Below are 144,179 nucleotides of genomic sequence, written 5' to 3'. Positions count from 1 at the left end.
TTACAACCCAAGTAAACCTAGGGTCTTACGTGAGACACATCTATACCATTGCATGAGTGACACTCGGGGCTAACGCTTTTAGCACTGTTTTTATAGCCATGGTGGCGCTCGGTTCTAATATTAAGGATGTTAAGTCATTCAATTAAATGCTCATGCATTTTTTGCTAAAATATTATTAAATAAATACTTCCAGAAAATTACAGCAGTACAAACAGAGTAAACACTGTCACACACATGAGCATAGGAGAAAATTGGATGGACAAAATGAAGGTAATTCCATGCCAGCCCAGGGGGTGGCAGGATGCACTAAACTTTCCTCTGTTATTTCTGCAGACCAAATACAGGAAATTCTGCCTGATTCAGCCCTAACAACACCACTTCCGGTCCGGGGCCCCCAAGGATGACATCACTTCCGGTTCTGTTCTCAAGAAAATCACGTCTGGTTTCGCATTTTAATGACATTACTTCCGGTTCCCTGTCTTAAAAGACCAGTCAAAATCCATGTGCCTCACTGTAGTCTGAAACTCCAACCTATGCACATCAGTGCCAATTTTCATACCCTTTGCAGCCAGGGACAATATACGGGTAGCTGCCCCAAACCTTTTTGTGTGTGTCGAGGCTGGTTCTTTCACAACTCGATCATAGAAGATTGAGCTTTTGACTTACAGATCCACCTCTTCCCTCATTCATTGGTCAAGAGCCCTGTCTTCAAAAGCTCATACGACTGCATGACTTGATATGAGGGTTATGTGACACGAGTAATGTGTCACAAACATTTTTATACAGTATGCTGTCGTCCAGCGTTAGTCTCTGTAGACACCCATTCCTATCAGAAATTTTAGCTCTTATTAGGCAAGGTAAACGGGGAAAGATGAGGGTGAGACACAACTACTAGCCTCTCATCCTCTTCCAGTCTTAGAGTGGAGAAAGTGCCTTACAACTCTATTAAGCTATAAAAAAAATAAGACAACTGAAAGATGGCATTCATTCCAAGGACCGCATCTGTCTGAGTCAGACTGCCGGCAATGGCAGACAAACAATTAAAATGATTGTTAACGATTGGTCAATATTTAATGTTCATGTCATTTGTTTTTTGCTCTTTATCTATCAGTGCTATCACTCTTAAACAGGGATCTTGGTGGCTACACTCCAATTCCACTATGAAGTGAACACTAGGGATATTTGCATGTCATTCCCATGTCCAGAAATAACCTAACATGTTAGCATAGTGGCACCCCTGTTACAATTTACAATCCAGTACATTATGCAATGCAATCATGCAGCAGAATTAGCAAAATTGTAGAGGATGCATTACTTTTGTAGCGTAGGGTGAATCCCAGTGAATTACGCAACATGAGTTACAGTGAGATTTCTTTCAGGGGTGGTTTTGATATTATTTGCTGTGGTTCGGTGTTGGGTCACCATTGGGTTCTGTCCTATCAGAAACTTTGTTATGGGCTTTTTCCACCAAAATATGAGATTACATTTTTTTCTCTGCCATCACTACAAACTATATGAGTTATGGTTATAGGAAGGAACTGCAGGTCCACAAGGTGAATTGTTGGATTGCCAACACAGTCTTTTCAATTTAATCATGACACCAAACAAAGGAAAAATAAGAGTCCTTGCGTGAGGAACCTTTGTGGGCTGCTAAAGCCCATCAAAAGCACAATGGGAGGGAGCTCAACCCTGCAGTGTGTTCTCTTAATGAGTGATGCCTCCTTCTGGGAAGTGTGGTATATGATGCACCGGGACTGGTAGGGGTGGAGTCAATTGACCGAACTGGGCGTCTTCTCTGCACTATGGAGGGAACAAAAGAGGATAATGTTAGGGCTTGTACCACCTCTCCTCCTGAGGAGAGCCCAGAAGATGATCCACTGACATGCATGCATGACAGGGGTGACTAACATATGAAAAATATATCATTTTTCAATGGAGTATTCCTTTAATCATTGAACTGGACTAACCAAAACCACGGGTGGATCTACTATAAAACTAATTATGCTTAAGCTTCAGTGCCCCTAACGCCAGAGGGACCCCAGAGGTGACTTTATTCCACATTGCTTAACATTTTTGGGTGTCTACTGAGTGAGAAGGGGTTTTAAAAAACTAATATTTGTAATACAGTATAATTCAATACAAAATACAAAAAGTTAAAAGGATATTTGTTGTGATCTATTGTGGAACAACCCCAATGAAGAAGTGGTTAACCTCATGATCGCTGAGAAGGGTACTCATAACAATTTGAAGCTTCAGGGTCCCAAAAATGTAGGTCCACCACTGACCATAACTGCAGTAATTACTCGTAACTAGACTCGTATTTGTCGTATGTGCTTTAGTTAATATTAATACTAATGAAGACTATTTTGGCTTCAAAAACCTAATTAACAACTGAAATTCTGTGTTTGCTGATTACTTTTCAGCAATGAAGTATAATATTTTAACAGCCTGGCTAATTTCAGAACTCTTGTGACTGTGTGCTTCCATTAACACATTGCACGTTTTATCACTAAGGAAACTTTTGTGATGCTTTAAAGCGTTATGGGCTGAGCCACACAAATATGTGACCAATATAGAAGTTTTGAGACACTAACTAAATATATTTTATTTTGGTATGAACATATGGAGCTGCTATTTTCATAACTATCATTATTACAAAGATAGCCACTACATAGTCACTTCATTTGAAAATTACTCTGATTTTGATTTGCTACAATGGTAGCCTGCCATGGCTCAGGCTCAGTTTCTACTGCATACTCCATTTTTTTCCCACATCACAAATATATGCAGGTTAGATTATCTTATGACTTCATATTAGTAGCATGATAAGTATGTGACTTCTTATTACAGGATAACACTGTCTGAAACTGTGAATGGCATCTACTCCTCATGTCCTAGAGCTGCATAAGTTGGTTAGAAAATGGATGGTTGGAGGAACAACTACAGCCATGTGCATTCCATTCTGAAAATGAATGCAAAGACCTTTAAAAGGAGAACATGTGTCATTGTTACTAAGAATAATTAATCTCACTGCCATTTTCAACTCAAATATCTGATGGCACAAGTTAAAATAATTACAACTACCAGCCGAACAATCACATCATTGCATCTTCAAAGCATGCACACATTGACAAACTGTGTATTTTTATTTCAAAATTATTTTCAGTGAGGTTTAAGAGTGGCAATAAAGCAAGCATATTTGCTTTAAAAGAGCAGTGGGATTTTCCCTGTGTCAGATTTTTAAATAACAGCGTAGATTTTTGCAGTCCCATGTTGATATTCTAGCCCTGTTTGTTATGTGCAGCCCCATACTGTCCCTCTGACTCTGTGTCAAACACGGTTAAACGTCTGAATACTTTTGAATCGCCCTGCATAATTAAAACAAAAATATCCTTAAGGCTATATGGTGTTATTTTTAAAAACATGTATTTATAATTAGAGCAAATTCAAATAGCAACTGAAGACACTGCCAGAACAGTGACAGGGCCTGCAGGGAAAGTCAATCACAGTAGTAACACCATTGTGCGAAACATCAATTAACAGTTTCTAATCTATTAAGCATCAAAAAATTCCACTTTTAGTTAATAGCGAACGTTACCAAATAGAGCGATTGAAAGCAGCAACTGTTACAAGAGGGGGACGCCCTCCACTTAGAGGTGCTACACCCTCAGCAACACTAAGAGTATCATGCCTAAGAGGGAAATTAGGCTTGTCAAAGGCCACATTTAATAACTAAATTGGGTCAAGGGATGAAGCAAAATAATATCGGTGCTAAGACAAAAGAAAAATTGATAAAACAAATGGAGAAGAGACAAAAACAATAGTAGTGATCAAATTCCAAAACTAATTCCAAAAATCCCTAACTAGACATACTGATCACTATTTAAGGTTTTGATTAATAACATCTCCACAGATCAACCTCATGTGATGCCACACACCACATCCATGTGCCCTCCAATGGATGTTGTCATTTCAAACAACACAGACATGGCCATGAAGAACAACCAAAACTGGTGGATTTATGTGCAAGTTATAAAAAAACATTAAAACAAAATGACAACATAAAATATAGCAAATAAATAAAGAAATTAAGAAAAGAAGAACTTTGGAGAAAGTCTTGGAATAGTCACAAGGAGTGGAGTGAGTCACAAGGTATATCTCTGACTGTCTCAGATTATGTAAATGAAGGCTATGACATGACTTCTAGTGGGAATTAATATCAAACTTGATGACCGCAGTTGCTTATCTCATCATCTTTGATGTCTAGAAATGACAAAGAATGACAAATTAAATGACTCTATTATGACTTTGCAGCACAATTTGACATTTCCATCCTATCACAAGCTCACCCCCTTTGTCACAGCCAATAACAGAGCAGATGTGGTAAAAAAAAGGTTCCAGGTTGGGCAAGTTCAGCCGGAATCTCTTTTTTATATTAGTGTTCCATTATGCTTTGGTACGAATAACAGGAGACATCAGACAGACGAGCTTCTGCACTCTCATAGCTACATTATATGCATTGTATTTCCGAGTGAGTGCTCATTGGCTGTCAGCTCTTACATACACACAGTCCATCCCTGCAAATTATGATTTATGACTTATGATAGAGTGGCTGGACTGAGTCTCTGGGTGTCATAATTTTTTTTATGTGCAAAATAAAACTTCTCCAGTATGTTTTTCAATATACAGAATCTTCTGCTAACAAATCTTTATAGGAAACCTCTACCAAAAGTCTCCATGTATTAGTGTGTTTATTTTTAATTATACTGCAACATCATTTTCTCTTATATTGGGCACCACTGTTTTGTGGCTTAGCAAATTCATGTTATTATCACTGAGGTGCATGTTCTCGGCCGTTGCAGGCGATGATATCGTTGATGTGACAATATAAATAGCCAATGCTGATTATTTCACTGTCCAACTTGATTGTTGTTTCAAATTTTGTTTTATGATTAAAATCTTGCCTGATTTTTTGGCTGTAATTTTTGCTCGCATGACATCTTGTTTTGTTTTCTCTCACTGCCTTGTGCTCTCTACCTCAAGTCTGAACATCCTAACAGATATCAGACTACAAAACTGGTGGTCATTGGAGAGCACTGCCAACACTCCCAACTTATTAAAATTAAGCAAATGAAGCCTGCACCTGAAAATCACTGGAAACATCGAGTAATCTGAAAGGGCCTTTAGCAGCCTAAATCCAGCATAAAGTCTTGTTTCTATTGTTTGTAGCAAGCGCTTGAGTCTGATATTGTAATTCTCTTTATTTGGGCATTAGTCAGTCTTCACTGTCCAATTTGCAGCTGGTCTGAAATACAGCAGCATGTCTCCTTACTGGTATGAAGAAGACAGAACATATTTCTCCAGTTCTGGTCTCTCCTCACTGGTTGCCAGTTAAATACAGAATACAGTTTAAAGTTTTTTAACTTGTCTTTAAAGCATTAATGGCACCACATTATATTTCAGACCTCCTTCACCTCTACTCCACGTGTAGGCCTTTTAGATCATCTGATCAAAATGTTCTGTCCATCCCGCAGTCTCAGCTGAAGTTTATGGCTGCCTCTGCTCTATGGAATAGGCTGCCCCTTTACATTTGGACTTAAAACAATTTATTTACATATTAACATTTACATTTATTTGCCTAGCAGATGCTTTTACCCAAAGCAACTTATGAAAGATGTCAATATAATCGATTAACATCAGTTTGGGACAGTTTGGAAACAAGTGTTACAGGACAAGGGTAAAAAATTCATTTCAGCAAGTGAAAAGCTCAAAACAACACATAAGCAAGTTACAAGTCTGAAATTTATAAAACTTACAGCTATTACTTAGACAGAAATTCACCATACAAGAGAGTCTTCAAACACTTTTTTTAACATACTAAATGAGATAGAGTTTCCAATTGAAGTGGGTACCTCCTTCCACCAGCCAGGAATTATACATGAAAAGAGTCTGGACCGAGATTTGACTCCACACAGAAGTCCACACCTCCAGATGCTGTTCATCAGCAGATCTGAGTGGTCGATATGGAACATAGGACCTCAAAACTGTCTCCATATATATAAATGCTGACCAATTGACTACAGGAAGCAGAGAGTGATGGTGCAAGGAACTTCATCTGAAGTGGCTGATGTTAAGAGTGGTGTTCCACAGGGGTCAGTGCTAGGGCCACTGCTATTTTTAATATATAGAAATGATTTAGATAGGAATATAAGTAACATTCTGGTTAAGTTTCCAGATCATACCAAGACATGTGGATTAGCAGATAATTTGGAATCTATTATATCATTACAGAGGGACTTGGACAGCAGACAAGCTTGGGCAGATTTCTGGCAGATGAAATTTAATACCAATAAATGTAAAGTATTACACATAGAAAGTAAAAATGTTAGGTTTCAATGCATAATGGGCAGCCAGAAAATCGAGAGTACGCTTTATGAGAAGGATTTAGGAGTCATAGTGGACTCTAAGCTATCGACTTCCAGACAGTCTTCAGAAGCCATTAAGAAGGCAAATAGAATGTCAGGTTATATAGCACCTTGATGTGGGGAGTACAAGTCACGGGAGGTTCTGCTCAAGCTTTATAATTCACTAGTGAGGCCTCATCTGGAGTCCAGTGTACAGTTTGGGTCTCCAGGCTGCAAAAAGGACATAGCAGCACTAGGAAAGGTCCAGAGAAGAGTGACTAGGCTGATTCAAGGCTACAGGGGATGGATTATGAGAAAAGATAAGAGTGGCATGCTGTGTTGGGCTGAACGGCCTGTTCTCGTTTAGATTGTTCTAATGTTCTAATGTACTCTTAGGCAGGCATCAAGGATTTGAACTTAATACAAGCTGCCACAAGAAGCTAGTGTAGTGATCTGAAGAGAGCAGTAACATGTGCCCACCCTGGCAGGTTGAACACCTGATGTGCTGATGCCTTCAGAATCATCTGCAGTGGCTTGGTGACACATGTTACCAGAGAGTTGCAGTAGTCCAGATGTGACAAGACCAAAGCCTGACCCAGGAGTTGTACTTCACGCCCTGTCAGATAAGGTCTGATCTTGTGGATAATGAATACAGTGAATCTACAAGATGGAGAAATTGTAGAAACATGGTCGGTGAAGGATGCGGTCATCTATCATCACCCCAAAGTTGTGTACCGTCTTGACAGGTGCTAGTGATAATGAACCAAGCTGAACTGAGATGGGGCGCTGAACAGCCAGGATAACATGAAGGCCCATCTTTGTCAGGTTGGCTGTTGATGGTGTTCCTTCATCCAGGATGCAATGTCAATGAGACATGCAGGGACTGTATACCGTGTGGTTTGCTCTGCAGGGAAGAACAGGTATAGCAGACTATCATCAGTATAGCACTGATTTAGTTTTCATTGAACTTTTTTAGATGTTTAGTGTATCTATTAAAGTTGTTTTTATTCTGTGTTTATGTACATCACTTTGTTTCACATTTGTTGCTGTAAATAAAATATTAAATGATGTATTGATAGATTGATTGATAATATCAGTAGAACCACAACCTGTGAATTCTCACTGTGTTTTCTTCTTCATCAATCATTTTCTGCTGCTGACATTATAGAAAGCCTATGCTGAAGTATTCAAGCCCCTGGCTCACCTGTTGATGAGTATAATGTAAAACTTACTGTAGAAAAGAACAGTAACTGCCAATATCTATCATAGTGACACAGGCCCATAAATGCTCTAAGCTTTTCTAAAAAATACATTTTAACAGCTCTTTTCTCAAGATGTTAAACTGATAATTTCATTTTTCATAACAAAACAAATGCTCTGATTGGCCAAATGTAATGTTGCTTCATTAATAGCAAACTGCAAACCTTTTCAGTTTTTAAACCTTAACCTGCAAATGTATTCTAGATAAGGTGTAGGAGATAAGCTTTTATCACTCAGCTGCCTGTATCATTCTATTTATTTAACAAGCCAGATTTTCAATTACTATCCCTTTAGATAACACAAGCATGTTCTTCAGGTAACAGGGCAGTAGATGTTCCAATAATAAAAAGATAGATGTAACTTTATTATGCACATCGATGGAATCCTTTCAGTTATCATTGGAAGACAAGTACAGCTGAGCGAAATAGAGCTGCATATCTTATCAGCTTAGTAGCCAGTTTTTCCTTTTCTAAATATTTAAAAGTGCATACCTTTCTACTGTGGTCCTTCTGCAATTCTTAAATATTCTCCAGGATTCTTTTTACTTCTATTAAAACAGGTAATTTGGTGCTTAATACTGCTGAGTCGTAGATTAAAAACCTGTGTTAGATTCTGTCACCCATTGATTGTCTGGTTTAAAGGAATAAGTTTAGGTTAAATGGCAGTTCCAATGTAGATGTGTGTGTGTGTGGTGCGCATGTGTGTGTGAGTGTGTCTTCTCCAGGGTGGTCATTGATGCATGATCTGGCTCAGCATGATTGCAACAAATAAAGCAACTTCAGAAAATAGCACACATTTTATTAAAGCAAAAAGAAGAAAGATACTTGAAGAAGCTGTGTGTTGTGATCACAACAACAAGCATTAAATGACTTCTTAACTTTTGGAGTATGGATTTGTTCCACATTACAGTTAGGTGAAATTAATTTGATCAGTGATTTTCCTGCATAAAGTGGCAAGAAAAACTTTGTGAAATCTTTGAAAATAACCATATTTATGTATAAATTTGTTTATAATATGGTCTGATCTTCATCTAAGTTACAATAATGAACACACACAATCCATTTTAATTTATAACACACAAATTATTGTATTGTTCTTATACATATTGAATGCATCATTCAAATATTCACAGGTCTGGGTTGGAAAAATATATGAACCCCTAGGCTGATGACTTACAACTAAAGGTAATTGGAGTCAGGAGTTAGCAAACATTGAGTCCAACCAATGAAACAAAATTGGAGGTGTGGCTTAGTGCTGCTTTCACCTCCAAAAAAAAAAAGACTCATACATTTGGAGTTTACAATTCACAGGAAAGCAGGCCTCGCAGAAGTGGGCTCAGAAGAATGTGCAGTAAGGAAAGCATGCGCTTAGGGAATCCATTCCCGGACGAGTTTATCCATTCCCGGGAATCTCGGGCTCCCAGGGATGACAAAGTGCACGGGCATCTCACATGTGAACGGTTTTAGAACGACCGACACTTATTTTTAATAAAACTACTGCAATATGTTGACACCAATAAAAGACTAACCTTATCTACAAGCATTTCATGCTGTCATATAAGTAAGTACATGTATCTAGTTAGTTGTGGTAATAAGAGCTTAGAAAGCATATGTCCAGCGTGTAGTCATCCAGGCGAGAGCGCACCTTCGTGCAGAATATGCCAGCCACTGAGAAAGCAAGCTCTGTCTCCACTGAAGTAGGAGGCACAGTCATCAGATACTGATACACTTGTTCTAAATAACGCCCGCGCTTGCCATTGCTCTGAAACACTGCCATTTCAGCTTTTACTGATGCATCCAGTTTGTTGTCATAATTCTGTGATGGCAAGTTTCTTGGCATAGATAATGCGGATGCAACAGACTGACGCATTGCAATTTCAAGTTGCTGTTCAAAGCTGTTGTCTGACAGACGTCAATGAAGTCTGCCTCGTCCCGGCACTCGTGAGCTGCAGAGTGCAGACTCCTCCCAGTCCACTGTGCTCAGTCTTAGAGGGAGCTGGGAGACTGACTGCTGCTGGTCTGTTGTTGACTGAATTAATCGGCAACACACTACACTGTGGGCCAAAAAACCGTGCCACTTAATTATTTTCAACTATAACTCTGTTATTTCTTGATCGATTTTTACACTTTTACACGCTATATATGCAAGCTTGTCTGTTCCCAGTTTTCCGGGAATTACAGCAGTTTAATTCCTGGGAATGGATTCCCTACATGCGCTCATGTCCTAGGTCCTCCTGGCGTGGGAAGCGTTTTGAGTAGTGAGAAAAGAATTATAGAAATAAAAAGAATTATTATTATTATTTTTATTATTATTATTATTGTTATAATTATTATTACAGTCAAGAATTGTTGATCTGCATAAAGCTGGAAAGGATTACAAAGTGATGTCAAACCGTTTAGATATTCGGCAGTTCATAGTTACCCAAACTCAATATAAATGGAGATGATTAGCTATTGCTCTCCTTAAAAGTGGGGGCCAACACAACACAGAATGCTCAATAAGGTCAAAAAAGAACCCCAGAGTGACAGCTAAAGGCTTGAAGGAATCAGTGGCTAACATCTCAGATCATAGTCTACCATACAAAAAACATTGAACAGGCATGGTGTCCACAGCAGGACATCAAGGAAGAAGCCACTGCTCTCTAAAAAAACACATTGCTGCATGTCTAAAGTTTTGCTAAAGCCCACCATGACACTCCATAATGACATTGGGAAAATGTTTTGTGGACCAATGAAACTAAGGATGATTTGTTCAGAAAGAATATGCAGCAGTACATTTGGTGTAAAAAGGGCACCACATACCTACATGAAATTATTATCCCAACCATGAAGCACGGTGGAGGGAGCATCATAATTTGAGGCTGCTTTGCTGACAAGGAGCATGGGAAGTTTACCATCATCAAGGGGAAAATGAATTCCCAAGTTTATCAAGGTATCCTACAGGATAATGTCAGGATGGCTATCCACCAACTGAAGTTACAGAGGCGTGCTTGTCAGTCTGCGTCTTAAATGATATGTGTGTGTGTGTACGCAGCATGTGTGGGTGTGTGTGAACAGCAGAACAATGGTCATAGACATCAAAATAAATCTACTAAAGACAGACTTAAAAAAAATCCACCTTTTGGGATGGCCTAGTCAGAGCCCAGATCTTAATTTAATAGAGGTGTTGTGGAATGACCTCAACAGAGCCATCCACACCAGACATGCTAAGAATATGGCTGAGCTGAAGCATTTCTGTAATGAAGAATGGTCCAGAATTCCTTCTGAACATTGCCAGTCTGATCTTCATCTACCAGATGTGCTTGTGAGAGGTTACTGTTGCCAAAGGAAGTTTGACCAGTGTCATGAATGGGACTCAGAGAATCAGCTTCCGGGGTCATCAGAGGTACGTAACACCACTCCAGAACAAGAAGGAACAAGAAGGGGTACAGTCACTAAAAATATTGCCTTCTTTACTCTCCACAGGGAAGACAGCCAGTTAGGGCAAATAACCCCACCCCTTCTGTTCCACGTCCTATAAATCCTGAGCATCCCCAGAAGGAGGAGTCTCATTAGGAGTTGAGCAGACTGCAGGACAGAGCTCCTCCCTAGACAGACCCATTCCATCGAGCTACTTAGAACAAGCCAAGAAGGCTATACCCATTTTGTTTATTTTGATTTTCTTGCTTTGTTTTCATAGTAATAGGAGACATACAGTAAGCTTTAGTTTGTGCTCTCTGAGATGGCTTGAAAGAAAAAATACAATGTGTGTATCCTTGTTCTGGGCATTCATTGATTTATGGATTGACAGGTCAAGGTTGGCCTCATCCTGTTTAATCATAATGTATGTTTGATTAGTTCATCAGGATCAAAATCTTTGAGTTTTACAAATTATTTAAGGGGATATCACTGACCAAAGCTTCATGTGCAATATCCATAGTGTGAGAGTATCAGCAACTCAGAGAAAAGGGAAGTTTATTTTTCTTAAGTATAAAGTGACACAGAGGCAAATTAGTAAAGAAAAAGTCAAAGAACATGAGGATTGATTGGATTGGCTCAAGAAAGAACTTTAAATTTGATGTAGCAGGCATGATGGCATGCCGTTTAGATGTAATTTTGAAACCAACTGTAGGCCTTTATCCATTCAGCAGACTGTGTGATATCAGTTGTGTAATAACAAATATTTACCACATAGATTGTGAACATTTCTGGTTCATGGCTCTTGTTCTTGTTATTATCTAAGTAGGAACTTACCAACATGCCACTTTACTTGACCTTAGCATGAGATTATAGAGTTTCCCATCAAACGTATATTTCAGATTCAGCTTTTGGAGGCACACATAATCACATGCATTATAATACTATCTAAAACTGGAATAAAAAAAAAAATTAGCCTGTGTTCTCTAGTATTGAGAACACTAACAAGCTAGAACAATTAATTGAGTATTTCAATATGCTATTTAAAGGGTGCTCAAATTGTTTAATTTGTATCTTTTGGTGAATTCAAAATACTACTGCAAGGATTAACACTAGAACTAGGAGGTACAGCCACATTCTGTATACTGGATCTCGTTCTTATGTCTTTACACAGGCTTCCAGTTTAGTTTAGGGCAGATTTTAAAATCCTTCTTACATATGAATTAACTTCAAATTTATTATCATCTCTACTTAGTACTAATAGTGACAACAATATAATATCAACGAAAAGACATTTACACACATAACAGAATACACAGAATGCAAAATATTTGTATATATTGTCACGCATGTATGCATAGAAGACAATTTAAGGGCTCAGGTGATAATAATTCTCCACCAATCCAGGGGGTGGCACAGTGTGATAATGTTCTCGATTTTCCTCTCTCTGCAAACTGGAACATTGACAGCTTTCCTCCATCCATGGCCCTTCCAATGTCTGTCCACCTGAATCCGCCTCGTTCTGCCTGGTTGCCATATAACCAGAAGACTCACCATCTTAGGTTGTCTCAATAAAGGCTTACATCTGAGAAGACCATTTTGTGTATTTTCATGCATTTCTTTTTGAATTAATGTGTTCAGTTATACACGGTTTGCCTCAGAGTGCCCCAAAACACTGACAATCTCTGTCCATTCTTCTTACTCTATATAGTCATGCATGTATGTCTGGGGACCACCCTACAGGCTCAGAGAAGGTAAGCAATACCACCTCAGGATAAGAGGGGGTGCTGAGACTAACCACTGTTTTTCTCTCCATCACTGTACCAGGAGGACATCAGAGCATGTTGGCTAGCCCTGCCCATAACACCTAGAGAAGGCTTTACCTCTTCTTCCTGGGAATGCTATAAAAACGGGTGGTCCCAGAAAGAGGCTTTCATTTGAAACCAGGCTCCAACCATTAAACAGGGTTGCCCAGTTGGCACCCCAACTTTCTTCTGGCTTCTCTTTCTAGTTATTCAGTCATTATACTGTATACATATACTAGCTGAAATACCCAGCGTTACCCGGCAGGAAAATAAAGTGTTTTTTTTTTAATTGTTTAAAATATAATTAAAAAAACCCCACAACTTTAAAAATAAAAATAAATTAACAAACATTGAAGACTTACTAATGTGCTTGTTTTTCGGTCTTGTATGTATGTTACTATCCAGTTGACGTTCAGAACTGGTTAACTCTATTTAATTTCAAAAGCAACAGGGGTGCGGTGGTGCTCAAACATAAAGGATGCTGGCAGTCACCTCCAGTTCGCCCTCTGGTGGTCGTTCTGAGTGTCAACTGGATGATAACATGCATAGAAGACCGCAAGATCACCCCCCACCCTACCCAGAAGGGGGTGGGTTAGTGTTGATTTCACCCTACAGTATTTTTAGTCGACCAATGAGAAACAAGTGTACCAAGTTTCATGAAAATCGCTCCAGCTGAAGTGATGCTGGAACATACATACATACATACATACTTTGATCACACACTAGGAACAATTTAGTATCACCAATGCAGCTAACCTGTCTTTGGACTGTGGGAGGAAACCGTAGCACCTGGAGGAAATCCACACAGACGCGGGGAGAACATGCAAACTCCACGCAGGGAGAACCCGGGAAGCGAACCCAGGAGGTCAGAATCACTATCTGATTACATTGGTCCGCCATGTCCTCTCAGTTTCGAGAAGCTGATAATAAATATTTATTCAGCATTGCCAAATAATACAAAGACTACACAACATCTGTTTCATCCTTATTGGGGCTCGTCAATAAGGGCGAAACGCGTGTCATGTACTGTTTGTATTATTTGGCAGGTACTATATCACCTATTTATGATATGCTTCTTGAAACTGAGAGAACATGGCCTCATGTGTTACCTGGTAGATAACCAACCAAATAATCAGATTGCAATTCAGATCTATGAATATATATACAGTATATATATATATATATATATATATATATATATATATATATATATATATATATATATATATATATACACAGTATATATATATATATATATATACTGTATATATATATATATATATATATATATATTGTGGAACGTGGCCTGGACACAGACAAATGGACATTGTTTTAGCACCCACCACACGTTTATTTACAGCGATATTTACAGAAATAAGTGCACAACCCAGTGCCTCAGCACCAATCACCCCAAGGTCCAGGCCTCACAATAATGCCTTGTCCTCTCTTCAGATCCTCCCGAGATCTGTCCACTTCCACCCGACTCCAGCCTCCTTTTATAAGCACCCGGATGTGCTCCAGGTGTGCTCCGGCAATCTCCTACCAACACGCCCCAGTGTGGCGGAAATGCCGGCTGCATCCCCGGAAGCACTCCGGGTGTCCCTGCTCTTCTTCCCCCCAGCACTTCCAGGTGTGGAGGAAGTGCTGAGGTCCAGGGTCCCCAAAGCAACCAGGGTAGAACAATATTTGGCATGGGTACTTTGACTGCTTTTTCTTTAGCACCATTCTGTGTGATTTCCTCACAGGGATATGTTTCCTGAATGTAATTGGACACTGCTATGTTATGATTCTTACTTCCACTCCATGGAAGTTGCATAGTATGATGCTGTGTCTTGCATCATCATAATTCTTTAAATCCGGCTCAGAGAGACTTTTGCTATATGCAATTTAGATAACAAGCAAGCATGTGTTCTTTCTTGACTTTCTTATTTCCAGCTCTATAGTTTCTCTCTTTTACCTTGATTTCTGGTTTGTGATTAATCTGACATTTCTTTATGGTTTTGATTTGTTTCTGATTGATAAACATTTGATCTCCTGGTCCTTTTCATGTCTTTGAGCAGAATAGAGGTCCCCGTCAATCCCCAGTAAGCATACAAGTCCGTCCAGGAAGTTGCGATATTGCAATCACAACTTCTTCTTCTTCTTTCCCTGCATCCTCACCATTCCACTGACCTCCCTCTCATTCACACACATGTATTCTGTTTTGTTCCTACTGACATTCATTCCGCTCCTCTCCAGAGCATATCTCCACCTCTCCAGGGTCTCCTCAACCTGCTCCCTACTATCGCTACAGATCACAATGTCATCAGCAAACATCACAGTCCACGGGGACTCCTGTCTAATCTCATCTGTCATCCTGTCCATCACCATTGCAAATAAGAAAAGGCTCAGAGCCAATCCCTGATGTAATCCCACCTCCAGCTTGAATGCATCTGTCACTCCTACCGCAGACCTCACCACTGTCACAATTCCCTTGTACATATCCTGTACAACTCCTACATACTTCTCTGCCACTCCCGACTTCCTCATACAATACAATACAATATACAATACAATTGCAAATTCAACCAATCTCTGCAAATTTTGTGCAGTCACTGCAATTTAACCGTAGATTTGACCACTCACCTTAGCCCCCTCACCAGGTTCACTTCCTTGAAGCCAAGCCTGCAAGATGTGCTACAGGAAAAGATCACATTTGCCATCAAATGTTACTGCTAAAGTCCGTGCAGTCAATTACACAGTAAACTGTGTTGCACCATGTGCAATATTATGGTAGAACACAGACGAAAGTCATCGCTTGACAGGCACTTTTCTACTGCAAAACATGCCTGGAGAATGGCTGAAAAGCGAGGATTACAGACACGACAAGTGACCATGACAGAGACTGTTGTATCAAGTTGCAAGCGCTGACAGAAACAAGTTGAGTCAGATTAAAATGCACGTTAATGGAAATTGTTAGAGAGACATAATTAGAAAGTTACAGAGGTGTGCTTGTCAGTCTGCGTCTCAAATGATATGTGTGTGTGTGTGTGTGTGTGCGCAGCGTGTGTGGGTGTGTGTGAATGAGTATGAGAGCAATAAATATGTTTACGGATAAAAATATCAAATGAAACAATTAAACATGCTGTATGGGCTTTGTTTAATGTTTTAAAGTTGTATGTGTGTCACTGATGCAGTGATGCAGAGGAGAGAGCATACACAAATAAGCTCACACATATTTTATTAGAGAGGGTAACAGTGGAGTGGGTAACTTATTTTACCCAGTTTTAATGCATTTAATCTGTACTAAATATGTGTTTTTTTTAATTTTACTTTTGTAAATTCATTTGTTCTTACAATGTTATAGAAAAAAATCGCAATTTACACCGCAACTTTTTGAAAAAGCTGCCATAAATTCAGGCATTTTAGGCCACAACAATCATAAAAAAGCCATTGAAATCCTGGAGGGACTGGCATACTGTAGTTCCTTGTTCGTGGTCATCCTTGAGAAGATCTGTTGAAGGTTGCTGGTTCAAATCTCATTATTGCTGAAAGAGATCCAACTCCATTGGGCCCTTGATCAAGGCCCTTAACCTGAAAATGACTATGGGGAGCTGTTCAATGGCTGCCTCTGGCCTCCAAAGGTCATGTGAAAACACAACAGCCCTCTGGGAGTGTACCAAAAAATAAAGGAGAGCAAGTCTCTCACTGCAGTATAAGAAAAGCTGTCTGGGTGCATCATCAAACCAGAAAGTGTACAAGATTTTATTTTGTAATACCAGGTCAGTGGTGATCCTTCAGTTGTGGCAGGTTTGCTAACAGAGAGCCTGCTTCTCCTGCACTCCATTCAAGGGAATGTTTGGTCCACCTGAACAGATAGCACCATCAAAATAAGGGACATTCCCCACTGTGGTGATAAGCAGTAAAATGGCCCTTGGTCTGCCCCCACAGTTCAAGTTGGAAACAAAAATGGATTTTGTTTTTAACCTTGAAGCTCCACTATGCTAGTGTTTCATATGTGGCCTTCATTAAAACTGATGCGAAAGCTGGATCAGTACACTAAGTAATTGACAGGACTTCTCTTATTTGCAAGCTTTCTTAAGTTCTTGTTTCAATGAAACCAAATAAGAAATTCACATTCAAAAACTAGCGGTCAACACTAAAGGTAGGGATTTGCAAAGGAATGTGATTTCATCATAGAGTGCATTTCAAAATTATAGGTTACTGTATAGCCTTTCCTTTACCTTTTCTACTTTGGAGTTTCTCAAGCATATAATCTGATAAACAGTAATGAGTAGCATGCAATAATATTCCTTAGTTAAAATGCTTCAAGTTTTAATAAAAATAATCACAAAGAGAAATAAACCAATATAAATGAATAATTAATATCCCACTTAGCTTTCATTCCAGCTCACATAAATCATCCATACACCATAAAAGTTACATTTTTTAAATTACTGTTGGGTCTATTGACCTCTTTGCAATCTAAGGATCTTATGATCACAACAACAATAGTACATATCAAGTCCTCCCAGGTATTTACTCCTCTACAATACCATTTAAACTGCCATTCACTCTTTTTTAAACAATTTTGCTCATTTAAAAAGAAAAAAAAAAGATTACTTATTAAACCACATTACTATGCAATATGAGGTAATTCATCAGTATAATTGCATGGGGTGTATTAAATATCCTTCACATCAATCACTCTTCTTTTACCATGGAGAAACTCAAGATTGTTTTTAAAATGTAACAAAAGAAAAAGGTGAAAAACACACATTTATTTATTTTTTTTGGTACAAAATTCCTTCATTTGAAAGCAATGCTTTCTGCTAATAGTGTGAAGAGAATAAAACTTAAAATTGACTGACTCTAACTGGTGTTATTTAAAGTAATGTGTGACCATTTGATTAAAGAAGGTAAATGTGTCTTTCCATTAATTTAAAATCTGTTACTCTACATTAAACTTAAAATGCAAAACTGAAACATCAAGTAATCCTCCGGGACTCACTCTGTATACTATGGGATTGTACAAAACTGATGCTAATTCCTGTAGCATTAGGTGCAGGGCAGTAACTAACTAACCCTATGAGAGATGAAAGTTCGTAACTGTAGTGCAAAAAAATTAAAATGTAAAAGTAAAAAGCAAAATTTCCCCCTGGGGACAAATAATCTATCTATTTATCTACACCTGGGGCCTCATGTATAAATGTTGCGTACGCACAAAAATGTTATGTACGAACATTTCCACGCTCAAATCACGATGTATAAAACCTAAACTTGGCATGAAGCCACGCACATTACCACAGTAGCTCATACCCTGGCGTACACAAGTTCTCTGTTCTGTTTTCCAGACTGGTGGCACCCAACGTAAAAGCAATGCTAGTGTTCCTGTGTGGTTTCCTTTTTGTTTTTAGATCCACATCCTTGACGCGGCTTTATAAATACACTGAAATTAACCGTACATTGTTTATTAGTTTAATGTATCTGATTGTAATTAACCTGTAACAATATAATGGTGCACAGAATGGCCAAACTATTCCAAATACAATAGCTGCTTTAGCGCAGTTACTCTCACTGCACCTTCTTTTTCTTCTTTCAGCTGCTCCTGTTGCCACATCATCTTTATCCATATTACTCTCACTGCACCACTCAGAGTATTTATATCACTGTATCTGAGTGTGAATCACAGCTCTACAGCAGCTGATCGGAAAGAGAATTATCGGTATACAACATCATGCACACGCTGCCTCAGCCATGCTGTCTATTGAACTGCTCTCATCCGACAAACGCTTCAGAGCCTTTCCTCGCAGTTCAGAAACAGTTTCATCCCAAGAACTTTAAACACACTCAATCACTCCATCAAGTGCTCCTTGTAGAACTGTACAATTACCTCACTGTAAACTTGAGATACAGTTATAATATTGCACAACCTGAGCCACTTTATAAAGCACGTATTTACATATGATGACGATATCATTTTTAAGATGAAATGCAGCAAAATAAAATTTTAACTTAATTTAAATAATCTATATTGTTAATAAATAACCATGTGAGGACATGTGTCGCAGCGCTAGCAAGGAGCTAGCGCTCCATTCATGCATTGTTCCTGCCTCGCGCTGTATTCTTGCTGAGGCTGGCGTGACACTGGAACGACAGATGGATAGAATAATTTAACATGTACTACAAAGATATTATAATGTTCCTTAAAAGTTTTGAAGAATCAGCATTCTAAGCTTACAGAATGCTTAATGTCTATTACAGAGCTGATTGTGTGGAGATTGGGTATTTGGAGAAAGAAAAGGAAGGAGAGGAATTAGGGGTTAGTATGTTTGAAAGAGACAGTACTGCTGCAATAAATTATTTCATCAAAGGTAGCACACGGCGCAGCAAGCATCTTGCGTGAGGCAGGAACAATCACTGCGCCACCATGTTCCCATGTTTAATAACATGCTTTAACTCCTATCACCATGTAATGATATCAAGTATACATCTCAGTATTTTAATTATTCAGAGAGCTGTAATATCACGAATGTAATGGATTCTGTGTTCTGTCGGAGGAAGAGAAAGCCTGTTTAAGAAGCACGTATGATTCACACACACAGAGCACATAGAAGTTCAAATACAAAACAAAGCACGTGCTACTTTAGTTACGATGGGATTGAGAAACTAGTAAATTAAACGATTTTAAGATGACGATTATGATGTTCTACTTTAATGACAAAATAAACTATGTGATTAAAGTGGAAATTTAGAGATTAAAGTTGACATTTCATGCTTTTTTCCCCACTGTGTAAATATTTTTTTTTTCTCTGTGCCCTAATAAGCTTTCATATGACACTCAGACGATGGACTACGATTTGCCTTTTCACAGTTACTTTGATATCTGACCACTTTTTTTTTATTTTGGACACTTTGTGAACTTGAGCTTTCAAGTTTCTCCGACACTCTATGTCACTCGATCAACTTTGCCACTGATCAGAGCTGTAGAGTTGTTTGAAAAAGTAGCTGCGAATATGCACCTGACTTTATACTCGTAAAACAAGGGTCAAATAGTTCAAAATATTAGTTGGAGCTGCTTTGAGCATTCCATGTCAAAGTACCTAAACTAATACAGCCGTTGCAGCTTACCGTATATCAAACTGGCTCATTCGCTTTGTGATTTCGCTGTCTTCTCCGATACACCATATAAATCTGCAATCTGTCGTACTTTTAAACCGCATAACAGAAGGTGTTCTATTGACTCAGCAGGAATGTCAAAGGATGGACGTCCAGAGCAGGGAACTGTGTCACCTGAACTAGAGTGTAGTAGAGTCCGTTCCACCTGTTCGATAATTTCAAAAATAGTTTAATCTATATCAGAGTCTAAAAGGGCCGCCAACATTGTAATTTCTTCCGATAAATCTTCAATTCTCTCTCTGAAATACGTAGTATTGTAGCGACCCGTGGTTGAGTCTTAAAGTTTTCAGAGCCGAACTCTGCCGTGCACTTCTCCCAAGCTGTCGGCTAGCGGACTGCCAGCGTTATGCACGCAGCTGTACCCAGCTCTTTAAGTAGCGAGCACTCATGTCCCATACACCGCACGACTCCGAGTGTCTCGGCAATCATTGCTTAGATGAAATCTTAGTAATACACAGCTCTGTCCTGTTGTATCTCTTTATTAGAGCAGATAGTCAGAAAACAAAGCTCAATCTCATTGCATAGCCATTGCCAAGGTCATTAACGAAGCCATCTTTCTCATTGATAGTAACTATTTACAATTTAATAACCCCGGACGGCAATAACCCAAACCCACCCCACCAGTTGAACACAAACACATACAACAATTACAACAGGAACAATAATTCGATTGCCTTGCTAATTTAACACAACAGTAAACTTTACATAAATTACCAACAATGCATCATGCCGCCAGCGCTGGCTGCCGGGTCACTACACAGCCCCCCCAAGAGGGTTAGTATCCCCACAACCCTAATCTCCACAATAAAAATCCAACAAATGTCCTGGCCGACGACGGACACGCTTCGACTCTCCTGATGTTCTAGCACCCGTTGCTATGGCTCAGTTCTGAGTCTCGTCCATCTCGGCACTGAGGGTGGATGATGGAGATCTACTGTGGTTATTCTGCTGATAGTTTCGTGGAGGACCTCGGCGACGTGGGTAGCGTCTGTAGCGGTTACTGTCTGCTGCATATTTGCTTCCCTGGACTGGGGGTTGATGTTGGTTGGACGCGACTGACCCCCACTTCCTCAAGCTGGTCCCCTTCCATCCCTCATTCAACTGCTCTCGTCAGCTGGTGCAGGCGTGGCGATCGACCTGTCGCTGACCCAGCCTGTAGCACCTCCTCAGCCTGCTCAGCCTTCCGCAGTGCCTCACTCAGATCTCGGGGTGACAACAGATGGACATGCTGGCGGAGACGCTCCAGTGTAAGGCCCCACAGGAAAGCATGGAGGCTGCGCTCCTCCCTCGCTGCTGCCGGGAAAGTAGGGTAGCCTGTCCGTGCATCAACCCTGATGTCAGCTACGAATGCTCCCACGCTCTCACCTTCACGCCGGCGTCGGTTAGTCAGCTCCTCTCTTCTGTGCTCTTGGATGGCACGCTCTAATTCTTCAAGACTCTGTTCCATAACGGCGTCTTCTAAACAGCCTGGGATCCCACTTCTGACACCAATGTAGCGACCCGTGGTTGAGTCTTAAAGTTTTCAGAGCCGAACTCTGCCGTGCACTTCTCCCAAGCTGTCGGCTAGCGGACTGCCAGCGTTATGCACGCAGCTTCACCCAGCTCTTTAAGTAGCGTGGACTCGTGTCCCATACAACGCACGACTCAGAGTGTCTCGGCATAATTGCTTAAATGAAATCTTAGCAATACACAGCTCTGTCCTGTTGTATCTCTTTATTAGAGCAGATAGTCAGAAAACAAAGCTCAATCTCATTGCAAAACCATTGCCAAGGTCATTAACGAAGCCATCTTTCTCATTGATGGTAACTATTTACAATTTAATAACCCCGGACGGCAATAACCCAAACCCACCCCACCAGTTGAACACAAACACATACAACAATTACAACAGGAACAATAATTCGATTGCCTTGCAAATTTAACACAACAGTAAACTTTACATAAATTACCCACAATGCATCATGCCGCCAGCGCTGGCTGCCGGGTCACTACAATATCTTCGGCAGAATCCATTTCATTGGCAGTAGTAAGCATTTTTCTAATTAATTCTTGTGCTATCGATTCACCAATCAGTAACTAGAGGGCGCGTTAGATCCCACCCTCTCAACTTTGACGAGTGAAAGTGACAGTTTTATTTCAAATCGTATTTCATGACGGTTTGCAGGAATGTTATGGACAAAATGAAATAAAAAAATAAGCAACAAAAAACAGATTTCGTGACACATTTATTTATTTATTTATGCTCTCATTTCATGACATATTTATTCATTTAGGCTCTCATTTCATGACACATTTATTTATTTATGCTCACATTTCACAGTACTTTTATTTATTTACGCATTTATTTATTTATTTCATTTTGTCCGAAATATTCCTCCATAGTGGATATTCTCCCTAGAAGTGGGAGTCCAGCCAAGATAAGTTGAAAGGCACAGCACAGAATTCCCGATGAGGTTAAAAAGAACCCCAGGGTAACAGCTAAAGACTTGAAGGAAACATTGGAACAGGTTAACATCGCAGTTCATGAGTCTACCATACACAAAACATTGAATAGGCATGGTGTCCATGGTAGGAAAGCCACTACTCTCCAATATGAACATTGCTGAAGTTTGCCAAAGACCACTTTGACACTCTGCAACGCTTCTGAACAATATAGCCTACGATACAATTACAATGTTCACTGATATAACGTAGCTCCGAAATTAACTCAAGCCATTTTGATTCTCAGAAGTTTGTCATGCAGTGTGGCTTAAGCAAAATTTGAAACTTTTATAATGAAAATTCCCAAGTTTCATTCTTAACTCATATTGTGTGTGTTTTTAAATTGAATTATTAAAAATTCACATTGTTGCATGGAAACCCTGCCTTTACCATCTAAAGTGATCATCTTGTCTTCTCACCCAGTGTTCCAAGACTGCCCTTGTGATTGGATCTCTCAGATCACATTTAGAGGTGGTTCGAAACAGAAAGTGATCACACTTTTATTACAAGTGTAATTGCAAATACACATAAACAGAGGCAGATTTTAATTTTGCATGGGGAACAATTTTATCCAAATTCAAGGTGGAGACTGGGGATGCATTTTCCAGACTTGTGGTCCATGCCTGCTGGAATTGGCTCCAGCCCCCAGCAACCCCTCTTTTGGGGATTATGCAGGCTTAGAAAATGGTGTGTGGTGAAAATGTAATCTGGACACATTTTACCCAGATACAATCAAGACAACATATGATGATACCATGCGTAAAAGGAGCCTTGAGCTATGAAACAGACAGCAGATAGCTGAACTGTGATATAAGTGTCCTAGTGGAGAGAACCATTGCAGAAAGGTGAACCAGAGGTATTTCTGTTGGTCTTCCAGTCCTTTTCAGAAAGATTCTTTTAACCCTACGGCAGAGATCACGCACTAATATAAAGAAAACAAAGCAAGAAGTCTTCGCTAGTGCACAAACAGATAATTAACAGACGTTAATAAATACTAAACTCGATTAACCTCAGCAGGGTAACTTGCAGACAGCCTCCATGGCCCTTTAGTGAATCATGGCTAGTCATGGATAAAATGGGGTTAGTTATTATTCAGCAAAAGCGTGACTGATTGAAATTGTGAGCAGGACATTACTTAAGTGGGGGCCAGCGCAGGTTTAATTAAATTAAGGACAATTATTTAAGAAAGAAAGAAAGAAAGAATTTTGAATTTAACTTTATAAATCAATAATCGACAAATCATTTACAATATCTTAAGTAAAGAAAACAAAGAAAATCTCGACTCACAACAAACAGAAAACAAAACTGAATTCATGTGTCAAATAAGAAAAATCAACTCGTTATCTTCAGTTTTACAAATTGCCTCATGAACACACCATTTTTCTTCAAATGAATTTCCATGTGCAGTCAACCTGTAAAATTTATATTCCAAATACATCCTGGATTTTACAAGTCCATGAAATATTCATACCATGTCACGTTGTTTATTTGATTTCGCTTGCTCTTTTCTGGATTTACAAATGGCCAGCTTGGCCTGTCCAATGAAGAAATTTCCAGTCTCACATACATCTTGATTAGTCATATTTCCAGTAACACCATAAATAAAAAAACAATCATTAAAAGGCAAGTTAAGGGCACCACAGAGTTAAGAACATTTAAAAAAGGCTGAAGTATAAAACAGAAAAGAAAACAGTGAAAGACGGTCTCCACAGACTGGACATTTGTCTGTGACTGAAGGATCGAGCACTGAGACCTAGGAATTGCTGTTGGCGTGCAGCAAATGCAATTGCGAATCACCACTCCTTTTGTTCAATGGTAGTCTATATACTGTGATTTCTGCCAAGCTGGCCCCCGTGTCTTTGCCCACCCCCCAAGTCTGCTTCTCCAGGGTGTCTCTGGTGTTGTGCTCAGTGGTTCCCAATGACATACCAGCACACATGACTGTCTAATAAAGTCATTCTGTTTTGTAGATGGCAAGCATACATAACTTCAGATTGAGATCTGGGGTAGTCTGAGGCCAAGTCAACAACTTGAACTCTTTGCCATGTTCCTCAAGCCATTTCTGAACAAGTTTTGCAGTGCAGCAGGGCACATTTTTCCTTCTGAAAGAGGCCACTGCTATCAAGGAATACTGTTGTCATGAAAATGTGTACATGGTCTGCAAGAATCTATAGACAGGAGGAACACATCAAAGTAAGCATATACATGAATGCCAAGACCAAAGATTTCCCAGCAAAACATTGACCAGAACATTCCACTGCCTCCACCGACTTGCCTTCTTCCCATAGTGCACTCTGCTGCCAACAATTCACCAAGTAAATAATGTCCATGCGCCTGGTCAACCACATGATCTAAAAATAAATGTGATTCATCATACCAGGCCACATCATCCATTCTTTCATGGTCCAGTTTTGACATTGGTGGACACTCTGGTCTGCACCTGTGCAGCTGTGATACACTGTGTTGTCTGACATGGACAGCATTACATTTTTCAGCAACTTATGCAACAGTAGCTTTTCTGTGGGATCGGGCCAGATGTGCTAGCCTTCACTCCCCACACACATCAGTGAAACTTGGGCACCCATGGTCACTGGTTCACCGGTTGTCCTTCCTTGGATCACTTTTGATAGATGCTAACCATCGTATACCCAGAACACCCCACAAGACCTGATGTTTTGTAGATGCTCTGACCAAGGTGTCCAGCCATCACAATTTGGCCCTTGTCCTTTGCTTGTTCATTTTTTTCTGCTTGTAACACATCACCGTCAAGAACTGACTGTGCACTTGCTGACCAACCCTTGACAGGTACCACTGCAATGAGATAGTTAAAGTTATTTACTTCAACTGTCAGAGTTTTTAATATTGTGGCTGATCAATGTACTGTATATAGTTCAGGGTGTACAGACTGAAGAGAAAAAGAGACTGGACTGTTCCTTGTGGTGCTCCCATGTTTTTCGTATCTACATCAGAGATATAGTCCTTCAGCCTCACAAACTGCAGTCTTCTGAACATATGGTCCATTCTTCAGGACACCATGATAACCTTGATATCAGATTTGACACAATGAAAAACTTGCCATCAATGAACAAAAAAGTGGGAAGTAAATGTAAATAAAAACATAATGAAGGTGTCACACCTGTGTGTCAGAGGCTCGCTTTCCAGGCTCATCAGAGCACTTCCACCCCAGGACAAGTGGGGGTGCTGTCTTATCTCTTCTATCACCCACAGCCCCGAGAATCCACCCAATGAGGACAACTGACTCTGACCCTTCTAGTCCAACCAATATAAAACTGAGGTACTCCCAGTAGGGGTCATCTCATTCTGAAGAGAGCAGACAACAGAATGGACCTCCTACATAAACATTGACTCTCTACAGGCCCTTGAAAAACCCTCAGTCATATCTGGATATTTTGCTTTTGTTTTCTTGTAAATATTTGCTCCATTGAGCACCTGTTTATTTTTGGGACACAGCATTTATTAAAAGGGGCAAAGCATTTGGCATCCCACATTTCTTTTTTGGATGTTGTGCTCCCTCGGTCGAGAACAAACTGCTATCTTGGCTTTTTCTGGTATTGCTGGAGCTTCATCGTGGTTCTCCTTTTATTTCCTTTTTTGTTTTACCCTTCTTAATTTCATTTTAACTATTAATTGTTCTCCTTGTTGTCCTTTACGATACAAGCCTTAGGGGGCGGGCCTCCACTTAGTGCTAATTCTTCAGATGAGCGGTCAAGTATGTCAGTCACCAGAGATCTGTTGAAAGACCTCGCTCCACCTTCAGGCCCTATTCAAGGCACTCAGGTTTATGAATTCTGGTTTTGCTTCTGGTTTCCTTTTAAGGATTAGTGTTTTGGATTATGGTAATTGAGGATTTCGATTCCTTTTGTTTGGGTTCTTCTAGTAATATTAGGGGTGAGGTCTGGGTTTGCTTAAAGTCTGGCAATCTGCCAGTTAGACTCTGATTAAGATTTTTTTTCTTTGAGTTTTTCTTTTTCTTTTTTTATTGGTTGCCTATTGTTTCAAATTAGTTACCTACTTTTTGTTTATTAATATGTATTACTTGTACTCTGTATTCCTTCGGCATTGATGACTAGTGTTAATTATTTTTCTTTCCTGAGTTGGATATTATTCGTTTTGTGATTTATGTCTGTTAATAAAATAAAATAAAATAAAGAACTATTTGTATACTTGATTAGTATTGGTTCAGGTTAGGTTTGCATCCAAGGAGAAACCAGTTCCCATGGGTATATTTAGTCCTCTGGTTGTGTCCATAGGAAGCAAATCCTGGCAGTATTACTCTGCAGTGCACCATATTCTGACAATAAGTAGTCACAAGAGCAAAGAAAAAACACAGCACTGATTACACAAACAGAAGTACACCTTTGGGTAAAAATAGAAATAATTGCCATAAGCTTCTTATTACATCCATCCATCCATGTCGAAGTATTGACTGTTGGAAGTTCCATGCTCTGTGATACATCCAGTTTATATGCAGCAGGCAAAGAAGAAATTGTCAAACATGTGATCATTCCATTGCATTTGGGCCGATGACAGCTTCCCTCATGCCGGAAGGAGCTATAATGCTATAAGTGGCATACGTACTTTACCACCCTTTCATATTAATATGAGTACATTGGTTGCAGAGGAGTTTTTGGAATGAAAATTTTGATGGGACCATGCAGATAAGGAAGATGTTATCAGAAGAGGAAGAGACATTCTTATTAACTTTGTAGAGGATGTGTGTGTGTGTGTGTGTATGAGAGAAAGAGAAAGCAGGAAATAGGGAGAGACGATCAAGCATTCCAACAGCAGCATTTACTAGACTTGCTCTGCTGGTTAAGTTCATTGATTTGTGTACATGGCTGTCAGAGAGTCTTGGGAAGGAACCTGGCTTAGATCAGCTCATGGAGTTGGGGAAAGTGAGTGTGAATAGTGTGGCATCTGACCCCAGGTGAGCAGTGTGAGTGTGCAGATAGTGGATACAACAAAGAAAAGATCATTAAAACCACATAAAAGGAGCTGAAGAAGTTAGGAGAGACAGAGGTGATGTTCGAGAACACCTAAGGAAGGAGACCTTGCACATGGATAGTGAGGGAGAGACAATACGCTTGACAATTAGACTACCAGCACCAATAACAGCATCGAAATAAAAGTCAATAAGCATTTTTTTTGTCATGCAGTACACTAATATATATCTTGTGAATGGGTGAAAAAGACAGGGAAGCCAACAAAATGCTGGGGAGCCAACAAGGCAACCCCTTTAAATCATAAAAAAATAAAAGGAATAATGTCTGACATTAGCCTATCTGAAGCTAAGCTTAAATGAAGATGGACTATTTGCTGCACGACTGCACCATTGTTGAAGAACACACTGCACTGAGATTTCTGCGGGCAGAAGAAGTGAAACCTGCTGAAATTCACTGAGGAATGTTAGCTCAGTACGGAAGTTAAAACAGCAGGACTCAATAAAAAGATTATGAATTGGTAGAAGGTTTAAAAGAACAAATGTAACTGAAGATGCTCGTCCTGGTCGAATATCAGCATTGCACACACAAGCCTACATTGACATGGTGAATGCCTTCAACAGAGAAGAGTGGCAAATTACATTGTCCACTGTTGCTGTACAGTCAGATATCAGCAATGGATCTGCACATGCCATCGTGCAGGATGACTTGGGGAACCATAAAGCTTGCACAAGATGGGAACCCGAATAGCTTACTGATCTGCACAAGCCATCATCCTTTAGTGAATACAGTACAGTTATACTAAATGTGTGATGTTTAAAATATAACATCTATCTATCTATCTATCTATCTATCTATCTATCTATCTATCTATCTATCTATCTATCTATCTATCTATCTATCTATCCAGTTAAAACAGATGGCAGGCAAAATGTTTTTTAACGGATTAAATATTGCTTACATTTTCAAAATTACACGTGTTCCAAGTGCAATGTTTGGATTCATAGTTTACAAAGTACATAAATATGCATATGGAGTAATCATTGTACTCATTTATTTGAACAGCTAGTAGGTGAAATGATTGTAAATCAATGAACTGTTGCTGAAATTCTAAAGTTCTCCTGACCTGCTCAAATGCTGTTACAATTTGAAATCAATTTGTGGCCGTTGAGGGAGGGAGCTGCTGTCTCTTACTGCCTTAAGGATTGGACCATGAGATACAATACATAAAGAAGACCCTGGTACTTTTGAGGACATGCAGGTCTGGTGTCAGGCTTTCACACAAGTGCAAGTCGATATTCCAAATAAAACAGAATGTTTAGAAAGACCTGAGATTTCTTATTGGCCGAGCCAAGCATGTTATCATCCAGCTCTCTTCAAATCACAGCAGTCCTGCTCCACTCCGCTGACTATTTTTATCTCTTGTCTCCTACCCTGAACAGTATCGGCCCCCTGAGCTGAGATAAGGCAAGTGCAATTGGAGCTCTCATGGCAGGTGTGAACAATGGATCAGGCATTGCATTCCTGAGGCCCCGACCTCGTAAACACCGTATCTGCCAGAAAGCCCTTTGCCAAGTGCAAAGCTACATCTTTCACCCTTTGATAGAAGTTTACTTTGCTTGCGTAACTCCTTACCTATTTGCTGTGCGTTCATTGCCTATAAATAGTGCACCACTGTGAGGAATTCAAATCACCTTCAGCAGTTATTTGACTAGGAAGTCTAAGAATGACCACTGAGGTCATCCAGTCACTGTTCTCCAAAGGATACAAGATTATGTCTGTGGTATGAAAGATGCTGATTTTGATCATTCAGACGATTATGGGGAGTGCAAGATTAGAAAACTGGAAATTCTTAGGAAAACCCAATAATAGTTTGAAGGTTTCCATAACAAACCTGGTGCACACATTTTCCAATCCACCTAATCTAGACCAGAGTTGTGGGGTCGGGGTTGGAGTCTTCCTCAGCTAGGATAGGGTGCAAAGTAGGAACAAACCCTGGACAGGGTGCCAGTCCATTGTAGGGTCAACACACACACACATTCACCACACACTCATGCCAATATAGCATCACCAATCTACTTAAGCTGCATGTCTTTGGCCACTGGGAGGAAACCAGAACATCCAGAGGAACACGGGCTGAACATGCAAACTCCACACTGGGAGCACCTGTGACATGAACCTGGTCTCCTTATTGTGAGGCTACCACTTAATCAACAATTACTTTGTAATGGAACAAGATTCAGGACAAAAAGTCTCCATATTTTGAGGGGTCTTCCATGGGGTAAGTATGATATGTGTGGAAAGGTACTGACACTGTGATGCCGCATGACTTTATTGTCATTCATTTTGAAATCCATCCGTCCATTTTCAAAACCTGATTATCCTGAGTACTGAAGTAAGGAAGCCAAAACCTGCCCCAGCAAACATCAGATCACCAGATAGGAAAAAAACTCTGGAGATGGCTTAAGTCCATCACAGGGTGAACAAACGCCACACAAATCACAGGCAAATTTAACATCACCAGTTCACCTATCCTGTGTGTCTTTGGATTGTCAGAGGAAACGGGAGCACCCAGAAGAAACCCATATGGACATAGAGAGAACATGCAAACTCCACGCCGGAAACATCTGCAACGTGACACCCCACTCTCCTTTGTTGAGAGGTAGAAGTGCTACCACTGAGCCACCCCACCTAATGCAATTCAAGGTCCTGCATAACTGGAGTCTATGTTGGCACACTCCAAGTCGAAACCCATCCTGGTTTCCAGTGTTGGTTTCTGTCTTAGTGCCCACACTCACCCACATGTGCTATCTAAACATTGTCAAGAATTCACTTTCAATGAGAAAACAAATGAATTGTAATCCTAACTATCGCAACTGTCATAAAATACACCCACCCATTTCCCCCTCTCCTGTGGCAACACCTAAGCTTATCATAAACAGTTGATTTCCATGTTGTCCTCTTTTTATTTTCTCAATATTGGCTCTTCATAGATCTTTATTTGCAATAACAGTGCATTGTGAGCTTGTCGTTTATTAGTATCTGGAAAAAAGTTCTGTTAATCTTCTGCTTTTGATAATTCATTGATGAATACTTTTAAACATTTCTGCAGATTGTGAAGAGAGAACAAAAGAAGCAAATAAGATGACCTTTTTTACTTTGGTATGAGATAATGACTTGTTTTGTATATTTAGCTAATGCCCGCGGACGTTCTGCTAAGCTGTTTCTAAAAATGTTAGACTTCCACCTTGTGGCCATTCTTTAAATTACACTGCGCTTTTGGTAGAAGACTCGTGTTGAATTGTGGTCGCTACTGAGTCTGTTTTATTCTAAAAACGAGTAATGCTAATATATGATTTTACTAGGCATTACATGCTTATTGTTTTGTTAATTTATTTGGAATCAATAATATATTCTTCTAAATAGCCCTTATTATGTGCAGTAGATATTAAAAATAGGATAAATTATTGTGTTACTCACTTACTGTTATGTGTAAATGCAAATTTAAGAAAATAAAAGTAGAAATAGGTAAGCTTTACTAAGTATTTTAGACACATCAAAATATAATGAACAACATTCAGAGAATTAATGGTGGCTCAATAAGTAAAGATGATTCCTAATAAATCTGGAGAAGTGAGTTTAATGTCCGACCTGGTCACTGGTAGGATGGTATCTGAAATACTAGGTGGGGTATGGAATGATAAAATACACAAAATCCAACAAGTAGAAGTCTACTTAACAGCATAAGGGGTGGGCTTGGGCTTGACATGATTGGGGGTTTTTGCCAAGCTAAATGACCCCCTGGAGCCATGCCTGGTTAGACTATTGGGTGGTTGAGGGGATACCTGAGATGTACTGGCATCCCCTTCAGTGTTGCTGGAGGTAGTTTGCACATTGAACATCCCATGGCCATACAAAGGTACACACCTGCAAGCCTGAGCTGCACTGATTTCATTTAAAATTCTGTATCACCATGGACCCCGAACATGTAGGACCACAAGGGAAGAAATGCAGGTCTGCAAATATCATCAAAGCCATTGACAAGGTAGATCCAACAGAATAGGTGAATTATGTACTCAAGGACAACAGTGGAATTAAGGAGAAGTGCATTTAGGACTTAAGCCAGGAAGTACATCTTTACTAAAAGAGTTGTGGGACTCTGGAACAAACCTTAACAACCTCTAAGAAGAATCTGGATGAGATATTGGGACAACTTAGCAATTAACTAAACAAATGAGCCTGCTGGACTGAATGGTCTCCTCTCACTTGTCAAATTTATTTTGTTCTTATGTTTAGGAATTTAATAGCAGAGTCACTCATTGTGCATGCGGAGCTTGGAAATAATCCCCCCACCTGTATGGAGTATCCTTTAGGAACCTATAAACGTACAAGTAGTTTTAAATTTTAACTTTAAAAATGGGGGATACATTTTTTTTTACATATTTATTTACTTTACCGTTTTACATTAATCTAAGGTATTCTAAATAGTTAGTTACTTGTGAAACAAAGCAAATGATGGAACTTATTATTATAGAGTGCCTTTTCTATCTATCTATCTATCTATCTATCTATCTATCTATCTATCTATCTATCTATCTATCTATCTATCTATCTATCTATCTATCTATCTATCTATCTATCTATCTATCTATCTATCTATCTATTGTCATTCATACAGACACAGGGGACACCTTAAAGGCTTTGCTGAAGTAACCATTACCACCCCTGGATGGGTCGAGGTGCTAACAGTAACAACTTCTCTTTTCCACCCACAGCTCTGAGGTGCAGGCAGTAGAGGACTACTAGTGACGCAGTGATGCTCAAAATAAGTTCTGCCCTTTCTGGGTTGGGTAGCATATATTCCAACCAATGGACAGGAAAATGGCTCACTTGGACTACCGAGAACCACAGGAAACAGAGCTTCTTAAAATCTCAGTCTAAAGAAAGAGCATCAGGTGGGCAATGAAGCCTTTGTTAGAGCACCATACTGTTTTCCTTTTGTCTGCTTCTCTTTGCTTTATTAAATGGTGACCGGCTGGATGATGCCATAACATTTTTTTAGTATCTACCTAAGTCTATGCCATCACACTATCTATCTATCTATCTATCTATCTATCTATCTATCTATCTATCTATCTATCTATCTATCTATCTATCTATCTATCTATCTATCTATCTATCTATCTATCTATCTATCTATCTACCAAGGATTCTTCTTAGGACTTTTTGCTATCAAAAATCTGATATGTCAAGAAAGGAAAATCCCGGATGTGTTTTAGATGAGGCTTAATGTCTACTATAATATCACTCTCCTGTTTTAACCCAAAATTGTTTCTACTACACCTTTTAAAATGCTGGTCCTACAATGGCACTTTACTGGATTGAATAGGTTTCTCTTAGAACCATTGCTTGAAAAAGAACCATTTCATTCTGTGAAAGTTGTCTGCCCGTGAAAGTGGTCCTTTGACCTATGAAAAGGTCCCTACTATGTGGACATAACAGGAATCTATAATGTCTAGTAGACTATCAAGCAGGACACTAAACGACCAAGAAAACCTGAACTTAGCCTATTATTGTATGCAGCAAGGATCATTTTAAAATCAGGAACCTCAAGGTATTCCAGAAATCTGTTGTCATCTGTTTGTGTCTATTTATGAAACCTGTTACTGATCAAAATAAATAATGGCTTTTCCTGTAACCTTCAAATGAATGGTCTTCTTGGGAACTAAAAGTGTTTCCCTGTGGCATTGCTCTGAAAAAACAATTTGGCAACTTTATTTTTAAGAGTGTACTTGTCATTTGCAAGCTGCAGTTTTCCTTGGAATTAATAAACTGTCTATCTATCTATCTATCTATCTAATAGTGTCTGTCTATCTATCTATCTATCTATCTATCTATCTATCTATCTATCTATCTATCATATTGTGCCTTATCTATCTATCTATCTATCTATCTATCTATCTATCTATCTATCTATCTATCTATCTATCTATCTATCCTGTTAAAATAGATGGCAGACAAAATGTTTTTTAATGAATTAAACATTGCTTACATTTTCAAAATGACACATGTTCCAAGTGCAATCTTTGGATGTATAGTTTAAAAAGTAAATAAATATGCATACTAAGTAATCATTATACTTATTCATTTCATGTTTAATCAATATTGATCTTTGTGCTAGAATCTGACGCTGCTTTCTACGGGAGGTCCAGTTATGTTCAGTTTATTCGTATACAGATGACAGGCGCAGCAGGCTCTCACAAGTTCACAATAAACTAAACACCCACCAAATACATCAAATGAAAGCCTGCTTATGGTGAGTTAATTAATTGCAAATGGGAAGAATAACAAGGGAATCAGTTAAAACAAATTCAACAAGCGTAGGTGAAAGAAATATTTGAACAAAAGAAATGAATATATAACATCATTTCAAATATTGTTTACAGGATTAACAGTAAGAATCACAAGTATTGTATATTATGAAGAAACATATAGGCAAATTGAAAGATTACACCAATGAACATAATAATAATAATAAACAAGAAAAGGCATCTGTGTTTTTATAAGCATAGTGGGTACGACTTGAGTTATTTTTTCTGTGAGTTATTCACCTTATTTTTGCCTTACATGATTATCTTTGATAATTTAATTCATTTTTTTTACATTATTTTTCTTATTTTCCATTTTGTATATATTTTAGTTCATTGTGTTGATATTTTGGTTTATTCGTCAATAACTTTGTATTTGTGTCCTTACTGTCATTTGTTTTTATATATGTAATTGTCAATCTAATGCACACCTTTCCTTATTTATTATTATCTTCATTGGTGTAATCTTTCAAGCTGCATATATGTTTTTCATAATATAGTATTATTTGTGATACTTACTGTTAATCATCCATCCATCCATCCATTTTCCAACCCGCTATATCCTAACTACAAGGTCACGGGGGTCTGCTGGAGCCAATCCCAGCCAACACTGAGCGCAAGGCAGGAAACAAATCCCGGGCAGGGTGCCAGCCCACCACAGACTGTTAATCATATGAAAAAAAATTACAATTTATTTCTTATATAGCACAAAATCACACAAGGAATGTCTCATTCACAATGATATTATACTGTATACAGTATTCTCACAAGTTCACAAAAATAAAACAGCAGAAATATACAGAATTAGAGCATTTACTTGTCTGTAACAAACAAACCTCTTAACTCTAATGCAATAAAACTATCTTGGTGCTTTGTTCTAATTGCTCATTAATGTTCAGTCTGGGAAACATCAACTTATAAGAATCAAAATAAAATGTAGCAATACTTCACACATTTATCTAAAAAATGGTAGAGCCCGTTAAAAGCCTAACAGCGGGAAACAAATAATTCCAGAACACAACCTGCCATAACATTTCATGTATTTTGTCACGGAACACACTTTAAATGATTTCTAAAGGGGTTGTGAAATGAGTTATTTTCTTATGAAGTGAAATTACTGTGATTGTAAAGTACAATAAATATGCTAACACGCTCTACAAAGCAATCGGAGAGTCACTGTGAAAGGCGCTATATAATATAAAGATTAGGAGACTGATCGATCGAGAATAAACCACCTGCTCGACTTGCTCTCAAAATGTTGTGATCTAATATGAAGTGCTTTAAGATGATAAATGAAAGGCGCTATGAATGATAAAGAACTATGACCTTTTTATTTTGTTGCTGTACAATTTTTGTAACTTGCGCATTGTTTAAGCATTTAAAGAAAAGCAAAACAATACTGATATGGCGATGCGGTCTTCGTTTATTTTAATTTTCCTAATTGCAATGTCATGAGTATTTATTTATTGAATATTATTTTACTTCATTTTGTTTTCCTTTTACTATGCCCTTAGCAGACCTGTCAGGTAAGGTAGTCCAGTAAGTAAATGTACTTATTAGGCAAAGATTTGTTGTTGCCCACAAATACCGATCTGATTACAGATTTAAAGGGACGGGTGAAAATACAGTTGACTGTTTCTGAAAGGAACGCAGCCGTTTGCTGATTAAATAAGGAGTACAAGAACATTAACAGCTGGGAGCAGCGTCATTGCATCCCTAAAGTGGGCTCAGAAGTGTAAACAGTGGGTCTGTTTCCTTGTTTTTTGTTTAAAAAAAAAAACAGCTAAAGGCTTTAGAAGCCCTTTGTTCGGGGGCCAGGCACGGGGGACTGTGTGCAGCGGACATTTCTGGCCGTTATTGTGTCACTGGCAGCGCCAATACCTCCAGAATGGCGCTTCCAGGTTGAAAAGAACTTTTCCCGGTGCGAAATACCCGCCAGTCCCCGGCACAACGCTGCGGTCACCTCGGTAACGGCGACCTACCAATGCAAACAGGCCGCAGGGATTATATCTCCATGACAACCAGGCCAGCCGGGGTCGTAACCCGCCCTCACCTGAGACGGTTTGAGAGGGGAGATGGAATTCTGCGGAGTTAAAGCCCCACTAGTGATAGGCGGAAGCTGAGATCAGCCGCTGCTGACGCTGAGAAGTTCAAGAGTGCCAAGGTGAACTAAAAAGACAAATACATGCAAACGAAAACGACAATAAGCACTTCTATTAATCATCTAAGTTAGTGTTTCAGTGTTTCTACCATCCAGCTATAAACGCCAGAGAGGAACCAGTACGGTAACACAGATACACAATCAAAAATGGTTTTGACTACTTTATTTGATTCCATTATATTTTTAATTGCTGAATTCAGAGATGAAAATCATTTTTCTTAATCGCGTAATTTTTTTCACAAAGCACATTTGTTGTTAATTATTCTTTTTTTTTGTTTTATCGGTATAATTAATTAAATATTAATATTTTATTGATTATCTATCTATCTATCTATCTATCTATCTATCTATCTATCTATCTATTATATTGTGCATTTCTATCTACAGTATCTATATATCTATGCCAGTATAAGTTATTTGGTGAAATAATATTAATTTGAACCCAGGATTTATGTGGATGTGGTTGTGCCTGGGGTTTGGGGCTCTGTTACACCCCCTACAGGCCACAACAGTAACAGACAGATTTATGACTTCTGGAAATTGAGTCAATTATATAAAATCTATGTATAGTTACAACCCACGAACAGGGGCAAATATATTTTGATATTAATAGAGTTCATTTCTTCATAGATAATCGTATCACTATTTTACATGTCCACAGTTAGTGGTATGGCATTTTCTAGACCTCAGCAAAGGTTTACTTTTGTTTCAATGCTGCACCAGAAGAACACTGTAAACGGCACTATGTAGCGCCTGACTCGACACAGATTGGACACGGGAGGCACGTGTAAAATACAAGGCTTTTTATTCTTCTTCAGCTGGAGGGCACGTCTTCCCAGTACTCCCCCCAGCCACAACACAGTCCGAAATACCAGTAAAGCACAAACACAAACTCTCTTCTCTGGCACCACCACTCCTCCCTCGCAACCTTGTCTTCCTCCACCCGCCTCTGGCCGATGAGTGGTGGTCACTGGCTCCTTTTATAGGTCACCTGGAAGTGCTCCAGGTGTTTGATCACCAAGATCCGGTGGCACTTCCAGGTGTGATGAAGCTGCTGCCCACACGGGCTCAGGAGTCCCAAACACAGCACCCCCTGGCGGTACCTGTGGGACCCAACAGGGCTGCCCCCAACTCCAATTCCCAGGGAGCCCTGTGGGAAACTGAGGCACTTAACCAGGCCAGGGGGGCGGCCATCTAGCATCCAGGGGGAGGTATTGAACTGTCCAGGGCTGCTCCCCCTGAATACAGTGTGCAGGGGCGTCCCGACTGGGCATGGACGCCAGGTGCCTGTCACAACACGTGTTTTCATCCTTCCATGAACAATATATTTTAATTCTGACAAGTATTCCTTATCTTTAAATGGTTATTGGCACATCATTAGTTCAATAAAAATAAATAATGCACGTCAGTGTCATTTTCACCTATAGAGATTACTAACACACTGAATCGTCAATACAATTGACTCCTTTACATTTTTCCTGGTGAAGATCACAGCAAAAAAAACATACTGAACTAGGCTGATCTACTGTATCTTTTGCAGCTTTCTCCAGACCTTCCAAGGGAATGCATAGAATTTCCCAGGCCATCTGGGAATTATAATTGCTTGGGTGTGTCCTTTATCTGCACCTTGGCCTTCTCCGAATGGGCTGTACCTTCCACACCACCTGTGGATGACACCCAGGGCGTACTGTAACTATCAAACTCACCTCAATGGACTCATTTTGATTTGGAGGAGCAACTGTTCTAATCAGGTCCTCCTGTAATTCAGAACAGGTAATCCACCTGAAGCTAAGCTTGTCTGAGCCTGGCCAGTGCATGGATGGGAAACCATCTACAGAAAACTAATTGTACTGTTGGAAGAGGTGAAGTGGGGCACTAAGGGCTCATTTATACTTCACACTCAGAACGCGTACGCGCACGCATCATGGCTGCCACGCGTTCATTTGATCTGTCCTCTGAGCAGGTCCTCAGAAATTTACGCGACGTGTGCGCGAGTTGCAGTACCAGCAAAAAGTCGGGGGGCGCAGTGTGCTAAAAGTTGGAATGTGACGTCAGATCTCTGTTTTCTATCTACATGTGACAGAAAGCCACTTTGCGGGTCCTACAAGATCGATGTGCGCACTTCGATGTTTGATGAATGGTTCGATGTGGTGAAGCAAAATGGAGACATACAGATGTATTCGTGGTGGTTTTATATTCAAGCGTCGCATGTTCCCGATTGTAATGACAGGATACATTTTAAAAGACTCACATACTGTCTTCTGTGTCATCTTTTTTTCTAGGGCTTCCTCCGGTCCTGACAGCAGCGGATCGCCAGCAATAGATCGCCACACTGAACACATTAAATGTATGATATTCCAACTCTCTGCACATTTAGAATCCTTAGATTTATACTTGATATCACTTTCATGATGAAATGCATTAAAGTACTGTATGTATGTTACATTTTACAAATAAATCTGTAATTTCATTTAAATAATGAATACTGTCAATAATTATACACATGGGGGTGACACAGTGGTGGATCATTAGCGCTGCTGTCTTGCAGGGAGCCACGTCCCTGGTATTCCCTGCCAGGAGTTTACATGTTTTCCTGCTGGGTTTCCTAAGTGTGCTCCGGTTTCCTTCCAAAGATATGAAGATTTGGTTACACTAAAATGACGCTAGTGTATGAGTGCTTGTATTCACCTTGTGATGAGCTGATGCCTCATCCAGGGATTGTTTCTGCCTCGTGCCCAATGCTAGCTGAAATGGACAAATCCCTGGACTGATGGATTTAATCATTAAACACCCTTTTCAGAGATATTGCGGTAAGATGTCATTGGAATTTAATGGGTGTTTCAGGCAATTCACAACACAGCAAAGTCGAACCTGTTCTCACTGTGATGATACCTCGCACTGCCACCTGGTGGATTCCTCCAGATTTACGCAAAGTACACAAAAACATAAACAGTACAACGCTTGCGTAGCAGGAGCATCGACTGCAGCATGCGTCGCGTCACGTCGCGTGGAGTATAACCCCGGCCTTACTCTGTTGTCTATATATTGTCTTAATGCCCAAGTGCAGAGACAGAAAAAAAAACTGTGCTGTAAAAATTAGTGTCAGATAAGATGTAAAACTGAGGTCCTGACTCTCTGTGATTATTAAAGGTCCCTGGGCATCTTTTGAAAAAAGTAGGGTGTATCCTGATGTCCTGGCAAAATTACCTATCATGGTGGTGAGTGTATTGACACACAAATGGCTGCCTTTTCACAATTCAGGAGGATGCTAGACATTGATGGAGCTTGAAATGGATCCCCACTATCTACATAAAGCACTTTGTGTAAATTAGAAATGGCCAATATAAATGTAATGTATTATTATTATTATTATTATTAGTAGTAGTAGTAGTAGTAGTAGTAGTAGTAGTAGTAGTAGTAGTATTAAACCCTGCATGGGTGATCCACTAGTACCTGTTCATACTTGCTCACTCACAGTGCAACCACCACATAGCTCCATGTTCATGGACTGTCAGGTAAGTAGCTGGTGGTTTTTGTGCCACCATAATGCTTTAAACTAATCAAAAATACCACATTTTATGTTCATATCTTTGTTTCTTTAAATCAGTGAATAGTGAACAATTTTGGTTGGTTATAACAAATATGTTTGGCTCTATGATATCACCGTAAGTGTAAAGTTTTTAGCTATCCATCAGTTTTTGGACTTGGTTATTAAAGTTATGTTTGCAGGGACCAGAAGCTGTCTTAGCAGCAATAGGCAGATAATGGGAACCAATCCTCGATGGAGTTCAAGGCCCTTTCAGGGCACACATCCATTCATGCCATTATGATCCTGACTGAACCCTAATTTCTGAACTTGCTTTATCTACAGAGAAGCTGGAGCCTATCTCATCAAGCATAAGGTGCAAGGCAGGAACAATCCCTCGACAGGGCACCAGTCAGGGTGAACACATTCACTGCTAGGGTCACCTAACCACCTAACCTAAAAGTCTTTGGACACTGGGATGAAAGTGGAGCACCAGAAGATGGGTAGGACATGAAAACACCCCACAGGGTAGAGCCCGGACATGAACACACCCACACTAGGGCCAATCATCAAACAACCTAACCTGTATGTCTTTGGACTGTAGGAGAAAACTGGAGGAAACCCCTGTGGACACGGGGAGAACATGAAATTCCATGCATAGAGGAGCTGGGACCTGAACACCAGCCTCTTTGTTACAAGTCAGCAATGTTACCACTGCGCCACCATGCCACCCACATTCTGTATTATTAAAATTATAATTAAATATGCATGAATTGTATTAAATAGCTCACATGTCATTTTTAAAAATCATGTTGAAAATCTAATTAGCTTTACTTGCAAAGACGTAAAGGAATAACCAATATTTTCCTAAAAAAAAAAAAAGTCACAATAAATATACCACCATATTATTTGGTACACCTTATTTTTTTGACACCAAGGGGTGGTGGTGTCTGCTTCTACGAATTGAATTGAGTTTTTTCGTTTTTGCTCAGCATCTGCTACTTTCCCGTTGAAAACACCTGGCACACCACCGATGGATGGGACTAGTAAGTGCGGAGCAGCATAGAACTGTGGAACATATGGTCGTGGCAGGTGGCGAAAATGCAGCGGCTCTAATTTCCATATCACCGACAACACGAGTCCGCGATGCACGCTAGAAGAACACCGGGAAAGGCCGCACGGATGAATTTCCTAATTGTGGCCGGTTCGTTTGTCGCTTTAACCCGTGTGAGGCATTATTACGCTGCATTGTGCTCCCCGAGCAGCACCGTTCTGGATAAGGAAGTCAAAAACGAAAAAATGAACGGGTGCATGTGCGAGCGAGTCGTGCTCCTCACACGTAAGACGTTAGTGTGTCGTCATCAATGCGTCCGATCAGCCAATCAATCTTTCAGTGTAGCTCCTTTATTAATGAAGTTGACAAAACTTTATGAAAAGCAACAACCGATCTGTATCTGATGAACTAAATAAGATATTAGATTACGTTTTAGTAAAAACGTTAACGATTTCTATATTCAGCAAAACAAAGTTAATTTTAATTTAGCATGGTCTCTATCTTGATCACCACCATTTCGAAAAAAGTAACCCTTATTTCATTATTTTAATTATAGTATCTCTGTTGATCTTACGGGTTTAGGTTCCAGTCAAGATACGGACTATATGTGGCGCATGCGCGTTTTCCCCGTGAGACGATATGGTTTTTTTCTGTTTCCTAAATATCTGGGCCCTTTGCTAGCTTTAAGTTACTCCAGAGTGGGCTTTGAACTGGATATACACAGACACACACAGTGAAGTCCCCTGGGGTTGTGGGTGCAAATTCTTGACACTGTGTTGGTCAGTCATCTTGGATAAAGGCGTCAGGCAAATAATAAATAATAACAATCTGTGATTGTATTCTGTTGTTTTCTGTGCATAAAATCAAAATGAAATATCGGGAAAAGATAACACCCATTGTCAAAATACCCAGTCGGGTGTTGATGACAGATTCTTAAAAATGTGATAGGGGAATCAGTTTGGGTTCCCAAAAGACCTATCCAAGTGAAGGTTCTGGCATGAACCCTTCTTTTTAAGATGTGTAACAGGCTTCATACAATAAATTACCACAAGATGGTAACACATTTTTGAAATGCCAATGGGTCACAGCACATACATGTACGCTGTAGTGCAGGGAGAAACGGTAATGATTAAATGCAATGAAAAGCTTGTTTTCGTGAGGAAGGGGCCCACGAGGACTGCTTCTGTATAGGGTCCAGAGTTCTGTGTTACATCCCTGACACATGGGCCATCATTTTAAAAGGTCTCTTGCTGCATAAAACAGCACAGACTAAATCCAGATTTTCTTAATCTGTTAGTATCCTGACAGGTAGCCTATCATTCATTAACATTTTCAGTTTAGGATGTTTTTCCAAACACATAGAACTAGCTTCATATGCCAACAATTCTTCCCAGAATGAAATGGTTCTTTGTCAAGTTATGGCTTTATGGAGAACCATACAACTCAGTAAAGAACCATAAAGTGCCAACAGATAATTATTATTTTTAAAAGTGTTATAGAGCAACCCAATCCTACCTAGCAGTATTTTTAACTACTGCGCCACCTTGACTTGCGCTAAACTAAAACCTGCAGTAAATGACAGGCTTGGCTTATAGTTTCTCCCCCGCTTCGTAAACCGCCACATCGATTTTGCTGATGACTTTCCCCCGCCAGTCTAATGTTGAATTTGGCGGGTCTTCATTCCCAGAGATTAAAACCCCAGCCGAGGTGTTGTGTGTGCATATGTCTCCAGAGAGACTGGGAGCTTCTCGCCTTAGGGGATCTTTGAGTCGCGGAGCTTAGGAGAGGGAATCCCTCACTCTGACGTAACATTTTGTTGACGGCTGCTCTAGCAAATCAAATCAAAGTGTGGGTGATTCCCGCTGCGCAGGCCGCCGGTGCCGTCTATTTAAAGGTAACTTAACAACCGCACAACAGAGCAGGAAGGGAAGTGAAAGATAACAGTAGGGTTCAAAAATCATAGAGTCATGGTGCTTAAACACGGAAAACAGTAGAGCGGAGCAGCCTTGACACATGTAAATATTCGGTTGTAGATAATACTGACAGGTAAATCTGTTAATAATGGAATGGAAACTGGAGCGGTATTCTCGTTACAGAATTAAATCTGAAGAAGCAATGCTGTGGGTAAGTCCTGTGTGAAAGTCGTGTTGCTAACATTTTTATTGAGCTTTTTAACTTAATCTGATGCGATACTGTGCGTAATCTCCGAATGCTGCTACATTAGTTAAGAGTTGAATATTTAATCACCGTGAAGGAGTTCCATTCTATAGGCGTTTGACAATACTTCTCTTCCAGGGAAATATTATGAAAATACTCTCAGACGATTTCATGCGGAACAGAAAACATCACCAACACAAGACAGGCAAGGTAAGAGCAGTCCGATGACTGGGGCTGGACTGACAGTTTGGTTTAATTGGTTTAATTAACGCGCTTTGCATGTTAATAAATCCTTTATTCCTGGAATTTATCACACGATTTGTAAGACTATTTAGCACTCTGTTCTGCAAGCACTCTAATAGTACCACTCTGGTATCTTTATTTTTAAGTGTCTATCTATCTATCTATCTATCTATCTATCTATCTATCTATCTATCTATCTATCTATCTATCTATCTAATAAATGGTGCATTTACTATCTATCTATCTATCTATCTATCTATCTATCACATAATGCCTTCCATATCTATCTATCTATCTATCTATCTATCTATCTATCTATCTATCTATCTATCTATCTATCTATCTATCTAGGAAGCAAACGTTTATTTCATGGAACAGTCCTTTTTATTTCTCCCTGCTTTATTTATCAATCCAAGGTTAATCAATATGTAAGTCCAAGCACTTCATTTTACAGAACATGTGCACACATTCTCCTCCAAACTGTTCTGTGGTAATCTCAGCTAAAATTATCCACTGACTTGTGTGCCGTTTAGAACCATTGACCATGACGTCATCCTTTCCTCAAAGGACACCGCATGATGTTAAGAGTATTTTAGAGCCCAGTAAGGATCCATCCATCCATCCATCAGTTTTCCTAGCCTTTATACCCAGAGCAGGGTGGTGGGGCAGCAGTCCTTGTGTGCAGGGCAGGAGCAACAAATGGACAGGGCACCAATCGATCCCAGGATGAACACACACACAACACACACACGCGCCAAATTAACATTTAAGCAATCCTGGAATTCACGCAACACACAGATACAATATTCACTCATTCTGCGGCCTTTGCAACTGTATTTTACACTGTTTGTGATGTATTTCGTTCAGCTAGATAAATAATTTATTAAATACAGAAGTTTATTTTATTTAACGGAAAACACAAATCATCTTATTATAGTTGTCAACTGAACCTCATGGAAACACCTTATGTTCTCAGTATATGACGATATATAAATAAGTATTTCTTCATATAGGTACTGTATATGCGTATGGATATGTATGTAGACATTCTTATACTGTAATAATAATTCTTTGCATAGCACTTTTCTTACTACTCAAAGCGCTCAGCAATTGCAGGTTAAGGGTCTTGCTCAAGGGCCCAACAGAGCAGAGGCTCTTTTGGCATTTATGAGAGATGACCTTCCGATTGCCAGTGCAGACCCGTAGCCTCAGAGCCACCAATCCGCCTACATATACTGTACAGTAAAAGTGCATATGCACTAAAATTTGATATATATTCACGTACAATTAATTAACGTATAATATTTTAATGGGTTTTGAGCACGAAGAAATGTTTGAATGAAAAGCGTGCATTAAAAGACTCCGAAAACTCAAGCATGCGCAGCTCTATTAACCATACGCTTGATTCTGCACAGCGCTTTCTACAGAAGTCCAAATGCTCATTAAATGTTCAAAACCAAGTGCCTGTTGTTTTACTGTCCTGTACACCGACCGCTAACTGGTGAGTTGCACGGCATCCTACGCCATGGCTCCTCATCCTAACGATTGGCAGTGCAATCCGATAAGCCAAAGTCAAAGGTGACACATTAGTGTAAAAAAAAAGATCACCAGATATACGTCATTTTTGTCATAATGTCTAGTGGCATCATTCATGACATTTTATCGAGCCAAACACCGACCATTATAACGAAAGGAGTGTTGTTTAAAGAAACGACGTGCTTTTTACACCAGTTGGCATCCTTTAATAAATAAATAACAAAAAAAAAAAGACATTCTCGAATTTGCGAGCGTTTTATGTGCTTTGTCTTCGATAAGATGTCACAATGTAGTTTATGAGCAGCTTTACAAACAGAATCAGAATTAACTTTATTGGTCAGGACACTAATGTGTATACTATAGTTATTTGTCTTGGTAGAATTGATTGTGATCCAAGGACAACAAAAAATAAATAAATAAATAAATAAATAAATAAATATATATATATATATATATATATATATATATATACTCATTTAAGGGAAACAAAAATATAAAGAGATAGAAAAAAAACGATAAAACATGAAAAAAGAGCTGGTTGGAAAATCGTGTCTGCTTGTGTCGGGCTGGCAGTGTACCGTTAGCTGGCTGCTTAACGTCCAGAGCAGCCGCTACTACTTTGCCACCTGCTGCAAGACAAGTACCTGAATCATCCTAAATGAGACTTGCAGAGAAGAAAGGAGAGGAGCCGCCGCCGATTCCAGGTCGGATTACGCTGAATCGCATGTGCTGTGTGGCGAGATGGCAGTGTGACGTTAGCTGGTGTCACTGCATCACAGCAGCTGACGTTTCTGTTGCTCTTTTGCTGCCCAGATCATACCAACCTGGAAATTGTGAGTCAAGATCATCAGCAAGAAAAAAAAAAGTGGGATTGTTTCGGGATGACTGGGAGGCAGTGTAAAGTTAGCTGGTTTATGCACAGCCGCCAGCTTACTTTTCTACTGCCCTCCGGTTGTTCTCGTACAGAACATCGAGTGCAGGGAAATGCCACTTCGGCAAATGTTCAGGGGGTACTTGGATCACTAAGAGCTCTTTTATTGGAATTTATTTGCACTGCCGCTCTGCGTGTCAGCTACAACACTGCTGTTTAGTTTGTTAAGATCAAACTCCGCAGACACGTGCACTAAATTCCTAATAAATGTAGCTTAACACGTGTGGGCTGATAAGGCAGTGCACTGTTAGCTGGCTGTCTGCTTACACCAGCAGCTACTTGCACTTCCACATCAGTACACGCCCTGCGGCAGGGACATGTGGCCACTCAGTCATTTTGCTTTTGTACTGTAGTTCCAGATGTATGGTAAAGGGCTCTTTGATTGAGGAATCTGAAGATGGGGCAGGCATAGGGGGGTTAGGGGACCCTGGGCTTGAACCCTCACAGCAGTTCCGAGGAATCCATGGAAAATCCAGTATGTAATCCCAAAGTTTACAAGTCACACTACACAAGAAGAGGAATAAGTAAATGTAGGGCCATCACAGAACAGCATCTGAGATTGGCAGTGATATATAGAGACAGAGATATACAGAGTATAACAATGCCATAGCTTAGAATTATTGATAACCACCAGAGCACAGAATGGCATGTCAACAAACAGTGGATTCAGACAGTTTACAGATCCCTTCACCTTCTGCACAATTTATTGTGTTATAAATTTAATTTTAAATAGGTAAATTAGACATTTTGCACATCACCACAGGTGTCAAACTCCAGGCCTGGAGGGCCGCAGTGGGTGCAGGTTTTCTTTCTAACCCTTTTCCTAATCAGTGTCCAGTTTTCACTGCAAATTAAATTCTTTTCCCTCTATTTTAATAGCCCTGTTTTTAAGGATTAAGTCTTAAGTATTAAATGACAGCCAAACAGAAATGAGACATGAAAAGAGCCAACAGATGACCAGCTAAATTGAGGCTTCAAACTCCAAACTGGTTCCTTAATGAGAAGCTGATTCTTGCTGTTAATTAAACCCATTATTCAATTCTATGGCTTGTTGCTGCTCTCTTTTTGCCACAGCAGACATTTCCAAAACTGTTGCTGTTCTGTTTTTTTCTAAGAACTCCTAAAATGTTTTGGTAACCTGAGGGATCAACCTTACTGAGACCTTCATCTTTATTTTCAGATTTTGTTTGATGGGTACAGGTGAGCTGGTCATGTCCTGCTTGTTTTATGTCTCATTACTGTCCGGCTACTATTTTAGGAAAAAACAACTAAGGGGCCTGAGTCAAGCTAATTAAAGCTAAGGCTAAAGAAGTTAATTAACATCAAAAATGGGTCACTAATTAAGAAGATGGTTGGAATGAAAAGCTGCAGCCACTGCGGCCCTCCAGGACTGGAGTTCGACACCCTTATCTACACCTAATAACCCCTTAATGTCAAAATGAAAATGTGTTTTCAGTAAGGTTTGCAAATGTATTAAAAATCAAAAACTGAAATCTCTCATTCAAGTAAGCATTCAGACCCTTAATTCACTACTTTGCAGTACTTTGGTAGCAATTACTGCTTCGGCTCTTCTTGAGTTAAGTTTCTACTAGCTTTGTACTCCTGGATGTGGACAGTTTCCCTGATTCTTCCTAGAAGATCCTCTCAAGCTTCAGTAGTCTGGAAGGGAGAAATGTGTACACTGGCATCTTCAGGTCTCTCCACAGATGTTTTTTTTGAGTTTTAAGTCTGGGCTTTGACTGAGCCACTTAACAAAAAAAAATAAAAAGGCATTTATTTATGTTGCACACAAAGGATGTAGCTCAAAGTGCTTTATAAGATGTCAAATAAACAGTTACAAGGAAAGAAAAGGAAAATTAAAATTAGATAAGAATAGTAATGAATAAGTAGTACGCAAAAATAAATAATGCACAATTACATAACATAGATATTGTGACAACTAGGGGGTGCCACTGAGCCCCAAACCACAGATACAGAAATATCCAATACAACTCCAGGTTCAAATAAAGAATTTGAATTTGCTGAAGTGCCTTCCACATACAATTAACAGCAAAGTAAACCATTCACAATGCCTCCTTCCTCTTCTAAAAAAAAACGTTGCCTACTTCCTCCTGAGTCTGACTCAATTAAAGTGAAGCACTGGGCTTTCTTTAAAACCAGACCTGGGAACTGCTTCCAGTCTCCTGCTCAGGTTGTCCGGAGCATTTCTGGTTGTGCAGAACCCTCTGGTGGTCCTCAAAAACCCTGACAGGGCTACGTTTCCAGACTCCAACTCCCATGCCAACCTGTGTGTGCCATAAACTGGCCCAATCTTGAGGAACACTGCTACCTGTCATGTGGAGGAATGAAGTGTTTTCGGTGAGCCCATTCACCTGCGCCTTCCACTATGGGCTCTTCGCCAGGCACGAATCCTTCCTTTATCCCAGCCAGAATGCCAGTCCTTCCTCTCTGGCACCTACAATATATCTCTGTGTTATATTAAAAAAATCTTGGGATGAGACAAGACTTTTTCAGAGAGGTAATGATAGGGAGGCACGGTGGCGCAGTTTTAACGCTGCTGCCTCACAGTAAGAAGGCCCAGGTTCACTTCCCGGGTCCTCCTTGCGTGGGTTTCCTCCCACAGTCCAAAGACATGCAGGTTAGGTGCACTGGCGATCCTAAATTGTCCCTAGTGTGTGCTTGGTTTGTAGGTGTGTGTGTGTTGTTTCCTGCCTTTCACCCTGTGTTGGCTGGGATTGGCTCCAGCAGACCCCCATGACACTGTGTTAGGATATAGCAGGCTGGAGAATGACTGACTGACTAATTTCATGACCCACGAGACGAGACTTTGTGCCAAGAGATGAACTGAAAACCTAGCAGGTCAAATCAGGGGCGGAAATAAAAGACAAACAGTAGAAGAAGGAAAGACAAAGAGTAGAAGACAGAGAAAGAGGTTCAAAAACGTTTGCGAGATACACATGCAGAGCAGGTTAGCGATTATGAAAGTACTAAAATTCGAAAGTCTCAAAAAACTGATAGTAAAGATCACATTAGCGCTAACAAAGGGAAATTATTACTTGGTGAAATAATGGAGCAGTGAAAAGAGATTGAATATATGGACTTGGGTGATATAACAGAGCTACTACAAGTTTAATTTCAAAGAAACCAGAATTCAGTGAGGTTTATATTTATGATCATGGAGAAGCGATGCAACATAGAATCGAAAGAGTTAAACGATCAGACGTATTAGAAATTCTACAGCCAATAATGGATACAAATCCATATGTCCAAAAGTATCGCACTTTACACAAAATTTATCTGATAAACACGGACAAAGAAGTGTTCTTGGATTTATATATGAATCCGAAAGATCATGCTCGCACATATAATAAACCAACATATGGCAAATTGTCAGCGATAATAGTTTCGAAAGACGGAGATATCAAAGACAGAGTTGATATTTCGTGTTTATCCAAAAGCACAGCACGATTCGTTGCAAGTGGGAGATCTGGGAAATGACTAGTGAGTGGTGCCCGCACCGGGGTTGGCGAGCGAAGCAAGCAGGGGGCAGAACCCCCTAGTAATGAAGATAAGTACAGGCCTTAAATATAGAATTGGTCCTTTAAGTCTGTAAATGTGAGTCTGATGATAAGGTCAGGTGGCCAGGGTGAGCAGAGAAAATAAAATAAACTCCATTTAAGCTGAATAAAAAAAACAAGCCAAACAAGCATGCAACCTCTATTGGGCATTTATCCTACCATAAATGTTCTGAAGTCATTCTTTATTGTCTTTTTTTAAGGCTTCATCTTAGAGGATTTAGCAGAGTGGGTCTCATGGAAGGTGGGCGTATCTGCTTTCATTCAGCCATTCAAACATCACAGGCAGCTGCACAGGACTTTGATCAGGTGGTGGTGGCGCGTAACACCACCACCACCACCGAAAAACCAGAAAAGAAATCAGCGAAAAGTAAAGATTAATAAATACTGCAGATTCCTTGAACTTTATAAGTATATGCATATCTAGTTTATTAGGAGTAGAACTAACATGCATCTACAAAAAAAAAGTTTCTTTTAACATGATCCATTTAAGGACACATCCCAAATGTACTTAAGTGTTGTCTTGACTGCATCCTTTGAGTCTTTATCATGCTAAAAGGTGAACTGTCATCCCAGACTCAGGTCATATACACTCTAGAGCAGGTTTTCTTCAAGGATTGCTCTGGTCATCCTTTTTTCAGTTCTAACCAGCCTCCTTGTTCTCCATAGCAGGGTGTTGCCACCACCATGTTTTGGAGTTCAGCACAAAGAGTTTGATTTTTGCCTCATCACACCAGAAAATCTTTCAGAGTACTTAAAAAGCAATCTGTTAAACTAAACCACTGGACCATAAACACCTGATTGATGTAGTGTTGCTGATATTGTTGTCATTATGACAGGTTCTCCCATCTCAGCTGATGACACCTGAAGCTCTGTGCTTCTGGGAACACTCAAATCTTTAGAAATGGGTTTATCCCTTGTCCTCCATTTCTCTCTCACCATAGTTTTATCACTGAGGTCTACATTTGTGGCTAAATGTAGAGAATGACACAAGTATTGGTTTTCACAAAGTTTGCTGCTTCTGTGTTTTTAGATCTTTTTATGAAATGCTTGTCATTATACTTCAGTATATCATAGAAACATCTGACAAAAAGATCTAAAAACACAGAAGCAGCAAACTTTGTGAAAACCAATACTTGTGTCATTCTCAAAACCTTTGGCCACGATGGTACAGGGAGTTCTTTGGACTTCATGATTTGGTTTTTGTGCTGTATGCAGTGTGAATTGTGGGATCTCATATCCACAGCTGTGTGCCTTTCAAAGTGATGTCCAACTCGGTTTGCCACAGATGGACTCCAATCAAGTTTTTGGCACAAGTCAAGGAGAATTAAAGCACACAGGATGCACCCGACCACAATTTGGAGTGCCATAGTAAAGGGTCAGAAGACTTATAGAAATGAGAGATTTCAGCTTTTGATTTATAAAAATAAATTTGCCTACTTTTCTGAAAACATATTTTCAGTTTGTCATTTTTAGGAATTGAATGCAGACTGATGGGCAGAAATGACAAATGTGTCCATTTAAAATTAAATCTCAGCACAACAAAGGGGTCTTCTTCTTCTTGTACTCTCAAATTGTCACATGAGGCATCCAAATGAAAAATGCTGTACATTGTGGGTCCTCCAAGCTGCCATGGAGCCTCTGGTGTCTCCAGATCTGGAGTCTCATGGCCTCGCTGAATACACCTTATGGACAACTCAGTTACTGTACAATGACTGCATTTCTTCATGCCAGATGACTTTTCTAGATCAGAACTGACTTGTCCATAACAACATTTTGTTCAGGTATGTAAAGAAGTAGAGAACCTATCCATCTGTGCCTCAAGAAACAATTTTATTTGCTGAAAGGACCTACTATGGGCTGAATTGTTTTTCAGTTGTAACCTACTGTCCATACGCTCATATCAAATAAAGGTTTTATTGGCCAGTACATTTCAACTTCAGGATTTTGAATTATTATATATGATAAGTGCAAAATAGTCAATAGCTTGTTTTACCTTACATTAGATTCCATGTGTGTCCTGTAATTTGGTTTCAGTGAGTGATGTTAGATAAGTTGCTGTACACGTCTGTTGGGCTCAGTCACAATTACATCTAGCGTACTATCACTTATGCACAGATTAAAATTCTGTAGAAGATCATGTTTCTCATACATCTGTCTTGTGTTCAGGAAATCAGTGAACGACATCTTTCACAATCCCAAGCATTCTTGTCACACCAGACACATTGAAACATGGCATCGCAGTTTACCGTTTATGCAAAATCATTACCGTCATATGCTTTGCTGTCAGTAGAACTAAACCCTGTAATGCTGTCATTGGCCATTTCTGAGGAACTGTCACTATTATAAAATGAAAAATCTCTTTCTACTTTACACACTTTACACTCTGACAGCACGTGTACCACTGTAGCAGCAGCAGCCACCTTGCATCACTAGCTGGAGTTCACAGGAGATGCATGAGCTCAGGGATGACAGTGTGTGTGTGTGACAAGCAGTTCAACTCAATTGAATTTATTTTTGTAGAGCGCTTTATAATGAGTGCAGGTGCAGAGGATAGTGAAAAACTTCTCAGGTTAAACTAATTACATAATGAGTACATCCAGCAGCCATACCACATGCACTTCAGAGCAGGTCATCCACCTGAAGCTAAGCATATTCAGGCCCAGCCAGTACCGTATTTTGCGCACTATAAGGCGCACTTAAAAGCCTTTAATTTTCTCAAAAATCCACGGTGCGCCTTATGTGTGCACTGAGTTCCAAAATCTGTAAAAATGTTGTTGTGCATTTTAGTAAGCGCTCCGCTTGATTGACTGTCGGACCATTTCCTGCCAACATAGGGACGTAGTAATATGTACACTACGTATGCTGGCAGCGATAAACCAATTGCAGAACATTACATAAAGCCACGTACAGACGTACGCTTACCTCCGCCACGCCTACGGCAGGTAGGTATATTGTACTACTGGTGTGCTGCGGGCTAAGGACCCTGAAAATGGCATCAGAGAAGAGACATGCTTACGATGCACAATTCAAACTACAGGCTATCAGTTACGCGGTTGTAAATGGGAATAGAGCAGCAGCGAGAGAATTCAAAATCAGTGAATCTATGGTTTGGAAGTGGAGGAAGCAGGAGAATGAATTGCGCCAAGTTAAAAAGACAAAACAGAGTTTCCGCTGGAACAAGGCGAGGTGGCCAGAGTTGGAAGAACAACTTGAACAATGGATTCTTGAACAAAGAGCAGCCAGGAGAAGCGTCTCTACAGTCACCATTCGACTGAAGGCAATAACGATAGCACAAGACATGAAGCTCGAACACTTTCAAGGAGGTCCATCTTGGTGCTTTCGTTTTATGAAAAGGCGCCATCTCGCCATCTGCGCACGAACTACCGTGGCGCAGCAACTGCCAGCGGATTACAAAGAAAAGGTGACCATCTTCCGCACCTACTGCAGCAACAAGATTACCGACAAAAAAATCCAACCCAACCACACCACCAACATGGACGAGGTCCCTCTCACTTTTGACATCCCCGTGAACCATACTGTGGAGAAAAAGGGGACCAGCATGATTTCCATACGCACCACGGGGCATGAGAAGTCGGCTTTCACTGTTGTTCTTGGTTGCCACGGTAATGGACAGAAACTACCACCTATGGTCATTTTTAAGAGGAAGACGCTGCCAAAAGAAACATTTCCAGCCGGAGTCATCATTAAGGCCAATCCAAAGGGCTGGATGGACGAGGAGAAAATGAGAGAGTGGCTGAGAGAGGTGTATGTGAAGAGACCGGGCGGGTTTTTCCATGCATCACCATCTTTGTTGATCTGCAACTCCATGCGTGCCCATATCACCGCTACTGTGAAAAAACAAGTGAAGCAAATGAATACGGAGCTTGCCATCATTCCGGGAGGATTAACAAAAGAACTCCATCTGCTGGACATCAGTGTAAACAGGGCATTCAAAGTGAAGTTGCGACCGTCATGGGAGTGATGGATGAGAGACGGCGAACACACCTTTACTAAGACTGGGAGGCAGCGACGGGTGAGTTACGCCACCATATGTGAATGGATTGTGGATGCCTGGGCTATGGTGTCTGCTTCGACTGTTGTCCGAGCTTACGTGAAAGCTGGAATCATTGCTGAACAGCCACCTGGCAACGAGACTGACTGCAACAATGACGAGAGGGAACCCGGCATGTTTGATGGCGAACTTGCCCATCTGTTAAATACAGATACAGAAGGTGAGGACTTCGATGGATTTGTGACAACAGACTGATCAAAAAACAATGTGAGTGTATTTTTAAATACGTAGTAGAATAAGGGTTAACTAAACTTATTGTTTTGCTTCTGTTACCTTGTTTTTGCATGCGCCGAATAATACGATGCGCCTTATGTAAGGCTTAAGTACAGAAATAAGCCCCGCAATTGAGAGTGCGCCTTTCAATCCAGTGCGCCTTATGGTGTGCAAAATATGGTACATGGATGGGAGACCAACCAGGAAAAAGCTTGGGATGCTGCTGGAAGATATATTGGTGAAGCTAGCAAGGGGGGCTTACCCTGTGGTCTGAATGTGCGTCTCAATGCCCCAGTGCAGTGACGGGGACAATGTGCTGTAAAAATGGTGCTGTCTTTTGGATGAGACATAAAATCAAGGTCCTGACTCTCTGTGGTCATAAAAGATCCCTGGGCATCCTTCATAAAGCATAGGGTGTATCCTGATGTCCATGCTAAATTTCCCACATCAGCCTAGTCATTCTGGTCCACTAATAATCTCCTGTCTCTAATTGGCTATCTCTCTCACCCTCTCATTATTTAATAGCTCATGTGTGGTGGATGTACTGGCATAAAAATGGCTTCCGTCACATTATCCAGGTGGGTACTACACATTAGTGGTGGTTAAAGTGGCTCCCCACACACTATGGAAAGTGTTTTGAGTAGTCAGAAAAGTGCTATATAAATGTAAAGAATTATTATAATTATTATTATTAAGACACCAAGTAGTTTGAAAGTTATTAACATAGATGGAATCAGCAAATTTACCCATTAATGACATTGTTGAACTGACATTGGAGGAGAGGAAAACTGAAACTCCCTGGAGAAAATAAACTTCTGGAGGGTCCACCATCAGATAATAACAGAGAAAGTGAAAAGAGAAAGTCACACACAGTTAAGAGTCCTGAAGTCCACATCCAACTAGCCATCCACCTCTTGGACATTCTACTGTAGAGTCAACGATCTAGCGACAGAATTTTTCCATCCATTGATATTTAGGCTCCCAGTATCCTGGGTGTCTTTCCAGGGCAGGACCACGGCTTGTAATTAATTTAACCTGAGAAGTTTTTCACTATCCTCTGCGCCTGCACTCATTATAAAGCGCTATACTAAAATAATTTCCCCTTGGGATTAATAAAGTATCTATCTATCTATCTATCTATCTATCTATCTATCTATCTATCTATCTATCTATCTATCTGTCTGTCTGTCTGTCTGTCTGTCTGTCTGTCTGTCTATCAGCTTGGAAGTAAAGCAATGACACCAAATGTAACAGCAGAATAAGGAGAAGAGAAACTGGATAGGGGAGCATGGGCAGAATTTGACATGTAGGTTTGGTTGGCAGAAGAACCAACAGAATGAAAAAAAAAATAATTGGACTTTTTCCAAGTCTCAACAGTACTGCTGTTTACATGACAATCCATGTCAAATATGGGAAATTGGTTGTAATATAAATTTACAATAAGAAGTAAGGCTCACTTACATTAACACATAAAAAAGTCTGACATAATGAAAAGTACTCAAATAGATTAATAAAGTATACCAAAAAGTTTAAACAAAATACCATTAGTGACATTTAAATGACAGAAAATGTTGCTTTTTACGTTTGCATATTTTAATTGTCACAAAATAAGCACATCTGTCTGCCCAGTGCCATTTACCTTTTCACGGTGCTCATCACAGTAAATCCCATTCATTAGATATGACAGTATGCCAACTTTGTCTGTTTTGTTGACCAGGATACCTGCTTTGGGTCCGGCATAACTCAAATGAAATCTGCCTGTCGTTAAAACTGTGAAAATTTGGGTGACCCAATGGAATTTAACCCTGTATAGTGACACTTAAAACATCATAGTGCCATTCATTAGATATGGAAGTGAGACAAATCTCTCTGACTATATGACCCATGTAACAGCATTGGATGGAACAAAACACGACTATTATTTATTAAAGCCATGCTGAATAAGTTAACTGGTGTGCATAGGCTATGTGAATATGTATCAGGCTGGAAACGAATAAGAAGCAGCAAATGAATAACTAACTTCAGCCTTTGTGCATCTCCCTTATGCATATTCATTGAATATAAATATTTTTACATTAACTGTAAACTTTAAAAAAGTAAAAAAAAAACTTTATTTCAGACTTACTTTAGTAACATACTGTAGTTCTTTCATTTATGGGGCAGGCCTCCCGGCCAACCTTTAAACTCCACCCATGCAGAGGGGGTTTAGTAACAGCTAATAAATATTGTAATGCTTATATTTTTATGCAAAAGACTAATAAACAGAGATGCAACATGCACAGAAGATCAGCAGCTCTAATCATGGTGTGCTAGAGTAAAGTTGGGAGTCTTCAGCCAGGATTTAAAATTCTGAGACTGAAGGGGCACCTCTTATAGCAGCAGGCAGGTCATTCCACAAGTTCGGGGCCCTAAAAGTTTGATGCCTGACTGTTATTTTATTAATTCTTGGAATCTTAAGAAGGATGGCATCTTGAGATCTTAGTGTGTGCTCAGGTTTGTAAGTACTGATATGTTCAAACAATTAAGCAAGTTCAGGGCTCTTTAAGGCTTTATATGTTAGATGGAGGATTTTCAGCATAATTACAATCCAGACTTCAGAAAAGAAGTTATGTGGTTATATTTTGTAGTTCTTGTAATGATTCTTGCAGTAATATTTTGATTTAACTGAAACACCTGTGAAAAACACCTTACAGTAGTCCGTTGTGCTGGAAAAAAGTCTGAATTAGCATAAGCTATCATAATTCGGGGTGTTCATAAGAAATGCAATGATTTACTTCATGAGGTAGAAGTACATAATAAACAAGAATAGTAGCATCATATATTTGAAATATTAAAATGTGTGCTTCAGTTCAAATGTCAGTCAGTCAGTCATTTTTCAACCCGCTATATCCTAACACAGGATCACGGGAGTCTGCTGGAGCCAATCCCAGCCAGCACAGGGCGCAAGGGAGGAACAAATCCCAGGCAGGGTGCCAACCCACCACAGGGCACACACACACATACCAAGCACACACTAGGGACAATTTAGGATCGCCAATGCACCTAATCAGCATGTATTTGGACTGTGGGAGGAAACCGGAGCACCCGGAGGAAACCCACACAGACATGGGGAGAACATGCAAGCTTCATGTGAACCTAGGTCTCCTAACTGCGAGGCAGCAGCGATACCACTGTGCCGCCATGCCGCCCAATTCAAATGTTTAAAGTCTAAATGTTCTCCTATTTTAATGGGTTTTTTTTACATTTTTTTATAGAGGGCTAGATCTTTAATAAAGAATCAAAGATGACATCATATTTGTAATCATCCATCCATCCATTATCCAACCCACTATATCCTAACTACAGGGTCACGGGGGTCTGCTGGAGCCAATCCCAGCCAACACAGGGTGCAAGGCAGGAAACAAACCTGGGGCAGGGTGCCAGCCCACCGCAAGGCATGCACACACACACACACTAGGGACAATTTAGAATCGCCAATGCACCTAACCTGCATATATTTGGACTGTTGGAGGAAATCCACACCAACACGGAGAGAACATGCAAACTACACACAGAGAGGACCTAGGAAGTGAACCTGGGTCTCCTAACTGCGAGGCAGCAGCGCTACCCACTGCGCCACCGTGCCACCCCATGATTGACATTTCCCATTTTTAATCTTCTGGAAAGGACTCTTAGAGGACTATGACTACTGGTAAACAGTCATTTTTTAAAAATAGTATCATATTTGTGATTATCAACCTCAAAATAGTATAAAATGACACGCCACACACCTATATTACCAATCCACATTTTTTCATAGTTTTGTGACAAGGAATAACTTTGACCCATTGTATTCTTTTATAGGGTGAAACACTGTATTAGGCTGATGTGGCATGCACAACTTCAAGTCCTTATGATCATTTTTGTTGAAAACACCTATTGATTTACACTTTATCATAAGGTTGTTATTTCCTGAATATAACCTGGCCTGAAAATTGCCCAAAATTTGAGTTTTTTGGGTCTAGAGGATACCTCAAAAAGCTTGATGTCTTGCATAACTAGTCACCAAGACCACATTGTATGTGGGGGTTTCCTTGTACTGGTAAATCGAGGCAGAATAAAAACAAATGATTAAAAAAAGGCATTTCAAAAAGTGTTCATAAGTAATTCTAATGAAAAGAAAAAAATGAATTGCCGTGATACTGAAGTCCCAAAAGCACAGGCACCAAAAACAATTCCAAGGTTCCTCAATAGACGGGGAAAATACCCCGACTTGAAACAAAAAGGGCTGAGACAAATCTTGATAAAAAATAAAAGGTTTATTGTGTAAGCCCCAAAGCTCTGAAGAGCACAAGGAGCTGCCTAAAGAGGCAAGGCAGGCACAACAAACAAAGTCCCAAAACAGAATCTAAAAATTGTGGTCAAAAAAAAAAAACAGAGCAGAGGTTGAAAATAACAATACTGTAAATACAGCCCTAATACGAAAACCAAAGACGTGGTCAAAAATCAGAGGACAGGGTTGAAAAGCCAATAAATCAAAAGGTATAGTAACAAAAGAAATACTCAACTTCAATGAACCACAAGGAATCATGGGGAGGTGCTCCCTCAAATAGGATGGAGGGCCGTTCCTAGTGGTGATGGGCAGGTGGCCCGTCCCTTGTCGGATCACCCACAAAGCACAAGGGACAAGGACAAATGAACACAAAGAAAAACATCCATAATAAACAAAATAACCTTAATACAGATAAATTGCATAAAATCACACAGAACAAACAGGAAACACAACTTTGAACACCAACCAAGGGGAATATGCTGGCTGAACGGTGACATGCATGAATTCATTTTTCAGTGTCCTTCATGTTTACCAGTGAACACGTTATCTCAGGAATAATGGAAAGGGGGATAAAAAGGTCTTGAACGGCTGGTTTGCAAGCAGTAATATTTCTTTAACAAAGAAGAAATATTTTGATTATTTCGAGGCTCCTGTAGCCTGTGGGGCTAATTTACAAGAACCTCTGGTGTGGCTATGGTGGGTTCAACACATAATGATACAAGAAGTTGTTGATGATAGAAGTTCTTACATCAAGGCACCCCGATGGTGGTTGGGATACAACATAAAAGAACCTTGGGTTCTTTGGTCAGTGACTTAGAGTTTGGAGGCTGCTGGTGACAAGAGCTCAGCTATTCAGAGAGAGAAGGAGAGTCAAAGCAGCGGAAGGTGAGCAGGAGAAATATGTGACATGGCAGTCAGAGGTTACTGCTGTTTAGATAGCACCCGGGGAGTTGGGGGTTTCAGAAGTGTTAATTATTTTCTGTTCCCCTATATTACCTAATTAGATTTTGTTATCATAGCCTATTTTTTTGTTTTAATCATTTTTGAACCCCTGCTTTGGAATTAGGGGTTATGGCGTCAGCTCACGAAAGCTCCCACAGGTGACACATAGCAATCACAATAAGCAATAGTTATAAATGATGATGAATATCCAACCATTCAAGCTTTCAAATATTTAAAGATCAGATATTAATATATAACATGCATGAGAGAGAACAAGTAAGTAACAATCAGGCAATACAAGTAACTGAGTGCCAGAAATGCCACAAGCTGTAAATCAAAAGTACAAACTGACAAGACAGTATGGCAGCTCTATATGATGGGTGAAACGGGCAAGTGTCAGTTCTCATACAGCTGAGCAAAACTGAGGAAAGCTGGTAGAAAGAGACCAGTGCCCACTGACCCAAAGCTGTCATGGCTGACGACGGTGACCCCCAAACAGGTGATCGCCATTAAACTGTTTCTAAAACCAATTGGCTGCACAAGGGATGATTTAGGTGTGTTATATTAAGAGGGTGAATACTTTTGTGCGATCAATCATTTTGTGTTTTATATTCATAATTCATTTATACCACTTTGCAGAAATATGCTTTCACTTTCACATTAAAGAGCAAAAACAAAAACAAATTAAATTCCCTGTGATTCAATGTCGTGTGAATAATAAAAATGTGAAAACTTCCTTTGAGGGTGATTCTTCTTCTAAGCACAATCGCCATTTCCAAAAACTAACTAAAACTGAAAAAGGTATTGGAAATTCTCTTCATGGCATTTTGACCTGCATTTTCAATTAACAGCAGATTTATAAGAATCACAATGACAAAATAATAAAAATGTGTAAATGCTACATTTTCACAAAACATATGTGATGGTACAATTAAACCTTAACAGCTTTTGACTGCTAGCCAAATCAATTTACAACTGCTAGAAACCGAAAAATCAGGCTGCAGTTTAACAATGCAAATGTTTTGGGGACAAAACAGTAATTGTCATCCACCCGTCTTCTACGCCAATTTTCTTCTTTTTTGGTCAGGTTTGAAGGAAGCCAGGGTGGCCAAGTTGATTAGCTGGAATCATCTTCTGATAAAAAGGCACCCAATTTAGAGTCTCCATTCAAACTACTGCCATATGAACTTTAAGTTGAAGACCACCTGAGCATAAGGGTTATGTGGTGGCAACCTGCCCACTTCTTCACAGTAATACCATGTCATACCATTTTCTAAGCCTGCTACATCCTGAGCTGGGTTTTGGGGTCTGGAGCTTTTCTCAGCATGCACAGGTTGCAAGGGTGGGTGGGTACCTGTCCATCACAGGGTGAACACTCCTACTCACATACACACACACACACACACTAGAACTAATTTAGCATCACCAATCCACCTAACCTGCATGTCTTTGGTCTTTGGGAGGAAACCCACATAGACATGGGGAGAACATGCAAACTCCTCACAGGGAGGACTCTGGACATGAACCTCACTGAGAGGCAGCAGTGCTACCATTGCTCCAGCGTGCTGCCCTTCATAGTAATATGTTAAACTTAAAAAAACAAGTAAGGAAGGATCAATCTGATGCCAAATGCTTTACCGAAATAGTAATTTTGCACTTTCAGACTGGACAAACAATGGCTGTCACACACAGAGCCTATGAAAGGCTACAAATCTTTCAAAATATGTTTAGACCCTTCTGGTGCCAAACATGCAGTGGTTATGAAAAAAGTCAGTTTTGAACCAATGCCTAAAGCAGAGCTTCTTTAAAGTTCATCTCTCTTTTTTAAAATGATCTCTCTCACCACAGCAGCAACATCTTTTTTGATATTTTCAAAGGGCTCATCTGGTCGCCAGAATTTTATCACTTGACCTTGCGGATTTATGAGGTATTTCCAGAAGTTCCATTTCGGTAATTGTTTAGTAGAATCTGGTTTGAGAAAGGAAGAATTAATAAATATTGATCACAGTAACAACTCAGTTTTGTTGTTGATAATCATTATTAATACATCAATTGGATCTCATTTCTATTATCACCTCAGTGATGCCACCATGGAAGAGGCATTAACACTACAGTTTAAATTGTTTTTTTTTTCAATACAACATTTACCATATATATATATATATATATATATATATATATATATATATATATATATATATATATATATATATATATATATATATATATATATATATATATATATATATGAAGAGTTAAAAAGAGCTATACATTACCTGAATTTGTGAAGGTCATATCAAAGGACTGGTCATTAAAAATTCAGTAAACAACACATTACTACAAATCGGTCAAATCTATGTTGTTTGCTGGCATACAAACGTCCTATACTGATTGGTTCATTTTTGCAACCATTCCAGAAGGCTCTTACAGTAGAACTTTACTCCAGCTGTATTCAAATAACTGGAATTCATGCTGTATGACTTCTGCAAATTAGCACCTCCAAGTCAAGTTCCAGTTTTCGGGTAAGCTGTGGAGTACACAAAACCGTCAACTCTGACTCCACAATTTATCGTACCATGCCTCCAACTCCGACCCATCAGTTTGTAACTAGTCTCATATATGTAGTACTAGCTATCCCTTGCAGCTCTGCCCACGTAGCATTGAAACAGGACAATCTTTACAAATCGCTAAAAAAAAAAAATAATGCATTTGTATTGAGAAGAATTAATATTGATAGCTTTTGTACCCGAGGACCTCTTGATATCCAATATTTTTGGTCTGCTATCAGGGGCGAGAATGTAGGTATGATCTCTTCGCCAAAAATTTGGCAAGGTATCTCTGGCCAAGTGAAAGGTAGGTACACTCCACATTATGTAATCATGTTCAGCTCTGATAGGAGAGCATCCCCTGCATGGGGAGAAGAGCATGTGACCGTGATATCTCTGCCAATGAGCAGGTACCCTCTAAAATAGATGTACCTGTAGCTGCGATCACTCTTTCAAAAACATCAAACGTTACTCTTTAACAATCTTTAGATGATAATGCCTGCTGAACAAACAGGTATTGCTAGCTAAGTGAAGCTCCAACATGTGGCGAGAAGATGGCCCCACCCAGCTCCCTACTCCTGAGGTCCCGCCTCCCCCTTCCCTCAAATAAATTGGTGCCTCAAGTGAACTATAATACCAGAATGTTCAAGCAAATTATAGAAAAAAAACCCAGATCTAAATCCGTTAAGTAGTTCTCTCGTGAAAAGCAGACAGATTAACAGACAGACGTTGGATTTTATATATAACAAGTTGTACCCTGTGGCTCCGCCCGCATAGTAGTGAAACAGAACAGTGAGGAGGGCCCTGCCTGGCTCCCTACTCCTGACGTCACGCTTCACCCTCCACTTGGCCCGCTGTCTCTGCCTCGGATTAGCAGGAATATATGCTCCTTCAAGCAAACTATGATTCTAAGCATGATGAGAGAAGTCGCAAAATCAACCGGAATGTTCAAGCAAATTATAGAAAAAACACGATCTAAATCTGTTAAGTGGTTCTCTTGTTTACTATCTAAATGGAGGTAAGGCAAGCCCCATGGCTGACGCGTGAGTGAGAAGGTGACGCCCCCACACCGCCCTTGGCCCACTGCATGTCTCTCGGATTTGCGCAAATAAATACGTACTGCAAGTGAACTATGATACTTAGCGCAATGAGAGAAGTTGCAAAATCGACTGGAATGTTCAAGCAAATTATGGAAAAAAACCTGATCTAAATCCGTTAAGTAGTTCTCTTGTGAAAAGCGGACAGACATACAGACAGACGTTGGATTTTATATATGTAGAATGTTGATTGAAAGTACGTAACATACTGTACAAGACGCAAGACAACATAATCCAGCAGGCTACTCTTTAACACCTTAACCTGTTAAAATATAGAGAGATGCTGTTGTGGGTTTTAATACATTATATTATTCTATATTTTTATCAAAAGGCTAAAAGAAAAAAATCATTTAATCAAATTGGTATATGTGAAAATTTACATTTTAACACATTAAATTACAATTTATATTTAGTCAGAGGCGGTACATTTTTTTCGACTCCGACTCTAGTAACCCAATCGACTGTGACTCCAGAGCCATGATCTCAGAGCTGTTGAAATGTTGTAACATGATTTGAATCTTCGGCATATCTGTAAATACCAGAAAACAGTTCCATGAAGAAGAATGGACCAGGAAATCTACTAAATGCTGCACAGGTCTGATCAGACAAGACGAATTTCATTGAGGTTACCATATTTTTGCTTTAGCAGGTTCTATCAGTTACTTAATCTAAAATTCTTTCAGAAAGTATTCAGACCTTTCTATTTTTTTTTTACATTTTTTTATGTTGCAGCCTTGTCCTAAAATCATTTAAATTAATTTTATTCATTCAAATCTATTGGGCCATTAAGCAAGGCCCTTAATAACTTGAAAATTGCTCCAACGGCGCTGTGCAATGGCTGACCCAGCACTCTGACCTTCAAAGGTCTTGCAAAAATATAATTTTCCCCACAGTATATCAAATCAAATCAAATTAATTTCATTCATTCATTGTCAGCAGACATACCACCTGTGCTTCAGAACAGGTAATCCACCTGAAGCTACAGTAAGTATATTTTGGCCCAGCCAGTACCTTGGTGGGTGACCACCTAGGAAAAGTGGGGCTGCTATTGGAAGAGGTGTTGGCGAGGCCAGCAGGAGATGCTTAACCTGTAGTCTGAATTTGGTTCCCAGTGCCAAAGTGAAGTGATGGTGACACTGTGCTGAAAAAAAAACCAAGATGTAAAACAAACATCCTGACTCACTGTGGTTATTAAAGATATCTGGGCACCTTTCAAAAATGAGTAGGGTTTACCCTGATGGCCAGGCTAAATTGCCCATCATGGCCTCCAGTCTGGTCCTGTAATCATTACTGTCTCTTACTGGCTAGCTCTCTTAAAACTTCACCACTTAATACTTACTGTGTGGTGAGCATACTGGCACAATAATGGCTGCCATTGCATCATCCAGGTGGGTTCTACGCAATGGTGCAGGTTGAAAGCAGGTTCCACATTGTCAATGTAAAATGCTTTGAGTAGCAAGAAAAGAGCTATATACTGTAAATGTAACTAATTATTATTATTTTTCCCTTCATCAAATAGCAGTACCCCCTTATGACAACATGAAAACAAAATTAATTTCAAATAAAATACAGACATATCACTCTGATAAAAATATTCAGGCAGATTTGCTATGACACTGTGACAGTAGATGGCTCTATACCAGCACTTGACCCTGACACTGACAAACGCAGGCGGCACACTTTCAAAAGCACACCCGATTTTATTTTCATCTCCCTTGTGGCTAAAGAACTCTTTCTTTCCCAAGGCCATTAGACTGCTAAATAACTGAATGGAGTTTATAACCGTGATTCACCTCATTCTATCGACCTCACACAACTGTATTTGACTTGTCCATCACACACCTACCTGCACATTACACTTTATACTTTAATTCTGTTTTCATACTTTACTTATTATCTGTCTGCTACTTATTATTTATGCTTATCTTTATACGTTGGGTTTGTCATTTGGTGTGAACACTAAAGAAAGAATTACATTGTACAGGGAAACGTGTTTCCTTACTGTGCACATGACAATAAACTTTGAACTTGAAATGTCTTCCCCGTCTCCCACAAGCACAATCACAACCCAATCCTTTACTTTTCTTTTCACCAAGCTTTGTCTCCATCCTCCTCACTCTGGCTCTCTGAGTAATGGCTGCTGACTCCTTTTATAAGGCACCCGGACGTGCTCCAGGTGCTCATTGACCTAATTCTGGCAGTACTTGTGGGTCTGGTTGAGGATCTGCTCTCCAAGGCTCAGCAGCAACTGTAGCAACCCCTGGCAGCACCCCCAGATCCCAACAGGGCTGTATGCAACTCCTGCGGGAGTCCAATGCACCAATGCAACCCAGGGGGCCTGCCATCTAGTGTACCAGGGGAGGTACTGTCCTGGCCAGGCTTGCTTCCCCGGTCCTCCCAGACAAGAGGTGTCCTCCATGACAACACTTAAAATCAGCATCTAATGCGTCCTGTTCTATTAATCATCACTGAAATGTTTCTACACCTCATTTGGAGTCTGTCTGTGGTTAATTCGATTAATTGATCCTGACTAGGAAAAGGCACACACCTGCCTACTGAAGATCCCACCGCTGACAATGTGCATCAGAGCAAAAGCCATGAGGTCCAAGGATTTGCCTGCTGAGCTTAGAGACAGAATTATGTCGAGGCACAGATCTGAAGAAGGCTACAAAAAATTTCTACAGCATTGAAGCTTTCGGACAGCACAGTGGCCTCCATAATTCTTAAATGGAATATGTGTGGAACAACCATGACCCTTCCTACACTCTTAAACATAAAGTGGTTCTTCAGAGTGATGCCATTGGGTCATTTTTCATTCCAAACAGATCCATCCACGTGAAGGTTCCAGAGAGAACCTTCATTTATTTAGATCTGTAACAGGCTCTATATAATGAGTTACCATGACTAGATGGTAACAAATTTGCAAAATGCCAATGGCACATAACTTTACACACTGCGTATGTATGTAACACAGGCTACGTCCAGGTTTTCTTGATCTGTTAGTGTTCTGCTAAGTAGCCTACATTAAATAGGTGGCTGTACATTTTATATTTCAGGATTCCTTTACATATTAGGAAGTTTTTCAAAGCACAAAAAAACCAACATCATATGCAAGGAGCTCTTCCCAGAATTAAATGGTGCTTTGTCAAGCAGTAATTCTATGAGGAACCCAGTAAAGAATCATAAAGTGCCATTAAAGAACCAGCATTTTTAAGAGTGTGGAACTGGCTATCTGGTCAAATTGAGCATTAGGAGGAGAAGGGATTTGGTTAGAGTAGTGACCAAGAACGAGGTGGCATCTCTGACTGAGCCCCACAGAACCTATATGGAGATGGGAGAAACTTCCAGAAGCTCCACCACTTTCATTTTTGTCATTCTGAAGTATTGCATGTTATTTGATGAGAGAAAAAAAAGTGAATTTAAACAATTTTAGCATAAGGTTGCAAAATACCAAAATGAGAAAAAAGTGAAGGAGACTGAATACTTTCTGAAAGGCACTGTAAATAACAGCAAGACTAGCTGCTGTTTTGAACAAGAATGATCTAGTGTTGTTTGCCAGAATAATTTTCATTTAACCATCCATCCATTTTCTGAACTGGCTTTATTTCTTACATAATTAAATAAGAACCAACTCTAGACTAGATGTGGCTTCATTGCAGCTATCACACTCACTTATTCAAGAAATACCAGGCTACAATATTTAAATATGCATTCCTATATTATAGAAGTTCTCAAGATTAGTCAATTGACCATAACTGATCTCATTGTTTAATTAGCTGGTCTCTCCTTTTTTTCGTATTAGCACAATTTTATAAGAGATGCATAAATAATTGTGTTTTTTCCATAGCTTTAAACCTTTAACTCTCTCTTTCAACGTTTTCCTATTAATTCAGTTGTTTTTTATTAGCTCTTGTTACCTGTATCGTATCTCAATGATGATAATTAGTGACAAGATTTGTAGACATGAATGGTGAAAGGCTGCAGGTGCTGGAGTGTCACATCCACTAGAATTAAACATTAAATTATTATTTCAGTATTAGACATATATAAACGAAAGACCTGTATGTGTGTATGGAGCAGTCCCCTCTGCTCACACTTAACCGCAGCCACTAGAGGGCGCAGGCATGCACTTTTACATTTTCTTGGCGCATGCATGCACCTCACTTCTCACTACGTAAGTCCTGTGTACTGCAAACGCTACCTCACAACAACAGCGTTCTGCTAATGACACAACGTCGAAACAAAGCAAATACCACAGCTCACCAATGTGCAAGTGAAACATCTCAGCTTCAAATTTTCACTAAAATATTGTCTATCTGGAGGTATTTTCTAGACATAAAGATTAACAGGACTCATACGCCCGGGATACTGCTAAGATATGGTATCACCAGTGTCTTCTTACGAAAGCCAGTGGGGCAGCAAGCGCAGGTGGGTACACACCCTCTTCACTTGGTAAATCTTAAGAGTTAGCTGACGCTTCTCCAAGCTCACCAATACAGTAAAACTGCTGGGGTGTCTTTGGGTTGTTTTTTTGCCCCAAAGACCACAAGCAGCTATAGTTATGCTATATTTGAATAATAATAATAAAAATAATAATGTTTTCTAATATCTGCATTTACTCCAGAACATTGAAACTGGGAAATAAAGGATCTGAGCTACTGGTAAACCCTGGTAACTGAAACAGTGGGGCACTGGGGCTAAGCACTGTGCCATCTTGCTCCTCTTATCTAGTTATGTCTCCATCGCTACACTTCTGTATGGGTAATAATTGTAAAAGATGGTGTAATACCTGTGATGAATTTAAAGGCTGGGCTGGCTTCTGTCCCCATGATCTTAATCTTGCTGAAAATGGGAAACGTCACACCGTAGTTGGCCTTAGCGAATGTTTCAATATCCCGATCCGATCCCGGTTCGGTGTCTCCAAACTGGCCGCAGGGGAATGCCAGGACGGTGAAGAGCGAGGGCCCCAGCGATCTGTACAGCTCCTGTAGTCCTTTGTAGTTGCGCTCGGTGTGCTCGCAGTGACTCGCCACGTTTACAATCAGAGACGCCTGCAATGGAGAGAAAAAGCGGAGGGAGAGATTAGAAACAACGTCCAGGACTGGACATCCCGCCGCGCTTTCACATATACGCCGGTATATCGAAGTGCGGGGCTGAAATCAGTTTAGGGAGGTGGATTAGAAATCACGCGGCAAGGGTTCAACAACAGGGCGGATGTGGAGGTGCATCGGGATAACACAGCTGCTTTTAACAGTTATGGCACTCCAGCGGCACACGTGTAAACCAGAACTCGAGTGGAGACAAATAACGGACATGAGATCGAGAACAGAAATTTCAAATGACAGTCAAGTAAATGTTGGCGCGGACAAACGTATATGAGTACGACTGGAATACTCACAGCTGGTTTGTTCTCACCCAGCCCATTGAATAGCACACGTTTTGCTTTTTTTCTTTATTTCTAACAAAGACATTCTCCTTTACGTTGCGAACGGATTGTGTTAACTACGATATCTAAACATGCAATGTTGTGGAGCGTACGGACTCGAGTGACTTACTTTGCCCCTGTACTTCTCCAGAGATACACTTCTGCCTCGTAGATCTTTCACCTCATACGAATAAAAGTCTTTAGGCTTCCTCGCCCTCGTTAGTTGGTTCTGTAGCAGGAAGAGTCCGGCCGTGCAGATGGTCATAGTGAGCAGCACGGCGAACATGCGGGCCTTCGGGACCGAGGGCTTCAGCGGGATCGGCGGTGTCAGCGGCTCCATCTTTGCGATTTTAAAAAGAATTTGGGGAAGAACTTATGGAGGTGGGCCGTAATGAACGGTGTAATACGAAACCAGGGAACGCTTCAAAAGGGGCGGACAACACAGCGCTTCATAAGCAGCGATCGAGAGGGGGGCTGCATTCATCAGTAAGATCTGTGACAGACTGAAACGTTCATCTTCAGCTTCCCTAATCATATAATAACTTCATAATAACTAATCATATAATAACTAAATCAACTGAAACAAAGGGTCTCGGGGGCCGGAGGCTTCGATTGTAGTACTGATCGCAGGGAAGGAAACCAGGCGTGGATAAAGCGTCGGTCCGTCGTAGGGGTCAACATTAACGTCTGAATATAGTTTAGAAAATGAAGACTCCATGGCAAATCTGCATTATGGTGCACCCCTTCAGTCATGCGGGGACTGTGAATATGCAACAATTAATAGTGGAGTTTTTTAAATAAGGGGTTCTCAAACTTTTTCAGAGCAGGGATATCTTAGAAGAAGGGCGGGGGATAACAGACTCCCACTATAGGGGAACACCAAATCAGTCATTTAATATCAAAAAATGCCTAGTACTTTTGAAAGTAAAACATTTTTCAGATTGTTTAGATTTAGAACTGCACTACACCACATTTTTGCATACACATTCAATGCATATCTAATTTAATCATAATATACTCCAGGACATCAGTGGAAATTAAGGGGAAGTGCATTTAAGACTGAAAGCCAGGAAGATGTTTGTGCAAAAAGTTGTGGGACTCTGGAACAAAATACCAAGACAGGGAATTGAAGCAGAAAACTTGACAACCTTTAAGAAGAATCTGGATGAGATATTGTTACAGCTTAGCTATTAGCTAGACGAACAAGCTTGATGGGCTGAATTGTCTCCATAGGATGGGTATGCCTGTCTCTGACTGCATAGTTTCTCAATTCTGGGAGTGATGGATGATAGGCAGACTCTGAGATCAACCTCCACATGCAAACATGCCCTGTATTTGTCTTGATAGCAGTCATTGTTGAGAATCACGATTCACGAAGCCAAATTGTATATAACTACCTGCCCCCTGCAGCTCCACCTGTGTAGTAGTGAAACATGGCAAACTTTAAAAATCAAACAAACAGGTATCGCTAGCTAAATGGAGACAAGGTACGCTCCAAAACATGGTGAGAGGTAGATTGATTTGAACGGAGGCTGGTACGTGAGCGAGGAGGGCTCCGCTCGGCTCCCCACTCCTGACGTCACGCTTCCCCCTCCCTTCGGCCTGCAGTCTCTGTCTTGGACTAACAAAAATAAATTGCTCCTGTAAGTGGACTATGATATTTAGCGCGATGAAAAAAGTCGCAAAATCAACCGGAATAGTCAAGCAAATTCTAGAAAAAAAAAACGATCTAAATCTGTTCAGTAGTTCTCTTGTAAAAAGTGGACAGACATACAGACATTGGGTTAGTTTTATATATATATATATATATATATATATATATATATATATATATATATATATAGTCTGAATATTTTCCTTTTTTTAGATGAAGCTGGCTTACTTTCACTCGACGAAGTAGACGCTTAACCAAGAATCTATCTGTTGCTTGAACAGTTTTTTCCAAAGACAGAGACAGATAACCTTGTGAGGTGAGGAGAGTGCAGCACCAGATTAAAACGTTGAAATGAAAACAACAGATACAGTGTACAAATTTGACAATTTTCTGGGTATTATGTAGGGCGAGTGAATTCAAGTACTAGTATTTGTATAGTGCTATGGCAGTGTTATACGCTATATTTAGTGTTAGTGACTATTAAAACTCTTCAGTAACTCACTGCATGTTTGCTGTTACAGCATACACTGAATCCAAATCTGCGATACAAAGAAGATTTTGCATTGGGTTTATCGCGCCAACAGCGAGGAAGAATTCCTTCTTGTCACACTATTTTAAAGGGGTTTTTGATAAATCTCCATCTACTGGTAGTGTGTTTGTTAGACCATTGAGTACTGCTAACATTAATTTTATTTTAATTTTTTTCATTTTTTTTTTCATTTTTATTACTGTTTAATTTAATATTGTTTCTTTGTATCAGTATCCTGCTGCTGGATTATGTGAATTTCCCCTTGGGATTAATAAAGTATCTATCTATCTATCTATCTATCTATCTATCTATCTATCTATCTATCTATCTATCTATCTATCTATCTATCTATCTATCTACTGTAACAATACCAGAAAATATGAAAAGGCTGAGACAAGTAGTAAACATTTAACATGGTGTCAGTCAGGAGAGTTAAACACTATGCGACTCTTCAATTCCTCCCGGGGGAGTAAATGCTAACATTACTCAGTTATTGTCCGCTTTTTTTATTTTAATTTTTTTCATTTTTTCATTTTTATTACTATTTAATTTAATGTTGTTTCTTTGTATCAGTATACTGCTGCTGGATTATGTGATTTTCCCCTTGGGATTGATAAAGTATCTATCTATCTATCTATCTATCTATCTATCTATCTATCTATCTATCTATCTATCTATCTATCTATCTATCTATCTATCTATCTATCTATCTATCTATCTATCTAAACTATTCAAACTAGAATGTTCACCCTAATTTCCAGCAAGATTTATCCCATCACCCGTATAAAATACAAATATTGGATACATTTTCAGAAGTAATTTAGCCCTTATTTTTTTACTTGGTTAATTAAATTGTTAAATGGAAACGGAGTTGTGTTAAACCATTTCCAAATTCAATTAGAATAAGGATTTCTTGTAGTTCGGTATTTTTCAATTTGAACATATTTATTCACAAACATGGTATATTGGCATTTCCAATGCACAATTGTGTTCTAAAGTTAAGTGTTTTTTTTTTATAAATTAAAAAAAATATCTTGCCCTCACTGGTGCTTTATAATGGAGGCTAATGGGGCATGGGGTGCTACCAGAAAATAAAAACTTAAAAACTTACCGAATACATCCAATACGGTTGTCAAGTATTGATCCGTGTCTTGCGATTACCGACACATTGTAAAATGGTCTACGCATGTCACTTTTGAACAAAAAAACACCACTATTGTGAGATTGAGCCATTTTAAAAGAAGATTCGCTGTATGCACCATCTCAGGCTTGTCATCTTCTGCGATAACCTTTCACATCTTCAGGGAATGATTTCCTCTTGAAAGATGAAATCACAGTAAACATTTCATGCCATGTCATAGGCTTTGTTTTGATTTACTTCCATATTTAAGTGAGAACTCACAGAAGCAAATAGAAAACATATTCTTACCGCAAGAAAAATAGTACCAAGAGTATGTGATAAAAAGTTTATTTGCAGATCCCTTTTGTTGTCACAAATACGTGCCAAAAAACCTTGGAAGGCTTGTTTTCTTATTTCAAACCATTTTTCACTTCATCGGTCGGGATTTAGGCAGAAATTACTTGTTTGCAGTGATTGCCTGTAAAGAGTGGGCAACAAAATATTTGGTTAAGGGTCCCATCATTTTTCTTCATGCCATTTACATTAGTGTTATTATTTAAAATATTCTCTTGAATCAAAACTCTAAAGCAAAGTCAGATTTTTGTTGAATACAGAACACACAATGGTGGGTGACAATTACTTTTGTTAGTTTTAAGTTATTTTAGAGACCATTGTGGTTTCTTCTTTTTTCACAGAGGAGTACCAATAAATTTGTCCATGTAAAGAATCCTGGGTGGTAATGCCTTTTTCACATGCAATGACGAAATGTTACTGACATGTTGATTCACACAGGACTAGTTTAACCTGAGATTATTTTTTACAGAAGGTAAACGGCTATGGACTCTTTACTGAGACATGAACACTCAGTCCGTAAATAGCTACTGAAATGAGTGTCACTGTACCACACCTCCTGGTTTAAAGTTAACCCCTTCTGTGCCCACCCTCAATAGAATCTTCCCCAGAATTCCCCAGAGTGAGCTTGTTTTTGATGTCATCTGGGCAACAGGGTCAAAATGGTCCTCTGCAGTTCCTGGGTATCCGAGGTTTGGTGGATTGCTATAAGACTGCAATTGAATGAAATCGTTTATTTTGTTGACTTTCTGGCTAACAAATTGTTTGCCCTTGTTTTTTGACCCCCATCTTATGGTCATTTTTTCATTTTTTTCTATTACTAATTCTTGTCAGTATACTAGGTGAATAGGATGGATGAGCTTTTTGGGATGAACATCCTGTTCTCATCGCAATTATTTTAATGTTCTAATTAGGTTCTCCATATGACTCTCTGTAGTGTTTATTTTATTTAAAGCATACTTGCAAAATTAAAATTATATTTTTGAGCCCCTTAGAATTATTCCTGGTGTGGAGAGAGACCTTTCTAAATTAAATCTTAGTGATGATGGCATTATAAACTTTTGATATTACGATTCTAAAAGACAATACCTGACATGCAGAGTGATTTTCCAATTATACAATTACAATAGCTCCTAATTATGTAGTGTGGTCTTCTTGTATTTGTGCCCCTATAAACTATGTAAACTTGGACATGCATTTCTGTTCAGTTGTGAAGATTTATCATATCTACAAGATCTTCATCCATCTCCTTCTTACAGATCTCTGACAGAGGAAAGGTATCCTACACCAGATTTAAAAGCCGAATAGTGAGAAGACTGAGATCTCAGCTCCCTGTTGCTAGTAGCCCCTTGGTCACAGGATGGCAGCGGTCACTAAGCACCGAGTTTGATAACGTCTGTCAGAAACTTGCTTTGGATCAGTCATCAACTTCTGAAAACACTTCTGACTCCGAACAGACAATTGAGCCACTGGAGACAACCTTAACGCCTGAAGGTGAGGAGAGTTTTTTTTGCCGCAGTAAGCCATGTAAAGCCTGTTGCTAAGATTAAGATTTTTAAAAAATGAAACAAATTGAGACCACTAAAAGTAAATACTTCAAATTAATGCAAAAAAGATGACAAGATGGTGTTGATGTACTTTTTTCATCAGGGCCACCATAGAAGGGAGTCCACATTATTTATTATACAGTGTACCCCAGGGTTTCTCAAACATGTCGCTGTATAAATAAAATGTATTATTATTTTTATTATTATTAATAATAATCATAATAATAATTGCCCTGTGGTGGGCTGGTGCCCTGCCCAGTGTTTGTTTCCTGCCTTACGCCCTGTATTGGCTGGGATTGGCTCCAGCAGACCCCTGTGACCCTGTAGTTGGAATATAGCGGGTTGGATAATGGATGGATGGATGGATTTGCATTGTTAGATGAATAGTTAGGTAATACAGTAGTTAGTGTTGCTGTCTTACTGAGCCAGTGTGCCAGGTTTGAATGCCGGATGTAAGTTGCACAGTTTATGAACTGGTGTCCTGACTGGGATGGAAAGTGAGATCTTGCCCAGCTGGGAGGCCGTAACAGGAGGACAATGTGTGAAGAGACACATCCCAACCGGGATGATTATTGATTCTTTTCCCAGTCAGGATAAAAGAATAATGAATCAACTGGGGGATTTTGAACACTTCAGTGTGTGAGGGTGCAGTGTTCCTCTGCTTTGGCCCCAGCCAGGGACGTGTAGTTTCAAAGAGTAGCCATGTCAGGGCCCTTGGGTGCCACCAGGGTGCACTGTTGGGAAAACACCTCCCTGATTTGGGAGGATTCCATATGGCCAAGAAGTGCTTTTGTTATGCAAGGCCGTGGCTCCAGAAACACTCCTAGGTCTTTCATAAAAGGAAGCAGTCTCACACTAGCAGTTGAGTCAGAGTCAGGAGTTAGAGGGCAAAACTGAATTGGAGGAACGGAAGGACATATTGGGGATTGGAGATTGTGGTGTGGACTGGAAAATGCATTGTGAATAAAAAACATTTATTTGCACCTGGGACTGTCTTGGTGGGGCTGTGTCTGGAATTTGGGGCTTGGTGGCAAAGGGAGGTCACACAGATTATATTGTTGTTGGTGAAAATTTTACTTGTTCTTCGAGTAGCTGCATGGATTTTTCTCTGTTCAGTTCAGTTTTCACCACACATCTCAAAGACATGCAGATTGTACTAAATGGCAAGGAAAAAATCAGACTGAAGAACCAGGAGAGTAGATGTGGTCAGAAAAGTAAAGCCAGGGTTTAAAACTGGGAAAGTTTTTCTGGGAGTCAAGAAAATGATCTTCAAAGCCACTACCATTACACCAAAAATTGCAGAAAATCAAAAAGAAAGTTGCACATTATTGCTAAATAATAATACAATTTACAGATGAGTCGGAACCATGTGAGGTGACCTTTATATACAGTTGAGCAGATTAAGTCATCATTGCACAGTCCCAGTGCATCATGGGATGCTTTACTATTGTAACATGAGATGTGAAACTCTCAACACTGCAACGCCTATAAACAAAACAAAAATGAAAAAATAATCAACTTTTAAATAAACTCTTCAAGCATAAAAGTAACATCATGAATGGAATTGCTGTATTAGAAAAGATGTGTGTAATAGATTTTTTGGGATCAAAGGAAAACCCCAGGAAAACTTAAATAAAAACATCAACCATAACACAAATGATCTTAACTGGCAATTCTAAATTTTCTTCATGGCTCAGACTTGTGTGACTTATAAAATATTAACGTTTTCTCTTATATTTTTCATTTTCCCCAATCCTTTCCAATTATTTTCTTCATATTTTGGTGTATTCATTGTTTCTATCCAATCCAGTGTTCCCAGTCCTGTTGTTACTTGACAGGGCGAGGGGCCACTGCCTGAATTTGCCATCTTGTGAGCTGCAGTCACTTGAGAGGACTATTAAAGACTGCGGTTTCTGTGTTAACAGATGCCTACTGTAAATAATTTTTGTTTCTGAAAAGGCAATTTTTTCATTTTTTCAAATAATATAGTATTTTTTGGTTTAGGTTTGTGCTTGTTACTATGTGTGAGGTTTGTTTGTATATAATCTGTGAAGGCACCTATTTCAATGGCTGTGTGTTTGTATGCCCCTTAATGGACCATTTCTGTAAAAATGTGGCACACTTATCCATCAAGGAAAATTTGTCAAGACAGTTCAGGTTTTTTTGAGATATCTGAAACAGATTGTGCTGTATGAAGTTCTGAAATTTTAAAATCTCTCTTTGAAAAGCATTGGTGAATTTGTGAAATGTTTGAAATGGAGAAGCATTTTCTGCAACTTCATCTACAAATTAGTTTACTGTTTCAATCTTACCTTGAGAGTAGTTACTTCAGCTTGTATGTTTTGTATATTTTCCCTTTTTGCTCATTAGACAGCCACTTGGATCCTCAGTACTAGTTAATCAAAAGTCTGGGGGAGGCACGCATTCAAGAAGTTGGTACAGAAAAAAACACACACAAAAAAAGTCAACTATCTGGGAAGGAATGGAAGAGGAAAGAAATTCTGTAAATGCTGTTCAATAAGCCTCCACTGAACTAACATTATTTACATTACAATATAAAGTTCCTCATGGCTGCATTATCTTCTCATTATTATTGTAAAGAATGGATGTTATGAACCTGCAGGTTAAAGGTGTTGGAACTAATTAATCACACTTGAAGGTGCAGCTCCCATAAGTAATATAAAGAAAACATGAGGTTAGAAAGAGAACTGCAGTTTAAGTATGGGCAGGAGATCAGACCTGTATATATAACAAGGACCACTTAAATTTCTAAGCAGCCCAGGGGGCTGAATGGTGCAAATAGCAAAGACAGAGTAGAACATTAGAACATCAGAACAATCTAGATGAGTAGGCCCCCTGCTGGAGCAGTTTGCTCAGGACAAGTGGGGCCAAGCTACCTATGGACAGGAGCAGAAGTCTAACTGAGTGCTCCAGGAATTGCTTGTTTGTAGTGTGTAGCGGCACGTAGTGCCACGCAGCAATTACGATGATTTGTTTATTTTTTCGGTGGAGACCCAGGAATGCTCCCAGCCTTAGCCCGACTCGCACCACTCAAACACAGAGACACGGAAACAAGAGGGCGTAACCAATAATCAAACTGAATATATTAAATAAAAATAGAGGGTACAATCCCTCTCCTGCAACCAATCGATGATCCCCAAATTAACTTAATACAGCAACAGCAACAAGCATGAGAAACACTTAAAAATAAACAATAATGGTAAAGTCCATAACACAATCCAAAGGCAGCGGCAGCATATGATATGGAATGAAGAAGAAAAATGATGATCCAGTGAATAGCCTGCTGTAAGTAATGTACGAACAGTTCTACCAGTATTCCTAATTTGGCGAGGAGTGGTGAGATTTAGGAGCGCTCCCTCAGACGAAGCATGATGATCGATCCAACTCACTACTTACACGACAGGCAGGCACAAGACTGTCCATACATCCATACAAGTGTGATGATCCAGGATAAAGACAATAATCCACAGGTGATGGTATTGCTCGCAAGACAGACGAGTGAACTCACACACAAACAACAAGACTCCTTACTGTCTAGCCAACTTCCGTTTTCAAAGCTCCCGCTGGCCAAACTTGTCCCCAGCAGTCCCTGCGCTCTCTTCAGACGTCCAAATAGGGCCACAGTGGGGTCTGACAGCAGTTGAGTTTCTTAAGTCATGCAGCTTTGCTACAAGTGATTGCCTCTAAAGGTTGGGCAACAACATATTAGGTTATGGGTCCCATCATTTTTGTCAATGCCATGCCAAAACTCTAAAGCAAAGTCTGATTTTTGTTACATATATTGTAGAATAAACAATGGTGATTGCCAATAACTTGTGGCAGTTTCAAGCTATTTCAGAGCCAATTGTGGGTTCTTCTGTTTTTGTGGAGGAGTACCAACACATTTGTCCATGTTTATTATGTGTGAGTTGAAACTGTGGTGGAGTGGCACCTCATCCAAGGCTTTTTCTTGCCTTGTGCCAGGTGTTGCATGAATAAACTCTGATACCCTGGAACTCTAAATTGAATTAAATGGATTTTATCCATCCATTATCCAACCCGTTATATCCTAACTACAGGGTCACGGGGGTCTGCTGGAGCCAATCCCAGCCAACACAGGGCACAAGGCAGGAACAAATCCTGGGCAGGGCACCAGCCCACTGCTGGGCACACACACAAACTAGGGACAATTAAGGATCGCCAATGCGCCTAACCTGCATGGCTTTGTCCGGAGCACCCGGAGGAAACCCACACCGGGAGAACATGCAAACTCCACGCAGGGAGGACCTGGGAAACGAACCCAGGTCTCCTTACTGCGAGGCAGCAGCGCTACCACTGCGCCACTGTGCCACCCCTAAATGGATTTTATAGTATTATTTATTATTATTTAATGTAGTCACCCCCAAAAATGCTATAATGAGCATTTACATTATTTAGAATAAGTGATCATTATATTAAGGATGAACTAAACCTTTGTCTTCTCCAGCTTCTCTCTCACAACCTAAGGTGTGCATGTTAGGTTAATTAGCAACTCCCAATTTGTTCCATTTAAGCAAATGTGTCCTGTCTTTAACTGGCTAGGTCCTATCTTGCCCCTGATGCCTCCATGATAGGTTCCACCCTCTTCCCCAGTAGTGGGGTCTATAAACAGTATTAACCTGATTCAATAGCAGTCTGCCTAGATTTAATCTTTAATCTTTTACTCCATGTTTGTTCTAGCATTCAGTGTTATTTAACATTTTGTATTTAGTGTCTCCTGTGAAACTTAAGGAAGAAAACAATCAAGAAGCAGAGGCATTGCTGCATTCACCACAAAAGCTGCCCTCATCAAGTACCGTCGCAGAAATGGACAAGAAGGAGGTAGAGCATCTTTTTTCTGTAGTAGGTAACATATTCTGTAAAGACACCCTTACATTATCCTAACCTTTAATGCCTAAAAGTCCATGAGGAACAGAGCTCATTTCTCCCCAAATGTGTGAAGGCAGCATTCAGTGTAAGATGGGATGCCAGCTCTTTGCAAGTGACACTCATCCAGTCACATGCACTCAATGACAACACTAGGCCAATTTAGTATGGCTAATTAAAATATATATTAATAAAAAAAATACCATGCCTCTGGACCTTTGGAAGTAACCAGAGCCACTGGATAAAATCAACATGAGCTTTCCACACAGTTGGTGACGATCTTGAAACTAAAACGGGGTGCAGCTTCTATGAGGTGACATCATGTCCATCTCCATTCATCCATATAATGAGAAACCAATTTCCTGATGGCCTGAACTTTACAGTGAAGACTGAAGACAAAGAATTTGTTGATGAAGGTAATGCTGGAGGTTATGATTAGAGCAACAAACTTGATTTCACTTTTCCAATGTACTTTGCACTGATTGGCAATGGAGGAGAAAGCCTCATGTGTGAAAGGCTTATGTACTGTGAGGGTTGAACTGGAATCCCAGTTGGGATGGACCCTGCTTCCTTGTTTGGCCAGGAGACCTCTATAATGGAAGGTCAGCGAGGGAGCTGTGATATTCTCTTTCCATGCCAGGTTGTGGAAAAGGAAGGATGCTGCAGCAGGAATTACACTGGAGCTGGCATCCCAGCAGTCCCAGAGGGACACCCTGGTTGGGCCTGAGTCACTGCCTGCTATGAGTAGAGAATCCCCCTATACACTCAGGTACAGCATCCTATTGAACAAGCCCCAGGTTGGATACCTGCAGGGCAGCATGGGAATTGTGGTCTCATGCAGTTGCCCTGTCGGGTTTTGTAGGGGTCGCCAAGGGGGAGCGGTTGGATATTGACTTTAGAAGGACCAGTGTGGTCCATCCGAGCTCATAAGTGCTTCCCAGAAGCGATTGATTAAGCACCAGTGATACTCCCAGGTTGGGTGTTAAAAGACTTGGCCCAGAGAGTCGGTGTGGGGAGAGGAGTTGGACAACACTTGCCAGGGTTGAGTGGAGGAGAAAAGAAAAGAAAAAGGTTGGATTGGATTGAATTGTGTACTACTGAGGGGCAGATGTCATCAGAGGTACTGTTTGAAAAATAGTCTTTGATTGAACCTGGGACTGTCCTTCTGTAGTTGTGTCTGGGGTTTGAGACTCAGTGGTGCCCCCAACTGGCCACAGCTCAAAGGTTTTTAATGAACAATTGAACATATAAAATTATTACATTCACCTTTTCTTCTATGTTTATCACAATATCCACCCTTTGGAGACATTTTAACATTAACGTGGTACATTGAAGCGCTTTATGGATGAGAAAGATCTTACTGATATATTGTTATTAGGATTTGCATCTAGTGGGCTATTCTGTGTGTCTCTGAGTAAATTTCTAACTAAGTTATAAGTGGCTGCAGTGTTTTCATTTTCAAATAAATTTTAATATTCATCTGGAGAAAAAAGAAGAAGAATTAGGTATTGGACAACAATATTTATAAAACATGAACTCTAACAATGACCCTTATAAATCTTTGTAATAAATCTTTCTGATTTATTCAGAGCAGAAGGTGATGGCCTCTAAATTGGATAATCAGGTACATAAAATAGATAAAGAATTAGATAAATAAAAAAATGTGGAGATGGGACGCTTGACCGAGACTTCGAGGATTGTATCGGTTCAACGAAGCGCACTCCTTGGATGCAGTGTAGTGACGTTTTACAACCACGTGACTGATGACGTTTGACGCTTCAAACATCATTGAAGCCCTGGCCATAGACATATATAGATAGACGTTGCATTCATTGTGTTGCCCAGTCGACACGATACATCAGCACGTCCGCCCTATTGCGAGTGGCAAAAGTGCCGTTTAAACTTATACAGGTAGACGTGGAAATCGGGTTTTCTGATGAAAAAATAATAACATTTAAAACAGTATTGTTTACATACAACAGATTTTGGTGAATTGTTTAAATGCAATTATTTATATCCATTTATACACTAATAATGACAATTATTAAATAATAATAATAATGATAATAATAATAATAATATATTAAATATTAAATAATTCCTCTCACATAAGTAACATTTCTTGGACTGCCTTCTTCCATCTCTGAAACATTTCTAGCCGTCCTGTTCTTACGCAGCACAGTACTCAAGTATTGGTTAATGCCCGAGTCACCTCACGTATAGATTACTGTAATGCTATTCTATCTGGCATCCCACAAAAACGTATCCATCGCTTACAACTTCTTCAAAATTCTGCTGCCAGGATAATAACCTGCTGTTCTAAATCCACTAAACATATTACACTGATTCTCTCTCAACTTCACTGGCTCCCTATTAACTACTGAATACAATACTAAATACCACTCTGAACATTTAAAGCTCTCCACAACCTCACTGATCTCCTCCAGACTGACACTCAGATTCTCATCTGCAGCTGTACTTTCTGCACCACACATCAAACTCTGTGCTATGGGAGCTCGAGCGTCTCTCATAGTGCTCCTCAACTCGGGAATTCTCTTCTCTCATATTCGTCCGCTCGATTCAATAGCACATTTTAAAACTACCCTCAAAACTTATCTTTTCAAACTGGCATACCAATTGCGAATTTTGCTCCATTACTGCCAGTTATCTTTATTTGTTTGCTAATTATTTCTTTGTGATTTATCATTCTTTTGTTTTAATTTTACTAATGTTGTTTAATTTTTTTGTAAGGTGACATTGAGTGCTAAGAAAGGTGCCTATTAAATAAAATGTATTATTATTATTATTATTAATTATTGAGACACAAACTTGACCAATGTCTGAAAGTCAAAATAGTAAGACTGCAACTGGCAGTCTGGTCTTTCTTTTAACAGTGAAATGATAAACTCAATGACAAAAATAAACAATTTTAATGTATACATCCATCCATCCATTATCCAACCTGCAATACCCTAACTACAGGGTCATGGGGGTCTGCTGAAGCCAATCCCAACCAACACAGAGTGCAAGGCAGGAAACAAACCCTGGGCAGGGTGCCAGCCCACCACAGTATTGTATACAGATTGGCTTAATAATTTCTGAAAACATTTCACTCATTCCTCTCTCAATCTCTCACACACACGCACACACACACAGTGTGGCTACTTAAATATATACAGGATAGGATGTAAAATCCTTGAAACAGAACTGTCTTACGTAGCTTTTTCCATATGTTGCCACTCTGAAATTTGAAAGTATTCAGTCTGGCAATATGCAGCCTTAGTTTGTGGAAGACAGACACAACTAAAGACATGAGCATAAAATGATGGTTGCCAATTTCAAACTGTGTTTTCTCGATGTGCTCCTTGAGTAAAAACACATAATCTGAACCAATCTCAGCCCGAACAAACTGATCGATCAAAGATGACACTGACAGCTTGCCCTCATGTCGACAAGATAACACACTCAGCTACTTTGACCACCTTGACTGTACCCTCAGAAGGAATCATCAGACCTCCTTTGTTTTTTAATGTGAGCAAGTGGTAGCTTTGATCATATGATACCGGAATAGCATGTTACCAAACTAGCATGGCACACAACACAGGACAGCTTTCTCAAAATCTGCCTCCCACTGCTTCCTGAGGTGGATTTCTTTGAGAAACCTTCAAAGTTTGGGAAATGTTAAAAGCTAACAACAATCTACATAGTTAGTGACTGAATACGTTTAGCCAAAACGTTGTTTGGAGGCTCACTTGAGCACATAAATGCATAGCTTTGCTATCTTAGCCTGGCGTAGCTAAAGTTAAGATAATAAAATGGGATTTTCTAATGGCCAAATATAACCAAAACAATTGTTCAACCTGTGAAAGACGCTATATAAGCGGCCGACCCGGCACAGACTGACGCAGAGGCATGCCCAAAATAAACAGAGGCTTTTATTTTTCTTCACCCGTGGGCACACATCCTTCCCGTGACCCACAGGCAATACACAGTCCCAAACAGCAATCACAACACAAAACACTCTCTTTCTTCTATTCCACCACTCCTCCTCAAGCTTAGTCCTCCTCCTCCCAACCCTGGCTCTCTGAGTGGTGGTGGCTGGCCCTTTTTATAACCCACCCGGAAGTGTTGCAGGTGCTTGACCACCTGGTCCCAATTGCACCTCCAGGTGGGGCTGAAGATTTGTCCAGCCAGGCTGCCGAGTCCATGCAGCTCCCCCTAGCGGCCATCCAAGCCCCCAACCAGGCTGTGGAGGACTCCATCTCCCGTGGAGCCCTGCGGGTGGTTGAGGAATCACCGTCAGCCAGGGAGGATGCCACCAAGCATCCCGGGGAAGGTATAGGACTGCCCATTGTGGCTCCCCCAGAACATAAGCAGCAGGGGCATCCCTGCCGGGCATGGGACCTGGCTGTCCTTCACAAACCTTACCTATGAAATGTAATCCCCCAGGATCTGGTTTGGAGAGTACAGCAGTTTGTACAATCCCAAGCAGCACATGCGTGAGGCATCTTTATCCATTACTTCACTCCACAGCAGTGCCACTCGCAATATGGCGGCGTTGACGTACGATGCTGCTGGTCATGCAGCATCTAGTAATTCTATGTCTATGGCCCTGGCAGCGCTCTGAGTGCTTCAAAGATTTGTGCAGACCCATGTGGTACGAAATGGGCTGAGAAACTGCAGCTCATATCTTATAAACAGAAGGTATTGAATTAAATTAGGAGCACAGAAGTGTGGAACCTGTTACTTAACAATGAAGTAAATGCCATGCTATACTATTGTTCTGTATATAAATTTATAACGTGTCTTTAATCATCTAGCCCAGTGGTTCTTAGCCTCGGTCCTAAGTGCCCCCTGTGGCTGCAGGTTTTTGTTCCAATCAACTTTTGTTTTTTATTTGAATTGTGTTTTGGAGTCAGTGTAAAAATTACAAAACTAAGTTTGGTAAATGTTTTACTAAAATGTACTAAGCAATATGGCAAAAGTATTTTTTACTTTTTAACTATATTTTCATCCTGATTTTCACTGTTCTTTTCCAGGTTTTCTGGTTATTTCATCCATTATTTACTAATTAGTGTGTCCGACACTAAAGTAATTGCAGCCTTTCATCATTCAGCATTGTTTTCCCAGGTGTCTGCTATGCTTCTTTTTAATTGTCATTATTAGGATTCAACTTCTTCTACTTTCTGCTCCTGTTAGGGCGAAAGAAGCAAACTACACAGAAAATGATCAAAATAATAGAAAAAAAAATGAGTTAAGCATTTCAAACTACAGTATAACTATTTCTAACTGCGGCACAGTGGCGCAGTGGTAGTGCTGCTGGCTTGCAGTTAGGAGACCTGGGTCCTCCTTGTGTGGAGTTTGCATGCTCTGCGTGGGGCTCCTCCGGTTTCCTCCCAAAGACATGCAGGTTAGGTGGATTGGCAATTGTAAATTGTGCTTGGTGTGTGTGTGTCCTGTGGTGGGTTGGCGCCCTTCCTGGGATTGGCTCCAGCAGACCCCTGTGTCTGGATTCAACGGGTTGGAAAATGGATGAATGGAAATGCTTCTAAATATTTTATACATGTAAAATGATACTATTGTGCTGTTCTGAATGTAGAATAAGGGAAGAGAAAAAAGACCAAAAAATTAAATGAGATCTGTTATTGTGAATCTGGTTGGAAAAAAGCTTGCAGTCACAGAGGGTCCCCAGGACTGAATTTGAGAACCCCTGCTAGCTTACTGCAGGCACATTCTCTAATCTTTCTAATGTCTGCCCAGGTCCATAGGCACATTCCCTAAATCCTGATATGATTTTCTTTGCCCCTTAGGGCAATTACTCCCCAAGTACTAATGGAAAAATATTAATCTTCCATATTGTCTCGCAGCAAAAACCGCGCTGACGTGATAAAGGGGTCGCTTAATTATGAATCAATGGTGGACCATAATGAATGGCAGCGTCTCGCCGGGTCTGATTTTTGTAACTGCGCTGCCGAGTTACATGAACCTGGGCAAGAGTAGTCAGCAGTTTTATGTGACATACCATCAAAGCAATGAACAGTTTAGTGCCATCTGCAGGGGATCCGATGAAAACGACAAGCTTGCCAACGTCTCAAAAGAATTCTTTCTTAAGTTTAGTGAGGTACCTAAAAGAGTCAGTGAAGAAGGAGAAGCCATTGCCGCGTTTCAAGTACAATGTACATAATGCCAGCAAATTACATATTTATGACTAATGATAACATAATTGCCATAAGATCAAAATGAACGCATGTTTTGGCTCACCTGTCCGATAGTAACTATATGCGATCAACAAGAGCGATGAATTCATGGGCTATATCGGGCTCATGGCTGCTGTGATTATTTTTTAATCAAACAGATGTATTTTCGAAGCTTCGAATCTTTTTCCTGCATATTCAGAAGAGATGTTTTAAAAGCTTAACGGGGCTTTGTGTGCCAATCACTATAAAAATCTATACAGTACACACTCCCTTGCATTTTAACAAACAGCCACTAGGGGGCGCCAACGCATCATACAGAAAAAAAAGGCCAGTATTGGAGAAAAAAATAGAAACTTGCTTCTTATTATGGTTCCTAAATGAGATACTGGAGGGTTGAGGTGGCTGTAGATTATCATGCCAGTCACTTATTTCATTACTAATCAGATACTGCGACTAATGGCACACACTTCCTTTACCTTCATTTTAAATAACTCCCATTTTACAGTTCAGAACGTTTGTTTCTGTTTTGGAGGAAATTAAGTGAAGGTGTGAGAAAAATCAGTCTGTAGTCTTCAAAGTATTTTAAGGGTACTCTCAGAAAATAGAAAATGAACAAGTTTGTAAATAACTGGTGTGAAAAAAATAAGAACAGAAAACAAGCCATAAAATTAAGTAATGTATCTCATTAAATGTAGGAATTAGATTGTAATTGACAGGAGTGAAAATTGTGCCCCTCCTGAGGCTGAGTCTCAGAGCCCTGAGTTAGCTGGTCATTTTGTATCTGACTATTTTTTGGTTGTAGGTAAAAAAAATAAATAAATAAACAATTGAAGATTCTGAATATTCAAAGCACAAATGAAGACACGTGTCTATTTCATTAGAAGCAGTAACTGGCTCCTAATTAAGAAACTGGCTTGGACAAAAACCACCAGCCATTGCTGTGTTCCATGTTCTGAGTTTGGAACCCCAGGTTTATAGAGTTTATATTGTCATTATTGTCACATGCACAGAGAAAAGAGACATTTTTACTTACTTGTGCTAATCAAGATGCAACACACATTGCTGCTCTCCATGACTAGTGAGTTGAACCGTCTTACCTCAGAACATCTGTCATCCTTACACAATAAATCACAGAGCCTACAGTGTTTGTCATAAATGCATACCTCATAAATTACAGGCAAATTATGAAGAGGAGGAGCAGGAACAGGGCTGTTCATTTTAATAACAAAAGTAACAAAACAGCACAACATCCATCCATCCATTATCCAACCCACTATATCCTAACTACAGGGTCACGGAGGTCTGCTGAAGCCAATCCCAGCCAACACAGGGTGCAAGGCAGGAAACAAACCCCGGGCAGGGCGCCAGCCCACCGCAGACAGATAGCACAGCACAACATAATATTCTTTACTCACACAGTCAATTCAGCATTATGGGGAAAGAGCTCATGTGGGCAATATGGGGTACAAGTCAAGAACCAACTGCGGATGAGTTGCCAGTCCTTTTCAAGGTCCACTCTTGGACATACCCACAACCCACATTCTAACTGGGACAATTTAGAGTCACCAAATAATTTTACCTGCACCTCTTTGTGTAGGGAAGGAGGAAGACCAGAATACACAGGTAGAACATGCAGACATGCAGGATTCAAATTCAATGCCCAGATTTTGTCTGTGTAGAGCAGGAGTGTCCAACTCTGGTCCTGGTGGGCCACAGTGACTGTAGGTTTACATTCTAACCATCTTCTTAATTAGTGAGCCGTGTTTGCTTCTGATTAACTTCTTTTGCCTTTAGTTTTAATTGATGTGACTCAGACCCCTTAGTTGCTTCTTATTCCTTAATGAGCAGCCGGACAATAATGAGACACAAAACGAGCCACCACATCACCAGCTAACATGAAAATAAAGAAAGGTGAAGGTCTTGGTCATGTTGGTCTACTCAGGTCACCAAAACATTTTGACGGTGGCCTCAAAAAAAAACAGAAAATCAACAGTTTGCTGTGGCAGAATGAGAGCAGCAACAAGTACATGATATTCAACAACAGCTTTAATTAACAGCAAGAATCAGCTTCTCATTTAGAAACTGATTGGAGTGAAATTGGCTGGTGTTTGACGTTCCAATTTAGCTGGTCATCTATTGGCTCGTTTCACATTTCATTTCTATTTGGCTGCCATTTAATGAAGAAACATATAAATTCAGAGGACTGAATCCTTAAAATAAAAGGCTTATTAAAATGAAGGGAAAAAGAGTCAATTAGCAATGAAAACTGATCACTGATTAGGAAAAGGATTAAAATAAAAACCTGCAGCCACTGTGACCCTCCAGGACCGGAGTTGGACGCCCCTGGTGTAGAGTATCTCTCTGTGGCTGAAAGAGTATTTTTTTTTTCTGGGGACTCCAGCCTTTCTCCTACATTCCTATTATGTTAGGTTGATTAGCAAATTTCAAATTGGTCCCAGTATGAGTGTGAGTTTGGGTCTGTGTTTGAGTGGGACCCATGATGGAATGGTAGGATTTTATTAAGTAGGCCGTCTATTCCTTTATGTAAGAGTATTACCGGGTCGGTAAGCATATGTGTATGTCCAACAACCGACGTCGACCCAACTATTAAGGTGAATTAGGCATTCACCTAGGGAGCAGATCATTACTGGGTGGGGAGGACCCAGCCGCACGGTTGGCCTAGGGCACAAAATAACGTAGCACTGGCACTGCCGGTACCTAATTAACAATCAGATACTACATGCACCGTTCAGACACAACATTAAAACCACTGACAGAGGAAGTAATTCACATTAATAATCTTATTACAATGGTACCTGTGAAATGGTGGGATATATTAGGCAAGAAGTGAACAGTCAGTTCTTGAAGGTGATGTGTTGGAAGCAGGAAACATGGGCAAGCATAAGGATCTGAGTGACTTTGACAAGGGCCACATTGTGATGGTCAGAGAATCTCCAAAATGGCAGGACTTTTGGGGTGTTCCTGGTATGCAGTGGTCAATAGCTGCCAAAAGTGGTCCAAGGAAGGACAACTGGTGAACCAGTGGCAGGATCATGGGGGAACGAGGTTCATTTACATGCGTAGGGAGCAAAGGTTAGCCTGTCTGCCAGTGGTGTAGCTAGAGTTCATGCTGCTTAGGGCGGTGCTTCAATTTGCCACCCTCCAACATATCTGAATATGTTAACCTATTTAAATAGAAAATTAAATTAAATATATAGAGACACAGCAATAATTTTTCACATATAATTATTTATAAGCATCAACTAGACAAGAATATAGCATTGACGCACTGATAAGCTGTGTTCTGATTATTAGTTTAATAAAATTATGCTGCGAAAACCAGAACCAGTGTAGTGTACAAGTGATAGGTGGGGATGTTTTCTGCGCAGAGCAAGAAGTCATTCAGATTGATAACAAAATGAAATTTAAATTGTAAATTAGTTGTTTATCTTTCTAGAAATTATTGTCAGTGTAACGTTTATGTTTATTTTTGTTATTGCCTCATAAATTTCAGCTGCTGTGTCTGATGCCGTCACAGAAGGACAGTCTGAAAATTATATTTGAAGCATTTGTAGATAATAAGAGAATTTTACTTTTTTCATTCATGAGTGATATTTTTCCGAACCCTGCTGCTTACATACGAATTGTACTGCCACCCCCAAAAATGTGCTTCCCAGGGCAGACCGCCCCCCTTCGCGTGCCCCTGGCTACACCACTGTTGTCTGCTCTGATCCCACAAAAGAGCTACTGTGGTACACATTACATAAAAAATTAACACTGGCCATGAGAGAAAAGGGTTCAGAACATACAATGCATTCCAGCTTGCTGTGTATGGGACTGCGTAGCCGCGAACTGGTCAGAGTGCCCGTGCTGACCCCTGTCTTTCACTGAAACTGCATACAGTGGGGACATGAGTGTCAGAGCTGGACCATGAAACAATGGGAGAAGGTGGCCAGGTCTGATCAATTATGTTCTCTTATAGACTATGTGATGGAGGGGTGCGTATGCGTCATTCACCTGGGAAAGAGATGGCAGCAGGATACACAATGGCAGGGCTCTTCAACTGACGGCCCATAAAAAAATGGACTGGTCTGTTAAAATGCATTTATCACCACAGAAAACTTGTTTCTGGGCACCAATGTACTGACTTGAAATTCCTCAAAGAGAAAATGGCTTGTTCTCTGTGAAATGAATGAACAGACACAGAAAGAGGTTTGGGAGCAGCTATTCTTGAATCAGGCTGCCAAAATGAAAGATTGGTTCCAGATGACATGTCTCAACAGACCTCCGCCCAACAACAGAGTGACAACAATTAGGCAAACCTGGCAGTCTTAAAGCCAGGTAGGGGAAGTGATGTCATCAGGCTCGGAACCAGAAGTGATATTAATGGAACCGGAAGTGTTGTCCTCGAGTCCAGGCAAAATTTCCCATGGTTGGTCTCCCGAAGAAAAAGAGGAATGATTAGTGCACTCTGCTGCCCCCTTGTCTGGCAGGGAATTATCCCTTTGTGAGTCCTTCAGCCTCCTCCCATGCGCATGTGTCTGACACCTCTTTGCTCCTTCCCCTTGCTGTCGCATCACCTTTAGAGGCCCTTGTTCTAAGGGAAGAAAGCAAGCCAGTATGATTCTCTGGGATGTTCTGCTGGGAATCCTTGAGTCTTGGCATTAATGTGGATGTTATTTTGACACATACCACCTACCTAAAGATAGTTGCAAACTGCGTTCATCACTTCATGGCGATTCTTTTCCCTGATGGCAGTGGCCTTCTTCAGCAGGATAATGCACCCTGCCCCAATGCAAAAATTGTTCAGGAAGGGTTTGAGGAACGTGACAAAGAGTTCAAGATGTAGACTTGACTTGACTTCCAAATTCTCCAGATCTCAATTCAGTTGGGCATCTGTGGGATGTGCTGGAAAAGCAAGACTAATCTATGGAGGACCCACCTCACAAATTAGAGGATTAAAAGGAATTGCTGGTAACATCTTGGTGCCAGATACCACAGGACATCTTCAGAGATATTGTGGAGTCCATGTGTCGACAGGTCAGAGCTGTTTCCGTGGGACAAGGGGGAGCTACACAGTATTAGGCAAGTCGTGTTAATGTTGTGGATGATTAGGTGTATGTTCTACGTATTAGTTTGATACTGCTTGGTGTGCATTATTCACACTGCATCTTGCACCGTACCTCAACATATGTATTCATGTAGAGCAAACTCTTTACTGTACAAGAAAATGCATTATAGACGCACAGGCACTGAAATGAACATCAGTGCGGAAAAATTAATTTGCATTAAATCAACTTGGCACGTCTCACAAGAGTCAGTCAGTAATCAATGGTAATCACACCACAACAGTAAATGACACTTCCACTACTTATCAGTATAAAGTCAACATATCTTTGTGAATGATTACAATTATATTTCATTTCCTACTTTAATGAATTTAATGTGACACATGCAGTATGGTGCATTCAGTTGATGCCTTGTACACCAGTCATTTGTCATTTTCACACTTACATTTACTGTACTTAGGTGGTAGTATACTGTATGGCATGGTTAGTTTTGTTGGTGGTTTTGCATAAAAAAATGACACAGTTTTCATTCATTAAGACACAGCTGCAAGGGAATTTAGCAGAAAGTGAGATTAAGTTTTTGCTCAGAACGCAGTTTATCAGGAAGTTGATGGTTAATCCTGAAACTAAAAGGTATCAGGGATTTAAATAAATGTTACGCCAATGCCTTCAAAATAGGAGGCCTGTAAAGGAGCACTCAATGGGCGGTCCACATCACCCTTCCCTGACACCACTGCAATATGTGACTCTAGAATCAGCATGCATTATTCCTACGATGGCCCTGACTAGTCTTACTTTATGCTACAGCAGTTATGATACGCTGATTGATGGCTGTTTGTAAGCCATGTATAAGTGGGCCCTACAATAGACTGCTGCTCTGTCCAGGGTTGGATGGACTCAGTAACCCATAATGTCAAAGTGAGAACATGTTATGACAAAGGCAAATTTATTAGAAATCAAAAACTGAAACCTCTCATTTATGTACAGTAGGTACTCTAACCATTTGTTGGGGTGTTCCAAATGGAGGGCACGTGTGCCTCATGTGCTTTTATCCTCCTTGAGATGTTTCCAGAACTTGATTGGAGTCCACCAGTGGCAAATTGAATAGACTGGACATCTTTTAGAAAAACACATACCTGTGTACAGAAGGTTGCACAATTCACACTGCATGTCAGGATAAAAAACAAATCATGAAATCCAAAAGAATTCCCTGTAGACCGCCATGATCAAACTGTGGAGAGGCATAGATCATGGCAAGGGCATAAAACAATTTCTAACGCTTTGAGTGTTTCCAGGACCATGGTGCCCTCGATAAATGTGAAATTAAAGAAGTCTGGAAGAAACAGGAATGAGTTTGAGGGATGTATGTGAATGCCTTGAAATGGACTGACATCCCATCCAGTGTTGGTTTTCTGCCTTGCACCTGATGCAGCTGGGATAAGTTCTGACACCTGGCCATCCTGTATAGCGAAAAAACTTGCTCCAAAAATATACAGAGGGCTCTTGACTAGCCTTCACATTATTATGTGAACCAGCTCACCACTGTCTTAACGCATGGGCACGCTGGGCAGTTGCCCGGGTGCCCCACGAGCATAAGAGGCCCCATGCTAATCTATGAATGTTATGACTTGCTGAGTGGTTGTGTAGGTAGGGTCTCCAGTGCACTGCTTTGCCCAGGGGTCTGTAATGTTGTTAAGACGGCCCTGAATAGGCTCTCTAATTCCACTTAACTTTAAGTTAGTTGTACAAAATTTTAAAAAGAAAAACTACCATGCAATAGATTTGCATTTGGAGAATTTGGCCACACGATGGCTCTCTATACAAGGCTATCTTTATAAAGGAGTTGTGTGTTTCCTATGTGGTGGCTCAAGCACATACTTGCAGCTCATTGTCAAATCATGCTGTTTAAAAAAATGTAGTTGCTCGGACGCTTTATGACAGAAATGAGTGATTAGGAAATGACCCTTATAAAGCAATGCTGCTTGTTTTCTGCCTTCTTCTGTGCAAAGTGTGTAAATAAGCCAATATGCTGATGGATTATCAGTAATGTACCACTTCACTGGGTCAAGTAGGAAGTGTGGTGAAGTAGCTGAAGAATTGGGCTTTAAACCATTAGGTGGCTGCTGCATGACCCTGCATGAGTCACTTGACCTGATGTACTTCAACCAAAAAACTAAAAAGCATACACATAGATGCATTCCCTCCCCGGTTAAGATAATACAGGGTCAAAGGGGGTAGGGCACACATACATGGGACACTCTGTGGTTTTCAGTTAACCTAACCTGTGTTTTCTTTGGGAATGTGTGAGTAAAACTGGAGTATCCAAAGGAAAAGTTCATGTAGACAACACTCCACAAAGATAGAATACGAGTACAGTATATAAAAATTAACGCCAGGACATTGGAACTCTGAGGTCATAGTGCTAACCTCTGCACCACCATATATGTAAACAGTTATATGTACTGTATATGGATAAAGTGCTTTGGGATGGTGTTCACTATAGAAAGGTGCTTAAGACTTGAAGCTTATTTGTTCATTAGAAATAATATATGATATTTGAGCAAGTTAACTTAAACAACTTGTACATAAATTGGAAGCTTATTGTCAGCTCCACTTACAGTGCCTTCTGAGAGTATTCAGATCCCTTCACTTTTTCACATTATCTCATGTTGCAACTTTATACTAAAATCATTTTAAATTTGTTTCTTCTCTCAAACAACACTCAATACAACAGAATGAAAGAATGAAAACAGGAGTTTAGAAATGTTTAGAAATTTATTAAAAATAAAAAACTGAAATATCACATTGACACAGGGGCATCCCATTCTATTTATCACTGTTGAGATGTTTCTACACCTTGTTTGGAGTCGAGCTGTGGTCAATTCAAATGATTGGACATGATTGGGAAAGGTGCATACCTGTCTATAGAAGGTCCCACAGTTGACAATGTGTATCAGAGCAAAGACCAAGCCATGAAGTTGAAGGAATTGTCAGCAGAGCTTGGAGACAGGATTGTGTCAAGGAGCTGATCTGGGGAAGGCTGCAAAACAATCTGCAGCACTGAAGTACCCAAGAGCACAGTGGCCTTCATAATTCTTAAATGGAAGAAGTCTGAAACAATCATACTTCTTCCTGGGGCTGGCTCCCCAGCCAAACTGAGTAATCAAGGGCGTAGGGCCATTATCTTCTGTTTCTTTTTCCGGTGTCCTTTTGGTGGTGGCTTGTGCCACCACCATCTACTCAAAGCACCGTGATGTTCCAACATTGATGGATTAAAAGCCAGAAGTCTGCATGACCACCAACATCAAGAGCGTCCGTGAGAACCCTAAATACAAAGAGGACTATTGCATTTATGTTAGGTAGACTGCCCAGAGGGGACTGGGTGGTCTCATGGCCTGGAACCCCTGCAGATTTTATTTTTTTCTCCAGCCGTCTGGAGTTTTTTTTTTTTTCTGTCCTCCCTGGCCATCGGACCTTACTCTTTTTCTATGTTAACTTGTGTTGTCTTATTTTAATTTCTTTTTTTGTCTTTTAATTTTCTTCATTATGTAAAGCACTTTGAGCTACTTTTTTATGAAAATGTGCTATATAAATAAATGTTGTTGTTGTTGTTGTTTTTGGTAAGAGAGGTAACCTTAAACTTGATCGTTACTCTGGCTGAGCAGGCAGAGAAATTGTGTGGAGATGGGTGGAATTTCCTGAAGGACAAACCATCACTATGACACTCCAGTGAGAAAAACACTTCTCTAGTCTGATGAAACCAATACTAAACTGTTTTGCCTCAGTTCTAAGAGTCATGTGTGGCGGAAACCATCCACTGCTCATCACCGGTACAATACCATTCTGACGGTGGTGGCAGCACCATGTTGTGAGGTTTTTCCAATGGCAGGATGGGGAAAGTAGTCATTGTTGAGGGTGACCAAACTACAGAGATATTCTTAAGGAAAACCTGCTCCAGAGCACTCTGGACCTCATAGTGGGCTAAAGGTTCACTTTCCAACAGGACTATGACCCCAAGTAGAAAGCAAAGCGTGGTTTAAGGAACACTCTGTGAATGTCCATGAATGGCCCAGCCAGAGCATGAACTTAATCAAACAATTCTGGAGAGACCTGAAAATAGCTGTCCATTGACTGATGGAGCTTGAGAGGATCTGCAGAGAAGAAAGGTAGAAAATGTATTAATTCAGGTGCGCATAACTTTTCATGTCAAGCCTAGAAGATTCCAGGCATCCAATGGGGCTTAAATAAAGTAAGAAGTGAAAGGTCTGAATGCTCAGTTTTCTACTTTTAATAAATTTGAAAAAAATTCTAAAATCCTGTATTCACGTTGCCATTTTGTGGTATCGAGTGTCATTTTTAATGAGGGAAAATTATATTTAAATGATTTATGTACAAGGCTGGAACATAGCAAAATGTGTAAAAAGTGAAGGGGTTCTAATACTTTCTGAAGGCACTGTACATTTACTATTCCTTGCTTCGTATGGCACGCTAAGCCATTGTCTGTGAGGAGTGTGCGCATTCTCATGGTGTCTGCATGGGGTTTCGCACACTCCCAAAGATAAGTGTGTTAGTTTCATTGGTGATTCCACATTTTACCTGTGTGTGTGTGTATGTGAGACTGGTGGAATGTATGAGAGTTGGTACCACAGCGGAGTGGCGTTCCCACCTTGCTCTTGATGCTGCCAGGATAATCCTTAACACCCTGTGGCCCTGAAGTGCATTCATTGGATTGATCTTAGAATGTCATATTTGTTTGCCTCACACAATCTGCTCTCAGAAGATTTTTCTCCCCAGTGTCATTGACTCTTTTATAAAACAGTCTTACAGACAGCAAAGAATAAGGAATGCAGAGACTTGCTTAATTAGAACAGGACAAATGTTTAGGCAATGTGTATGTCAATTGTTTTAAGTAGATATCAAAGTTTCATTTATTTATGTATTTTTTAATTATGTAAATGCAGTGATGGGCTGGTGCCCTGTCCAGGGTTTGTTTCTGCCTAGCGCCCCATGCTAGTCAGGATACCCTCCTGCACACTTTGTGACCCTGATTTGGATTAAGCAGGTTAGAAAATGACACAACATAATTATGTAAATGTTCTGTGTTTAATGTAAATTTACTGTGTCCATGTGTTCTGTGTTCCTTTTTGTATAGACATGACTAAATAAAAAACTTAAATGTCTTAGTTATAAAAGTCAATAAAAAATACATTAGGCATATTGGCCCGTATGTGAAAAGTCCACACATAAAGTCTTTTCAACAGTATTTCCTGTTGTAGCAAAAGTGCAGAGTGCCTATGGCTCTTTTAGGTAGCTTGCTATCCTTAGAACCACTTGCTCTTTCAATACAAGTTAGAATTCCACAAATGACTTTGGCAGGCTTGCCATTTTTTTTTGACGTTGGATAGATGGAATGCCAGCTCATAATATTGGTTGGTGGCTCATCCCCCAATGTGTTGATGCCATATACAGTACTTCTAAAAATATCCACACTCATGGAAGGTTTTAAATGTTATTGCCATACAACTTTGGATCACAGAAGATTAAATTTGACATTTTCAACACACATTTTAATGTCAAAGTGAAAACAGATCTCTGTAAAGTTGTCTAGATTAATTACAAACATAAAGCCTTAAATAGATGTTCACCCCCTTTAATATGACACACCTAAACCATCACTGGTGCAGCCAACTGGTTTTAGAAGACACAGAATTAGTTCAATGGAGGCAGCTTGTCTTGGGTTTTAATTGATTGTGGTATAAATGCACCTTATCTGGAAGATCCAACTTCTGGTGAGCCAGTACTGTAGCCTAACCTACACAGTGAAGGTGTAAGAGCACTGCAAGCAACTCTATAAAAATGTGATTGAATAGCATAAGACCAGAGAACATTTCCAAGTCACTGAATATGGAATGTGGAGTATGGCACATCTGTAAATCTGACAAGAGGAGGCCATCCACAAAAACTGATAGAGAAGGAGAAGGAGAAGATCAGTGAGACCTCAGAGAACTCTGAAGGAGTTGCAGACTGCAGTGTCTGAGATTGCAGAGATAATACAGACAGGAACTGTTGCCTGAGTGCTTCATTAGCTTAGAGCTTTATGGTAGAGTGGTGAGAAGAAAGCCACTGTTAGAAAAGTGAGTATGACATCCCAGCTAGAGTTTGCTGCAAAGCATCTGGGTGTCAGCTGGAAGAATGTTGTATGGCCTGATGAGACAACAATTTAGGTTTTTGGTCATCAGACTAAATGCCATGTTTGAATACTGCACATCAGAGTGGGCGACATAGGTGGCTGCCTAAGGTGATGTCACCTGAGGGGTGCCATTTATGAAAGTTATGGAGTGTGTGCTCTGGACAACAAGGGAAACAATCCCTACAGGCTGTCAGAGTTTAATAATACCAACTACATGCTATGAACCATGAAGGGAGACATCCGTCATCCCCACCTAGGGCTCCAAATGGGCTTTGACTGCCACTTCTGTACATTATCAAAACCACACCATTACACATTGTGATGGCAGGATCATGGGGATGGCCTTCTGCAGCAGGCCTTGGAAGTCTTATGAATGTAAAGGGTAAAATAAATGCAGCAAAATACAAGGAAATCCTGGAGGAATACCTGAAGCAGTGTGCAAGAAACTTGTTATCCCACATAACTTTCTCCATTTTCCTATCTTGGAACTGTTTTATGTTTTTGTGATCTTGTAAATTACCTGCTCTTTTGCCTGCTTTTTATTTTCTTACTTTTATTATTATTTTTTACTGTGTACAGTGTCCTTGAGTGTTTTGAAAGGCGCTTTCAAATAAAATGTATTATTATTATTATTATTATTACCTTGGGAGAAGGTTTGATTTCCAGAAAAACAATGAGCCCAAGCAGAAAGTCAAAGCTACCCAGGAATGGCTTCAAAACAGCAATGTTAATGTTCAGGAGTATCCAGGTCACAGTCCAGATCTCAATCCAATTGAGAGTCTGTGGCTGGACTTGTCAAAAGCTGTTCTCTTTCAATCCTCATGCAATCTGAAAGAGCTTGAGCAGTTTTGAAAAGAATAAATTGGGAAACACTGCAGTATCCACATGTTCAAAACCGATACAGAAAGACACCTGAGCACATAGACTCAAGGCTGGCATGGCTGCCACAGGCATGTCAAATAAATATTAACTTGTGGGAGAGGAATACTTATGTGATCAACAATTTTGTATCTGTAATTAATTTAGATCACTTTTCAAAGCTCTGTTTTAACTTTTTCCATTTGATCTGTGTCAAAAGAGCCAAATTTATTCCACTGTGATTCAATAGATAGATAGATAGATAGATAGATAGATAGATACTTTATTAATCCCAAGGGGAAATTCACATACTCCAGCAGCAGCATACTGATAAAGAACAATATTAAATTAAAGAGTGATAACAATGTAGGTATAACAGACAAATAATAATTTTGTATAATATTAACGTTAACCCCCTCGAGTGGAACTGAAGAGACGCATAGTGTGGGGGAGGAACGATCTCCTAAGTCTGTCAGTGGAGCAGGATGGTGATAGCAGTCTGTTGCTGAAGCTACTCCTCTGTGTGGAGATGATCCTGTTCAGTGGATGCAGTGGATTCTTCATGATTGACAGGAGTCTACTCAGCGCCCGTCGCTCTACCACAGATGTCAAACTGACCAGCTCCGTGACTACAATAGAGCTTGCCTTCCTCACCAGTTTGTCCAGGCGTGAGGCATCCCTCTTCTGCAGCATCTTATTGCAGATGTTGAAGGACGCCAGCCTTCTAAGGAAGTATAGTCAGTTTCTTACACAGAGCATCAGTATTGGCAGTCCAGTCCAATTTATCATCCAGCTGCACTCCCAGGTATTTATAGGTCAGTACCCTCTGCACACAGTCACCACTGATGAACACGGGGTCCATGAAGGGCCTGGACCTCCTAAAATCCACCACCAGCTCCTTGGTTTTGCTGATGTTCAGTTGTAGGTGGTTTGAATCACACCACTCCTGATGCAGCCCACGATAGCAGTGTCGTCTGCAAACGTTTGCACATGGCAGGACTCCGAGTTGTATTGGAAGTCCGATGCACAGTATATAGGCTGAACAGGACTGGAGAAAGTACAGTCCCCTGCGGCGCTCCTGTGTTGCTCACCACAATTTCAGACCTGCAGTTCCCGAGATGCACATACTGAGGTCTGTCTTTAAGATAGTCCACGATCCATGCCACCAGGTGTGAATGTATAATCTGTAAAAATAACATTTAAAAACTTCCAAGGGGGTGAAAAACCTTTACAGAAACTGTAAAAGAGGTGATTTGATAAAAAATTAAGTCATATTTTTCTTTCTTTTTTTTTAGGACAGCTCACCCAAAGCAAACTTTGCAAGAAAAGAAGACAACATAATATATATCGAAACTGAGAGGAACTCGCCCTACCTGTGTATAGGTAATGCATCATGACAGTGGCATATATCAGTAAATGGCTAGGGCTTTAATTCTCAGATTTAACAGTTTATCACAAACTCATAAAGGGGATTCCCAAATTAGACTAATTTAAACTGGTGCAAGTTTATGCTTTGGACTAAGCAACTAATAAGAGGACAGTTTTGACAAAAGCAGGCCATTCAGTCCGACAGTATAGTCATGCCAAGATGAGAAGTTACCTGATTACTTGTTTTCATTTAAATAATCGACAAAGCGGACATGACCTACTACTTCATAACCGTTACAAGCAGCAGCTCTGACAGGTTTGGAGAAATTGGTGTATTTTTTGTTTCAATTAAGTAGCTTAGTAGGTGAAAAAGGTGACCACCATTAAGAAGAAAGAAACCAGCAATGGTTTCTTCTTAGGGCTGCTTCTGCTTGCTTTGAAAAATGTTTATCTCCGTGCTACCAACTGTGGTTTATAAGTTTTGTATCACTCTGCAAATTCATGAGAGTGATAAGCATCAATAGATTGCTTAAATATTTTTTTTCAGTTTACCATGTTAAAAAGGGTGTTTAAAGTAAATTCCCATCTTTTTCATGTCCATCATTAACTGTGTCTTCTTCAGAGGTGAAGAGAAGGCACTTGAGAGAATAAAATATAATAGGCAGGTATTGCAGTTAAAGCGTTTCCCCGATGGTGATCCAGCTCGTAAGGACATTGTTGGGGACCCGAGTGGCTGAACCCAGCTAAGGGTCGCCCACGTAACACCTGGCTGCGGCAGATAGAGGGTCATTTCCGGAGGGTGGGATTGGACCGCGTGTCTGCCTGGGGGGTTGCCAACCGGGATCCCAAGTTATTTCGTCGTGTAGTGGGTGCGGCAACACACTGTACCAGAGTATATGCTCTCCAACTTCACTTGACTTGCAGTTAAGTCTTGTAAACACCAACAAGGTAGCAACTGTATTTTCAATTACTATAATTATTCCGTTGTCTGAGATGGGAGCTACCATTGTGAAAACTCAAAATTATTAAAGCACTCACATTGATTTATTTTCCCAGTCTAGTGAGAAGTCAAGTAAAATGACACCTGTTATTGGCTAACTAAAAAGATTATAATATGCAAGCTTTTGAGGCAACTCGGGCCCCTTCTTCAGACAAGATGTAAAGAAATGGTGTTGTTAAAAGCACCACAGAGACAAGATCATAGTTGTCTGGTGTGTCAGTGACCAAAATGGTAGTTGATAATGTGGCCAGGTATAGAATAATAGTAGAGAACTCCAAGATGTCCTCATCCCTGCTACATTTTGGGTACTGACTTTGCATATGTATTGGTTCTTGATCATTAAAATTAAATAAGAAGTGTAAAGACGCCAATTGTTTTCTCAGGATAGTCCAGTGATCTTTATAGCAGCACATAATTCTAGAAGAATGTATGTTTAGAATGACCCACAAAGGTGAGACTCAATGTCTAACCCTGGCTATAATATGTAACAGCATTTTATTTAGCAGAAAGAAGAATCTGAAGTTGAAAAGGAAGTATGACAGGTAACTTTGCGCAGTTTAAATGATAAGAGAACCGAGCAACATAATATTTATATAGCGCTTTTCTAAAGCACTTTACTTAGATAGTGGGGTACCACTTCAGCCTCCACCATGTGCAGCATTCACCATGCAGCCATTCTTGTGCCGGTATACTCCCCACATATTAGCTAATTGGTGGTGAAGGGATGAGAGAGATAGTTATCCAATGAGAGACAGAGGATGATAAGGGGCCACAATAATCAGGCCATGGTGGGGAATTTAGTCAGGACATTGGGAAACACCCTACTCTTTTTCAAAAGATGCCTAAGGATCTTTTATGACCACAGAGTGTCAGGAACTTGGTTTTATGTCCATCCAAGGGATGGCACCAATTTTAAAGCACAGTGTCCATGTCACTGCATAGGGGCTTTGGGATCTAACCAGAGAACACAAGGTAAGCATGCCCTGATGGCCTCATTAAACACCTTTTCCAGCATGGGTTGTCTTTTCCTAGATGGTCTCCTATCCAAGTATTGGCTTGGCCCAGACATGCTTAGCTTCCGGCTCCCCATCTTTATGAAAAGCATTTTGAATGTCTTGAAAAGCACTATATAAAAGCAATGCCTTTTTAAAGACTAGTTTTGTTGGTCGATCACTATGAGTACACACTATTCACTTTTTACACACTTTGTCATGCTGCAGCCTTTTGCTTAAATAATTTAAATGAATTTTTTCTGCACATCGAGCAACACCCAGCACCCCAAAGTGATAAAGAAAAAAACGGGATTTTAAAAATTGTTGCAAATTGTTTGATCAGGTACAAGTCCGAGTACAAAAAAATGTACAGAGTCGACCCTAAGCCACTCCAATGCTGTCTTTGCTTTGTGATTAGGGTCATTGTCCTGTTGGAAGGTGAATGTTTGGCCCAATCTGAAGTCCAGAGAGCTCTGGAGCAGTTCTTCGTTAAAGATATCTCTGTACTTTGCTTCATTCACTTTTCCCTCAACCCAGTCTATTCTCCTGGTTCTGAAACCACACACTGCATGATGCTGCCAAGACAATTATTCACCATTGGAAGTGTATTGTGCAGGGGATAAGCAGTGCCCGGTTTCCTCCAAATTTGACGCATAGTATGGAGGCCAGATAATTTAATCTTTGTTTCACCAGACCACAGAATTTTATTTCTCATGGTCCATTAGCCCTTTAGGTGCCCCTTTGCAAACTTCAGGCAAGCTTTCATGTGTCATCTGGTCACTCTGCCATAAAGCCCAAATGAGTGCAGTGCTGAAGTGATGGTTGTCCTTCTGCAAGTTTCTCCCATCTTGACACAGATTCTCCAGAGTTCACTATCAGGTTCATGGTAATCTCTCACATCATTGTCATTCTCCCCCAGATTGTTCAGTTTAGCTGGGCAGTCAGTCCTACGAAGAGTCGTAGTTTTTCCAAATTTATTCCATTTAAAGGATTATGGAGGGCACTGTGCTCTTGTAAACTTTCAATGTTGCAGAAGTTTTTTGTAGCCTTCCCCAGAACATTGTGTTGTGACAAACTCCTGTCTCTAAGCTCTACAGGCCTTTCCTTCGAACTCATGGCTTGGTTTGTGTTCTAATAAACGTTGTCACCTGTGGGACCTTCTGTAAACGGGTGTGTTCTTTTCCTGATCCGTCCAATCAAATCGAATTGAGCACAAGTGGACTCCAAACAAGATGTCAAAATCATCTCAATGATGATTAATGGACTGGAATGCACCTGAGCTAAATTTCAGGAGTCATAGCAGATGATTTGAATACTTGGTGTCAGTGGGATGTTTGCGTTTTTTAGTTTTAACACATTTGCAAAAATTCCTAAAATCATTTTTGCTTTTTCATTCTGAGATAGCGAGTGCTGTTTGATGAGGGAAAAAATAATTGCAACGCTTCTGGTGCAAAGCTGCAAAATAAAGTTTTGTAAAAAAAAATCTTTTTGAAGGCACCGCAAGCTCCCAAAATTAGAATATTAGAACAATCTAGACGAGAACAGGCCATTCAGCCCAACAAAGCTCACCAGTCTTATCCACTTAATTCTTATAAAAAAACATCGTCTAGTTCTGAAAGTCCCTAAAGTCTTACTGTCTACCACGCTATTTGGTAGCTTATTACAATTGTCTGTGGTTTTCACAGACTAAAAACTCCCTAATGTTTGTGTGAAATTTACCCTTAACAAGTTTCTTGATGAACTCATTTTAAAATAACAGCCTCGATCCACTGGAGTAATTCACTTTATAATTTTAAACACTTCAGTCATGTCTCCTCTTAACCTTCTTTTGCTTAAACTGTATAGGCTCAGCTCTTTTAATCTTTCTTCATAATTCATCCCCTGTAGCCCTGGAATCAGCCTAGTCGCTCTTCTCTAGCACTGCTCTGTCCTTTTTGTAGCCTGCAGACCAAAACTGCACCCAGTACTCCAGATTAGGTCTCACCAGTGCATTATAAAGGTTGAGCATAACCTCCTTGGACTTGTACTCCACAGATCGTGCTATATAACCTAACATTCTGTTAGCCTTCTTAATGGCTTCTGAACACTGTTGAGAAGTCGATAGCTTAGAGTCCACTATGACTCCTAAATCCTTCTCATAAGGTGTTCTCTCGATTTTCAAACCTCCCATTGTGTATTCAAACCTAACATGTTTACTTCCTATGTGTAATACTTTACATTTACTGATATTAAATTCCATCTTCCACAAATCTGCCCAAGCCTGTCTGATGTCCAAGTCCCTCTGTAATGATGTAACGGATTTCAGATTATCTGCTAATCCACCTATCTTGGTATCATTTGCATATATCATCAGCTTGTTACTTATATTCCTATCCAAATCATTTACAAACATTAAAAACAGTAGCGGCCCTAGCATTGACCCCTGTGGAACACCACTCTTAACATCGGCCAATTCTGATAAAGTTCCATGAACCATCACCCTAAAATGAAGTTACTTTAGTATGTTGCATTGACCAGATTGAAATATCCACTTTTCTGATGATTTGTAAGCATTTGTAAGGTTTTGTTACATACAAGTATGTGATTAATAGATACATAATAGGCAGTTGTTTATCTGAAATGTTACCAGTTTTTTTTATGCCTGGGATGTGTAAAAAAACAGAATACCGTGGAGGAAATCAATGCAGATATGGGAAGTACTTACCTAATGGACTGAAGCATATACTTTGAGAAGACATGTTATTGGAACCAATGGAAAATCTGACAGCTGGATTAAGAAATGTCATTAAGAGCCCCACAGAGATTAGGTGACTGATTTATAAAAGGAGAAGAGAAATTTCACACTTTTTTTCTCTCTTTGACATTTAGCTCCACAGAGTCCGCATGAACTGCCTCTAATTAAATGTGCTGCTATCAACTCCAGGGTGCGTCCTCCAGAACTTGTCATGAAACTGAATATTACAGGACTAAAGGACGACTATTGTAAGTATCATGTTCAGTTGTGAATTATATGAACTGCCTAATATTAATAACTAATTTCCTGTGCCTAAAACACAGCTTCCTGGTATACCATTAGAAGTGTAGCTCAGCCATCACCGGGTTCCATAAGGGTGTGTAATAGAAGTCAGAGTATAATTAACTTGTGTGAGGAATTTAGCACGCTAAATGTTCTCATCCAACCTCTCTGGATGGATCAAAGTTAATGTGAGAATAGCATTTAGCACCAAATGCACTGTTTCTGATCTTTACTTCTTGTAAGACGTCACTTTCTTGTAAGGAATTTGCTTCCATATTTGCATATAAATACAAGGCTGTGACAATTTAAATCTCGGAATGGTCATGTAGTGCCACGTGTATGGATAAAAATCATGTGTTTTGTTTGATCACAAGCCCATTAAAAACTCATTAAACAGAGACAAACAGTCAACCAAGAATGCAATTTAAAAACGCTAAATAGGTTTGAGAATTTTGCTCGAAGGATAAGACCTGAAATGATGCCTGACAAATGGATCATTCATCATGAAAATACCCCAGGCCATGATGTGCTGAGTGTTCATTAACTTCCTGGCTAAGAAGTTTTGAGTAAGTTAGAAAAGCACTGTGTACATGGAATTAGTTTTTATTGCTATAAGAAATCAATTATCAAATAGGATCATCCATCCTATTCACCTGACTTAGGCACTTGTGATTTCTGCATTTCCCAAAAATAAAACCAGCCAGGAAAGGACTGTGATTTGCAGACATGTCTGGCATCCTGCGTAACATGACAAAGGAACTCAAGAGTACTCCAGGTACAGAGTTCCAGGTATCTTTCCAGCAATAGGAATGTCATCTAGCTAAATACATAGCTGTGGAAGGAGATTACTTCAGTGGTGATAGTAGGCGCTACTGGATAGATAATAGGCACTTTTTCTACAGGTTAATTCCGGGAATTAAATTGTCACAGCTTGTAATTACTGTAAAAAAATGTCAATGAATAAATAATGCACACAGATTAATGGATAATGTGCAAGGTGGGAGACACCCCTGAGCTGTACCCAAAATGTGCATTACATCATAAAGACGAATATATACAAAACATAAAGTATTTAACTCAAAATAAATGCAAGGGATAGGATACAGGGAAAGCATGGCAGAAACACAAAACAAAAATAAAACAATCCTGATGTTTTTCAGGTCTTTCCTAAAGGCGTTTCCTTTGTTCATGTAGTCGAACATCTTGTTTACTTTCCAACAAAGTAGTATTGTTTAAGCACTCCTTTATCTTCCTTTGCTTTGTTTCCTTCATCTCTGGGAACTCTCTCCCTGATTCCAGTTGAATCTTTGTCATCCTGACCTTTCAGCTTCAGGTTCACTGGCGGTTCAAGCAGGACGAGATTTTAAGTGCCATCTGAGGCTGTAGAGGCCCTGTAGAACTCTGTCTCCCTCTAGGGGCCCTAACTGTTACTACAGCCCTCAGTCTTGGCTCAGGCACAAGGGTATGAAACAGGAGGCCAAGCATAATTTAATGAGGCTCCTTACTGCCAATTAACAGCTTAGAGATGTCAGCATAATTATAAGTCATCTCCAAAAGACATTCTGTCAGTTCTATTCCACCACTTCTGGTGTACTTCTTATAAATAATTGATTGGTTCACCGACAAAAGCGCGATAGACATATGAGCCCCGACAAAAGCGCGACGGACAAATGAGCGCCGACAAACCAACTAACTGGTTTTCGACAAATGCGCGCCGACAAAATCGCCACGACAAAATCGCGAGAGAGGCCAAGAGAGTGGGACACGTATGTGCGCATTATGTACACATTATGTGCTAGGTTATAACTGTTATAACTGCTGATGGCATGCCGCGAACAAATAACTCAGTCGAGGGTTGGCATAACGCGTCGTATACAAAGCGGAATTACCAGCAGTCAGGCAGCCAGCAAGTCTAAATATGCTCAACTATCAAGACGTCTTGCTGCAATTCTTCCTACATATGCAGGGCGTGATCTTAAGGACTACCTGAGTGCCGTGCTAATGGCATGCCGTGTCTCATAATATTGACTTCTAAAATAAACATTATTATATATGATTTAAACTAGTAATTCATATTAAATGAAACGTTCGCGATTTTGTCGGCGTGATTTTGACACCGCGTTTTAATCAGCGCTATTTTGTCGGCGCGCAAATGTCGGGTCACAAATTGATCTGCTATTAACTAAAGGTAGTCTTTCTGTTATAACATCCTTCCAGTTATGGCCTTGATAGGTTCTGGCTTTTTTCTATACAACTCCTTGTTGCCTGACCTGACACTTCTTGGCACCATCTATTGGCTGAACATGTTTAATCTTATTTATATGGCCAAGCAGACTTTTCAAGAATCATTAGGAACAAGGTAGAAATCAGCCCTGAATTTGATGAAGGTTCATCACATGCATCATTCTGTCATGATTTGCCTGCTACAGTAAGGACAAGCTCCCTAAGGCCAATAACACCCACATGATGAGAATCCCAAGGAGGCAATCCTCACCTAAAGGCAATAACAGATATGAAATGAACAGCATAGTGAATAATTAAATTGAGCAGAGATAAGAAATGAACAACACAAAGAAAGATATACTGTAATTGTAGGTATACACCGATCAGCCACAACATTAAGCGCACCTGCCTAGCATTGTGTAGTACCCTCTCATGCCACTAAAACACCTCTGACCCTTTGAGGCATGGACTCCACAAGACCTCTGAAGGTGTCCTGTGGTGTCTGGTACCAAGAGTTTAGCAGCAGATCCTGTAAGTCCTGTAAGTTGCAAGGTGTGGTTTTCATGATTCAAACTTGTTTTTCTAGCACTGCCCACAGATGCTCAGTCAGACTGAGATGTGGGGACTTTCAAGGTCAAATCAACAAAGAGAGGCTGTGGCTACAATTGTTCCTAGAAAAAAAAAAACTTCTACTGGAGATTTTTAAGGGAGAGAGAGAAACAAGAGAGATCCAGAATATGATAAATGGGATAAGATAAAGGGATATCAGTAACCAAATCAAAAAGACAGAGAATTAGAGATAAAAGATAATTAGAATTGGTATTTTTAATTCATTTTTCTTTCCTGGGGAGTTCTGGGATTTTTTGATGGTTATTCTGAGGTTTGTGTTGTTAAGGAATGTGATACAAATATTCCTGACAAATTGAACGTCTTATTACTATTGTTGGTGGCAGGCTTGACACTCCAGCCACCGTAAAAAAACTTCACACTTGTCAATGTTGAAACTTTTACCACTGTGACCACAGGCACACCATATTTCCACTTGTATGTAGGAAAAGCTGTACGGCCAACTGACACAAAAGTGTGAATGCATATGAATGTACCCTCACAGTTTTAAATATCAGATGATTAACAACGGTATCCAATGCATGATGTATTTAATTATAGTTGGCTGTAGTCTGTGTGAATTTTGTATGTTTGCTCTGTAACCCCATGGCTATTATTGTACTCTTTAAATTTCCTTAAATATACAGTAGGAAGGTATGTTGGTTCAATCGATGCCTTTGTGTAGTATGAGCATATAGTGTGATGTTGATGAGATAGTGCCTGATGTTTCTCTGGATGCTGCTAACTGTGCTGCTCTGCCTTGCTTAAGCTCTGAAAAATCAAAGAGGATGAATGTATGAAGAATACAAATGATGATGTGTCACTTTTACCATAAATGTTGCACTGCAGTTTTCCCATAAATGACTGCCAGTACTGTTAAAATGACCTGTGGTAATAAAACTTACCTGACCAAAAAGGTAGACAGCTTAACATGTGACCCAATGGAGCTCTTTCAAAACACTTGGTACCAACTTTAAAATGCACCCTCATCATTGGTTCCTTGCATAAAAAGACAACAGCTTTTTAAACAGTTTTGCAAAAGTGTGGTTTTGCTGTAGCATATTTGCTGATAAGCACAAACCCTAAGCATAAAATGAGATATTCAGCCTTCCTCTGATTTGCAACATTAAACCATAAGTAAAGTTTCTCAAGGAAACCCAATAAAAATAGTAATGCCACAGTTGCAGCATTGGAGATGATAAAGATACACTGTGGTCATGTTATCATGGGCCAAAAAATTAGCATGATCAACATTCTCAGAATTAAATTACTCCACAGCAGCTTCATCGAATGCTTCATGTTCGCACTCCATTTCTGTTTTCTCATCTCAATGTGCAGGCATGTCTTGGTGCTTTAAAGTCACCTTCATGAAGGAGTCTCCTCTTGCAATTTATTGCATCTTGCCATTTTCACAAAAATCAATATACAGCAGTATTCCAATAACCAGAAAAAGAAATCCAGGCGGTTCTGTCCTGACGGTCTATCAGGCACCGTAAAGATGGAGCTGAGCAGAGGAAAAGTAAATAGTCAAACAAGTTAATAGAAGAATTGAAGAGTCCTTTACTGATGGATCTAAGTCTGAATCTACATACAGTATTTATGAATGGTATTATGCACCATGCATCTTAGCAGTTGTTGACCCCACTCTGTGACTTTACGTGGTCTTCCGCTTCGTGGCTGACTTGCTTTTGTTCCTAAATGCTTCCACATTCCAATAATACCACTTACAGTTGACCATGGAATATCCAGCAGGGATGAAATTTCACAAACCGTCTTATTGCAAAGGTGACATCCTAACACAGGACCACGCTTGAAGTCACTGAGCTCTTCAGAATGACCTATTTTGTTTCACCAATGTTTGTAAATGAAGACTGCATGGCCAGGTGCTTTATTTTATACACCTGTGGTAATGGGGCAGATTAAAACACCTGAATTCAATAATTAAGAGGTGGGTCCCAATACTTTTGTCAATACAATACAATATTTACAATACAATTTATTTATATAGCACATTTTCATACAAATGCTATAGCTCAAAGTGCTTTACAGGGTAATTAACAGAGACTATAAGTAAGGTCCGATGGGCTGAGAGGACAGAAAAAGTTAAAAAAACAAAAAATAAATAAAATCTGCAGGGGTTCCGAGGCCACGAGACCACCCAGCCCCCTCTAGGCATTCTACCTAACATAAATGGCCTCTATCAGTCCTCATGGTTATCAGGATTCACATGGAAGAACTTGATGATGATGGTCATGTGGACTTCTGGCCTTCAATCCATCAATGTACGGACATCACGGTGCTTTGATCAGGCGGTGGTGACGCAGATCGCCACCACAGAAAAACGGAAAAAGAACAGCAGAGAAAATAGGGGTTAGTATGGATTTTGGAGCCACCATGAATGATTATGATAATTACGTTCATATGCAGAATAGCTGGATTAAACTAAAATGAAGCTATGAGAAAGCCATGTTAAAGTAATGTGTTTTTAGCAGTTTTTAAAAGTGCTCCACAGTAGTAGCCCGGTGAATTCCTATTGGCAAGCTATTCCAGATTTTAGGTGCATAACAGCAGAAGGCCGCCTCACCACTTCTTTTAAGTTTAGCTCTTAGAATTATAAGCTGACACTCATTTGAAGATCTAAGGTTATAATTTGGAGTGTAAGGTGAAAGACATTCTGAAATATAAGAAGGAGCGAGATTATTTATGGCTTTGTAAACCATAAGCAGTATTTTAAAGTCAATTTTGAATGACACAGGCAACCAGTGTAGTGACGTCAAAACTGGAGAGATGTGCTCGAAATTTCTTTTCCTATTTAAGATTCTAGCAGCTTCATTCTGTACTCGTAATCGATTGATGACTTTTTTGGGTAGTCCTGAGAGGAGTGCGTTAAAGTAATCTAGCTGACTGAAAACAAAAGCATGAACTAATTTCTCAGCATATGAGGTCTAACTTTTGCTATTTTTCTTAAGTGAAAGAATGCTGTCCTAGTAATCTGATTAATATGTGATTTAAAATTCAGGTCAGAGTCAATAATTACCCCTAAATTCTTTACCTCTGTCTTGACTTTTAATTCTAATGGATCAAGTTTATTTCTAATACCCTCATTATATCCATTTTTGCCAATCACTAAAATTTCTGTTTTCCCCTTATTTACTTTGAGAAAATTACTACTCATCCATTCAGAAACACAAGTGAGACATTGTATCAGTGACCCAAGAGAGTCGGGGTCATCAGGCGCTATTGATAAATACAGTTGTGTGTCGTCAGCATAGCTGTGGTAGCTCACATTATGCCCCAAGATAATCTGACCAAACAGAAGCATGGAGATTGCAAAGAGCAGTGGACCCAGGATAGAGCCTTATAGTGTACTTATGTGATCAATTACTTTGCATTTTATATCTGTAACTAATTTAGACTACTTTGTAGAGATCTGTTTTCACTTTGACATGGGTCTTTTTCTGTTGATCAGTGCCAAGAACGCCCATTTAAATAAACCGTGATTCACTATTGTACAACAATAAAATGTGAAAACATCCAAGGGGAGGAATACATTTTATAGGCTCTGCAGAAAACACCCAGAAATCGCAAGTAGAAACTGTTACATTAAGACCAATCTGGATGAAGGAGGTACTCTTCACATCACCCCAAAACCCAGAATACGCTAAAAAGTCCAAAGTCGAGGTTGACTTTAACAACACAGTAAAGAACACAATGAAGTGAATCAGGAAAAGGGAAAAATAAACTGAACTGTACCTTTTAGTCTATCAGGTCTTGAAGGACAGTCTGTCTGCTGAGGTACTTGACACACTGGTCCACCTGTAAGAATGTACCACCTTTCATTTATTCCTTTTTACTCTGACCTTCCACACTCCTTTCTGTCCTCGTCTCACCTTTCTTCTCTCAGCCAAACCTTTCTTCTTTTGATTTCCTGACGCAAGGTTCAGCTCTGGACTAACTGGAAGGATTTTTTTAAGCTCTGCTCATGGAACTATTAGTGGCCTTAGAAATAACTTTGGAGGTCAATGTAAGGTCTCTAGAACTTCAGTGGTCATCCTCTATGAATTCCCCCAACTTGCACCAAAAGTCCCTGTCATCTCAAACTCCAATGTTCTCTTCAAGTGACTAGAAGCTCCATATTACCTTTACAGTCTAATAAGTATCAGACAGCCATGTGTAACACATGTGGGACACATACATTTCTGGTCAATGGCACAAGAGTAGGATGTAGTTATTAATTATGCCTGTCAACTAGGTAAGCCTGTAGTCTGGCTAATCAGTCTACTGAGTGGCCCTGTTCTGAGTTGATCTAATGTGTATTTTTTCGTATTTATTCTACAGTCGTGCAGATGACTTAGAATTGTTTTTATCTGCAAGCCACCATGGCAGATGATTACATTCTTTGACATTGATGGACTTAATCATAGTTTGTCCATGTGGACAGACCATTAATCAGTGTTGCTAAATTAAATTGCTGAGGCGTCTATGGAACGATTCAGGAAAATAAACCTGAAGAAGTTGTTCACTCACAACTGCATTTTGTACCTTCACGATGCACCTTCACTAACCCCGCTGTCCATCAAAGAGTTCTTAACCAAAAATAATATGGTTGTTGCTTTATACCCACCGAATTAACACTGAGACTGAACGGAAGAAATCTGACATGGTCACAACAGATGAGTACAGGAAATGTTTCTAAGAATGAGAGAAGCTCTAGGACAAGTGCATTGCATTTCATGATGTGTAGATTGAAGGTGACTTAAAGGGAATTGCTGTAAGTTGTATAATAAAGTTTTTTTTTTAACAATTAGGTGGATTTTTGGCCACCCATTGAATACCTTGCCAAACATGTGAGTCTGGTGAGTGTCTTATGGGGTCTTCTTTAGGTAAACACAGGGGGAAGATCAAGAATGATCAAAATGCCCAAAACCAACCATTTTGGGTATTTTTGGGTCACCCCCCCTTGTACAGAGTCTCCCTGCTGCCATTTACTGTATACTTGGATACTTTCCCAGTGTCCTTCCACGTCTGAGTTCCGGCTCTCAGAGTTTTACAACAAACTTCTGACAACTCAGTAACAACCGACAGAGGGATAGCCACTCGTATTTAGCAATGGAGCAAAAGTCCTCCAGCATCCTGGGTGAACTTTCTCTAACATGCTTTCGATAATTATAAACTAAGCTTGTGGAAGTGACGCACAGATTAAGTGGTTTATGTCATTATAGCAACCATAATACAAAAGATGGCTGAACACAGCTCGCAGTGTCCAAATTATTGCATTTTCCAAATTCCCATGACTCCTTGTGGTTTATTTACTTATTAGAATTCTGATTTAGAACTCTGTTTTTCAGTTTTTGTTAAGTTTTGCTATGCCAAACTTTTTGGCTCTTATTTTGAGAAGGCTGCAGACCACTCTGTGGCTGCTCCAACCAAAGGACCCTGGACCCCTGTGACGTTATTTAGGAACCTGAGTCTGAAGGTGTGAAGCAAAGAACTATTTTGAAAATTTGCTGTTTGGTTGGTCCCCAGGACTAAGTCACTAGTTTAGTGGATAGACATATGTGTGCACATAAAGGCTGAAATGAATTCAGAATATAAATAAATAAGGACAGCTACATTTCACTAATGAAGTCCAGAAAATAATGCATGACTGAACATATCAATCCTTGTAGCAATTCCATACTTTGCTTTGTATGCAATTCTTGTCATAGTGGGCCTCATGATGGCACAATAGTCATCACTCCTGCATCACAAGTACAGAGGCCCAGGCCTAATCTAGTCACTGTCTTTATGAACTTTATAAGTTCTCCCCATAACCATACATCTTTCCTCAAGGTACTTAGATTTTCCTATCTCATCCTAGTCTCAAGAGTGTTAGGTGTACTGTTGGCCCTAAACTAAAGAGTGTGTATGATTTTGCCCTCCAATAGATGGGTGCTCAGTTGAGGGCTGGTTTCTGTTTCATGATCTTTTGATAGAAGAGGCAAATGTAGAAAATGAATAGATGGATGGAAATGAGTCATCTGATCTGCGAGATAGAAGCTAACGGATAGTCATCTTAAAAACTTACTCTGAAATTTGCTGAAACCACCATTTAGGGTTTTGGGTTGATAGCATATTTGGTTTTTCATAGTAAGATTTTGTATCATTCTAGTATAATATCTTACAACCTATGTTATTTTTTGGACAGTGAGCTTAAAAATGCTACTGAAATTTTATCCTTTGATTTACTGAGTATCTAAGCCCCACGTTGTAAAAATAAATATTTCAGCTATGCTATAACTATTCTATGTATTACATACTGTACTATCCTATATAGTATACTTTATCTCAGCAACTGTAAAGCACAATGGAATCACTATAGCAAGATGTTATTATGAAGTAATGATTAATTACACTGGAGAATGAAGATTAGCTTCCTAGACATTTTTGGTTGCTTTATCCTGATGATCACATCAATCACATGTACTTTGTATTGTCTATTTTTGTGATTTTTGTGATTTCCTTTCATGTTTTAAGAATACATATACTGTACAACATCTTCAGCTAGAACATCTCCGGTGATCTAAAAGTAGTGGTGCTGCTACTGGAATGCAACTCCAATTTTAAGTACTGTGAATGGGACAGCCATGCTAAAGAGCCTTATCACAACCGGCCTCTCCATAATCGATTCATTCCAGGGCACAAAAATATGGCACATAAACCGCTTGTCAGCCTCAAAAGCATATTTTTGGCCAATTCCTCATACATACATCATGATGAAACATGTCATGAAAGTGATGAAAAAAGAAGGTGAAGGATTTCTATATTTGAGATTGATGTTTTCACGAAACTGTTGCTAAGATTAAGGAAGACATTTTTGTTGACCCACAAATCAGACACATCATCAGTGAAAAGTGGTTTGAGGATCTTCTAGTCAGGCTGGAGGAAAACACATGGAAGGCATTCTCAAATGTTGTTGAGACTTTTCTTGGCTATCACAGAGCAGGAGACTACATGCAGCTGGTTGAGAAAGTGCTTCAAAAACACAAAACCATGAAGTACAATATGTCGCTAAAGATTCATTTTTCTGCATTCACACTTGGACTTCCCAGCTAATCCTGGTGCATTTAGTAACAAACGTGGTGAAAGGGCATTGCAATGATGGAAAAGGGGTAACAGGGTAAGTGGAATCCATCACTGATGGCCGACTATTGATGGACATTGAAACAAGAGGCATCATGCTGAGTACAAATAAAAACCAGCAGCAAAACATTTCTAACTCTGTTGAACTAATAATCATTAAGAGAGTAAACACACTAAATTAAGTAAATATTATTTTAATATTTCTCTGATTCCCTACATGACATGTCTGAGGCTATCTATCATAATTTGAAAAACAAAATTGGTCATGTAGTGTTATTTGTTCATAATATGAATTCACAAATGTTGGAATACTGTATATACTGTATATAATTAGGTTCTTCTGTGAAAGTGGGAGGAGAAAGAGCAATGGCGTCAGGTGGAGAACTGTGTTTCTCAGAACAAAGAGAATTGTCTGCAGCATAACATCAACAAAACCAAGGAACCACTTATTGAGTTTCGCCACACCCAAGAGCCTCTGTGCCCAGTCCATACTGAGGGAGTAAATGTGGAGGTGGCACACAGCTACAAGTACTTGGGGGTCCACATCAGTGGCAGGCTGGATTAGTCTAGTAACAAAGAGTTGACTCTTTTTTCTTGGGAGACTGCATTCCTTAAATTTTTAATTCTGACATTTCAAGAGCATGTGGATTAGTTTACATAACAGCTCTATATTGTTCCAGGTGTGCAAGTGAGTGAGCACTATGATGGACTGGTGCCATGTCTATCACTGGTTCCCTACTTGTGCCTAATGCTACCTGCATAGACACTGGATCTCTATGTCCCTGACCTGGATAAGCAAATTGGAAAACTGATGGTTGGTCAAAATGTGAGATTACACTGTGGCCTCTCTGATCCAGCACATTGGTTTTGAACATCAGCCCACTTTCTATCTGAGTAGAGTTGCAATGTTCTCCTTGTGTCAGAGTATGGTTGTTTTCCAGATACTCTGGTTTTCCTCCTACACCCCAAAGACAAGCTTGTTATGTTCACTGGCTACTTTATATTAGTCTGTTATGAGTGAATGTTGGTTCTTCACTTGTGCCCAATTCTGAAATTGGATAAAGAGGATTCAGTTAATCAGCGAATCGAGTGGTGCTTTTTACACATGTGTTCATTATTTAATTTTTTACATGTGTTTCACTTGTTTAGAAATGTTGGACATAGAGATCACCAACTTGGCTGTCTTCTTAAACTTCTTCTGTTTTGCTTCTTCTTTACAGACCTAAATCTACTTGACTGGAATGCACAAAACTCTATTGCCATTGCCTTGGACTCCTCAGTTTGTGTATTTAGTGCCGAACATTGCAGGCTGATGTGTGAAATTCACATGAACTCAAACTCTAAATATGCTTCCTCGATTGCTTGGATTAAAGATGGCAGCTGTCTTGCAGTTGGGACAAGTGATGGTGAAGTTCAGGTAAGAGAGCATATTTATGAACAAATCAAGAGGTCATGCAATGTCTTAAGAAGGAAGAAGGAGAGATATTTTTAAGTAGAATTTGGGAGATAAAACATTATGTTATAAAATGAGCAAAGATCAAAATCACGAATCTTTCCTGTATGTAGTCACAGCTATACTGTCTCACAATAAACAAGAAAAATAAACTGTAAATGAGTAAGAGAATCAAAAGTCAAAAAATAGTCAAAAGATCAAAATCGGGAGACAAGGAAATCTTCAACAAAGCCAGAACACAATCAAAAAATTCAGAGTCAGAAACAATGACATGGATTCGCAAAACCAGGAAAGACTAAATAAAGATCTTTGGATGCAGCAACACAAGGTTTATCTGTGAAACTTGGATACCCGAGAAGTGCCTGGAATGATCTTTGTATCACCACAAAATTGACGTCAAAAACAAATGCACCCTGGAGAATTCTGGGAAAGATCTCCATGGAGATGTCAGAAAGAGAAGCTCAACACAACAGAGTCGTGCAAACTAGAAATAAAACAATGTCACGATAGGAGGTGATTAAATAATCAACTTTTTTGGAATAGATTTCATTGGTCACAAAATTTTATAATCCATATTTATATTAATAGAAACTGCATAGGAATTTACACAGAACATTTATCAAAGCTGGAAATCATAACAGTGTCTCTCTATTATAAAAAAATCTTGGGACGAGACAAGGCTTTTTTTCTTGGGACGAGACGTGATCTTTTGAAGAGAGACAGACACACACTTTCACATCCCGCGAGACAGTCAAGTCACGTCATACTTACAACCTTTGGAAGCAAGTCCCGTGAGACGGTGACTTTTGCAAGTCACGTCCTTCTTACAACCATTTTCAAACAAGACCATGGTCATCTAAGTTGTTAGAATGCTTTTGGCAGACACACTTACTGTGCTCTCAGCTCTTAAAAATTGTATATGTTCTGGATAACACGACAACAACTAAGCAAAGAAGAAAGAGCAGCACGCCGAAAAGAGACCCAAAAGCGTTGGAGAGAAAAGAATGCAAAAAAGAACAAAAATAATATAAGTGCAAATTCTGAAAATAAGGAAAGTAGTCTCCCACGAGACTAGACTTTGTGCCTGGGGCCGGAAAAAGACAAAGTAGAATGTTGTAAAGAATTCAAAAACGTTGGTGTGATACACATGCAGAATAGGTTAGAGAGAATGGAAGTAGGAAAATTTGAAAGTCTCAAAAAAATGATAGTATAGATCGCATTAGTGCAAACAAATGGAAAATATTACTCTGTGAAATAACGAAACAGCAAAAAGAGATCGAATAGTGTTTGAGGATGTCTCGGGGAGATGAGAGACAAGGCAGTAAGACAAAAGGACAGCTGCTGTACAGGCTTTTAAACATTTGAAGCGTCGCACGAGATGCAGATCGTGTGGAACAGCAGCAGCAGCAATGCAGCAGCTGATCGAGCAAAGAGGAAGTAAAAATAAAAACTGTATTTGTTTCCCATTGTATCACTGTTTAAGAGGGGTTTTGGAAGAGCGACCACATCTCCTTGAGGTGCTTTCAGCCCCCATCATCACAATGGTGTGTAGCGCTGTCTTGGAAGGGGTTTGTGAGCAAAGCGAGCAGGGGGCAAAGACCCCTAGTCTAATCAATTAAGAAATATGTAGTCAAAATACTGATGGACAAGTTCTGAAATTAAAGAGACTATATGGACACTCAAAGTTTTTAAGTTTCTATACAATCTCAAAAAATTTTGTAGTGTGAGGTAAACTTGTGGTACCTGCCTGAAGTCAGGAGAAATGATGGTAGAAGATACATTTGATTACAGTGCAGGGAAGTAACAGGCAAGCATTACGATTATGATTTATTTGTTCAGCTGATACTTTTTAAATGATGCTCATAAAGTGCATCTGAGTGTCCCCTGGCAGGTTAAGTGTCACTTAAGAGATGCAGTATGAGCTGACAACGCTGAGGTTCACAGTCAAGCACTGTTTCTAAAAGTCTGCCTGCCTCGTATGATCCAAGCAAGCTGACAAACTAACACAGCAGTGCCTAGGCTGCCTTATTGATTCCTCAAGTATTTATACAATTGCATCTTCAAGAATTGTTTTTACTGTTGATATAGCTTTTAATATTTAAAGCATTACATTTGTCACTTCCTAATGTTAAACACAAGCAGATGGCTCTGCAGCGGATTCAGTGAGTAGTCAGACAACTTTACTTATTGCTTTGTGTTAAACATCATTTAAATTGATTTTTTCCCCACATCAAGCAACACCCAATACCCCAAAATGACAACAGGAAAATGATTTTAGAATTTTTTGCAAATTTATATCAAATAAAAAACTGACATATCCCATTGACACAAGTGTTCAGACCCTTTATTCAGTACTCAGTCGAAGCCCCTTTAAGCAGCGATTCCAGCCTAGAGTCTTCTTGGGTTTGACATGGCAAGTTTCACATAGTTGGATGTGGGGTTTTCCACCATTCTTCACTTCATATCCTCTCAGGCTCTGTCAGGTTTAATGGAGACCATGAGTGGACAGTTATTTTTAGATCTTTTCATACATGTTCAAACAACTTCAAGTCTGGGCTCTGGCTAGGCCACTCAGGAATATTCCCAGAGCTGTCCCTAAGCCATTCCTGTGTTGTCTTTTTTTGTGCTTAGGGTCATTGTCCTTTTGGACAACAACCAATCAGACATTCCTTTAGGTGCCTTTTTGCAATCATCAATCAGGCCTCCATGTGTATTTTACTGATGAGGGACCACTGTCTGGTCACTCTGTCATGAAGCCCACCTCAGTGGAGTGTTGCAGTGATTGTTATCCCTCTGGAAGTTTTGCCCATCTGCACCCTGAACCTGAGCAAAGGTGACCACCAGCTTCTTGGTTACCTTTGTTACCGTGACTCTCTCCCCATGATTGCTTAGTTGGACTGTATAGCAAGCACTTGGAAGAGTCGTAGTTGTTCCAAGCTTCTTCCATTTAAGAAATATAAAGGCATCTGTACTCTTGAGAACCATCAGTGCTGCAGGGTTTTTTATAGCCTCCCATAAATAGATACAATCCTGTTTTTAAGCTCTGAAGACAATTCCTTTGACCTCATGTCTTGGTGTTTGCCCTGATACACCTTGTCACAAGTGGGACCTTCTATAGAGAAGTGTGTGCCTTCATAATCCTGTCCAAACAATTGAGTATACCACAGGTGGACTCCAAACAAGTTGTAGAAACATCTCAATGATGATCAACAGAATGGGATGCAGCTGAGTTAAGTTTCAGATGTCACAGCAAAGGGTCTGAATACATGCATCCATGTGATTTTTCAGTATGTATTTTCCTATAATCCTATTTTCACTTTTTCATTCAGAGCTATTGAGTGCTGATTGGTGTGTTGGGGTAAATTTAAATGATTTTAGAATTATATTGCAACATAAAATGTGAAAAAAAGTGAAGGCATCTGAATACTTTCTGAATCTGCTGAATGTAATGCAGTATATGGAACTTTACATCATGTCTTGACTGATATTATGAATAATTCGATTTTCACCTTGAAAGCGGACAGCACGGTGGTGCAGTGGTAGCGATGCTGCCTCATAGTAAGGAGACCTGGGTTCACTTCCTGGGTCTTCGCTGCATGGAGTTTGCATGTTCTTCCCAAGACTGCGTGGTTTTCCTCCGTGTTTCCTCCCACAGTCCAAAGACATACAGGTTAGGTGCATTGCCAATCCTAAATTGTCCCTAGTGTGTGCCCTGTGGTGGGCTGGCACCCTGCCTTGTGCCCTCTGTTGGCTGGGATTGGCATCAGCAGACCCCCATGACCCTGTTTTAGTATATAAAGGATGGATGGATAAAATCCATTTAATTCAATTCAGAGTTCCAGGTTATCACAGTTTATTCATGCAACACCTGGCACAAGGCAGGAAAAAGCCTTGGATGAGGTGCCAATCCACCACAGTTTAAACTCACACATAATAGACATAGACAAATGTGTTGGTACTCCTCCACAAAAACAGAAGAACCCACAATTGTCTCTGAAATAGCTTGAAACTGCCAAACATTATTGGCACTCACCATTGTTTATTCTATATTTAACAAAAATCAGACTTTGCTTTAGAGTTTTGGCATGGCATGGACAAAAATGATGGGACTCATAACCTAATATTTTGTTACCCAAACTTTAGAGGCAATCACTTGTAGCAAAGCTACATGACTTAAGAAACTGACTTAACATGACTTAAGACCCTGCAGAGCTTTGAAAACAGAAGCTGGCTAGACAGTAAGGAGTCCTGTTGTTTGTGTCTGAGTTCACTCGTCTGTCTTGCGAGCAATACCATCACCTGTGGATTATTGTCTGTATCCTGGATCATCACACTTGTATGGATGTATGGACAGTCTTGTGCCTGCCTGTCATGTAAGTAGTGACTTGGATCGATCATCATGCTTCATCTGAGCGAGATTCCTACATCTCACCAACCCTCGCCGCATCAGGAATACTGGTAGAACTGTTCGTAGATTACTTACAGCAAGCTATTCACTGGATCATTATTTTTCTTCTTCATTCCACATCATCTGTTGCCGCTGCCTTTGGATTGTGTGTGTCCTGCAATGGGCTGGCGCCATACCCAGGGATTTGTTCCTGCCTTGTACCCTATGTTGGCTGGGATTGGCTCCTGCAGACCCCCGTGACCCTGTGTTAGGATATAGCGGGTTGGATAATGACTGACTGACCTTGAAAGGCTAACACTTCAGAATATAAGTATACTGGTGTTCACTTTGTAAGGTGCTATGAATTTTAGAGATAACACCTAATTATGATTTTCTCATGACGTTTTTCCAAAAATGCATCTTTTTTCCATTATTGCAGCTATGGGATATCGAAACAAGGAAAAGACTTCGAAACATGTGTGGACACACGTCTGTTGTTGGGGCATTAAGCTGGAATAACCACATCCTTAGCAGGTGGGTGTTCTCTTCTTTTTGTCAAGAATGTTTACTCCATTAAATGCAAAAATAAAATGATGCACCTGGATTTAAATACCAAACAGCAAAGTTTATTTCATGATGGTTTGAAAAAGAATTGGAAAATGTTGCAGGGTTCTAAAACTTAAACGATAGAATGTTGTCAAACAAAATGAAATAGCTAAATAAACCGATACAGTAATTACTAAATTGATAGACAAATTAGTTTTCCTTTCACTAAAAAGGGTATTTTATTTTCTTTATCTAAACAAAGTTGAGACGATTACCAAACACTCTGTTTTACCTTAACTCTTTCAAGGCAAGTGTCAACACAAATCGATATAAAGGTGTAGAAAGAGGAAGCTGTTTTTAATGCTGACACATGTGGATTATTTGTACCAGTAGATGGCAGCAACGTCTGCAAGATAAACTTGGACTCATACACTTCAGGCATCTCTTCTCCTTATAGCAGAGCATCAAAAATTCAGACATGAGCATCAAAAGGCTTTGAGCCCTAGGAACTAAGTTACCTGAAGTATTCTGTAACATTTCAGTAATTATCTACAACTCTGATGCTGATCTTTTTGATCATAAAATAAGTAAATATGATAAAAATTGACAAGAAGAATTCATAATTAATTTCAGAATTACAGAATTTGAGGGTTCCTCCAGAGTGCCTCATTGTCCTGCATGATTTGGCTCGAAAACTAATCAGCACATCGTCACCTCGTAACAGACTTAAGTTTTGAGTTTGGTATTTTCCTGTGCAACCGTTTTAGCTCTAGACCGTCCCCAAGAAACTGTGACACACTGTAATGGTTGCTACATATTTTATGTGCTTTGTTTCTGCCCCTTGTTCCCTTGAATATACAGTTGGGTCCATAAATATTTGGAAAGAGACAACCTTTTTCTAATTTTGGTTCTGTACATTAGCACAATGAATTTTAAATGAAACAACTCAGATGCAGTTGAAGTGCAGACTTTCAGCTTTAATTCAGCGGGTTGAACAAAAGGATTGCATAAAAATGTGAGGCAACTAAAGCATTTTTTTAACACAATCCCTTTATTTCAGGGGCTCAGAAGTAATTGGACAAATTAAATAACTGGAAATAAAATGTTCATTTCTAACACTTGGTTGCTTTGGCTGTATGTTTTGGGTCATTGTCCATCTGTATAATGAAACGCCGCCCAATCAATTTGACTGCATTTAGCTGGATTTGAGCACACAGTATGTCTCTGAACACCTCAGAATTCATTCGGCTGCTTCTGTCCTGTGTCACATCATCAATAAACACTAGTGTCCCAGTGCCACTGGCAGCCATCACACTGCCTCCACCATGTTTTACAGGTGATGGGGTATGCTTTGGATAATGAGCTGTTCCACACCTTCTCCATACTTTTTTCTTGCCATCATTCTGGTAGAGGTTGATCTTGGTTTCATTTGTCCAAAGAATGTTTTTCCAGAACTGTGCTGGCTTTTTCAGATGTTCTTTAGCAAAGTCCAATCTAGCCTTTCTATTCTTGAGGCTTATGAGTGGCTTGCACCTTGCAGTGCACCCTCTGTATTTACTTTCATGCAGTCTTCTCTTTATGTTAGACTTGGATATCGATACGCCTACCAAGCCCTGGAGAGTGTTGTTCACTTGTTGGCTGTTGTGAAGGGGTTTCTCTTCACCATGGAAATGATTCTGTGATCCTCCACCACTGTTGTCTTCCACGGATGTCCAGGTCTTTTGCGTTGCTGAGTTCACCAGTGCTTGCTTTCTTTCTCAGGATGTACCAAACTGTAGATTTTGCCACTCGTGATATTGTAGCAATTTCTCGGATGGGTTTTTTCTGTTTTCGCAGCTTAAGGATGGCTTCTTTCACCTGCATGGAGAGCTCCTTTGACCGCATGTTGTCTGTTCACAGCAAATCTTCCACATGCAAGCACCACACCTCAAATCAACTCCAGGCCTTTTATCTGCTTAATTGATAAGACATAACGACGGACTTGACCACACCTGCCCATGAAATAGCCTTTGAGTCAATTGTCCAATTACTTTTGAGCCCTTGAAATGAAGAGATTGTGTTAAAAAATGCTTTAGTTGCCTCACATTTTTATGCAATCATTTTGTTCAACCCACTGAATTAAAGCTGAAAGTCTGCACTTCAACTGCATCTGAGTTATTTCATTTAAAATTCATTGTGGTGATGTACAGAACCAAAATTAGAAAAAAATTGTCTCTGTCCAGATATTTATGGACCTAACTGTCTGTCCTAGGGATTAAGTATTTTAAGGATATCTCTTTAAGGGAATCAGGGGGCCAAACAAGCCTGAGGGTCCTTGTATAAATGTGCTGGTGAGTGTCGTAAGAGGAGGTACCGACTGAAAAAAGACAAGGAGGTGCACATTTTGAAAAAGGAGAGGAGTAGGAGTTGGGAAAGATGATTAGAAAGGGAGGGATACGTAGGTAGGTATGTTTACAAGCCTTAAATTTCACGCCGTTTGGCTTGCTCTCTCTCTCAGGGGTGGGGGATCGATCTGTCCTTAACTCAATTTTTCTTTTTGTAAAAACTTTTGTATGCAATAAAATTAATAAAGAAAGATAAAAAAAAAAAAGAAAGGGAGGGATACGTAAGGCACAAAACGCTCCCTATTTAGATTGGTTTGGGCGAACACAAGAACGAGTGCTGGCTGACCAGGGAAGGACATCAATGGGCATGACACTGCCTTTTATTTGTGATGCTTGTGTCTTCCATTGAAGGACGCTATCGCCATTACACCCAGGTGAAGCGGATTCCAGTATCTAAGATAAGACTTGTCTCTAAGCCAGTGAGAACGCTCCTTTTTTATCTGTAGAGGACAAATGTGACGCTGGTATATTTGACCAGTGCGCTGGATTTAACAGCAAAATACGCAGCCGGGTTGGATCCAAAACTAAAAGGGATGGGGAATGCGTATGAGGTGTATGTTTGATTTATATTTGCATTTACTGTATATGCATATATATGTATGGGCTGTGAATATTCTTGTGCTGTCTGTAAGTAGTCATGGTTCTTTTTTTGATATGTCTCATTTCAATTTTCTGGGTAGTGCATTTAAAAGGGGGGTTCAGGGATGGGGTCATAATAATTAGTATCTCTTTATTTGTTCAATTTTTTTTTTTGTAGGATTGTCTAAAAGGGAATATTTTCATAGTTCTGTTTGGGTTTTCGGGTGGCACGGTGGCGCAGTGGTAGCGCTGCTGCCTCGCAGTTAGGAGACCTGGGTTCGCTTCCGGGTCCTCCCTGCGTGGAGTTTGCATGTTCTCCCGTGTCTGCGTGGGTTTCCTCCGGGCGCTCCGGTTTCCTCCCACAATCCAAAGACATGCAGGTTAGGTGGATTGGTGATTCTAAATTGGCCCTAGTGTGTGCTTGGTGTGTGGGTGTGTTTGTGTGTGTCCTGCGGTGGGTTGGCACCCTGCCCAGGATTGGTTCCTGCCTTGTGCCCTGTGTTGGCTGGGATTGGCTCCAGCAGACCCCCGTGACCCTGTGTTTGGATTCAGCGGGTTTGAAAATGGATGGATGGATGGATGTTTGGGTTTTCATAATATATTAGCTGAAATACCCAGCGTTTCCCGGGAGGAAAATAAAGTGTTTTTTTTTTACTGTTTGAGAAAAATATAATAAAAAAAAAACAACTTTAAAAATAAAAATAAATTGACAAACAATGAAAAGTCACTAATGTGCTTGTTTTGCGGTCTTGTATGTATGATATCATCCAGTTGAACCGGCCAACTCTATTTAATTGGTGGTGCTCAAACATAAAGAATGCTGGCAGTCACCTCCAGTTCGCCCTCTGGTGGTCTTTCCGAGTGTCAACTAGATGATAACATGCATAGAATACCGCAAGATCACCCCCCCCCAGACTACCCAGAAGGGGTTGGGTTAGGGCTGATTTCACCCTACAGTATTTTTAGTCGACCAATGAGAAACATGTGTACCGAGTTTCATGAAAATCGTTCGGAAGTGATGCTGGAACATACATACATACACACATTGACTTTTATATATATATATAGATACTCTTGCTTGTTTAATTTACTTAATTAATCTGGTGGTTATTTTGCCGTTCATAAAGGCCACCTCCATTAAAGCTGATCTCATTAAGGTTAAGTTTTCCGAACCTGATATATTGAGTCTCTTACTAAGAGTAGGAGGTTCTCGTGTGTGCTGGGATCCTCAGTTTACGTTTGGAGGAACTCGCTACAACACAGACAGACACTTACCATCATCGAGATATCAATGTTTTCGGTATCAGGTACCCTAAAATTTCAAGATCTGTCGAAAGCCAAAGATCGAAATTTTTGACGAATTGAAAGCATTCCATTCCCCCCACCATAACCAATCGAGGGCACAAAGTAAAAATTGTTCTCAGTTGCCAAGCGAGCTAACTGAACATTGTTTTCCATCTGCCGATGAAAACAAGAAATACAGGTGTTACAATCTGCAAATCATTTACTGATTTTTTCAGGGTTAAATACATTTTAGTGGACTTCTTACAAAGTTGAGGTTTTTTACTTCTGGGAATCTTTCGGAATTGTCATTTGCATAATTTATTTGGATTTGAAATTTTTGTTTTTGTTGTTATTATTAACTTCTTATTTTTGTTGTTCCTATTTTGTCTAGCATGGGTACTTTTATTTTGAGATTTGGAGTCATGTGACATCTGGTAGTTGCAGCTTGTGATATCATTGGGTCATTGGGTAACCCCCTCCCCCCCCATCCCAAACCAAAAAAAAAACACCATTATGCAAATCGAAACTTGCCTGTTTTACTCATCACTAGTCTATTCTGAATCATTTGCTGTTTGTAATAGTGGTATGATGGATTTACATGGGAGTTGTTTTATGTCAATGATTATTTTCATATGGCAAAGCACACAGCAGAATTAATAGAGAGGATGCTGAAAGTTACAATTCTTTAGAATCAAGGAGACATCACTATAGTGATGGAAGCAATTGGTGTAAGAGTGTTGTGGCATATGTGGTATGACACTCCATCTTTCCACATGTGTATGGGGAAAGCTGTACAGCCATACAGGTTTAGGTTTACAGGATGAGAGCATGTGTGAACCCAAACACAATTATCACTAAAGGGTGGATAATTATTGACTTACACTCATACATGGAAAGTACATAAATCCAAACTAGTAAGTCAGAATATTTAGGACAAAGACCACACCAGTGGTTAAGATTTTGGAACTCAAACCTTGATGTTTTGGGTTTAAATCCCACTGCTGACACCATGTGACCATGAGCAAGTCACTTCACCTGCTTCTGGTGAATTGGAAAAACAAAACAGACGTAATCAATTGTATCTCAAATGTTGTAAGCCAAATAAGTAAATGTAAACTACGGCATTAAAAAGTTGTCCAGACCCCGGGTTTCATGTCCTTTATTGGTTAAGGCAACACTTAATGTACTGAGTAATATGCTGTAGGGGGCTGGTATAAAAATGTCTTTTTGTCAGCTGTTTAGGATCCAGTAAGTTGAGTACAGTATGTTAAAAATGTTCCAGTCTCAGCTCAATTCTGCTGTTGATAGGTGAAAAGGAAATGTTGAGTTCTCTTGGGTCAAATAGTTTGTTTTCATGAAACGTTATTACTGTTCATGTTTCCACCTTACGGATAGCTAAAATTGGTTCAGAAGTGGGCTATTTAATATACTACATTCTATTGACAATGCATTTATTAACTGCATTTTTAATATTCCCTATCTCAGTCCACCTTATTTATAGTGTTATTCACTTTGAGCAGCATTTACAACTCTGCACCACTCAGCTGGACTTTGTAAACACCTCTGTGGTTTATGTTATGATAACCCTTAATAAAATGACTCTTTTTTCACAGTGGCTCACGTTTAGGATTCATCCATCACTATGATGTAAGAATGGCTCATCACCACATAGGCTCTCTGCGTCACACCAAAAATATTTCTGGCCTCAAGTGGTCACCTGATGGCTGCCGGCTTGCAAGTGGATCCAGTGATGGCATTCTGAATATCTGGCCCAACAACCCAAACACAACATTTCGCTGCTGCCCCTTGCAGTCAATGGTCCACCCCACGGCTGTAAAGGTACTGTAGGAGGTAAAGCAACAAAATTAGAGCTTAGCTATAATGGTGCAAAGAGAAAGGTGGAGTGGTAGATGTGTTTTGTTTTGTTTTATTTTGTTATTCAACTATGGAACTTTGTCTTAAATGTTGGTTTGGAGGTCTCATGATAGCATCTTTGGTGGAGAGATGTTATCAGATCCTTTGCTTGGGTGTACCATGGGTGAGAAGTTTCCTGCACCAACTACCTTGACCCTTTACAGTTTGAAGCAGAGCAGGAAATCTCTAGACACTGAAAGAATTTATGATATCCTTTTCACCTGCCTGATACTGTGATACAGCAAGTGGCCACTAGAAGGCACCATTCTCTAATGAATTAAATAGCTTGGGTGTTCATGTTGAAACTTTGACTACATAATACAGGGTGAGGCAGAAAGGACGGACGTTTTTTACAAAATCACAAAATTGTTTAATTTTTTCTTACAAAGAAATTTATTGAAAGATTTGAGTTCATATTGAAATAGCGTTTGGCAATTTGTAGGGATGGAAATGCAGGTCTAAATGCAAAATACGCCTTACTGAACGATTACTGAGGCCAAGTTCAAAAGAATGCTTCCGAGCAGATCAACTTGGACTGCGCAGCAGAGCTAGTCGTACGCTTTCCACATTTTCAGGGGTACGTGCCATTTGCGTAGCCCCCGGCGGTCTTTTCTTCATTAGTGTACCTCGTGTACGAAGTGCTTTAACCCAGCGTAGGATAGTGTTACGAGCGGGAACAGCTTTATTTCTGTGGATATTGAAATGGCAACGAAACTCATGGTGAACTGCGGTAATAGATTGGTTGTTCTTGACAAAACAGTCGTACGCAAAAACGCGGTGTTCTATCGTCCACGGCTCCATGGCTTCAACTAAAAAGAAAATAAAAAAATGCTAAGACTTCGTGAACCTAACGTCACCTACCGCACATCTGTCACTCCACCTAGTGGTGAGTTCTAGCCATTTCAAAGACGTTTGTCCTTTCTGCCTCACCCTGTAGAATATAAGTGTGTGGAGCCTGGTAATAACAACAAGTTGTCTAGAAGGAAGGTAGGGTGGCCATTACTTATGGTAAAACCAAAAACAGGTAAAGTCTTAGTTGGAGATGAGGGAAACGCAGGTGAGCTACCCCTTCTAGGAGTAAGTAGGCTTCATAGCAACTTCAAGACCTTTTCCCACGGACTTAAGAGACATGTTTAGTGTTTTGTTTGGTGTTTTTCTTCCATAGTTAAATCCACCCATGACTTCTATCTGTCCTCTAACAAAGACTCTTTATCTAATTCAGGAATATGGGGACAGAGCCTATTCCAGCGGAATAGAACACCAGGCAGAAACCAACCCTGGACAAGACACCAGTCTATCACAGAACACAATCAGACACACGTCAGTAATGTCAGATTAATTGAGAGTCACTAATCAATCTTACACATCATTCAGTCTTTTAATTGTCCAAGATGCTTTATGCAGTTTAGGGTTCTAGGCACAGAGTGTACCCCCGAAGCATGGAACAGAAGCTAGAAACCAAGAAACCATTTCAGGACAAAACGCTAGTCTATTAATAAAGTATCTATCTATCTATCTATCTATCTATCTATCTATCTATCTATCTATCTGCTTCAGGATACACATGTCCACACAACCTCACTTTCAGGCCAGGTTAGAGTCATCAATAAACCAATATTTTGTTAATATAAATGTCATTTTGTAAGAAAGCCTTTATTACAGGTGCAGGTCGATGTTAAGGAAGGCTGTCAAGTTTGTTTTTTCATCCCTAAATTAGATCTTAAATAAATATTACAATCATCTAAGATATGTCAAAAGTAGTACACCGTGATTGTTCACTGTACAAGTGTCCATATTGTACTCAGTGTAGAGGTACATTGGTGCCTCGGTTTGTGAACATAATTCATTCCAGAAACATGCTTGTAATCCAAAGCACTCGTATATTTCCCCATAAGAAATAATGGAAACTCAGATGATTCATTCAACAACCCAAAAATATTCATATAAAAATGGTTAGAACAAAATATAAAGTAAAAATATGTAAAACAAATTAACCTGCACGTTACCTTTAAAAAGAATCGTGGCTGGTGTGAGGGAGATGAGAGATGGAGGAGAAGGAGGAGAGTTATTGTGTAGGACGACTTTCACTCTAACTAACGGAATCACTGCTGTCTGTTGGCTCACTGGAATCTTTTTCTTTTTTTGCGACTTTAACAAGGAACCTATCCAATGACAGTTGCTTTTGCCTAAAGAGTCGCTACACTTGGACACAAAATTAAAAAATGCTTTAAGCACTGTAAGGTTTCTAAACTCTTTCGGGATTCCCCCCCAATTGGACAACACGCGGAAGAGTGTCCCTAAGTAACCGCAGGCTCCCAGCGCGATAGCAATTTGCCGTAAAAGTGAGTCCGAAAAGATCGCGGCTGTCAATGGGTGATGCAAGCAACATTATACATGCAAAGGCATAATATTACTGCATGTAGAAGAGTGGTAGATTCTGCTACAATAAATAACCGTGCTGTTCCTGTTTCATTCTGAAAAAAGCTGGTTTTGCTAAAGTACTGAGACTCAGCCTCGCGTTTAGCGGTGCTATACAGGGACTTGCACGTTACAGCACACACACATGGTCACAATGCTATAATAAAAATGATATGCTTGTACCTATGTTGACTATATGAGTGAGGCACGCCGGATGAGACCGAGCATGGGAGATGATTACCCACAATCCTGTGTTGAGAGAGAGAGAAGAACCATCGGCTCAGTTGTGATCACGTGACGCTCAGCGACAAATCGTATACCGACTACTCGTATTGCAAGACCTGACTCGTTTATCAAGTTAAAATTTATTAAAAAATTTAGCTCGTCTTGCAAAACACTCGTAAACTAAGGTACTCGCAATCCAATGTTTTACTGTATTACTAAATTACTTGAAACACTTGCTTAATAGAGGGCATAAAGTATATTGAAAGCAGATTCTTTCTAAGTTGCAAGTTAATTACTCACATTAAATTCACTTTATTTACATATTGAACGAGGGAAGCGTGTCTGCTTATACCTCATACTTTACGTACCAGAACAGAATAGAAAAAAAGAATTAAATGTCAGAGATTACTTCAGAACTCGCTTCAGCTGTTAACCTTTCCTACAGTGCAGTCTCTGTCAGGCAACACGCTATTGTCTTTCAGAGGAAGCTGAGCTTTCATGAGCTGTGAATTGCAGTTGTGTAATTTGACAAGCAATAAGATCAGCAACTGTGATCAGCAGATCCGACATGCTCTACAAAAAAAAGCTGCCTAAGGTGACATCAGCTTTAGTCTTCCATATTTTATCTTCCCAGTCACCAGAAATGAATTATCCTGGTCGGACATCTGAGAAAGGCTTTTTCACCTTTGTCAATAAAGCATAAGTTGATTGACTTTCAGATAATGCCACCATATATATCCAGGCAGAATTTCTGACACCAGCCAACTCCATGCCTTGGTGAACTCATTGATTCTGGTGACATGTGATTGATTGTTCATTATCTGATTAGGGGACCGTGTTCTGTTTTGCTTTGTTTTTTTTTTTCTTTCCTTTTGTGATCTGCCTGAATTGTTAATTTCGTCTGTCCAGTTACAAAACTTTTTTTTTTTTTTTTACCTTTTCTTACTTCTCATTATCATAAAAGACGTTGCTGGCGCCACTAATTGTTTAAACTGTTATGTGATTCTGGTTTCATTAGGCAATGGACTGGTGCCCATGGCAGTCTGAAATAGTAGCTGTTGGTGGAGGGATGACAGATGGAGTTGTACGTGTATGGGACACAAACAATGGGAGCTGTCTTCGATCTGCCGAGACCAAATCACAGGTATTTTGCATGTCATATAAAATGGTTGCCATATTCTTTTTTTGGGATCATGTTTCCTTGATCAGCTGGTTATGTCGTGATTGCGTATAGCAAGATCATCATCAGGCACATCACCTTATGTATAGGAACATGCTTAAGTCACTATCTACAAACTACTCTAGTAATTTACAACATGATGATGTGCTAGGGCGGTACGGTGGCACAGTGGGTAGCGCTGCTGCCTTGCAGTTAGGAGACCTGGGTTTGCTTCCCGGGTCCTCCCTGCGTGGAGTTTGCACGTTCTCCCCATGTCTGCGTGGGTTTCCTCCGGGTTCTCCGGTTTCCTACCACAGTCCAAAGACATGCAGGTTAGGTTCATTGCCGATCCTAAATTGTGCTTGGTGTGTGTGAGCCCTGAGGTGGGATGGCACCCTACCCAGGGTTTGTTTCCCGCCTTGCGCCCTATGATTGGCTCCAGCAGACCCCTGTGACCCTGTAGTTTGGATATAGCGGGTTGGATAATGGATGGATGGATGATGTGCTGTTAGCATCAATGTGTGGAAAATGTATTAATGAAAAATGTTATTCTTGATGGTGTACTTAACGATATCACAGTAAGTAAAGTTTAATATTGTATGTTTTGGAGCAGTTACACATGTAGTCACAGAATAATTGCCACAACTACAACATACACTGATTCCCCATCACAGGTTCAACACTTCATTGTGTCCAAGGAAACTTCCCACTGCCTCTGGATCTGGGCTGATTGCAAGTCATCCTCATCTCCAAATCTGACCTTTCTCCTTTTGTACTTTCGCTCTATTTATCCCCTGCAATACAGGTGTTCACTCAGTTAACTCCCAGAGCAAGTAATGAGTTGTGCCGATCCTTAAATTGCAAGTGTCTCTTTAAAATAATAGTAATGTGCACAATGGGATGTTTTAGTTTAATGTTTTTGGGAGAATATGCAAGATATCATATTTAAAAATGCATAATTTGAATTGGAGGCAGCTGCAGAAAAAAGTGGACGAGGCTTTAGGAAGCAGTATTCCTTGTTTTCCTTCAGAACAAGTCTTTAAAACCCCAAAAAATTCTTTGGAGTTTTTCACCTACAAAACAAATGTTTGTGTCAGTTTTATGTGAAAAGAATTTTGCCTGTTTCACTCAACTGAAATTATATTTTTCTAACCTTGTTAGTCCTAAACATGGTTGCAGAAGCCTGTCCCAGCTAGCATTAGGTGCAAGTCAGGAACAAACCCTGGACAGTGCGCCAGCCCATCACAGGACAAACACTTATGCATGCACGCACACATACACATACAGACACAAGGACCAAGTTAGTATCTCCAATCCACCTAACCTGCATGTCTTTGGACTGTGAGGGAAAACCAAAGCACCTGCAGGAAATTCACGCAGACACTGAGAGAGCATGCAATCTCCTCATAGGGAGAATTTGGCACTTGAACCCTTGTCTCCTTACTGCCAGGCAGCACTGCTACCACCGTGCCACCCGTAATTATATTATTTTATGTTATGCAATATTACGGTTATCAATATTATTTTCAAGTTTCACCTCTCTTGGTCAAAACTGCCTGTAGCATCTTCAGCTGTTGCCATTTACTGTAATATGCAATACTGTACAGTACTGTAAATAAAGCTGATAGAAATTCTGGGTCTGGGTTTTGAGACGTACAGTAGATGAGATCAGTACTGACTTCTTCACAACTTTCTTTTCTTTTAAAAGATTTGCTCTTTACTATGGCTAGCATGCAGTAAAGAGATTGTGACAGGACATGGACTTCCAAAAAATCAAATTGTGAGGTGGGATTTTCATTCACTTACAAGAAAGGCCGAGATAAAAGGTAAGATGATATAATATAGTGATTTATTTTATGATGAAAATATTTTTAAAAGAGCAGCATGTGTCATGTTTAAATCATTATCCTTCATTTTTATTTTACCATTTTATAGTTTTTTGGAATGCAGGTTTATGATATCATTAGAGGTGCCATTTTGGAATTTAGTTGCTATGATCACGCACATTGTTAGAAGTGTAAGATTGCGTGTGACATCATAGTGGCCATTTTATTTATGGGTGAGCTGCTTTGTCTAAGGATGACTGACACTTATATCAATTAAGGATAATTTTTTGAAAAGCAAGAGAGGAAAAGGTTACTTTTCCAGGCATTTTCTTTCCGAAGTTGTAGAAAAGTGTTTGAGTCTGGTTTGTTTTAGTCTCAATGGGCCAGACATGATCCTGAATGAGAATACACATCGGGGGAGAACCAATTAAAAATGTTTGTAGTGAACAGCTGGCGAAATGCTGCTCTGCAAAGGCTACACCCATAGGGCTCCTTCCAAAAACTCCTTCCCCGATTTCTCCAGTCCGTGCATTTTAAACCACCACTGGGGATTCAGAAAGAAAGCAAAAGATACCGAAAAAAAGATGACGCTGGGAGAAAATAAACAGCTCAACTCCAGGAGCTCAGTAGCACAACACAACTGAAACGTAATGATTAATTTATACATTTTGATGAGTGCAGCAACAGAAGTGAGAACTACATGTGTTTGACATGTGCTTCTGTCAGCTATGATATCTTTCTGTTATTTTGACTGTTGCATCTCTATATGTCATAACGGCAAACAGAGTATGATAAGCATTGTGGTCCATATACTGTTCATTAAAACGCTGCAGCTATTCTGGCATGGTATGTTTGCATTTTCAATTAGACAGTAATGTTAACTTCTTTTAGTTACTCATTTAGACGTGCAGTCAGAAAGAGAAATCTGTGCAGCCTTCTTATTCTGCTGGTGTCGTTAGGCAGATTTGTTATTTTGTGTGTGTTGAGTACAAGAAATCTGCAACTACTGCGGCTCTTTGTTATCACCTCTCTTAACGGCAGTTCTTTTGATGGAGTGTGACACACCGTTTACTTCAAATGCATATTTCGCAGTTCATATTTTCACAAACATAGCTGCCAGTTCTTATATCTACTTCCATCCAGCTTACATTCACTTCTACACTATCGTCTTAATGCTGAACAACAGAGAGCACACACATCACCTTTTGACGATGTGTTTTATAGCCAATCAGTCAGTCATTATCCAACCCACTATATTCTAACTACAGGGTCACGAGGGTCAATCGCAGCCAACACAGGGCGCAAGGCAGGAAACAAACCCTGGGCAGGGCGCCAGCCCACCGCAGGGCACACACACTAGGGACAATTTCGTATCGCCAATGCACCTAACCTGCATGTCTTTGCATTGTGGGAGAAAACCAGAGCACCCGGAGGAAACCCACGCAGACACGGAGAGAACATGCAAACTCCACGTAGTGAGAACCCAGGAAACGAACCCAGGTCTTCTTACTGAGAGGCAGCAGCGCTTTCACTGTGCCAATGTGCCACCCTTATTTTATAGCTTTGAATGCTAATCTATACTAATAAAAGGCAAAGCCCTCACTGACTGACTGACTGACTGACTGACTGACTGACTGACTGACTCACTCACTCACTCACTCACTCACTCACTCACTCACTCACTCATCACTAATTCTCCAACTTCCCGTGTAGGTAGAAGGCTGAAATTTGGCAGGCTTATTCCTTACAGCTTACTTACAAAAGTTAAACAGGTTTCATTATCGATGGTTCTGCATGTGAGTTGATGGCTGCCGTTGAATTGTTCGGTTGTCACTTTCAAGTGTACCGAAATGGCCAAATATTTTACACCTTTCGACAACCGCCAATGCCTCTTAAACATCTTAGATTCACAGGTGATAATTTCAGTAGTGGACACTTTGATGTTTATGAATGTTTAAACTCTCAAAATCTGGATGTGAAGTTATCAATGAAACCGGTTGTATACTTACAACGCTTGACAGATGCCGAATGTCTCTTCAACACAAGTCCTGCAAATAGTAACGTAATTGAAACAAACCATGAAACGCAAACCAATTATGACAGCAGCAATTCAAGCTGTGAGATTTCCGACAAGATTACTGTTCACATGGCCAACTGTATGTTGCTTGTTCAAGAGTAAGCTCGGCGCACAGCTTGGTCATATTACAACTGGAGGGCCGAAATGACAATGTGGTATATAAAGAGATCCTTAACAAATATTTATTGGTATATTTTCCCTCAGGCATTTTCTTTCCGAAGTTGTAGAAAAGTGTTTGAGTCTGGTTTGTTTTAGTCTCAATGGGCCAGACATGATCCTGAATGAGAATACACATCGGGGGAGAACCAATTAAAAATGTTTGTAGTGAACAGCTGCCGAAATGCTGCGCTGCAAAGGCTACACCCATAGGGCTCCTTCCAAAAACTCCTTCCCCGATATACAAATATTTATTGGTATATTAAAAGGTTTAATTTTCTTCTTTACTCAACTAGGTATTTTGCTAGTTGAGTATACAGGAATGTTTTTCCCTTGTAACAAGTTATGTTTATTTTTAACATGTGCAATGTACTCTGTGCACACTCAAAACACACATATGTTTAATTGGTGTCTTTTTAGGAGACGTTTCTGTTGTATAGGTTATCGTAATCAGATGCTTGCTGTCTGCCGAACCAGGATGAGTTCAAAGTCACCGCCCCTACTTTGAGCTCCGCCTTCATGTGACGTAGGATTGGTTTAGAAACTTGACACTCAATGAGCCACCTAATTGTTCCCACCCAGTTCACTCAAGGTTGTCTCCAGACATATATATTATACTGTACGTCTGGCTCAGCGAGACTAGGTTTGTTTTGCTTCTAACCTTGAGCTTAGCTTTCACTTTTGATATGGCTAATCATTGTGTGTATTGAACTCTGTTCTCTTCTACTTACAGTGTAATGTAAATTGGTATTCCGAGGTTCTTATTTTGCCCAGTGTTACATGACTGAGCTTAGACATGTGAAAAAGTAGCTGTTATTGTGTTTTCTTGTCACAGAATTTAAAGGAATACTCCACCCGAAAATGATATTTTTATTATGTTTCTTGCCACAAGTAGTGAGTAGAGATTTATGAAAAGTTTTCAGTGCTTTCATGTAGAACTGAGATAACAAAGTTTCTAAAAGAACAGGAGTCTATGGTGACCAACGCTGGACAACAACATCCAATCAAAAACATCCGTAAAAAAATCTCACATTACCTGAGTTGTATTTTCCACATATTATATCATCCAATTGTATGCTCTCAATATCCCAAACACATGTATTTTCTTACTAAAATATTGTTTAATAAACCATTTCCTCAGAGAGGCGAGATTGTGTTGGTTTGGACATGAGCACAGGAGAGATGCTGGGTATACTGGGAGAAGGATGTTAAGGATAGAGCTGCCAGGTAAGATGAAAAGAGGAAGGTCTAAGAGAAGGTTTATGGATGTGGTGAGAGAGGACATGCAGGTGATGGGTGTGACAGAGCAAGATGGAGAGGTCAGGAAGATATGGAAGAAGATGATCTGCTGTGGAGACCCCTAACTGGAGCAGCTGGAAGAAGAAGAAGAAATTTCTAAACTCAAACACGAAGAAGCACTTCAATTGAAGACCCCACCTCATTAGATTTATACTCCTGTTCACAACTGGGATAACCTCAAAATTATTTAACAGAAGCCTTTGCAACTTCACAGATGAGTTCACCTTCTCGTTCAAGCATTCCAGATATGCACAAATATGAGGCATATTCCTGATAATGTTATCACACGCTTTTATTTTATTTATCCTTTAAACTTGAGTTGTATTTGTCACTCAGTGCACTTTGCAATGTTGCCATCATATTATGTTATGGCTTTGGCATGTATGGTTGCCACCAGTTCTGGCTCACTTCTCTTCATTGATGATAGAAATGTTAACGGCAGTGGATAGAAGGTGGACAGAAACATTTGATCTGCAAAATCATTGGGCAGCACTTCTTTGTACAACAAGATAAAGATCCCAAACATACTGCTAAGGCAACACAGGAGTTTGTCAAAACTAATGAATGGAAAATTCTTGAATGGCCAAGCCAATCACCTGATTTAACTCCAAATGAGCAGGCCTTTCTTATATTGAAAAGAAAACTTAAGAGGATGAGCCACCAAAACAAGCAGAAGCTGTAAATGGCTACATTAGGCTTGGCATAGTATCGCCAGAGAAGATCCTCAGCTCATGGTGATGTCTGTAAATCGCAGACTTCAAGCAGTCATGCAAGGGATAAACAACAAAGAACTAAATATGGCTGCTTTAATAGATCTGCCATTGCTGTGTCCCAAATATTATAGTGCCCTGAAATGGAGGAACTATGTAGAAAAAATGTTGTTCCACATAGTGTGACAGAAATGTATGGAAATACCGTTAAATGAAAGTCTGCAATGTGCACTTCAATCACGTCTAAATTGTTTGTTATTTTAATCTATGGAGCAGAAGGGTAAATCAAAGAAAAATGTGTCTTTGTCCCAAACATTATGAAGGACGTTGTATATAAAAAATAAATAAAAATGCTTCATAGCTTATTTAACTACTCATTATACTTTGTTGTGAAAAACGTCTGACACGTTACAGGAGATTTTTGTCTCTGCAAGTCAAAAAAGCACATTGTGCTTTCTCAGTGATTGATTAAAAATTAAATTAATTAAAATTTATTTAATTAAAAGCAGCTATAGCACTACTAGGGTCAGGTATAGCATATGAATCAGAGGGACAAACAGAAATGCTCAGCCTGCAAAAAGAAAATTCAGCAAATGTGGATGGAAAACAAAACATTTACGGCTGAGGCTGACACCTTGTGTGAAAGTGTGCAGTCTTTATATGGCTAATAGTGGTCCATTTTAAAGACAAAACTTTCTTTAATATTTGCATTGCTAGGATGTAGGAGGAAAGTAAAGTAGGAAAAGAAAATACAAGAGGACATGGGGAGAACATGTAAATTCCACATGGATTGTGATTCAGCCAGTGTTGTGCATTTGGTGCATTAGATATACAGGATATTCATAACTGAATATGTTGATTACAGTTTGTAATACTTTTTAATGAACACTGATAATCAAAAGCGGCTGAAAAGTGGACAAATACAAAATGAATAAAAATATAAAAGAAGTTCACAATTTATTTACCTTCACATTAGGGATTCTTTTCTTACTTTGCTGTGAAGAATTTCTGAAAGGTTATGGGAGATTTTGTTTCTGCAAACCATAACAGTGCATTGTATTTTCTCAGTGAGAAATTAATTAGGAGCTGCTATAGTACTACTAGTGCTGGGTATACTAATCAAGCGTACTTATTATACAAGAAACTCCATGTGCAAACAACAACATGAGCAACATTATTTACAGTATATAGCAAATTTTTGTACAACAATGTACCTCAAAGTGCTTTACAAGATAACAAAAGAAAGTTACAAGAAGAGAGCAATTAAGATTAGGCAATATACTGTATATATCTGAATATACAAAATCCAACATCTGTCTGTCTGCCTGTCTGTTTCACAAGAGAACTTGCTTAACAGATTTGCGTCGATTTTTTTTCCCTATAATTTGCTTGAACATTATGGTTGATTTTGCGACTTCTCTGATCGTTCTAAGAATCATAGTTTGCTTGCAGCAGCGATTTATTCGTGCTAATCCAAGGGGAGGGGGAAGCGTGACGTCAGGAGTTGGGAGCCGGGCTGGGCCCTCCTCACTAACATGCCAGCCTCCATTCAAGTCGCTCAACCTCTTGCCATGTGTTGGAACGTGCCTTGCCTCTGCTGAACCTAGCAATACCTGATTGTTCAACAGACATTATCATCTAGAGATTGTTAAGGAGTAACGTTTGACGTTTTTGAGAAAGAGATCAGAGCTACGTGTGGTTTAGAGGGTAGCTGCTGACTGCCAGTGATATCACGGCCATGTGGGGGACGCTCTCCTGTCAGAGCTGAAAACGATCAGATACAGTGGCAATGTTTGACGTTGGAGCCTACCTACCTTCTGCTTGGCCAGAATTACAGTTTTTAAATTTTTTTTTATTGATTTTTAAAGTTTGTCCTGTTTAACTAATGTGGAGCTATGGGGGACAGCTTGTTAAAGGAAAAATAACAAAAAAACAAGGCAAGGTCAGATGGCCGGGAGGAGAGAAAAACAAACAAATCTTCAGCTAGGCTGGAGAAAAAAAAAGGCCACCCAGACCCCACTGGGCATTCTACCAAACATAAATGATCTTACGTCAAACCTCTTAGTTTTCAGAATTCACATGATAGGATTTGATGAAGTTGGTCTCGTGGACAGCTGAGACATCTTCCTTCATTCCATCATCTCAGGGGGCTGCATGGTGCTTTGATCAGGTGGTGGTGGCACAGATTGCCACCACAGAGGAACCAGAAAAGCAGAGAATAGTAAGGTATAGTACAAACTGCAGATCTCTGAAGAATATAAAAATTTTACGTCTATTATGGATACAACTGAAAAGTAGCGACGAAAAAGCCAAATTAGAATAATGCATTTTTAGTAGTTTTTTTAAATATGTTCCGTTGTATCAGCCTGTCGAATTTCTATAGGTAAAGTATTACAGATTTTAGGTGCATAACAGCAAAAGGTCATCTCACCAATTCTTTTAAGTTTGGCTCTTGGAATTTTAAGCAGACCACCATTTGGAGATCAAAGGTTACGACTTTGAGTGTAGGGGGACAGGCATTCCGAAGTAAAGGACAAAGCAAGATTATTTAAAAAAAGAAATTGTATGAAAGATCTTCCATATTAAAAACATGGTATATTTTAACTAGTGGTAATTATTTTTGGATACTTTGTTTAATACTATTAATCCATCTTAAATTAGGGAGCCATTTTTTCTAAATTTGGGAAAATTAATTCGAAAAATAAATGGACAGAACAATGGATGGATGGGTTTACACCTGACTGCCCCTATAGAGCTCCCCCTTCATTTACAGTGTTTATCCATACACATCTTGAACTTGGTGTCTATCTTGGTAGCATAAGGTTCAAAGCAGGGACTAATCCTAGATGACACGATTAAAGGGAGAGCACATTAATATTTTAGATATGTCTTGTTCTTATGTGTTGTTGTTTCATGCTGTTTTTCAGGTCACAAAGGTCGAGTGCTCAGCCTCGCACAAAGTCCCTGTGGGAGTCACATTTTTTCAGCTGCAGCTGATGGGACAGCTTGTATGTGGAACATCTCTGGGGATTAAAGCATTGGAGAATCCATAAAATATGGATTTAAAACAAAGTATTTACGGCTGAAGCTGACACCTCAAGTGAAAGTGCACAATACATGTACTTAACTGGCTAAAGCACTTTTTATACCTTGTAGAAGACGATTCTTTCTATCTGTTTCTTTCTGTTTGTCTGCATGAGTCTACTGGTGGAATTGCATTTTCAATAAAGCAAAAAAGCACCGTCAGAAATGACAGTAGAGACAATGTGATACTGGTGTGGAAGGGATTTACACCACAGCCAGAATGAAGAGCATGGACTATACCAGTGCAATTCAAACTCGTACTCTGAAATATCAGATACCAATATTTATATATTTATTTAATGGAATTATTATGAATAAAGATTTGTCTCAGTCAGTTCTGATAAAATCATTCATTCTTACTTATTGGTTTCCATCACACTGTCCTGTTGTAGGCGTATTTTCAGATCTTTGCCATCCTACAGACAATACTTTTTGCATTATGATTCCCTAAGATGATGAAGTAGCACATCTTCGGAAAATTATTATTATAATTAGAAATGACATCTTAGCTCATCTGTGAAGCAACAGGCTGCTGCTTTGAATGTATCAATCCCGACAGTCAAACAGAGAGAAAACCAAGCTGTGCACAAGCTGTAGAAAAAATACCAAGCCAGCATTTGTGTTCAGATGCCACAGAGATAGTCTCACGCTGCTTGGCATTAAACTTAAGTTTGGGTGAGTTACAGAGATCAGGGCCATCACATGGCCAATGTGATTTTAAAAATGTGTTGCAGACAACATTGTGGAAAAGGAGCAGCTGGAGACCCATCCAGGGGAAAGTATTTCTGAAGCCTGGCATTATAATTGGCACAAGGCCTATACAGAGTACTCATGGAAGAAAAGTGTCATGTGAGTATCACCTTCTGTGGTCTTCAGAATTATCAAAGGCATCAATAAATTTGAGTTTTCGCAATTGTTTTAATTACATAGGAATTAAATGACTTACCCTAGGACACAAGATAATAAAACGGTTATGCCAGAGTTCTGTTTAAAGAGTTCAGCTCACCATTTAACAGTGTTGTACCAACAAAGCTAACCACCAAATCCTCATTTTAAGACTCAGTGCTACACTCTGCAATTGGATTTTAGAATTCTGAAGCAACAGACCTTAGCATGAGCAGATTGGCAGCATCACATACTCTACCCTGTGTTGACCCTCAACACAGGCACTCCACAGGGTTGTGTACTGAGCTCCCTTCTGAAGTTCCTGTTAACCTCTGACTTTGTGGCCAGACATTCCAAATCCATCAGTAAATTTGTTAATGACACCACCATCATAGTCCAGATCACCAACAGTGATAGGACAGATCTGAGAGAAGAGGTCTACCTTACGACTAAGTAGAGCCAGGACAACAATCACAACCTTAATGGCAAAACCAAGGAGCTGGCCATAGACTTCAGAAAGTAGAAGGCAGGCCACACTGACCTCTGCATCGGAGGGGATGCTTTTGAAAGAGTGAGCTGCCGTACATTTCTTGGAATGAGCATCACTGATGAGCTGAAGAGAACACAACACATTTAGTCTCACCCGCACCTCTACTTCCTCAGATATCAGAGGAAAACTTGGATTTCTTACATCTGCCCTCACAAACCTCAACAGCTGTGCAGTGGAGTCATCACTGGCTACATCACATCCTGGTATGGCGTGCCCTCACATCAGATTAAGAAGAACTGCAGAGGATAGTGAAGGTGGCACAGAATATTACTGACACCCAGCTGCCTTCTCTTCAGAACATATACAACATTTGTTGTCTTAGAAAGTCAAACAGAATGATTAACTCTTTTAGGGCAGATGTCGACTTTTGTCGACAGGAGCGGTTGAGGGCGCATGTCGACAAAAGTCGACATCCATGGATAGAGGGCGACAATCAGCTTTTAATGGCGACAAAACTCACTGTTACGTTAAAGGCATTCCCTCTCTACTTGGAGGAATGCTAGACTCATTGACTCGTCATCTAATCTTTTTGTGTGTGCGTGAGTTACAAAATGTAAACAAAGACAAGATGGCATCAACATCTCATGAGGGAGCGAAGCGAGTGCAGAAAACCAAATACTCAGTAGACAGTGTTTTGCACATTATCGCTGAGTCGGACTTTGATTTTTCAGAATCTGCTTTTGTTGAGAGTGATCAGAAGATCGAGCAAGAGAGTAAGGAACTGGTATCAGCTGATCAGCTGCCAGCTGAGTGCATTCACGCAGCCGATGCATCTACGGCAAGGTTTGTGTGGCAGGAATACCCAGACATTGATCCGTGGGAGCCAAATTGGCTACCGGGCTTCACAAGATGGCATGGCTTGCTGTTTGACACAACAGATTACCAGCTGCTGGACTACTTCAATCTGTTTTTTCCTGGGGCAGCTACTATCAGACGAGACAAACAGGTATGCAGAGCAATTTTTTGAATCGCGGGCTGCGCTTGCACCGCATTCTCATTTTTCAAAGTGGAAACCCACAGCAAAAGACAAGATGAAGGGCTTTGAGGCATTACAAATAGAGACGGGACTAGACTGGCAATATAACTTCAGGGAGCATTGGTCCAAACGTGCTTTGTCCCCTGGTGGCTTTGGACAGATTATGTTGCGTGATAGGTACGGGCTCCTGCAAAGTTTTATTCACTTCTGTGATAACCAGAAGCAAATCCCAAGGGGTGAGCCAGGCTATAACTCCATGTATAAAGTTCAGCCCCTGCTTCACATTGTGAAGCCAACATATAAACAATTTTATCAGCCTGGCTGTGATTTGTCTGTGGATGAATCAATGATAAAATACAAGGGACGCCTTTTTTTCCCCCAATATATGCCAGACAAGCCCACAAAGTATGGCATAAAGGATTTTGTACTGGCAGAAGCAAACACTGGTTTCTGCCTGAAAGTAATTACATATACAGGAAAGTATTCCTTTCAAAGAGAGAGAACTGTCCCTTGACAAGTCAGGTTGTGCTGGACCTGCTTCAGGGCTATGAACATTTGGGTCATGTTGTGTACATGGACAATTTCTATACATCACCAGAATTGTTCATGGGGCTACAGAGCAGTGGAATTGGAGCTTGGGGCACAAGAGACACATGCCTTCACAGTTAAAGCCAGACAGGCTGAAGATGAAAGTGGTGACAATACGGCTTTCGTGTGGGCGGAAAGCCATCACAAAGAGCAGTGCCAGACAGGCTGACTGATCGTCACTTCCCTGCAACATATGAGGACAAAAAATACAAACCTGACTGTTGTGTGCAGTAACAGGCAATTGAAAAGGAGGCACCAGTGCAGCACATATTGTAAGCAGTGCAATGTGGCAACGTATGCAATTGGCTGCCTTGAGCGATATCATACTTTGCAGGATTTTGCTGTGTAACATGCATGTGATTGGTATGTGAAATCATAGTATGTAGGCTCATATAACGTGCAAGACAGTAACATTTGTCTAAAATAAATATTTTTTGTTGAGTTGATGTGTTCTTTTTGTAAAAAAGTGAGTTTTTGGAAAAATATTTAGTCCTGGGAGAAAAGAAACAAAAACAATGAGTCCTAAAAGAGTTAAAGATTTTCCCTTCTGGAACATGGTACAGGATAACAGGCATTTGCACCAGTAGACTCGAGGACAGTTTTTACCCTGTGGAGATAAAGAGAACACCACAGATAGAAAAAAGCATTTGGGTGGCCACCCTGTATACTTGGAAATAGCAGATGAGGAAAAAAACACATCTTTACAGACTGGAGTCCAAAACAGAACTGAGTAGTACAATGAATACGGCAGTTATACAGGCAGACAGGAGGAAGTGAGTCAGAATGGGCGGAACCAAAAGTGATAGCCTTAGACTCAAGCGGGATTTCCTTTGGGTGGTCTGCAGAGTAAAGAGACAAAGGGTTAGAGAACACTGCCATCCCCTGCTCTGGCATGTAATTACATTTATTTAAGCCCTTTAGCTGTCACCCATGTGCATGTGTGTCAACCCATTTTATATATAAACATCTATGAGTGGAATTGTGTGTGTCTGCCTCTCCGGCCTGGAAGTGCGAAGCTGCAGCATGAAGCTCAAAGAAATTGAAACCTCCGAGGAGAGAGAAACTCACTAAGCCGCTGATAGACAACGGAGTTGAGCATGTCGGCAAAATGAAACGGCTGAGGAAAGAGAACCTTGCTTTGCCAGCAATGCACAACCGATGTGATTGATTGATTGAAGTGCCAGAATCCATGGTTTCTGCCCCAGGCTTTTTACAGCACGGGCTTACACAGCTAGTAAATTATAAAGATGATGAACAGTCACTCATCACAACAAGTACTGTAAAATACCAAGCACTGTGTATATTTTTATATAATTCCCAACCATGGCTGTTCATTTGTCTGTCCAGGATTTTAAATCACCTGTAGCTCGCAAACCGTTTGACCTATTGACCTGAAATTTGGTACACATTTACTAAATGACATCTACTATTTGTTTTTGGAGTGGAGATTGACCTCCAAGGTTATTCCTCTTTTTATTTTTATTTTATTTTATTGTAGAATCAACTCTCAAAAGCGTGCAGCAGGGCGGCCGTGCGGCCCATGCATACAATCACCGTTCTCATCCCTACCATCTTCGCTGTCACTTCCCCTACCTTTGCATATCTTAAATCATTCTTGAGGCAGATTGAAGACTGAAATGCCATCTTAAGTGAAAATTTAAGGAAAACGTAGTAAATAATTGCAACACAAACACTGACAAAAATCAGTTTTAACGTGAAAAGATGCCGACGAAAGAAGAGAAGCAGCAGGCTGCTAGGGTGGAGAAAAGAAGATCTGCTCAGGAAACAGCAAGCGCAGCAACCTCTGAGAAAACGAATGGTAAATTTACAGAGAAAGAGTATGAATACTATGAATGCTCAAGTCGAGTGTATTCACTGCACGTTATCGTAAAGTGCACCATTACTGGTAAATATATAATGCTTGCAAATGGATAAAGAGAATGAAGAGCAGCAAGCATTGGACTGAAGGTGTAACAGTGACTGAAATTCATACAGTGCTTATTTGTACAATACTGAGACAGTGTTTTACACATTTAAGTTTTTATGAATGGATTGAGAAGTTAAAAAAACGGATGGACAAATGTAAAGCACAAAGAAGGAGTGTGATGCCTGGCCTCGTCTACTGCCAATGTCAACATCGAATAAGTCTGTACCTTGATTCTGACAAACCAAAAAGGATTTTGGCTCCCAGTACACCTTAAGCCCATAAAAGTTGGATCACTGCTCTCTACTCTTCTTTGATGCAAACGGAGGGCAGACCAGCCATATTTACTCCTAGATCAAGGTTTTACCATTGTGACCACAGACGCACCATGTTTCTATATGTGAGCAGAAAAAGCCATGGAGTCACCCAAACAAAATTATTGTGAAAGTTTAGATACTTATTGACTTACGCTCTGTGGCCTGCAGGGTGCATGTCAGAGCCCCCAACAGCAGACACAACTACACAAAGAGCTGTCCTGATTTCAAATAAAGTGTTTTATTTTTTATGAAATTCCTTTTCACAGGCTCTTTACCATCCACATCCACTGTATTCTTTATTCTCTTCTTGTCTGCTCTACTCCTCCCTGTGAAGCGGAGTGGCTCATTTTTAATTAGACCAAGCGGTAATTCTGTTGCCTTAGCATTACATCCAGGCAGCAGTTTGGGGTCAGGCAGAACCTCCTTAACTCTTTGAGGGCTGAATATTTTTTACCAAAAAAAACAATGGTTTCACACAGAAATCAACATAAAACGTCTGTTGCTGCATGCTGTGGCTGACAGTTTGCCAAGAATGAGCGGCAGGCTTGCAGCCAGGCTGTCTTTGCATGGCTGGGACTGCAGCAGCGGCGGTGACAGTCGCAGTGCATTACATTCTGATTGTTAAGTGGCAGTCCTCCCTGGTGAACATTGTCAGTACCACAATTAGCTGGGGACCGATCAACTAAAGCTGGAACCTCACATTAGTTTTCGATCACTTGTATCAAAATCTGAGTCCGACAAGTCAAAGTCCAGTTCAGAGATAACAGGCAAGACATCATCCACGGAGTATTGTGCTTTTCACATTCACTTTGATCTCTCGCCAGATGTCAGTGCCATTTTTGCCGTTGTGTGTGCCTCTCGGTCAAACCAATGAATCTAACTTTCCTTGTAGCAGCGAGAGTCCAACGTAACAGTTGTCACAGTTTACAGGTGATTACCATTGTCAACTCATCCTTTTGACAAAAGTTGGCATCAGTCCTGAAAGAGTAAATGAGAAAAATTCCTTTCCAGCAGCTCCGCCTGGCGGTGCTTAAGTACCCCAACAGGGCTACCCATCAAGAATACA

General features: G+C 39.9%; 2 protein-coding genes across 2 annotated transcripts; one reads left to right on the top strand and one right to left on the bottom strand.

The window, feature by feature from the left end:
• The first annotated feature begins 42,624 nt into the window (after window positions 1-42,624).
• LOC120527193 (cell division cycle protein 20 homolog B-like) lies at window positions 42,625-138,132 on the top strand. The gene is made up of 12 exons (XM_039750349.1): window positions 42,625-42,697; window positions 42,869-42,940; window positions 72,539-72,773; window positions 77,577-77,686; window positions 97,341-97,428; window positions 102,274-102,387; window positions 113,593-113,789; window positions 118,652-118,746; window positions 124,619-124,844; window positions 128,581-128,706; window positions 130,430-130,547; window positions 137,717-138,132. The coding sequence occupies exons 1-12, from the start codon at window positions 42,635-42,637 to the stop codon at window positions 137,821-137,823; spliced, it is 1,551 nt and encodes a 516-aa protein (XP_039606283.1). The 5' UTR covers window positions 42,625-42,634; the 3' UTR covers window positions 137,824-138,132.
• Window positions 60,188-68,007, bottom strand: gpx8 (glutathione peroxidase 8 (putative)). Its single transcript, XM_039750350.1, has 3 exons — window positions 67,756-68,007; window positions 66,990-67,251; window positions 60,188-60,525 (listed from the first exon to the last, which is right to left on the bottom strand). The coding sequence occupies exons 1-3, from the start codon at window positions 67,963-67,965 to the stop codon at window positions 60,362-60,364; spliced, it is 636 nt and encodes a 211-aa protein (XP_039606284.1). The 5' UTR covers window positions 67,966-68,007; the 3' UTR covers window positions 60,188-60,361.
• Window positions 138,133-144,179: the final 6,047 nt, after the last annotated feature.

This window comes from Polypterus senegalus, chromosome 4, assembly GCF_016835505.1.
Source record: "Polypterus senegalus isolate Bchr_013 chromosome 4, ASM1683550v1, whole genome shotgun sequence".
Classification (NCBI taxonomy): domain Eukaryota; kingdom Metazoa; phylum Chordata; class Cladistia; order Polypteriformes; family Polypteridae; genus Polypterus; species Polypterus senegalus.
This window is presented reverse-complemented; position numbering and strand designations above follow the sequence as displayed.

Coding starts and splice junctions, on each gene's coding strand:
- LOC120527193 (XM_039750349.1), top strand. CDS start 42,635: ATGGAATGGAAACTGGAGCGGTATTCTCGTTACAGAATTAAATCTGAA. Junction 42,941..72,538: donor ACCAACACAAGACAGGCAAG/GTAAGAGCAGTC, acceptor TCCTTCTTACAG/ATCTCTGACAGAGGAAAGGT. Junction 130,548..137,716: donor AAGAAAGGCCGAGATAAAAG/GTAAGATGATAT, acceptor GCTGTTTTTCAG/GTCACAAAGGTCGAGTGCTC.
- gpx8 (XM_039750350.1), bottom strand. CDS start 67,965: ATGGAGCCGCTGACACCGCCGATCCCGCTGAAGCCCTCGGTCCCGAAG. Junction 67,252..67,755: donor TGGAGAAGTACAGGGGCAAA/GTAAGTCACTCG, acceptor TCTCCATTGCAG/GCGTCTCTGATTGTAAACGT. Junction 60,526..66,989: donor AGCCTTTAAATTCATCACAG/GTATTACACCAT, acceptor TTCTCAAACCAG/ATTCTACTAAACAATTACCG.